The 129220-nt window shown below is 50.1% G+C and overlaps 1 protein-coding gene across 1 annotated transcript; it reads left to right on the top strand.

Annotated features, from left to right (window-relative positions):
• Positions 1–48472: 48472 nt before the first annotated feature.
• Phf21b (PHD finger protein 21B) lies at positions 48473–118491 on the top strand. Its single transcript, XM_038344121.1, has 13 exons — positions 48473–48824; positions 49710–49775; positions 97225–97317; positions 100330–100674; positions 101799–101930; positions 106365–106416; positions 107701–107777; positions 109689–109743; positions 111008–111030; positions 112684–112842; positions 113156–113231; positions 113422–113525; positions 116622–118491. The coding sequence occupies exons 1-13, from the start codon at positions 48771–48773 to the stop codon at positions 116838–116840; spliced, it is 1455 nt and encodes a 484-aa protein (XP_038200049.1). The 5' UTR covers positions 48473–48770; the 3' UTR covers positions 116841–118491.
• The last annotated feature ends 10729 nt before the right edge of the window (positions 118492–129220 follow it).

Here is a 129220-nt window from a genome sequence, read left to right as displayed (position 1 = left end):
TGGTATACATGCAAGACATGATAGCTGCTAGTTCAACGGAACCGTTGTGATTCCCAGTAGAAGCATCCAAGCATCTTGCCTTTGGGACAAAGACCTTTAGGCCAGCAGGAACAGGAAGCAAAAATTTTGCAAGTTAATAATGTCACTCCCATTTCCACCCTACCCACTAGACCACACATGGCTGCGAGCACCCGTGTTGGTTCTGTTTCCGTCAACCCTGACTAATAATACAGTAGCAGAGCGTTCTCATCACCTCTGCCGTCATGTGCCCCTGTCCCACTAGTCCCCATCTAAATCATCGCCGAGCCTGCCTAAGCTATGAATAAATCAGTGAGTGGCTATGTGGGATGGACTTTGAAGCATCCATTAGTTTGTTTGGTGGAAACACGGGGGCAGAATGACATTCTAGGCTAAGGAAATAACAAAACTCAATGCAGAGAGTTCTAACAGGGCAGGTCGTAGGCATCACCATAGGCCAGCTTGCCGGATGTGGGGAGCAGGGAGAAAGAGCAGGTTGGGGTATAATGCGAGGTCTCCTGTAAGGTTTCTTATAAGCTTTATTACTAATTTAGAAAGCTCTGTCTGGATGTGCCAGAAATGGCTTTAGTTTTATTTAGCTAAAAGCATCTTGCACCGCTAGCTAGCTGTCACAGTACCAGAAGGTGCTACACAGGCTTCAGTGGGTGGGGTGGGGGTAGAAAAAGCATCAGCCACTTTACCCAGAGGTGAGCCCTACAAACCACAGTGCAAAGTTTCCAGGCAAGATGTCCCCACTGGTGCAATAATGGGTGGCTATTATGGGGGTAGCTCTCTTAATTAAGGCACACTCCTCAAGAAGGAATCCATGTTGTAAACGCCGTAGCTGAGGAGGTCTTAGGTTAGGCCTTGGGGGCAAGCATATAACTGTGGTTTAGCTAAATTGCCACGGTATTAAACTGCCTTCTAGATGCTTATGTTTATACCATAGACGAACGCTATTCCCAGTCTAAGAGAAGCTTCTTTTTGCAGCGAGTGATGGTGAGGGCAGAAACGCATGGCTGCAAAAGCTGCTGTGGAGGAGCGATGGTTGAGTGCTCAGCCCTAGCCAGGACACTTATACCACCCCCTCTAAGACTCGAGGGTCGTTGTGGAAGAGGGGACAGAAAGAATGTAGGAGCTGGAGACTAAGGAGGGGGCAGTGAGATGCATGACTTCCAGGAGCTGTGCCGGGCTACTCTGGGCTTGCACAAGACTGGGCCTCTTAGCAGTCAATTATGGATTGGGGTAGGGCTCATGGGCCTCCCTGTTGAATTATTGGCTACTGATGGATTCTGCGGGAGGCAATTATTGTCTTCAGCTGTAATTGTTCTAAACACACATAGTGATCCCAGTTAACAAGACCATAAAAGACATGCCTACGGGAAGGACTCGTAGAGAGCAGGGATAGAGGGGTGGGAGGATGACGGGAAAGGGTGAGCAATCGGAATGCACTTTATACGCGCATGGCATGGTTAAAGATCAAGTTCAGCGAAAGAGTTCTTGAAGCGTCTAAGAGGGCCAGGGAGATGGCTCAGTCGGTAGACGGCTGGCACCACAAGTGTGAGGACCTGAGCTCTAATTCCCAGCACTCACAAAGAAGTTGGGCATGTCTGTAACCCCAGAGCTAGTGAAAGGCAGGCGGGTTCCTGCAGCTCACTGCCCAGCCCTGTGTTCCAGGTTCAATATGAGACCCTGTCTCAAAAAAAAAGAGTGTGTACGGACGGGACAATGAGTGGAGCACTTGCTTCCCTTGGTCTGCACGTTTTGCTTCCCTTGGTCTGCACATAACACGGGATCTTCCGGCAGGAAAACACAGGCAGCCTTCATTAGGACCTTCCTTCTGCAGCAAGGGCTCCCATTGCAACGAGGAAAGGTTCTCTTATGTGCGGTGTGTGCAACACCGCGAAGAATCCAGAGGTCCCACAAACAATGGACCACAGGATCATAGAGGGAATTAGAGTTAGAGAGAGGTCACTGTATCCAGGTGTTTTCACACCATCCTCATTAAGGTATAAAAGACAGTTGAGTTTCAAAGCCGGGATGAGGATGTAGCTCAGTTCAAAGAGAGTTTGCTGCTAGGCTTAAAGTCCTGAGTTCGACCCCCCCAGCATCACATACATCAGGCAAGTAGCACTTGCCTGTGATGTACCACCACCTGGGAAGTAGGAGCAGGAGGATGAGACATTCAGGGTCATCTTTGAGCTCCATAGTGAGGCCGTGGCCAGTCTGGGAAACATTAAACCATTTCTCCAAAAGAAGGAAGAACTCGAAAGCCGAAGTGTAAAATACTAACACGAGCAAGATGGATGAATGCGATCCAAGAGCCCTTTCATGGGGGGGGGGGTCATTTACTGCTGCATATCGCCTTTGTCAGGACCCGGGATTTTAACAAAGAGGAATGCTTGATTGCCAAGTGTGCCAGGATGTTTAAAAACAAGTTCTTCTACACTGTCTCTTAAGGGTCCCCAGAACTAGGATGCTGTCCTATCTTTGTATTCCCGTCCAGGACCATGTAGACCTTCATATAGAGAACAGTCACCACATCAGCAGAGCTGGTGGTGAGGGCACGGGCTGGGCTGTTTTATTCTGCTGATTCGACAATGGTCTTCTCTAAAGTTACTTCTTGGCTGTGCTTCCGATCCCCAGCTGTCAGTCCGTCTGCCCGCTCTGGTGTTTGCATGCTGAAGTTGCCCAGATGTATAGTATTAAAGCTAATTAACGTGCCCTCTGGCTCCCAGCAAGCACCATGGCCTGTGACAGGTGGCAACACTGACACAGAGCAGAGTCCAATTTTAAGCAGTTAAATGTTAGGAGGGCAGAGGTCGCCCCACGTCCGGACTTCAACTTTGAAGGTGGGTCCCATCGCTAGGCTTCCTCGACCTCTCTCCTGCCTGTTAATAGAAAACATCCGGAGATTTAAAGCAGCCTCTGCACACCCATTTTACTTTTCCTCCCTGTCACAGGGGAGGAAAGAAGATTGGGTAGCTGGTTTTGCAGAAGCAATTCTTTCTGTGTAGAAAAAAAAAAACATACAGGGCTGTCATTTGAACTAGACCATGGCATTAAAAAACATCTTTGGTGTGGGGAAAAGTATTTTCAGAGGCACCTTGTATCAGACCCACCTCCTTAGAAAGTCACGAAAGTTGATGGGGGAGGAAAAACACCTGTTAGGAGGCACTGCTGGCTGACAACATAGCCAAGGTGTTGCCTTTGCTCCCCACTCCAGGTATCCACTGATCTGCACGGATGGGGGGGCAGGGGTGGACACTGGAGGCAGAGGGAGGAGCTGCCCAGAGCCTACAGTCTCAAGATAGTGGAGAACCCTGGAATGTACTTCCCCAAAAGCGATCACAGCGTGATCAAAGAGTGAGGGACAACATGGTTGCAAATGGCAGTCATTAGTGAAAGGTGAACAGGAAATGAACTGTTGGCTCGTAGGACCTGGCTTCCCCCCCCCCCGGACATCCATGACTCTTCAGGAGAAAGCAAGTTCTAATCAGAAAGTTGCCTGGCGATCAGGGACTTCAACTGTACCACTAGAGTTTTTCATGCAACCAGCATGGGCATGGGCTGTGTCTCTGAGAGGTGCAGCTTGTGTCCCCAGGTGGGGCTCCCTCTTCCTGGAGAGTTGCCCAGAGGGGCAGGGCCAGTTCAGCTCTTTATTCTTTCCTCTTCTGTTTCCTGTGGTCACCATTCCTATCTGCTCGGCTTTCCTTCAAATAGGACAAAACGTGGTTAACGCTTGATTTACGCTTATATGGTTACAAGTCACATCCTCGGTCCATGTCCCCCTAAGACTAGAGTGTGCTCTCATGATGAAACTGGCTGTGCACCTCTCTCGTCCACTCTTCACGTAATTACATCAAGCTCTTGGTTCAAATTGGTGATCATGGGTGTGTTTACACCATGGTAATTGGCAAACATCGCGAACCTGAGACTTCATTGAGAGAGTCACTTGTTAAACATTGGCCAGCACAGCACAGCCTGGACGTCTTGATTGCATTTTGCCGTGCGGTGGTTTGAATGAGATTTCCCCCAAGCACCCAGGCATTTGAACACTTAGTCTCCTGTTAGTGGTACTGTCTGGGCAAGTTTAGGAGGTGCGGCCTTGCTAGAAGAAGTATGTCACCAGCTTTGGAGGTTCCTTGCCGTTTAAGACGTGTGTTCTTAGCTTGTTGCTCCAGTTGCCATGCCTTCCAGCTGCCACACTTCCCTCCCGTGATGGTGATGGACACTTACCCGTCTGGAGCTGTAAATCCAAATAAACGCTTCCTTCTATATGTTGCCTTGGTCATCATGTTTTATCCAAGCAATAGAAAAATGCCTAACACTGGGTGTTTTTGGATCTCACATTTATAGAAATTCCTTGTTTTGCCCTGCAAGCCATAATTACATCATTATTTTATATTTTTAGAGTAAATCTTGAGTAACTTAGTGCCCTTTATCTCGAAGATCGGGGGCACCTTAGCTTTTCCCCATGGAGTAGGCATAGGACAGGCTGGGCAGTGCCTCCAGAAGCCCAAGACCAGCGATGAGGGAAGAAGAGCTAAGAGGTCATTTTGTCATCTACCTAAAAGGTGACACATGCCAAATCTGGCACATTCATGTGCTGTCTGCATCTTTACCTCTTCTGAGAGCAGTACTCCATTCTACCACGAGGAAACATTCCCTGAGAGAAACGGAGTGCTTCTGTCTGCCCTTAAATGTCACTACACATCAGACTAGGACCCGTCGTTGATCGTTCAGTTCCTTGGCATTTCTAGGGTTCTTCCAGGAGGTGGGTACGTTCAGAACTTATACCAGAACTAAACTGTGTTCACTGTTATGACGGCAGGAATTCTGGGGCCCTGGAATGTCTGTTGGCGAGAATTCATGGTTTTATTAAACTCGTTTATACACAAGCATCTCACGACTGTTCTCATTAGTGTACATTGAAAACCTAATACGTGGGGCTGGAGAGATGGCTCAGAGGTTAAGAGTGCTGGCTGCTCTTCCCAAGGACCTGGCTTTAGGTCTCAGCACCCACATGAGGGCTCACAACCAGTTGTAACTCCAGTTCCAGGGGGGATCCAATGCCCTTTGTTGGCCTCCACAGGCATGCATGTATGGTGCACATGCATATACGCAGACCTACACATAAAATAAAACAAACCCTTTTTGAAAAGCCTACTATGTATATAACCTGATTTTAACCCGTCAAAGCCCTGTAATGGCAGTGTTCTGAAGAAGGAAGATTTTTATCCTGTGAACCAAAGGTAGAGGAGCTCCATCCGAACTTAGAAACAGAATGTCCCTGAAGTATCCCGGGGTGGACTATGGTTTACCAGAAAATATCTCCTGTTAGAGATGGGTCCCACTGAGTCCAGCTGAAAGCCAGCCCCAGACTGGGAGCCCCAGGGAGACTGGATTCAGGAGAGAGTGTTTGAGGAAATAAAGATCCCAGAGCACAGGACCTCCGTGATCCACTCGATGAGTGCTTGTTTGTGTATCTGAAGCAGCACAGAAGTGCCCAATTGAGCATCATTCCCGCAGTCCAGATTTCCCAAGGGAATTGGCTTTAATGAAGAGGGACAGAGCTAGGATTTCAGACACTGGTCTTAAGGTGACACTTACCTGTGTTCTAGCTTTCCCAAAGATTCTTTACGGGTGAAGTAAAGTCAGTTCTCTGAATCTAGACATATATTTCTATCTATGGTTGGTGGATTCTGGATATGAAGGTGTACCAGGCTTTTCCTTCTAGGCCACCAACCAGCTCCCAAATCATGACAGGGAGACTTATTATGAATGTTCATGCCAGCTTAGGCTCGTTTCTGGCTAGCTCTTTTAACTTAAATTAACTTGTTTTTCTTTATCTATCACTTGCCTAGAGGCTTTTTACTTTTCCTACTTTCTGTATAGCGTACTTTCGCTGCTTCTCCCATCTGCTGGCTGGAGGCTGCCTGGCTTCTTGCCCCAGCATCTGCCTTGTTCTCTCCTCCCTTCTCCTCATTTTTCCACAGCATAAACTTCTCCTCCTATTTGTCTCTGCCCATCAACCCTACCTATCTTTCTCTGCCTAGCTATTGGCCATTCAGCTCTTTATTAGACCAATCAGGTGCCTTAGGCAGGCAAGGTGAAACAAATGTAACTCAGTTTTACATAAACACACATCCTTACTTTGTTAAACAAATGCAGCATAAACAAATGTCACACATCTTTACGTAGTTAATATTCTACAACATGAAGGCCAATACTACAGAAGACCAACTACAGGGACCATCCAAGTTTAGTTCCCCAAGAGACCAAGGAGGAGCCTGTATTGCTGACTTCTCTTCTGTGACCCAGCAACAGAATCAATAGGCCTCTCTGTATCACCGCCTGGGTGAGAGACTGGGGGAGCTGCCATGCAGCTTAGCTCATGGTATACTGGCACCTGCCAGGAGATGCATCTCCGTGCTGTGGTCGGCACCATTTTTGTGTGTTTAGAACCTTTTTAAAACTTTTCAGAGCCAGGCGGTGGTGGCGCACACCTTTAATCCCAGCACTCGGGAGGTAGAGGCAGGCAGATCTCTGAGTTCGGGGCCAGCCTGGTCTACAAGAGCTAGTTCCAGGACAGGCTCTAGAAACTACAGGGAAACCCTGTCTCGAAAAACCAAAAAAAAAAAAAAAAAAAAAACTTTTCAGGTCTTATGTAGATCTATGCTATATGTTAGGCGCCATTTGTAGGTAGAGTTTTCCTGTCCTGATCTGCTCCCAAATAACCAACACAATACAGAGACTTAATATAAATTATAAAGCTCAGTCAATAGCTCTGGCTTGTGACTAACTACCTCTTACAACTTAACTCATTTCTATTAATCTATGTGCTTGTGACTTTTACCTCTATCCCATTTTGTAAGTCTGAGTCATTATCCATCTATTTGGAGACTCCTCTGACTCCACCCTTCCTCATCCCATCATTCTCAGTTTGGTTTTCCCTCCTAACTTTACACTGTTCAGCTATTGGCAAGACAGCTTGTTTATTAAACCAATCATAGTGATATATATTCACACAGTGTACAAAAGGATTTATTCCACAGCACCAAACAATAAATTCTCTAACATGGATAACTTTTCATCTGTTTGGGTTTTTTCTTTGTTCATCTTCCTTCCTTCCTTCCTTTTTTCCTTTCTTTTTTTCTTTTCGAGACAGTCTTATTATGTAGTTCTGGCTGGTCTGTAATTTGCTATGTAGACCAGGCTGGCCTCAAACTCAGAGATCCACCTTCCTCTGCCTTCCAAATGCTAGCAGACTGTCCAGAAACCCATAGGGAGGCATTCGCACTGTGACGAGGTGGATTTGTCCTGGAATCCACAAGGATTCTTATCCTGGGGGTGGAAATCTGGCTTAGCATCCAAAAATCAATTATGACATGCCACAGTAATAGGATAAAGGGAATCATTACCACACATGACTTTGGTTTTTAATTTTTATGAAAAATATTTGTAGTTTTTAGTGTCCAGCTCCTTACTGCTGCTCCGTGACATCCTAAACATCTATCCTTACTGAAGCTGTCGTCACCAGAATCCTCTCCTTTATTCCAGTTTCACAGCCTCACTGGAGAGATGCAGTTGAACTTGATCCTGGTCTGGAAGTCTGGAACTCTGCTGAATCTGCTCCCTGTTCCCCCATAGCTGCCAGTCTCTTACCATTTTCTGTGCATGAGCTCGAGCCCTCTGTGTCATCTGGGTGCTCCATGTCTCTTAGCACAGTCTCATCACTATGGCTGGGTCCTCCAGTGACATCCTGAGTGTAAGTGGTGTGGGCGGACACTCTCGTCCTGTTCCCGACCTGAGAGGGAGAGGTTCAGCCTCCTGTTAGGAAGTGCGGTATAACCAGCTTTTCACGGAGCATCTCTTTCTAGTTGAGGGCATCCCCTCCCATCTCCTGTTTGCCAAGCGTTTTTGTGAATGGTTATGAGAGTTGCCAGATGCCTTTTCTTACTGTGATGATCTGGAGGGGGGGGGGGGTTGTCCTTTATCCTATTACTGTGGCATGTCATAATTGATTTTTGGATGCTAAGCCAGATTTCCATCCCCAGGATAAGTATCCTTGTGGATTCCAGGACAAATCCACTTGGTCACGGTGCAAATGCCTCCCTATGGGTTTCTGGACGGTCTGCTCACATTTTGCTGAGGTCTGCAGCACGGCATTCAGAAGAGATGCAGAGGGGTTGTTTTCTCGTGTTGCCTTCGTCTGGTTTTCGTTTCAGAGTGACCACTGGTCTTGTGGAATGAACTGGCAGTCCTGTCCTGATGCCATGTTTAAGTAAGTACTCAAGGCTAAGTGTACAGTTCAGGGCCATTAAATACATTCATAGTGGCAATGCTGCCCTCACCGCTATCCTTTTCCAGAACTTTCTGGTGATTTCTAGCAGAAATCATTACCTATTAGACAATAGTCCATGGCCCCTCTTTTTCCAGACCTTGGAAGCCTCTAGTATAGTTTCTGGCTTTTATGAATTTTCCCACTGCCTTTCTATGTACAGCCACACAATTTTTGCCCACATGCATGTGTGCATGTGTGTGTTAAATGCATGTGTGTACATGTGGTCAGAGATCAACATTAAGTGTCTTATTACATTGTTCTTCACCTTATTTAAAAACAAAGCATCTCCAGGTGACCCGAAGCTTGCCGTTTTGGCTAGGCTGACTAGCCAACGAGAGTCTGGAATCCTCCTGTCTCTGCCCTTCCTCCCATTGTTCCCCACTGTACTGTAACTACTTGTTAGCTAAAGCTGTTGCCATCCCTATCCCAAGTTTTAGTCAGCAGGGTTTGACCTTTATTCTTCTGCCTGTCTGTTCTCCTTTTCACCATTCAGTCTGGCCCCTCCACACAGGAGTTAACTCCATGTGTTGTTCATGGCAGAGGCTCAGTGCTAACTGAACACCTGGTCCCAAAGACACTGCCTGGTGAAGACTGGCATCCTCCCCCAGCTGACCCTAGGTGACCCCATACTCAAACTCATCATGAAGGACTTGCTGAGCACTGGGAGGCAAAACAGTAAGTTTCAGGAGAGTCCAAGTAGATTAGTGAAGAACTAGGCATCGAAGACTGTTTCATCACCTCCACCACACTCGGGGAGCCGCTGAGGGGCTCCAGAGTCCCAGTGCCCCCAGGCTGTCTCCAAGGGGAGCTCTCTATCTTCTGGGTCTTCTTTACCCCACAGCCTCCTTCTGCTCTGGAACTTACCACGCACAGTTTCCCACTCACTGGCCATGAAGTGTGTGTCCCTCCAGGTTCGAAAGACACTTCAGTAAGCATTGGAATAGGAGTTCAGAGTCTGGCAGCGGTGGTGCATGTCTTTAATCCCAGCACTTGGGAGGCAGAGGCGGCCAGAGCCAACCTGGTCTACAGAAGGAGTTCTAGGATAGCCAGGGCGACACAACAAAACCCCCTCTCAAAAAAAAACAAAAGAAGGGGGCTGGAGAGATGGCTCAGAGGTTAAGAGCATTGCCTGCTCTTCCAAAGGTCCTGAGTTCAACTCCCAGCAACTATATGGTGGCTCACAACCATCTGTAATGGGGTCTGGTGCCCTCTTCTGGCCTGCAGAAATACACACAGACAGAATATTGTACACATAATAAATAAATATTTAAAAAAACAAAAAAAAAAACAAAAGAAAAAAATTGACTTTGGATTGGGTTGGGATGGCTGTGGATTTTACTCTGAAGTTTATATTCTCACCAAAAATATTGTTTAGGTCTTGAAAGGTGGCTTCTTAGTGGGGATGAAAGTGCTTGCAGCCAGCCTGCTCGCTCTCTCTCTCTCTCTCTCTCTCTCTCTCTCTCTCTCCAAATATAGTACATTTATAAAGAAAAATTTAAATAACAAGTTAAATATTAGTAAGCATTTAACAAAGATAGAAGGGAACAGGACCTGGATAGGAGAGGGTGTCCCAGTGAATAACAGATCTCCAGACTTGTGACCAAGCTGGCAATACTGTAACTCAGGAGGCTGACCCTTCACTATCCTGTGACCAGTGTGTCTTGCTGTCACCGGGCCTGAGAGGACGGCAGACTGACCCTCCTTCAAGCCCAGCCACCAGACCCGTCACCCTGGGGAGGGAGGCAGCTTGGGATAATCTATACCTTCAACTCCCAAACCAGTTCCTTCCTGTTCATGTTGCTTGATGAATCTGCATACTAATTAATAGCTGTTACTTCTCTCTCAGCAGCTTAACCTGCTGACGAAAATTATGACAGAGTTAAAAATGAGCGATTGCTGAGATAGACTAATTACATCTCCAGGGACGAGCCTGAGATACTTAGTCTGTCTTCTCCCTCCTCATCACCTGCCCCCAGAGAGTAGGTTTGCTCTAATCACTTCTGAGGAAAGCAAGGTGTGTTGCCAGTTCAGTTCCCTGGGGCTGGCAGGGGTAAAGCCATGAGGAAGGGGTTTGTCAGGGGAGTGCCTGATGGCCTTTGAGGAAAAAGGGGCCAAGGCCTCATTGTTCTCTTCCCTCCAAGACATACCATGCCAGCACCTGCCTGAGGGTACTGAGGCAGAAGCGGACCATGCCATTAAAGCTTGGAGGCACTATCTGTGGTTCATGGCTGGCCAGCCCCCATGGTTCTGAGATCTGTGGACTTCACACCATGCCCGTGGCTACATTTTAACAGTTCGTAGTGACAGTCTCCACGTGAGACTAATAAGAGGCTTCAGGGAGACTGACTGCCGGCAGCCTCCTCAGCTGGCACCCTCAGAGATTCTCAACAAGGCTGTGCCCTGTCTGGGGCAGCTGACTCTGTAGCAGGACATAAGGAATTATAGAGCAGAGTGGCAGGAAAACTTAGCTGCTGAGCGACCCAGTCATTCATAAAAATTTTAGAGATTTTTATGGAGAAAAAAGATTTAAAGATTTATTAAAACCCATGCCAAGTGGTGGTGGCACACACCTTTAATCCTAGCACTCGGGAGACAGAGGAAAGCAGATCTCTGAGTTTGAGGCTAGCTTGGTCTACAGAGAGAGTTTCAAGACAGTTAGGGCTGCACAGAGAAACCCTGTCTCAATTACGTTAAAATTCATAGTTCAGATTCATAAGAGGCCTTCAGGTAAAACTAATAAGGGTGTGTGTGTATTTGTGTGTATGTATATATGTGTCTTATATGTATATGTATGCATGCTCATGTGTATATATTTGTGTGTGTGCATGTGTCAATGTGTAAATATGTGTATGTATGTGTGGGTATACATGTGTCTGCATGTTTGTGTCCCTATGTGTATGTGTGTAGGCATGTGTATGTGTGTCTGTGAACATGCATATGTGTGTATATATGTGTCTCTGTATATTTGTGTCTCTGTGTATATGTGTATGCATATATATGTGTATGTGTGTAGGCACATGTATATGTTTGTGAATGTGTGTGTGCGTATGAGTGAATATATGTGGGGGAGTGTTATGGTATGTGTTGCTATGGTATGGATGTGCCCCCAAATTCATGTACTGGAAGCTTGCGCCGCAATGCAATGGTGTTGGGAGGTGTAGTTCAACAAAGAGGGGATTGTTTAGGAGAACATAGCTCTTGTGACTGCAAGGATGTAACTCTTGTGTGCAGAGCACAGCCTCTAAAGCAGAAGATGCTCCCCTGTCTTCATCTTAGCACAGGCTTGCAAGCCTCTCTACAAACTACCTCGGAAGATGGACTGAGATCTCAAGCTGAATGCCAGCAGACTGTCACAGGTGTCAATGGGAGAGAAATGGAAGTTAGGGGGACCGTTCCCTTGCAGGTCCCCGACTGAACTGTGAAGGGCACAGGCTGCCTGTTACCACATTGTCTGCATTGTTCCCAGGGGAACTGTTTTAGATGAAATCCAGACTTTAACGTGTTGATTTAAATATTCAGTCCCATGTGGACTCTGGGATTACAAGTCATAAGTCTCTGTTTATGGCTCCCCGTGTTCCCCACACTCCTTCAGGCAGAGAGGAGGTCTGAAAGGCTTGCAAAGGGTCAGCCAGGATGGACATAGGGCTCAGGCTCTGGTGACAGCCCCAGGATAGCCTCCTCTTCATCTCTGCTCAATTTTCACCTGTTGACTTCATCCTCAGAAGGGCTCTCCCTAGGGACCCACAAAAGTAGCCACCCCCATACTATACTCTTTAACGCCACCCCCTTCAGGCTTTTTGTGCCTTCTCTAGCTTAGCTGCTCCTGAGCCCAACTAGACCTGGGAGGAATAGGGACATCCAAACAGAATTGGACAGAGCGGGAGATAGGACAAGTAGCAGTGGCTGATGGAAAGAGAAGGGACCTGGGCAGGGAAATGGAAGGTGTGGGTTGTTGGAGGCTGGGCCAGCACTTGCACACAGATAAGGATTTATGAGATTAAGCATCAGCAAGTGGCTTCAGCTTCTGCTCGTGGAACAGGAACCCAAGGACTCTCTGATTCTCAGCTGTGTCCTTTCTCCCTCACATTTGTGTGTGTGCGTGTTTGTGCGTAGGGTGCAAGTATGTGGGAGGGTCCATGTGCATGTGTGCAAGTCCATGTGGAGGTCAGAGAACACCCTCACGTCTTCTTTTGCCCACAGAGGACAGAGTCTGGCTGATGTGGAACTCACCACATAGGTGAGGTTGCCTGGCCACAGAGCCCCAGGGATGTCCCCAACCACCCAGCACTGGCATAAAAAGTCACTACAACTGACTCTTCTTCTTTTCTTTTTTTAAACACAGATTCCTAGGATAGAGCTCATGTTTGTAAGGCAAAGCACTTTACTGACTGGACTCTTCCCTCCCCTCTTCCCCCTTCTCCTGAGGCCCCACCCCTGCACTTTTTAATAAAATGCTTGGGGTTTGGTGCTTGCAGTCAAGCGTTTGATTCCTAGGACCCACATGGTAGAAAGAGAGAGCCAACTTCTGGAAATTATCACTAAATAAATAAATTTTTTAAAGAGAGAGATAAAAATCCTAGGTTCTGTTATGTCCCCATGTGGCCCTGGCTGGCCTGGAACTCACTCTGTAGACCAGGCTGGCCTCCAACTCAGAGACCCGCCTGCCTCTGCCTCCCAGTGCTGGGATTAAAGGTGTGCACCACTACGCTCACCATATGTCTCCATCTTGATATGGGCAGCTTACGCTGTGCTGAGACCCGAGTCTTCTTACTGCAGTAGGAGGTTGGTGCAGCCTCAGAATTTGCTTCCTAAGATCGGGTGGGTTTTTTTGTTTTGTTTCGGTGTGTGTGCATATGTGTGTGTGTGTGTGTGTGTGTGCATGTGTGTTTGCAAGCTTATTGTAGAAAACCCAAGAAATGCCAAAAAAAAAAAAAAACTGAGGAGAGTCTCTGCTGAGTCCCTCTAGCAGGCATGTGCTGTGCCTCTCATGAGCCACCCCAGCAGCTGGCATCTTTTTTTCCTTCATCCCTGGCTTGGCTCACACCTCTGCACAGTTTTATAACTGCCTGAGTCAATGTCCCAGCGACCGTGATTGGGAAACTGGTGAGGGGCCCCACTAAAGTGTCTGCCTCAAGACAAGACAAGCCAGCCTCTGGAGCTGTGTGAGGCTCTGTGATGATAGCCCTGCGGACTTCCACACAGGGGAAAGGGAGATGACAGGGCAAGGGGTCAGGTGAATCCTAAAACACCGTCCGTCAAACTGTAACCCCAACCACTTTTCTAGAAGACCATACCCCTATGGCTGCACCAATAGCATTGAGGGCCAGGATTGGCTCCGCTAATGCCCAGCTTTATTGGCCCTGCCTGTCCTATGATGCAGTAGGAAAGGCAGGGTGCATGCCTTCTGGGCTGGCCACCCTCTCGTGTCTCTTTCTCTGAGCTGTCACAGAAGGAGGGAAGACAGTGTCTGAATCCCACATCTCCCAGAGAGAAGTTGGTGGGCCCGGTCAATGGCTCTGGTCTGTACTCAGCCTGTGTCTTTGAAAACGCTCAGGATTTACTCCAGGGGGCAGAGTGGTCCTGGGAGACTGTTTGCTTCCACCATGTAAGTCCGTGCCTGGAGAAGTTTAACACACACGGTGACCGAGATGATTCTTAACCGCTGTCGCCGTCCGTGGTGAAAAGCACATACACCACTTTGTAAAGAAAATCCTCTTTTTCACCTCGTAGCTCATAATAGCTCTCCAGAGTCATTAAGACCTTGGCAGTCTGTCCAGGGCTTGGGAAGGGAGGGAGTGGAGGTGAGAAGTGGGGAGGGCTCAGCTTTGCACAAACCCAGCAGGATGAAAATTGGCAGGCAGTTTAGTGGAACTCCAGCCCTTAAACACTTCTGCACGAAATGGGCTTGTAAATATCACCGAGTCCTCTTCCACGACTCTGCCGACAGCCTTCTGTGTGGCTGGTGTCCAGACCCCATTCTCAGCAAGCTCTTTGTAATGCCCCAGGGAACAGCAGGTTGGGTCAGTGTGCACTGTGCAGTGAATGCCATCCAGCACACAGCCGGAGTTTAGCTCCACAGTGCTGCTTGGTGGACAGCTCTTCTCCCTGTCCCTCTTCCTTACCAGAGACAGTGGCAACCCTTGTCACTATGACAGCCAACATGCACTGGGCGCAGGCTGTGGGCCATGGACCACCTGCTATGAAACCCTTTCTAAATCCTAAACGTTAACCAGTGTAGTTCAACGGGGTGCTGAGGGAAGCCCCCTAAGGTAAGATCCATTCTGTAAATGAGGGAACTGAGGCAGGAGATGTCAAGTGACTCTCCCTGTCTATGAGCCTGGTCAGAAGCAGAACAAGGGTCCAGACCCAGATCACAGGCCTTGAGAGTCCAGCCACTTACCCAGCAGTCTAGGGGACTCTTCAGGTGTCATAGCAACTGGCTTTGCATGTGTATCCCCACTGGGACTCTCAGCTCCCAACTCTACTGATAACTTCCCTGTGTCTCAAAGCTAAGAGCCATCCCTTGTCCCCCACACATTTAGAGTAAGTGCTCGGTTCACACTCGACATCTGGCAGTGACCCCACCAAGCACATAGCAAATGATTTTTATTGCACAGTGGCAGGCCCTTCTTTGGTTCTCATCTGCTTCGTGGGAACATTTCGGCCTTGTCCAAGACTTTAGTAGAGTTGCCAGAAATATGAAGCTACCTGGTCAGGAGGAAGAAGATCGAGGCATATTTCCAAGGCAGGAGGACATCTGGAAGGGTGTGTTGAAGGTCACAACGGGAGCTTTGGACTGGGGAGTTGCTAGGGCTGGTCCCCCCAGAGCCTGGAGTGGGAGCTAAGGAGGCAGCAGGACTAAAGCAGAGCCTGGCCCTGGGTCAGCTGGCTGGGGCGGTCAGTCAGAGTTCTGGAAGGGTAGCAGAAACTTGGTTCAGGTACACTGATTTGGACCAGGGTCCAGTTTACCCCAGTTTGTGGTATGTTTGAATGAATTTAATAGGTGTTGTCTAACTGGAGGAAGGATGTCACTGAGGGTGGGCTGTGAGGATTCAAAAGCTACATGCCATTCCCAATTCTCTCTCTCTTTCTCTCTCTTTTTCTGCTTCCAACTTAGAGTTTACAGTGTAAACCCTCAACTTCTGCACTGGCTGCCCTGCTTCCCTGCCATGATGGACCAGAACCCTCTGGTCTCCGAAGCCAAATAAACCCCTCTGTAAGATGCCTTGGTCATGGTGTTTGATGAGTGAGAGAACACTAACAGATGCAGAAAACATGACATCCATTAGGACCCAGAGTGCTCCGAAGTGTCTGACTGGGGGCAGGACCCAGAGAACAATTCTACACAGCACAGGACTTGGGAAGAGAGAGGTGAGGCCTTGATCTCTGCCTTTTGTTGGGCTGCAGGAGGAAGTTCATGTACAGAGCCTGGCACACAGTGGGTTCTTAAACCTTGGTGAGAGGCTCACACTGCTACGGCATCCCATCCTAGCACAGGGACTGGGAGCTGGCTCAGTGGCTAGGAGCATGCACCCTCTGGACAGAGTGCAGTTCCCAGCATGCACACTGCATGATTTACAACTACCTGTATGTAACTCCAGCTCCAGGAGATCCAATACCCTCTTCTGGGCACCTGCACTCATGTGCACATGACATAATTAAACATAAAAATTAAAATATTTAACAAAAGATTCCTCCCTTCATCCTGTTTAGGTATGTGGTGGTAATGTCTGTGTAGGAAATGCCCCATTCTCTCCCTCACTTACTTTGTCTCGTGGTAACAAACGAGGCCCCGTTCAAGTGTCCCACAGGTGATCACACACTTTCCTTTAACCACGGTGAGCTCATGGGTGTAAGGTATTCTGCAGGTCTCAACCCACTGCTACAATTCCCCTTAGTCAAAGTTCAAATCGGACACCCCCAGGCAGTGAGGAAATCATGTTATCATCTTCTGAGTCCTTTCAGCATGATTCAGCCGCCATCCAGCAGTTTCCTGCCTGTCTCCTGTGACAAAGCATGTCACACTTCTCTTGCACAAGATTTTTTTTTTATCGGCTATTTTCCCAAGAATACCTCTTTTTCTTTCTTCCTTCCTTCCTTCCTTCTTTCCTTCCTTCCTTCCTTCCTTCCTTTCTTTCTTTCTCTCTGTTTTTTCCTTCTTCTTCTTCTTCTTCTTCTTCTTCTTCTTCTTCTTCTTCTTCTTCTTCTTCTTCTTCTCCTTCTCCTTCTCCTTCTCCTTCTCCTTCTCCTTCTTCTCCTTCTTCTTCTCCTTTTTAGTGGAAATTGAACTTCAGGATCACAGTCCTGGCACTCTGCTCAGTGCTGTGGTCTGGGTCAGTTTGTTAGGGTTCAAACCTTCTCAGTAGACAGGCTGGGCTCTGTGTTTCCATCCAGAGGATACTGGGGCTTTGTGATTGTTCTTGGCCTCTGGATCGCACGTGGGGTCAGTCGGCTTCCAGGACTGTAATGAAACACCTGAGGCAGGCTAACTTATGAAGAAGAGGGGCTTGTTTATCCTACGGTTATCGAGATTGCAAGTGGAAAAGGTGTGTGTGATGCGGGATCTGGTGACGACTGCCCCAAGCAACATGGTCCCTTGGTGTATTCTAGAGGTGGGACTCAGCTTGGCTGTACTCAGAAGCCTCTGTGGGAGCTGACGAGGGCCCCTGATGTCCAGGGTCCCATACCAGATGTTACTCTGCCGGAAAGCCTCCCCCCTTATTTAAATAATAGCCCTCTCCCCTGGCCCTTCCTCTTCTCCCTCTTGCTGGAATCAACATTTCCTATTTCTTCCTCCCTGGCAAACCTCAGTTTTACTTTATGTGATTATAGGTTTGAAAAAAAAATGCCCCCCCCTTTTTTTTGCTGTGATAGGGATTGAACCCAGGGCCTCACCCATGCTAGGCAAATGCTCTACCACTAAGCCATATTCCCAGATCCGTCTATTTTATACTAGTGATATTACACGGTATTTGTTCCTGTGTGACCTGACTCAGGGTCCATATAGGATGTGTCAGAATCCCCTTCCCATTTAAGGACAAGTTTATTCCCTTGGATGGCCAGCCACAGATGCTCCTCATCTTGCAGGCGTTTGTCTAAGCTAGATTCCACCTTTTGGCTGTTGTAAGTAGTGTTGCTATGCACACACAAGCTTGCCTTCTTTTTCTCAATGAGATGCTCAATATTCATATAAATTCCTACTGTTCCAAGATCCAACTCCATGGGGACAGCCCTATAGCCTGCCTCTGTGGAGACTCTTGAGGACTTCCTTCCTGCCACCTCCAGACCATTGCCTAGCCCAAAACCCTGAACTGCATGCCTCCGAGCCACTAGATGGCGCTGGAGAGCAGTTTGGATTTGGCCTAAACTGTCTTCTCTTCTGGGTTAGAGAAGGATACTCAGGCCAGGTGGAGTTGGGGTGGCTTTTCTGTGTCCCTGTCTTGTGTCATGTGACCTTTCAACTTGGCAATAGATTCAAATGCCTTTAGTAGACAAACGTCTGCAGTTTGGCTAAGAGCAGAAATGATTCTAGGTGTGTCAACTTTGGGGACGTCGCCGCAAAACCTTTCATTTAAGTCCCAGGTCCATCAACGAGCCATTTGAGGTCCTTCCCACCTCCATTTCCCTCCCTGAAAAATCACAAAGGTCGGGGTGTCACAGGGTCGGGCTCCTGGGAGGTCTCTCTTCTCAGCTTGCAGACTGTACCCTTCTGTCTTCACAAGCACTCCAGAATTCTGGAGAGGACACTAAGCCTATTTTACAAGGGCTCCACCCCAATGATCTCATTTAACTGCCAATATCCCTGAAAGGACCCTACCGCCAAGTGTGGTTACATTGGGGATTATAGTCTCAACGAGATTTTAGGGGTGACACATGCATTCACTTCCTAACTTCTCACAGTACAGAAGAACAAGATAGTCTATCCTGATCTCGCCGGTCTTCCTAAGGGCAGTTCCCCACCCCATTCTAACAGAGCAAAACCCCCTCATACAGAACACTGAGTCTCCTACAGACTCTATTGCCCCCAACTTCTGAATAAAATCCCTCCCCCTCGCCTGCCATCTGTCAGACCCATCCCCAGGGAATTCTTTCTTCATAAAAACATCCAATTAGAGATAGCAAATATGCAGTTTTAAAATATATTATTGCACCTCAATTAAGTTGGTTTTTTTTTTCTTTAAACTATTGCTTTGGGCCGAACAGATGGCTCAGCTGGTAAAGTACTCTCCAAGCAAGTATGAGAATGAGCAAGTTCAAATCCCCAGAACCCACATGAATGCTGGGCAGGTGTGGCGGGCCACCTGGAATCCCAGCACTTGGGAAGTGGAGACAGAATGTCCGGCTAGACTGGTAGAATCAGCAAGCTCCAGTTTCTCAAGAGAGTCCCTAACTCAACACACAGAATGGAGAGCGATTGGCCAAGACAGCCAGCGTGTTAACTCCGGCATCTATGTACAGGAAGATGTGCACATGTACACATTTGAGCACACACACACACACACACACACACACACACACACACACAAACACATCACCTGAAAAAAATTCTGTGTTTATTTTTCCCTCCTTTTGCCTTCCATTTTAAATGTCTATCTTTTCCTGAGACAGCATCTTGCAGTGTGGCAGAGGCTGTCCTCGAACTTGCGACCTCCCTGCCTTCCTCCCACGCTGGAATTGGAGGTGGGACTGCATCTGGCCCCTGTGGCTTGACTATTACTTTACTGAGGTGTAGCACACGGCACCCATTCACATTGTTCAGCCTGGTGCCTCAGCTTGTGAACCTCCTCCCTACTGCAACAGAACACCTCAACTTCCTGGTTTCTGAAGCCCCTTTTTGGTCCCCCTCCTCCCACACCTTTCAGCCCCTCATCTCCAGGCAGCTTTCTGCCAGCCCCCCTGTGCTCTCAGCATCATGACCGCGTGTATCCATCATTCCATCCGATTCATCCATCATTCCGGTGTTCCAACACCATCTTTTCCTAACTCATTTGCCTGTGGATGGACTCTTGGGTTGCTTCCAGTCTGAGGCTGCTAGAAATAACGCTGAAGTAGTGTGTGTGTGTGTGTGTGTGTGTGTGTGTGTGTGTGTGCGCGCGTGCGTGAGCGCCTATATTTGAGGAGGTGCCCTTTCCTTGCTCCCAGGTGTCTAGATGTAAACCAGTCCCCTGTGGTAGGGAGAGGGTACATCACAAATACCTGAGAAAAGCAATTTCAAAGGAGGGAGGGCTTAGTGTGGCTCCCTGCTTCAAAGCTTTCAAGGAATGGCCCCTTGGTCCTGTTGCTTTGTCCGGGAGGTGAGGCAGAATCTGTGGAGGTGGGAATATTTAGAGACTCAGGGCTGCTCACCTTGTGGCAGCCAGGAAGCAAAGAGGATCAGCAGGAAGAGGCTAGAGGCCTTCCTGGGCACCCCTCATCCCATCCAGAGACCCTCTTCCTCCACCTTCCACATCTCTGCCACCGCCCCTCAGTCCACTCAGGTCTTTGAATCTACTGATGGATTAACCCAGGGATTAGGTCAGAAATGCCCTCCAAGACACAGCCAGGGCAGCTCGGCTTTACTAATCTAGATGTCTTTTGATCCAGTCAAGCCAAGAGTCAAGATTAGCCATCACACGGGCAGTATCTGAAGTAGAGAATGCTGTCACTCATGACTGCGAGCCATTCGTCCGGCCTCACCTTCGATAATAATAATTTGTGGAATTAACTTTTACATTTTCCTTGTATTTTAAATTTCTTAGAACAACAGTGTGTGTGTGTGTGTGTGTGTGTGTGTGTGTGTTATGCTGTCTTGTGGGTGTGTGCCTTCTTCATAATTGGGTCATCTCGCCCCGCCCCCCTTTTTTTCAAGACAGGCTTTCTCTGTGTTACCGCTCTGGTTGTCCTGGAACTAGCTCTTGTAGACCAGGCTGGCCCCAAGCTCACAAGGATCCAACTATATCTCTGCCTCCTGAGTTCTGGGATTAAAGGTGTGCGCCACCCCCGCCTGGTTCATCTCCCTTCCTAATAGCTCCATGACAGGCCAACAAGGTGTCCTTCCAAGTAGAAGCGTTTACCCCTGAGCTGTCTCCATCAGCAGACTTGGGATTTGTGAGAGGTGGGGACAGATTCCTTTCCTCGCCATGTCTGCTCAGCATGACCTGGTGGGAGGCCAGTGGAGCCGCTTTAACGCTGTAGGAGTTTCCTCAGCTGGAAGCTATGTCTTTACCTGGCACAGCGGGGCTGCCTTAGCAGCATGGCTGGGAGAAACATGCCCACCCCTCTACCTGATAAATAGGAAAACAGAAGTCTGTCTTTCCACGGAGGGTCTGCAGGTTAGCGTGTAGGAAGGGCCTCGCAGGACTGTCAAGTACCTGGAAGGAAGTGTGTGAAGACCTAAAGGGGAAAATCTGAGGCGATTTGTTTTCCTCTTAGTGTCACAGAATCTAATAGACACTGATTATATAACATATGAGAAATTCTGTGCCATGAGACTGCAGTGCCCTGGGTACAAATAGATTTCTATGATTAATTTTAAAAACACTTTTAATGGAGCTAATCCAGTTTACAGTAAGAGGAGCTAATGTTGGCCGTCGTCCAGCAGCTGGCAAACACGCTGCGTTCGCAGCAGTGGGCTGATCGCGGCCTTCCCGGCAAGCCCGTTCTCAATGGAACTTCTTAGATGGGGACTTTACACAGCAGATAATGTGCTTTCTGTGGGGTTTGTTTATGTTTATTTTTATTTTATACCTATGGGTGTTTTGTCTGCATAATATCTATACACTACATGCATGTCTGGTGCCTGTGGAAGCAAGAATAAGGTGTCTGAGCCCCTGGAACTAGAGATGGCTGTGAGCCACAGGTGTCTGATTCCCTGGGATTAGAGATGGTTGTGAGCCGTGGTGTAGGGTTCTAGGATCATCAAACCCTTGGTCCTTTGGAAGAGGACTTAACTGCTGAGCATCACTCCAGTCCCGGTCTGTTTTGAGATAGGATCTCACTTTGTAGTTCTGGCTGGGCTGGAACTCAGTGTGTAACCCAAATTGGCCTCAAACACAAGGCAACTTTCCTGCCTCCATCTCCCAAGTACAAAGATTGTAGGTATGGGCTACCAAATCCAGCTACTTTCTTTCATTTTAAAAAAATATAGCAACATATATATTGCACATAATATTACCATTTTTACATATTTTTGATGGAACTGTGTCCCTCCAAAATCCATGTTGAAGGGGCCGGAGAGGTGGCTCAGCAGTTAAGAGCACTGGCGACTCTTGCAGATGAAGGAACCAAGGTCGGTTCCCAGTACCCACACCAGATGGGTCACAAACTCCTGTAAGTCCTCCTCCAGGGGATCTGGATTTGATGCCCTCTTCCGACCCTCTTGGGTACTTATATACACATGCACAAATGCACAAAGATGTATACACAAACACATAAAAAGTAAACTAGGTTTAAAATGCACCTTGAAGCTCTGACCTACAGTGTGACTGTATCTAGAGATGGGGGCCTTCAAGAGGCCACATCAGCTCCTATTCAGTACGGCTGGTGTACTCATTAGACAAGACCCAGGGAGTGCTGGGGAGAGGGCCTGGCTGGTCAAGGGCTTAGAAACACAAGGGTTCGAGTTCACTCTTCACAACTCATGTGAAAAAGCCAGACGTGACGGCTCATGCTTGTAGTATCAGCACCAGGGAGGCAGAGGCAGGAGGAGCCTTGGGGCTCTCGGGCCAGCTTGCCTAGCTACAGCAGTGAGCTCCAGGCTAGTGAGAAGCCCAGCTTCAAAAACCAATATAGATGCCCGTGTGAGGAATGGAAACCAGAGGTTGTCCTCTGGCATCTAAACACACACACAGGTGTTTTCTTCCCACACATACACACACACACGCACACAGACACACACACAGAGACACACACACACTCCTGCTTACACATACAAACAGAGACACACAGGATGTTTATTTACATTTGAATTTCTTACACACAGTGAATATTATTTTGCATGCGTGTATACCCTGGGATATTTGAGATGTACACAGAACAACCCATTTGTTGTTTCCCTGTGATTAGACTTTACTGAATAGCCTGTATTTTGCCTGTGATCCCACGCATGAGCACTGTGGCTTTATACCCTCGAGGCAGTTAGCTTCAGCTTCCCAGATGTGGACACTTGGGGCCCAGGGAGTGAAACTCACTGTCCTGAGGTCTCTCCAGCATTTGCCTCAGCTCTGTCTAACTCTGTAGCTCTCTACTCATTGCTTTCTGTCCAACCATCCTGCTGCCCCCCTGGAGGCAGGCCGGGAGCATCAGGCCAGAAGCGTCAGGCTGGGAGCGTCAGGCCGTCCCCTCCATCCATCTTTCACTGCCGCTCCTCTCTGGAAGACGGCTTTGCTGCTGCAGAAGAACACTGTGGATTTTCTCATGGAGCACAAAGGACAACACACATCTGTGAGAGGGACTATCTGATTCTGTGGCAAACAAACAGCAACAACAACAAAAGAAAGAAAGAAGATAGGGGTGGGGCAGGCTGGAGAGATGACGTCTTGGTGATTAAGGGCACAGACTGTTCTAGAAAGCCCAGGTTCGATTCTCAGCACTCACACAGCAGCTCAAAACCGTCCGCAACTCCAGTTTCCAGAGGGACGACGCCCCCACGTGGCCTTCGCATGTACCCCATGCACAGGGTACACAGACATACATACAGACACTCTTGCATATAAAATAAAGCAATTCTTTCAAAAAAGAAAGTATAGAGTTTTTTTTTAAGGTAGACAATATACTGGTCCACAAAATGAGTCTCAGTGAGTTTCTCATTTATTTCTAAAAGCTTTATAAAATCTGATATCATATTGAATATATTCTTTGACTCTGGTACAATTAAAACAGAAACCAATAGTATAAAGACAATGAGGGTATCCCACTCAGACTCTGTGTGTAAATGCCAAAGAAGAAATTGGTGAGGGGTGAGATGGTCATGCAGGTCACTTTCAATTGTGTGGTAGCAGCATTAGCAAAGGAAAATATTTTAAGGGCAGGCTATTTAATTCTTTATATACAAAATATTATCTGCTCAACATGCAGCCCAGACAGAAATCAAGGAGTTCGTTAGAGATAGCTATAGGTTGTGTTCGCTACATAGGTTGGATTTGAACCCAGAGCCTCATAAAGTTTCACACTAGGCCAGGGCCCTGCTGCTGAAGCACATCCAGGTCAGGGAGATCTTGGATGCATTTACACATGTCGATAGACAATACTGCAGTCACCCGATAACAGTTGTCCTATACAGTTGTTGGTAGGGAGAAAAAGTAAGTGCGGGGGAGAAAAAGTCTTTTGGAACAGTAACCTACCTGGCAACCCTTGTGGCTGAGCCATTCACGGGTCCCTAGCTCAGACTGTGGCTTATCTGTCCCTGAGTGTGAAGAGTCCCGCTGAGGACTGGAGAGTTCATCCATGGTGGGAGAACGTCCCAGAGTTCTTCCCCTCTTGTCCTGTTCCCTCATTCACGGTCATGACCAGTGTAACGTTTGATCACGTGGGATGGAGGGCTCATAGGCTACGTCACACATGAGCCACCTTGGTTGTGTAAGTACCATCTGTGATAGCAATTGTCTGACTCTGAGTTTCTCAGAACGAGGCCCCTTTGTTAATGGACACAAGGACTGCATTTACCAAGAACTGATCCAGCTGCTCAGCTGACTTGCCTCTCAGCCGCATCTCAGCCTCTCTTGGCACTAAGAGAATCTGAGTGCTTTGAAGTTGACTGCTTGAGCAACAAGAAACTTTTCTTTCTTTTTATGTTGCTCTTGTTGGTTTTTGTCACAGCAATGAGACGGTAACCGAGACAAGCCACCATCAGCATGTCTGCCTTCTCCCCAGGGACTGCGGAGTTGGAGAGGACAATCATTCTGTCCCCAGGAACATCAGGAGACATTAGAGACATTTTGGTCATCACAGTTGGGCAGGGGATACAGGCAGAGCCTGGAGATGCCGCCCCCACCTTTGGTGTCCAGGATGCTCCTGGCCACGGAGGATGAAGGTTTCAGCCTTGAGTGTTCCAGTGCTGAGTCCTGACCTTCTGGTTCCCTCACCTGCAATCTGACCAGCCTTATTCTCAGCCTGGTGACAACCCCATCTCCTTCCCCCTTCCCATCCTCCTCTCTTAATGGGGCTTGCCTCCACAGAAGGACATCAGCCTTTGCTGGGACTGGATCAGCAGTCTCCTAATCATAGCCCCTTTCCCCGCATCCCTGCTCTCAAAGAACCTTCCTTCGCTGAGACATACATGATCCCCAGGAAAAAGCGCATTTCATGTTCACCAACAGGACCCCGGTATGACTCCAACAGCAGACCCTCTGCCTGTTGTGTCCTGGTCCAGGATGACACTGGCTGTCTTTTGGAAGAGTACCACATTGAGGCTCCGGCTAGTTAAAATCATGCCCCATCAGCTGTCGCCAACAGCATCTCCATACCTCAGTGGCTCACAGCAGCATCCAGATTCCTTGGGACTCAGAGGTTCTGCTGGGTATTTTTTTCCCATCTTGACTGGGTTCCTTGAATGTGTCTGAGCAGCTGCAGTGCACCCACAGCTATGAGCATCTTTTCTTTTTTTTCATACTGCTACTTTGGGCTTGGGAGAGCGAGGCCATCTCATACCCGCTCCCCTCTTGTGCAACTTTAAACAGGCCCCTTAACTTCTCTGAGTCTTAGACTGAATATGACATCCATCACAGATGATTCCCATGGGAGTGACAGAGCATGCACAGGCTTGGTACTAACACAGTTGTTTCTGCAGTCAGGTGGCCTTCGCCATGTCCGAGGGAGGGGTGGCAAACAGATTGTCCTCAATGGATGGCCAGCAGTATCCCTGTGCAAAGGAAGAAGGTGGAGAAAAAGGGGGTGCTTTATGGCAACCCAGATTGGAGCAGGATGACCGGACCTTCCTGTCCTGCAGGTAAGGATGATAGAAGTAGTGTCGGGGGAGGTGGCTCAGCTGGTAAAGTACTGTGCTTGGTAAGCACTGGGACCCAAGTTCGATCCCTAGAACCTGCATTATCAAGCCCAAGTGTTATAGTCTCACTTGTGATCCCAGCACCAAGGAGGTAGGGACAGGCAGATCCCTGGAGTTCAGTGCACAGGCCAGCCTGGCCTACTGGGTTGACATTCCAAGCCAGTGAGAGACCCTGTCTCCAAAACAAACAGAGAAGAGAAACAACAGCAAAAGGTGGGGGTGGCTCTCTTGAGAAACAATGCCTGCAGATATCCTCTAGCCTCCATACAGATGTGTGCACATGTGCACACACACAATATGTGCATCTGTATATACACACACACAAAAAAAAAAAACTCAAAAGAATTACAGAGGCATGGTGGGTCACAGTTGGATGTAATTCCAGATCTAGGGGATTCAATGCCCTCTTTGATCCCTGCAGGTAACAGGCACCACACATTGCATGCAGACATAAATGCAGGCAAAATACATAAAATAAATCAATCCAAAAAAACATAGTTGCGTGTTTTAGTTGTGTGGGGCACTTGAGGTTATAGGACAACCTGTAGGAGCTGTTTCTCTCATATTACCATGTGGGTCCCATTAATTAAACTTGGGTCCTCAGACTTGGAAACAAGTGGCTTATTTAACCAAGCCCTGCTTCTGGCCTCCAGACTCTCATTTTCTATGGTTCTAAAGCTAAAGCAGCATTGACATAACCTAGATTCAGAGTGAGACCCACCCTAAAAGCGGCAGAGGTGACACAGATTCAGGCAACACGAGACACAGACAAAAGCCAACTCTGGACAAGTTCTGTTTGTACACACCTCGTCCTTGTTCTTACTGGGGACTCTGCTGGGCTTGGCAAATGCCGCCCAGCCGAGCAAACGGCAGTCCTGGAGCCTGGCAGAGCTTAGGACAGAGCTGGCACTGCTGTGGAACATCGAAGGATGTGTCACCAAATCGGCATCACTCTGTACCCTCAGTGGATGGGAACCCTGTAGGTTCCACAGAAACCTACAGTTCTTGAGCACTAGGTGCCTCCTGCTGAGCTCTCCCTTAGACTCTCCCATCTGTGTCCTGGGGAAGTGAGACCCTTGTAGTCAAGGGTTGGGATTCTGCCTCAGATGGCCTCATTCCCTGTTTGTGATTTGAACTGACTTGAGTTAGATTCTGAAGAACCAGAGAAGAGCTCACGGAATGACCAAGTCAGACGAGGGATGGCGATTGTAAAAAGAGGGGATCCTGAGGCTAGGCTCCTCCCACCTCTGGCTACACTCAGACAGTCCAGAGGTGCCTTGGACAGCTTCACTGGCTCTGTCCTCAGTGGAAGGGTGCATGAAGATGGTCAAGACTTGCTCATGTTGAGTTGGAACAATTAAGGCCGCTGTTGGGTGCTGTGGTCATCTGGGATCAAGTGTTTTGTTTAGTTTCAGTTTTGTTGTTTGTTTGTTTTGTTTTCTTTTGATATAGGGTTTCAGAATGGAAGTCCTGGCTGACCTGGAATTCCCTATTTAGACTGGCTTGCCTGAACTCGAGAGATCTGACTGCAATCTGTTTCCCAAGAGCTGGGATTAAAGGTGCACCAATCACATCCATCCAGCTAGAACTAGATATAACAGTGGCATAAGTTTAAGATATATGGGAAGGAGAGAACTCCACACAGAGGAGGGATTGAGAACAATGGAAGGTCATCCTGGGGACATATGGCCGGACTTCTAACCAGAGTAAGAAAATCCTCAGGGACCCAGCGCTCTGCCATCCTCTTCACAGACACCTTTCCTACCGTATGCCTGGTGGATGAACTCCAGGTTGCTTCCTGTTGCCTCTCGAAGAGTGGGGACACCACACTTAGTTCAACTGCCCAAAGCCTATTCTACCTGCAGGTTAGTGAGGCTTTGGTTTCCCATGAAAGCTCCTTCTTTCTACAGTGTCTCTGTGGCCCATCTTCCCTGTCCCCACGGTTGTCCCTAGCCCATCCTCCTCACCAGTGTCCCTTTGGTCCATCTTCTGCTCTCATAGTGTCGTCACAGTCTATCTCAGTGGCTCTCAATCTTCCTGATACCACAACCTTTTAATACAGTTCCTCACCTTGTGATGCCCCTGCAACTAGAAAATTATTTCATTGCTACTTCATAAGTAATTTTGCTACTGTTCTGAATCATAATGTAAATATCTGATATGCAGGACATATGATACATGACCCACAAAGAGGTTGCAACCCAGAGGTTGAGAACCACTGACATATTCAGTGTCCCCCCTCCCCATATACTCATGTATTTGAATACTTGCTCCACAGTTGGTTGGGACTGTTTGGGAAGGACTAGGAAGAAAATGTGGCTTTGTGAAGGAAGTGTGTCACTGGGGGTGGGGCTTTGAGGTATCCAAAGCAATGCCATTCCCAGTGTGCTCTCTCCACCTTGTGCTGATGAAGTGAGATGTGGACTCTCATGTGTTCCTACCATCTGCCATGCATTTGCTCCACCATCAAGGCCTCCAACCTTCTGAAATCAGAAGCCTAAATAAATGCTTTCCTTTGTAAGTTATCTTGATGGTAGTATTTTTTTCTATCACAGCAATAGGAAAGCAACTAAGATGGCTCCTAAAATGGAAATAGTTTTGTGGAAATGTTTGGTTGCTCAGTGCCAAGTGAAGTAGGACACCACCATGTAAATTCTGATTTGATGGACAGCTAGTCAGGTGGAAAATTCTGAAGGGCCTGGGACCTCTAGGTTCATCAGGATTCTGCATGAAATTCTTTAATAACTTCTACAACAGGCATGCTAATGGAAATGTTAGGGGAATTGTTGCTTTTAAATATTTATTTTTATGACTTATATTTCTACATCAATATATGTAGGTCTATGCGTGGGCATGCACATATCAGCGCAGTTGCCCTCAGAGTCCAGAAGGACCATCAGATCCCTCAGAGTTAAGAGTTACAGGTACGTTATGAATTACCTAATCTGAGTGCTGGGAACTGAACTGAACTCTCGAGGAAGAACAGAAAAACACTCTTAACCTCGGAGCCATCTCTCCAGTCCTGGGATTTGTTTGCTTTTAATCTACCACATGTGAGAAGTTCAGGGTTTATGAAATCAGGTCCAAATGAGTAGATTAGGAACCTGAGGGGCCCTCATTAATTATGGACACAGACCTTAGGACATGGTCTCTGAGCATCTATTTTGAATAAGACCCCATACTTGAGTAGACTTAAGATGTTCTAGATGATTCAGAGAGATAGATTTCTATATCAGATCTTCTAAAAGGCCAGGTGTCACCCTGGAGTTCAGCTCCATCATGAAGACTATGTTTATACTTTCTTTCATCTGGAAGATGTCACGGGTTCTGTCTTTGTGGAGCTCCTTACTGAGTCTTGTCACTTTCTCCTGAAGGTAGGAGAGTGGGGAGGAGCCAGCCCTGGATGATGGGAGGGCTTTCTACTGGCTTCCAGCTGCCCACCGTGACTAAGAATGATGCATGAAAATAGCAGCTGAAAATGTCACCACCCACCTACCAAACTTTCCAAGAAAGAGAACCATTGGCCAGGCGATGCAGCCTGTGAGTGACATGAAGCTGCAGTTGTCTGTCTGTGGTGGGAGACAAGGCTTCCCCTGAAAGTGGTATGGCTTGGGGATGTGCTTGCTTGCCCACTGTTGTGTGACACTCTTCCTGAGACTTTACTCACCAGAGTCCAACCTGGTGAATCAATGAGTTTTTTAGGGCTTACATACAGGAACAGAAATGACTCAAAAACATTTAACTGTGCCAAAGGCCACCTCAGCATGACAACAGCTCACTAAAGATGGAAACCTAGAACACACCACACAACCACCAGGAGGCTCAACAGGTTGGGGAGTGTCTGGAATTGGCTGAGCCCTCTCAGTAGTCCTTACTGCTATATAGACTTGGGGAGGGAGGGGCCTAGTGAATCTAATTAGTTTCATGGACTTCCTGAAGCTTCTGAGTTGTTCCCTGAACTTTAGGAGCTTCCTTGCAGGATGGAGTGTTTCATCTCCATTTAGAATATCCTGTGTCTCAAGGCACTTCCCTCCAAGATGGACAGTGTTATCTAGGAGGAAATTGCTATATAACACCTGCCAACAAGTGGGTGCCAGTGTGGGTTTTCATGTCAGAAGCCTAACCAGTTCCCCTAGGCTAGAATGACAAACCTTGCTGTCACCCCAATGACACGTCAGTTAGTAGGTATGCTACATGGAAATCCACCACACTTCTGTGCTTTGTTGATGAAGGGGAGACCATGGCAGCCCAGGCTGCTGCATTTCAGAGTGAATGAGAAATTTTGTTTGCCAGCTAACTGTACAGCATCTGCTGACTTTCTGTCGTAGTTAGGGTTACTATCGTTGTGATGAAACACCATGACCAAAACAAATTAGGCAGGAAAGGGTTTATTTTGCTTACTCTTTGGCATGTCACTGTTCTTCATTGGAGAAAATCAAAACAGGAACTCAAACAGGACAGGAACCTGGTGGCAGAAGCTGATGCAGAGGCCGTGGAGGGTGTTGCTTATTGGCTTGCTCCACATGGCTTGCTCAGCCTGCTTTCTTATAGAACCCAGGACCACCAGGCCAGTGATGGAACCACCTACCATGGACTGGGCCCTCCCCCATCAATCATTACTTAAGAAAATACCCTACACACTTGTCTACAGTCTTAATTTATGGAGAACGTTCTCAACTGAACTTTTCTTGCTCTCCTTCAGTGATGCTAGCTTATGTCAAGTTGACATTAAACTAGCCATGACACTTTCCTGACCTGGCCTTGTCTGGGTCTTGTCCAATGAATGGGAAGCAAGAAATTCCCACTTCCTCATAATCTGCAGATACTACTCTGGCTTTGGCATCCATCTGCTGGTAGAAGATTATCCCTCAGCTGTCCCTCTTGGCTGAAACAGTTCCTCCTGAGGGGAGAGGAAAGCTCTGGAAACTCACAGGAAATGTGCATGATCACTAAGCTCACCAGGTCCCTCCCTGACAGTAAAGAACTGGCAAGAATTGTCTCTAGTGGTCTAGCTGCCTGCACACTGGGCAGGGAGCTCCAGGGAGTAGCTTTGGGAGTCCCACACTGAGAGGAGTCTTGGAGGACTACAGCTGCACACATCACTCAGATTCCTGTAAACACCCTTCACTGATGCTTGTGTCAATAAAGTCCTTTCATTGCCATGCTGAACTTAGACAGGGATACTTGTGCCTCCTCTACAGGGGTGAATAGAAATGACTCTCAAGGGCAAGTATCCCTGCAGAAGTGGCTATACTATTGTAACACTTCGGTTCTGAAGGTCTGGGATCCCTCTAGAGAGATGGCTCCTGTTAGCAAAGAGAACAGTGTGTAGGTACTTAGATACTGATATCCATAAGTCATACAGCCACAGGCTTCTAGAAACTTAGGCCCAAGCAGCCATGTCTTGAAGCAACTAGGAAAAGGCCTAAATATACTCAGGATATAGATGGATGTCCCAGGAATCACATTGCCTGGAAGCCAGATGGTTCCATGCTCAGTTGACATGGAACTCCTGGGATGGACAAATCCAGTCTATGACATAAGCCGAAGCAGGGACACAGAATGACTATGCTGTATTAGAGCAGATACATCTGGAGGTTTGTGTGTGCATATGCAGACCGGAGGTCATCTTTGGGCACTGTCTTCTAGTTTTCTTCATCTTGTTTTAATTTATTTTTATTCTTATTTATTTATTTATTTATTGGCAGGGTCTCTCATAGAATATCACAATGTTCATCCTGGTGTCAGCTATGATGCTTGTGGCTCCTTTGTGGACACTGCCCATCCAAGCCCTTGGGGACAGGACTACAGGTATGCCAAGTAGATGAGGGGCCAGTGCAGAAGGCAACAGGTGCCGGAGCCAGGATCTGGGAGACTGGGGTGTAGGACTGGTCTGTCAGCAGTAGGGTGCTATTTGTAGAACTCTACCGTGATTCATGGCTTCTGTCTAAATACGTCAGTGTCTTTAGAGCACAGAGCATGCATGGTATTTAAAAATGCTTTCACGAGTGGGGTGGGAAGGTGGGCCGAGGAACCTGCTGTTCTACCTGGGCCACGGGCCAGAAGCAGAGTCCTGGAATTCCTGAATTGAAAGATTCTGTTACAGAGGCCCATCACAATACACACACCACATACATACCTCATACCACACACATACACACTTCTCACACACATGCCACACACACATGCCACACACACACACATACCCCATCACACAGAGACACACACACCATACTCACAACACAACACACACTCCTTCTTCCCCGGTGACTGTAACTTGTGTACTATTGACAGAAATGAAGCCACGTACCTCCTACTGTGGCAGGAACATCACATCCAGTGAGCTGCTGCGAGACTCCCACACTGCGCCTCTCATGTAGTTACCTGACCCAGCAGAAACCTGCTGACTCCCTGGGAACCATCCTCAGTGAGAGGACATACGGAGCCCTCTCTGCAGTAGTTACAGTGTTTTTCCCGATGAGACACTGGACTTGGGACAGAGACTCAGGAGAGGACACTTGAGAATCTGTAAGGTAGAAGGACACACAAGATGACAGTAGACAGTCCTGCGTATGCACTGCCCCTTGATGACATGCTTCTCATTGCAGGAACAGGCTGGGGCTCCTGGGCTGTCATTGGGTAAAGGTGGTAGATGTGTATCTCATGGTTAGTTTGACCCTGTTATACAGAATGTTGTCTAAACCAACATTGAGGATCTCAGGTGCCTCTTGGTGGTGAGAGCCCCTGGGGCTAAGGGCTACTTGGGGCAGACACCCAGCAAGGAACCCAGACTCTGGACCCAGGATGGCAAAGAGCTGGATTTTGACAGCTTGTCGATTGAGCCTGTACTCACATATGTTCACAGTCACACAAGGCAGATCCAACAGCTGGGCATATCAGTACACACCCATAAATGGTGCTCAGAAGACTCACACAAGGATCACAAGTATAAACTCAGCCTGGGCGATAGAATAGGGCTTTATTTAAAAACCTCAACCCCCAAACAAAACAACAATAACAAAAAATTGGGAACTGATGTGGGATTCCCCTTTGTATGCTGTGAATGCCATTGGTTAATTAAGAACTGCTTGGGCCTATGACAGGGCAGAATAGAGTTAGGTGGGAAAACTAAACTGAATGCTGGGAGAAAGAAGACAGAGTCAGTGAGTCGCCATGTAGCCACCACAGGAGACAGATGCCCTGGAACCTTGCCAGTAAACCATGAGCCTCATGGTAAAATATAAAATAATAGAAGTGGGTTAATTTAAGATGTAAGAGTTATTTAGAAATATGCATAAGCTAATAGGCCAAGCAGTGCTGTAATTAATCTAGTTTCTGAGTGATTATTTGGGTCTGAGTGCTGGGAGATGAATGAGTAGCCACCATCAACAGGGATTTTTCTGTGTTACAGTAAAAGTTTAAAGAGACCACTATCGTGTGCAGGAACTGGGATGGGGAGGAAGGACCACTTGGCTTTGTTGTCCTTTTTCTCCTTGTAAGCTTTGAAATCCACACTTAAGGTGATAGTGGTAGCAAAGGTGTCCTGGTTCTTCCTCAGGAATGGACAGCACTTCAGGCAGAGAAGCAAACAGTTCAGTGGTCCCTTTCTGCAGCTCTGCCACCCAGTGGCTGTCATCACCCATCTCTGTCATCTGCATTGCAAGGACAGTGCCACCCACAAAGGTACAGAACATGCTTAGGTTTTCAAGACATCTTAGAGCTTAGATCTGGGTCCCGGGCTCAGACCCGTGTCCTTCTGTCCCACCTCCTCTGCCAATGATCCTGGGTTGTTCTCACAGGGGAAAAAGCCCTGGTGGAGTTCAGAGGTCTGCCGCTGCTGAAGCAAGAACAGGAGCTGCTCCTCCCACAGGGCAGAGGGTAGAAGAGGGCAGAGGGCGGAGGGCGGAGGGCGGAGGGTGGAGGGCGGAGGGCAGAGGGCGGAGGGTGGGGAGCAGAGGGCAGAGGGTGTGGAGAGCCTCAGGGTAGACCACTGACGATTCCACATCTGCTGCACATCTCAACACCCAGATAGCGAGGAGACCCCTTCCCCTCTCCATATTCCACCTGTCCGTTCACATGCAGTACCACGTCAGCCATCTTTACCTCTTCTCCCTCCACCATTGTCCCTTCCCTTACCCCTGACTTTCCTGCATTAAATATTCCAATAGAACACCCTCTCAAAGCCAGGTCTAGGGGCACAAGCCTGAAAAAATCCCAGCTACTCAGGAGGTTGATTACAGGTTCAAGACCAGGCTGGGTTACAGGGTGAACTCATTATGAGTCTGGGTAACATAGCAAAGACACTGTCACCAAATAAGTAATACAGAAGCTGGAGGTGTAGTTCAGTGGTAGAGTTTGTCTAGCACACATAGGTTCTGGGTTCAACAACAAAACCCAAACACTCAAGAAACAAACAAACAAAAAATCACCTTAGATTTGGAAAAGCATGGCTTCTTGGCTTGCTTGTCCTAGCTGGCCTGAAACTCACCTGCCTCCATGTAGACCAGGCTGGCCACCTCGAACCCACCTGCCTCTGCCTCCTGACTGCTGGAACTAAAGGTGTGCACCACCAGAAAGTAAGTACGACTTCCTTAAAATGACCTTACCGATGCACAGATCCCATCCGTGTGAAGCAAGAGGGCCACCGTGCCGACTGCTTTGCGCAGGCGAGCCAGTTTTCCTCTCAGGAGATCTGGGTCTCCGCTTCCTGGTGTTATTTTTGGAAAACCATAAGCAGGCCCATTTCGGAGGCGCTCATTCTGATCTGTGTGTGTTTCTATGGTATAAAAACCAGTTTATCATTCAGTCCTATAAATACCACCTTTCCCCCAGCTTCCGGGAGGACACGTGATGCATCCAACAGACCCGTGTCTCCCTCAATGTTAGCCTTTTCTTGTCCGAGTTTCCCTGGGGACATCCCTCCAGGTGACTTCAGGACACCAAGAGGCACCTGAATACATGGGCACCCCTCAGGGTATCTTTCCCTTCTGAAGTGGGGCAGAGGAGGGGCCGTCTACAGAATTCCCTGTGAACCCAAGGACCATCTCCACAAAGAAGGGTTGTTTTGTCCCTGTCCTAACCCTGAGACCCCATTAACCAGGAAGGTTCCCCCCTACAGAAGAGGCTACACGCCAGCAACACCCTGGAGCCCAGGGTCCCTTGTCCAGGGCCATCATTGGTGTCTGGGCTCATCCCATGTGCCTAAAAATCATCTTCTACCACCTAACAATTGCCTACAGCTCTTTCCTCTCTCCCTCACGCAGAACAGTGAGCCTTTTCCTGCTGCCTCGCACTTCATCCCTGAGCCTTGGGGTGAGGGGGATGGGGGGGACTGAACTTCCCTACAGAGCACACACCACACACCAAGGCCTTAATGCTCCTGCAGCAAAGCAGCCAAGGAAGTTGCAGTATCTTGCTTTCCCTGTGCCTCTGCAGGAGCATCCTCTTCCTCTGTCTGCAGAGTGGGTCTCTCTCTCTCTCTCTCTCTTTCTCTCTCTCTCTCTCTCTCTCTGAAAGCATTTAATTGGGGGCTTGTTTAATTATCTAAAGATGTGTTGTTGTTTTACCTTGCCTGCCTAAGGCACCTGATTGGTCTATATAAAAAGCTGAAGGACCAATAGAGAAGGAAGAGAGAGAGGTGGGACTTCTGGGCAGAGAGATTAAGTAGGAGGAGGAATTTAGGCTTGGGGAAGAAAGAAAAAGAGAGTACAGGGAGACACCAGGGGCCAGTCAGCCAGGCACAGAGGAAGCAGGAAAGTAGAACATACAGAATGGAAGAGAGGTTAAAAAAGAAAAAAGTGGGGCTGGAGAGATGGCTCAGTGGTTAAGAGCATTGCCTGCTCTGCCAGAGGTCCTGAGTTCAATTCCCAGCAACCACATGGTGGCTCACAACCATCTGTAATGAGATCTGGTGCCCTCTTCTGGCCTGCAGGCAGAACACTGTATACACAATAAATAAAAAAAATAAAGAAAAAGTGGCGGCACATGCCTTTATTCCCAGAACCCAGGAGGCAGAGGCAGGTGGATCTCTGTGAGTTTGAGGTCAGCCTGGTCTATAAGCAGAACAAACTGCAAAGCTACAGCACAATTCTGTCTTGAAAAACCAGAAAAAAGGCAAAACATAGATGAATACGAAAAGGTTAAATTAAGTTAAAAGAGTTAGTTAGACAAGGCTAGGTTAAGGCTGAGCATTCATAATTAATAAGTCTCCTTGGGGCTTCCCCACTGATGTTGGACTTGAGACTCATCCGGGTGAACCAGCATGCTCTCCTCTTCAGAACCTTATCTTTGTCAGTAGAAATGCCTTTTCCCCAATACAGTCATGTTCACAGGCTTACCTTGGCCTGTAGAAGAGACCAGAGGAGAAGAAATAGATGCTGCTTATTTCTCTCCCTGGGGAGGAATTTTAACAATGGAGAGGGTGAGGAATCACTATACTCAAGAGCAAACAAGGCCTCTCTGGTCACAATAACCCCGGGTCTGACTCACTGGGTTGGAAAAGATACACCACAGCACTCTGACATTCCCTGGTTGACTTGAACAATCAATCATTGTTGTTCATCACTGGGGCCAGAGCTTTGAAGAAATGTGTTACTGGGGTGGGAAGAGAAATCCCAGGAGCAGGGAGACTTCAGAGGCAGATCATTGAGGGTTGAGGTTTTCCACTTCTGGTTTCCTGTGTGAGCGTGAAGTAATACAGTGGTTGGGGCTAAAACATCAAGGCAATAGACAAAATTCAGACGTGTAACTTTTCCCAGGAGACACACACGTACCCATGAGACAACAGCAATGATGGCTGCCGGGTAAGTTACTGTGACCAGTCTCTTTCTTATGGTACATAGAAAACTTTGTAAAAGCCTGTATCTGGGGGAACTACCAAAGAGGGGCATTGGTATCCTCTTGTCCTGAAGTCTAATGCCAAACCACACAGGCTTCAGGGGCAGCGTGTGGATGAAGCGAGGTGATCGAGTACAGTCTATGCTGACAAGATAGTAGTGGCTGTTTGGAAACCTCTGTGGAGGTTTTTCAAGGGAAGCTTGAGCTCAGCCAAGAAGAGAATGATGATATTGCTCATGTCTGCCTCGGGAGCAAAAGGTGGTGGTTGAACATTGATCTCTTTGTGGAGAAAAGAACAGGTGGAGGTCAGAACCCTCCTAGTACTCATGGCCAGAGGGCTATTCCAAGTTCTCTGAGTCCTTCTTTCTCATCCATAAAGGGAGAAAATGGGCCACGTGACCTTGGAAGTCTCTTCCCAACTCTGAGACTTCAGCATCGTGAAATACCAGGGCCTAGCTCTGTATTAGTTACATGTACATTGCTGAACAAGTGTGTGGCAATCAGCTTGGGAAAGGAGGGTTTCTTTTAGTTCAAGGGTTCAAAGGATGGATCCTTCGTGGTGGGGAAGGCGTGGCGGATAGGGTGTGGGATGGTTGCTTACATTGTATCTGCAGTCAGGAAGCACAGATAGCTGAACGTTGTCTCTTGTTTGCTTTTCACTGCACCTGGGACTCCAGTCCATAGAATGATGCTGTCCAAATTGAGGTTAGATCTTCTCTCTTCAGCTAAACCTCTCTGGAAACACTTAGACAGACACCAGTCAAGTTGACAAAATTGGCAGTTACAAGTCCACTCCTTGTCAACTTGACACTCAGGTTGACAATGTACAGCATAAAATTCCACGCTGGTCCCCAAAGTCTCATTCTCATGTTCGTCTTAAAAGATACAATTCCAGGCTGGGTGGTGGTGCACGCCTTTAATTCCAGCACTTGGGAGGCAGAAGCAGGTGGATCCCTGAGTTTGAGGCCAGCCTGGTCTACAGAGTGAGTTCTAGGACAGTTATTGCTACACATAGAAACCCTATCTCAAAAAACAAACAAACAAACAAAAAGATACAATTCCATTTATAAGAGTCCCCCTCATCCATGCCTCCTTCTGTATGTGTGTGCATGTGTATTGGGTATCTTCCTCCAATTACGTCAACCCCTTATTTTTAAAATTTATTTATTATGATTATATTAATTTAGTGTGTGTGTCTGTCTGTCTGTCTGTCTGCCTGCCTGCCTGTCTTAGCTGTTTTTCTATTGACATGACAAAACACCAGGTTGTAAGTATTGGATCCCTGGTTACTGGGCATCCTCTGCCAATGCAACAAGCCAAATAAGACTGAATTAATAAATCTGGATTTAATAAACAGCAGAGTGAAGCAGAGCAAAGTAACTTCCGTATGACTCTCAGGAAGGCAGGAGAGAGAGCACATGTGGCAGGTCTGGCGACCAGGTCTTAAATACCCTGTAGGTGTGGTCTTGTGATCAAGAATCAGCTCTGGGGAGGAGCTCACTTTGGTGGGCTTTCTGAAGGGTGGGGTCTGGAATGGGAGGAGTGAAACCAGAGCAGAGATTTCCAACACCATGACCAATGAAACTTTTAAAAGAAAGTGTTTGATTTGGGGGCTGATCCTGCAGAGTAAAGTTCTTCGTTGTTTCAGGGGAGGCTCATGGGGATGTGGGCCAATTACTTAGCAATCAAGAGCTGGTCAGCACTGCACATGTTCGAACACTACTCCTTGGTTCTTATTGGGTCTCATTTTTCAGCCTTTGCGAGGCTGTGAACAGTGGCCACCCCTTCATGTTCTACGGTAAGGAGGCACCTGAATTCGTGTTTTACCACCTGAATCTTTCCTAGTGCACAGCCCAGATTAGAAGGGGCATGACAAACCGCCATCTCCCACAGTTTGCTGGGTCTTAGCAGCTTTACTTAACCCAAAGTTGAGTCCCCGCCTGAGCCAAGAGGGACACAGGGAATATATGGCCATGGCTCAGGCAACTGTGTATTACTGATGAGAGTGAGAGTGCCTAAGATTACCATGGAACCTAGATATCCCATCACCCATCAGCCAGTGACTCGGTCATTGTCAACGTGCTGCTGCGACATGGTGATGACTGATGCATTACCCACCGTATTTCTGGTCATAAGTGTGTGCCTATGATCAGTCACGGTGCTGCCCAATGGTAAATGGTTGTGTTGCCGAGGTATTTACCACACCATCCTGAACTGTGCTTTGGAGTGCTTGCTTGCCTTCCATCTACTTAATCAAGGTATTGAATGTAATCAGCTCATCCTGTTGTGCCAGCAACGGCTTATCCATTCCATGTTCACCACATCCCTCAGTCCTAAGGCTCAGGGCATCTTGTAGTTCTAGGAGTGCTAACCTACCAGTCATATCTAGGGAGGCAGGGTCTACAGCATTTCTTTGACCTGGACTCAGGCAGGTATTTTGAACTCTCAATTCCCCCCTTTCCCTCACTTACTTTTAGTGTCTTGGTTAGTTTTTGATGTCCACTTGACACAACTTAGAGTCACCGGGGAAGAGGGAACCTCTGCTGAAGACCTGTCTCCATCTGATTGGCCTGTCGTGCTGCCTGTGAAAGATGGTCTTGATTGATGAGTGGCATGGGAGGGCCCAGCTTACCCTGGGCAGCACCATCCCCAGGCAGATGGGCCTGGGCTGTCTAAGAACGCTACTGAGTGAGTGAGCCACTAAGCAGTGCTCCTCTGTGGTTTCTGTGCCAGTTCCTCCTGCCCCAACTTCCCACAGCGATGGACTGTGACCTGGAAGTGTAAGCCAAATGAACCCTTTCCTCTCCAAGTCACTTTTGGTTAAAAGTGTCAGTCACAGGAACAGAACAGGAACTAGAACACACAGCAACCACACGCCTTTCTGATGTGCCCACTCTGAGCCATTCCCTCATCCCGCAATAAATCAGAACTAATTGTTGCAATTAGCATTCATTGATGGCACCTCTCATAATTACAACAATGATCTTCATTTTATTATTATAACATATATTAATAACTCATAACTCCTTAACTGCTATTCTCACCAATGACACATAGTGGTTGGAAGATTTTTACATATGTTCTCTCTAGAGGGAGATAAAGCAAGCCCCAATTTCCGTTACTCAGCCTAGCATAGTGTTCCCAAGCCTCGGCAGGCAGCCTTTGGCCAGTGCTTTGGCCAACCTAGCTCAGTTTGATCATGGGTAGTAGAACACCAGGCTTGGATCCAAGTTACACCCAGGTAGAGGAACCACTGTTTACTGACTGAGGTCTCCTAGATACATCAGCCAGCATCCATTGTTCTCATGTATATGAGACGTTAATGATACCTGCTGTGCTGGCCAGTTTTATGGCAACAACATAAACTATAGTCTCCGAGAGGAGGGAGCCTAAATTTGAAAAATGCCTCCATAAGATTGAACTGTAGGCTAGTCTGTTGAACATTTTTAAAATCAGTGACCAATGTGGGAGAGCCCAGCCCACCATGGGTGGTACCACCCTGGGCTGATTGTCTGGGTTCTTTCTGAAAGCAGGCTGAACAACCCACCGGGAGCAAGCCAGTAAGCAGCACCCTCCACGGCCTCTGCATCATCTTTTGCTTCCAGGTTCCTGCCCTGTTAGAGTTCCTGTCCTGACTTCCTTTGATGACAAACAATGACGTGGAAGTGTAAGGCAAACAAACCCTCCCCCGACTCCCAAGTTGCTTTCAGGCATGATATTTTATTAAACCAGAAGAACCCCAACTAAGATGCCTATTGTAATAGGTTTTAAGAAAGATGAAAAAAAAAGACAGTGTGGTGGATGACTGTTGGAGACTCTGCTGGTCAAAGGTGGCAGTCTGCCATGACCTGGCAGCTCTCTCTGAGCTTGACAACATGGAGGACTCCCTCCCACTGGGGGAGGGCTACCTGTTCTCTACCTGACCATATCTGGAGAATGTCGCTAGGCTTGGATGCCTGACGTTATCTCTAGTGTGACTCTTGACACAGTTCCCTGCCGACACTCTTCCCTGGATGCCCATTGGTAATTAGGTGGCATGCTCTAGCTATTTCCATAGGGCCATGCTGCTACTAGTTCAGTTCTATGAAAGGAGTGTGACACTTAATGCAAATTAGGCAATTCCCCAACTATCGTCCCCAGTTCTATATAGTCCCTATACCCTGGAATAAAGTTGAGCTGCCTCACTGAAGCTGTCTCCTGGAAGTTTATTTCTACCATGTTCACAGGTTGTACAATGCTCTCTGTCACTGCTTCTGCCCCTTTGTCCTCATGGACTGGTAGCCAATGAACTTCAAGGGAAAAGGGGACCCCACACATGATGTGTGACATCTAATATATTCTCATTCAGCAAATGATAGACAGAAATGTTGTTGATGATGGTGATGATGATGGTGATGATGATGATGGTGGTGGTGGTGGTGATGGTGGTGATGATGGTGATGATGATGATGATTGTGGTGGTGATGGTGGTAATGATGGTGGTGGTGATGATGATGATGATGGTGGTGGTGATGATGATGGTGGTGGTGGTGATGGTGGTAATGATGGTGGTGGTGATGATGATGATGATGGTGGTGGTGATGATGATGATGGTGGTGGTGGTGATGGTGATAATGATGATGGTGGTGGTAATGGAGGTGATGTTGATGGTAGTGGTGGTGATGGTGGTGGTGGTGGTGGTGGTGGTGGTGGTAATGATGGTGTTGGTGGTGATAAGTATCTTGAGTGTTACCTGATGTGTGGTGGCTACCTAATAAGAGCCTGATGAATGTTCTTTAGCTTGGATCTGTAAGCACAAACAGGAAGAGGGGAAGGAGAGGACAAGAAACAAGAAGCCAGACCTGGTTTTGTTCTCTTGCTTCTGTATGTGGCTGATTAAAATTGATACAGACAAAAAGGAACCTTTCTTTTAAAAAAAGTCTTTGAAGTTGGGTGGTGGTAGCGCATGCCTTTAATCCCAGCACTCAGGAGGCAGAAGCAGGTGGATCTCTAAGTTCATGGCCAGCCTGGTCTACAGAGTGAGTTCCAAGACAGCCAGGGCTATTATACAGGAAAAACCCTGTCTAAAAACGTCTTTGGTTTTCAGTGAACTATTGGAAAAAGGTCTATGCCTGTGAATGAACATTTGAACCAACTTTCTGTGCCTGCAAGCACAGGCAGCTGTAGATGTGCCAGGATTAGAGAACAAGCACTTTGAGTTTGAAGGTGGCGCCTCCTGCCATTGTGACCAGAGAGAGTGTGCAGCCCGTTCTTCCTAGAGTGAGGAAAGGCCAGGTGTAATGGAGGCCTAGGTTTGTGGCCAGGCAGTGGCAAAATCATCTCAAACTGTCCCTCAAGTAGAGAGACTGGGGGCTTCGATCCCATGCCTCAGAGACGGAGACAAACAAGAGTACTGACTGAGGAAGAGTAAGAAGCCATTAACTTCTTTAGGCTGAGCTAACAGTCTCCTGCTACAAACTGGACGCCTCAGTAAAAACAATACAGTATCTGGAAGCCAGAAGTCCAAAGTGGGTGTGCAGTCAGAGCTGTGCTCCATGTGAAATGTTTGGGGCTTGAACCAGGCCTCTCTCTCAGCTTCTGGCCTTGCCCGGGTCCTTGGCTTTCCCCACAGTTGCTATCATGCAATGCTCTCCCTATGTCTCTGTGCCCTATGGGACCACCTGACCTGGGAAGAACTGGTTTGAACTAAATGACTTTATTTCAGAATCAAGCAATGCGCTGAAGCTTGCTGAGGGTGTGTGACTTTCGTTTCTGCTTTTTGCTTTGAGACAGGGTCTTGAGATGCAGCCCAGGCTGGCCTTGAACTTGCAGGAACCCTCCTAATTTAGCCTGCTGAAGCTGGAGCTACAGCTACACACCAGCATGCTTGACAGACGGTCACTTTTGAGTGGACTCAGAACTCGGTGCAGGAAAGGAGGCAGGATAGAACAAAGGAAAGCTGGTCACAAACTCCACTGCCCTTCCTGCCTGCCCTGCACAGAGACGTGACCCTTCACGTCTACAAAATACCACAGCAAACCCTTTCTGTCTTCTCTGCATGCTTCCCACACTCTTTGGATACTTTCTGGGGTCACCTGTAAACTGGAGTCACCTTTTAGTTTAGGGTTACCTCCTAGCTAGGGTCACCTCCTTCCTAGACTCTTTTATTCTACTGTTGCTCAGTATTCACATCTGGTTAACCTAAGCCACCGTGTTCCCCCACGTCTAGTCTCTATCACAGCCTAACTGTACACTTTTTCCACCCCACTATCTTAGTTAGGGTTTTAGTGTTTCAATGAAACACCACAACCGGAAAGCAAGCTGGGGAGGAAAGGGTTTATTGGTTTACACTTCCAGATCACAGCCCATCATTGGAGGAAATCAGAACAGGAACTCAAGCAGGGCTGGAACCTGGAGGCAGGAGCTGATGCAGAGACTATGTTGGTGTGCTACTTACTGGCTTGCTTCCCCTGGCTTGCTCAACCTGCTTTCTTATAGAATCGAGACAATCAATCCAGGGACGGCACCACTCACAGTGGGCTGGGTTTTCCCCAATTAAGCACTAATTGAGAAAATGTCTGACAGACAGCTGGATCTCATGGAGGCATCTCCTCAACTGAGGCTCCTTCCTCTCTGATGACTGGAACTTGTGTCAAGTTGACATAAAACCAGCCAGTACAGTCACCAAGTTCACTGTGCCCTGCATCTTCAGTGTGTTCAGTGGTTCTGGTCTCACATTGTCAATTGACTGAAACAGCAGTGTCCCAGTTCAAGCCAACATCACCAAGGCTAAATCCTTGCTGAAACTCACCAGCCAAGTGACAACAGGTGACCCATCTACGCCAAGCCTCCGTTTCTCTAGATGCAGAATGGCGATGGTGTTCTCTGTCCTCGAGGTGGGTGTAATGCTCATCACATGATGGAGGGGGAGGCCAGCTGGTGTTACTCTGTCCCTCTTTATCCCTGGACAGTGTCCTGTCGGGTGAAGGCTGATGACTGTCTGTCCTCATCAGACTGGGGATAGGGATACTCCAGAAGATGTGGGGAGACTTAAGGGATGATGCTGGAACAAAAGCCAGTTCGCTTCCTGGCTTTCCCAGTGGTTTCCCCAGGACCACTGTGGATGACTTCATGAAGGGTGGACTGCCAATCAGCTCAGGGCTGGACCAGAGAGCAGGAGTCTCACTGTTCCTCTGCAAAAGGGGTCCAGGGTTAGGTTTACTATTGGCCAGAATTTAAATGCCACTAAGGGCTTTCGAGATGGGTGGTAAGGTCAAGCCTGTCAAGACTGTCCTGGGACCCACTAGGTAAAAATAGAGAACAGACTTCCCAAAGTTGTCTTCTGATATCCACGAACATGCTGTGCATGCATGTGAACACATACATACACACACACGCGCACACATACACACACACACACACACACACACACACACACTTTTTTTTTAAAGTGGGAAGTGTGGGAAGGAAAACCCAAATGGGCTCCACTCTTCCTGCTCTGCCAGCTTCAAGGTGCAAAGATGAGAGAGGGCGGGGACTCAACATGTTCCTGCAAACGTCCCTTTCCTTTTAAAGGGCGGCCCACGTCTCCACGCCACACATTGACTCATTCCCAAAGCGAGCTGAGCAGCTGACTTGGGATCTATGATGATGTAGGTGTGAAAGGACTAATTAGGGTGGTCTGCTAATAATAAAACCCCAGGGACAGAGCATCCTCAGGTGGCGCGGGTGGGGCTTTTCTGCTTCATGGCTCTTACTGAGGGACCCTGAGGCATGAAGGCTGTACCTCACTCGTGCTCCTTAACCATTTTCTCCCTTCATCTCTTCAGCCTACACTGTTTTTTTTTTTTTTTTTTTTTTTTGAACCCAGGAGGAAACCCAGACTCCTGAAAAGAAGCAAGGAACCTCCAGCACCTGCCAGATTTCCAATCCCAGCTGCTGTCTCTGAAGGTGATCAGTTATTCAGAGGTATGAAGGCCTCTCCCCCTGGGGGTTTTTCTGCTCCAAAGAAACGGAGAAGCCAGCCATTCTTTGAGAGAAGGATGCTTGTGTGAGGTAGTAATAGCCACACCTCACATCAGAAATCCCCCAAATTCCTATACCAGCCAGGCTCCCCTGGCCTCTGACCTGCAGTTACTTCCCCCGTGCTGGGTCTGGGAAAGCAGCTCCTGCTCCCTCCCGCTGCCTCCCACCCCCGGGGGGTTACTTTCCTTTGCTCATGAACCACTTGAATTCAAAGAGCCTGTGCTTTGGTGTCTAATCTGGATTCAGGTAGATACAGCCCAACACATGGCTGGGTGGCCTTGGTTGCTCCATCTGTAAATGGGGTAGAGCATTATCATCTCTAGGTCCGTGACAAGCCTTCCACCACATAACAGACTCTACCAAGCCCTTGCCACTACTTTCCTTAAATACCCTCCTCAAACCTTAGTCCCATACTTAGCCACCACCTCCCCGCTTCTGGTCTTCATCTCTCTGCCTGTGCCCCCTCATGCTGTCACCTGCTAGGAGCAGGAAGTGGCAGTGGCAGGCTCTGGTGGGTTCCTCAGAGCCGCCTCTTGTGCTCTTCCACGCAGCATCAGGGCATGGCAGAGAGAGCAGCCACAGCTTGCGTATTTGTTCTGCCACCAACTTGCCACTGCAGGGCGAGGCCCTCATTACCATCTCTGGGCCTCAGTTCCCTCATCCTTACACTGCCACAGGAGCGTGAGGTTTGAACAACGTGGCACAGGGGTCAAGCTCCATCTCCGTGGTTGCTCTACAGTGACAGGACGACACATCAACTATCCTTGGCTCAAAGGATGGGGCTGAGCCAAGCTCTGCCATGTACAGATATGGCTGAGAGAGGTCTCAGTTTGCCCATCTGTAAATTGGGACAATAGTAAGAATTAAACACACTCGTGGGCAAATGAATCTGGTTCATAGTCAGCAATGCACAAAAAGTTGGCTTTTATTTAAACATGAAATTGCACGTCTAATCTGCCCATCCGAAATTGTGAGTCTTAGATGATAGAATGCGTGCACCGGGAGAGGACTATGCAAGGAGACAGCTCAGTTGGTGGAGGGCTTGTCTAGCACAAAGCCCTGGGTTCAATCCCCAGAACCGCATGAACCAGGCAAGGTGGGACATTCCTCCAGTCCAGTGACCTCAACCTGTGGCTCTCGACTCCTTTCATGGGAGTCACCTAAGGCCATGGGAAAACACAAATATTTGCCTAACAATTCACAGCAGTAGCGACATTACAGTTATGAAGTAGTAATGGAAATAATTTCATGGTTGGAGCAAGGGGATCACCACAACATGAGGAACTGTGTCAAAGGGCCACAGCACTAGGAAGGCTGAGAACCACTGCACGAGGACCAACACTCAGAAGGAATTTGAGATTATCCTCTGTTGCATAGCAAGTTCCATGCCAGCGGGAACTGTCCCCCCCCCCCCCCCCCGCCAAGAAGATGACGAAGATGAAAAGAAAGATGGAAACAAAGAAGAGAAGAGGGAGAGAGATATTTTGTGACATCACAGAAGATCCCCTCTCAGCTGTGTGGTTGGGTCACCATCGGGGGTCCCATCAGCCAGGGGTGCTCACCCCACACTGTAGCACAGGTCAGGCCTTGTAGTGTCTCCCCACAGATCCACTCTTCTGAAATGTTGTTGGGCAGCTGACTGGAAAGGGCCATTAGCCACTGGAGAGTTCCCAGAAATCCTTGGGGACATGGAAGCAGAGTCTAGTTTCTGAATCCTGCATACTAACATTGTGTCATTTTCCTGTGGAAACCAGCATGGAGGTTCTTCAAGAACAGAAGAACCAGGCAACCCAGGGTACCACTCCCAATTATTTACTTAAAGGAATCCAAGTCAACCAGTACAGAGATACCTGCCCACCCAAGTCTTAAAATTAGCCATGGAGGGATGAAGAAATGTGGTAGTTATGCCCAATGGAGTTTTTATTCTGCTGCTGCTGCTGCTGCTGCAAAAAGGAATTACATCCTTTGCAATATTGTGGCTGGGACTGGAGTTTATCGTGCCTGTAGAAGTACAACAAGCTACTGAGTGCGGTGTGGTGAGAAAGCCTGGCCAGCCTGGGCTAGCACACTGTGATAACTACTCCTTGTCTCTGTCCTCAGCTTCTCCTTTGCCTTGTCCCAGCCCTCATGGTCTCTGTAGTACCTTCCTCATGCCCTAAGCAGAGCTGATCAGCCACTGTGAGCCAGCTCCAGAGCTTGACTGGACTCCTGCCTTGGTTCCTGGCCTGATCCTGAGGCTGTCTACCCTCACTGCCAGCCACACCCTCAGGGCAGGCTCAGCTGAGACTAAGGGGGATCCTAAGGAACGACAGAATTCATTAACTATTCTCAGGTCAAGAATCATAGAAACTCTGGACCAGGAACTAAAGATGGCAACCAGATGCATTGCCTGCTATACACAGGAAGACCAGGAGTGTGTGCGATAGGGAGCCTTGAGATGGGGTGGGCCTGGGAGGGGAGCAGGGTCTGGACCTGCTGTTAGGGGTTCTATGCTCAGCTCAGTGAATGTTCAGTGCATGTTTCAGACGCTAGAAGTCTGAAAGGCTGTGTGCAGAGGCTGTGCTGTTCAAGCCCTTGGATGACCACTGGTGACCAGAGTCGCACGCCAGGGTATAGTAGCTCATCTACAGACAACTGTCCCTTCCACAGTCATGGAGTGGACCTTGGTTCCCAATCCAGCACGGCTCCAGTGGTGGTTTGAGTAATAATGTCCCCTATAGGCTCAGATGTTTGAATACGTGATCCCAAGTTGGTGGTGCTATTTGGGTAGGTTTAGAAGTGTGGCCCTACTGGAGGAAGAATGTCACCAGGGGCAGAGGGTTTCCACTGGACAGTCCCCGGTCATTCTCTTGTTTCCTGCTTGTGGTTGGAGAGGTAAGCCCTCAGCTTCTGTTTCTGTCACCTCTCGTCTGCCATGATGGACTCTTATCCCTCTGGAAAAGTAAGCCCTGCCACATCCACAGCTCTAGAAATGGCCTTTGGCACGGTGTTTCATCGCAGCAACAGAAAAGGCACTAATACGGCTCCTCTCTGCAGTGGAGACATTGTCTTGAACTGGGTCTAACCCAGAAGTGGGAGGAACTAGTCTGATCTCATCTTAGTCATCTGTGACCCACGCTGCATATGGCCCTAACAACACTGGTGTTCTGGTGTGTGTGTGTGTGAGAGAGAGAGAGGGGGGGGGAGAGAAAGAGAGGGGGGGAACTGATTTCTGCTGAGGGGTAAAGGAAATGTGTAGAGTGCTGGCACCCACTGAAGGGGCATTTCTGACTGTGTGAGCCTGGTTTTTTTGGTTTGTTTCTCCCTCCCTTTTTTCCTTCCTTCCTGGTGACCCATGGAAAGAGTCAGTTATGAGTTGCTATCAATTCACATTTACTCTGACACGGAGGCCCCCCTTTCTCCCTGCCTCTTTGCAACATGCTAGTGTGCTATCGCCCAGCAGGGCACAAAGCCCCCCCCCCCCACACACACACACATTAATTGATGAGGACAGGAAACTCCACTGCCGTAATCTCGACTCCGAGACGTTGACCCCAGCTCTGGAACTGGGAGTTCTGAAACACCATCTCCGCAGCGTAGTTATGACCATCTTATGTCACACTGACCCAGCGTGTTTACGATTTTTAACAACTGTCTGAAAAAAAAAGTCTAGTGACATCTGTAGAGAGTTTAATTGTGAGTGTAAAAAAATCATTAAAGGGATAGTCAAGAGATCAGTTTTCATAGTGTTTAAACACCACGGCGGCCATCAAGTACGGGGACTCTAGCGACAGGACTAATTTAGTATCTTGAGTCGCAGCGCTGGGCGCGCAGGCGGGAGAGGATGGGGGTGATTTCAATGAAACCGGAGAGCGAGGCGAGGAGGGGAAGTGGAGGAGAAAGGAGGTGCGAGAAGCAGTTCGGTGGCATCTCAGCTTGCGGCGGGAAGTGTCGCCCCCGGAGTGGGACTGCGAGAGTATTCCCGGTTCTCCCGGCGCTTGGCTGCAAACCGAGGAGATAGCGCGGGCGCCCCGCTTTGACAGCCGCGACTTAGCGCTCCACTTAGCCGCCACTTTTGTTCCCGGGGCTCGGTCGCCGGGTCGCACGCAGTGCGCACGCGCGGACGGGGCGGGGCCGGCCGGGCGGCGGGTTCCCGGCACCGCCCCCTGCCGCCCCGGCCCGCTCCATCCGGGCACTGCCGAATTAGCATCGTGCCGAGGCACAACTTTGCCGCGGCCCCAGCGAGATCCAGGCGCGCGCGCCGGAGGAAATATAGTCCCTGCCAGCGGTCAGCTGGAGCGGGCGGCGGCAGGGCGCGCGCTGGGGGGCTGCGCGGGGCTCCCGGCGCCGGGGAGCCATGCGCCGGGAGGCGCAGGCAGCCCGGGCAGCCGGCGCAACTTAGCGGCAGCCGGAAGAGTTGGGCGCAAGCTCGCCTTTCTTTCCCCTCGTCAGCCCCCTTTCCTGTCGGCGCTGCAGGGGGGGAATAGTGTCCCCCCAGTGCCAGGACGTCGGATCCGAGCTCTCCCGGTCTGGTCCCCGCTGAGCAGCACAACTTCCCGCGAGCTCGGGCCAAAGTGAGCGCAAAGTGCTGCCCAAGTTGTGGCGATGGAGCTGCAAAGCCGGTCCGAGGCGCTCGCGGTGGAACTCGCGCGCCACCAGGTAGGTGGTCCGGGGACCTGGGTCGGAAAGGAGTTGTGACCTGAGAAGTAGAAGCTGGAGGGACCAGAGTTCTGTATCTAACTCTTGGTCACAGGGGTGTGCTTGGGAGCAGGCCCCCTCCTGGCGCATGTCCCGGGGCCATGTCCCTTGGATTTCCTTGTCCCCGTAGCTTCCGGGCGATCCTGCACTGTTTGTAGGTCCAGATCGCGTGGGACCCCAGCCCGGCGTCTTCTCTGTCGCCGCCCGGTTTGCACAACTCGGGCACCGGGAAAGGGGACCCTCCTAGAGCTCTCTTGAGAACAGGGTGCTTGGACAGGCCCGCTCCCAACCTCTTGAGCCGGGCCCAACCCGGCACCGACTGTTAGCAAAAGTAGTTTTGGCGATTGTGACTCAGGCGAGCGGAGCCGTGGCGGCCGGTGCCCGAACGGTATTGCGGCGTGCGCGTGTATGTGTGTGTGTGTGTGTGTGTGTGTGTTGGGGAGATTAGGACGCGACTTGAATATTTATGAGCTTTGCTCGACACGGACTCGCCGTGTTTACTTGGCTCTTTGTTCGTCCCCCCTCCCCCGGCACACACTCTTACACTCACTCGCACCCGCACCCCGGCCTGCAAAGTTGCACGGCTCGGGGCGCGCCGCCGGGTGGCCTCGGCCCCCGCCCCGCCCCGGGAGCTGCCCCAATGAGGCGGCAGCCACAGGTAAGCGGCTCCGCACGACATTGCACGGTCGTCCGTGTGCGGGACGCGGCCCCAGAAACTTGGGGCGCGCTGCGGCTGGCCTTGCCTGCCTGGCATTGGGTGGTGGGGGCGCGAGGATCGGGGCTCACCTGCCACCCCTCCTCACCCCCGGGCGGCCAGGCTGAGCCCACTCCTCTGTGTCTCCGTAGAACGGCGACCTCAAGAAGCAGCTCCACGAAAGGCAGCCACGGATCGCAGCGCTCAGCGACAAACAAGTAAGGAGGGGGCCTGACCTCCACCGAGGACCGGGGCCCAGGGAGGGTCGCCGGGCACTTTGGCAGCACCCTAAAAAGTGCCCGTGCGGGCGCCGCACACACCGACTCCCATGGGGTCTGGCTGCATTCCTCAAAGTTGCTGCCCTCCCTTTCTTGATAAAAAGAGCTGGTTGGTGGCGGCTGAGGGGAGCGTGAGGCTCCGGAGGCCGCCCAAAGATCCGCGCAGTACCTCCGAGGCGCCGGCTGCCCGGCGTCCATCTTGAGCGGTGGACATGTTTTGGGAACGTGGACATTCCCCTGCCTTGGCATCCCCCGATCCCTGCTGCGGTGGGAGGGGGACGCAAGGGAACGACAATTTGGGCCTGCACCCCAAACTCCTTAGAAGCCATTTCCGCGTGTTACCGCCAGCCTGGTCCGGTGATCCCTCTCCTGGCCGGCTCCCTCCCTACCATGCCATCCCGCCGTCCTCACTTTTTATTCTCGGAACCTGAGGCCAGCTCCCGGGGAACAAAAGAAAGGCGCCCCCAGGACCCCCCCAGTTCTGCCCCAACTTGGGTGTCTATGCCTAAAAGGGGATATGGAGACCCGCCAGGAGCTCCAGCCATGGGGGTGTGCGCCCGCCGCCCCCTCGGCGAGGAAAAGTTGTCCATTGTGAGTTAGTTGCGCTGAGCTCAGCGCTCCAGGTTTCAGCACCACGAACAGATGCCGCCGCCGGAGCCCGGCCGGCCGCGCGCCCCCGCGCCCCTCCCCCCTCCGCGCGCGCTCCCGCCCCCTGCGCGCCGCCGGCCGAGAACTTTGAGCGGTACAACCAATGGTGCACACGGGTCTCCGAGGCAGCAGGCGGGGGCGCGCCCCTCCCTCCTCCCTATCGCCGCCCGCACCCTGGCATTGCTCTTGCTTCCTTCGGAATGCCGCTGCCCGCCCCGGACAAGGGCAGCCCGGGGACCCTCGCCCGGCCGGCTCCTTTCCGTCAGCCCGTGAGGGTCCCCCCCCCCCCCCCCAGTGGCCGGCCTCTCTTAGTCCCCCGGGAATACGGATTGACTCGCAGGCCTGTGTTCCAAGCCGAGTCTTTAAAGTTGCAAAGTGGTGGGAGGGGGCGCCCTGCTGGACCTGTAGGCCGGGGAGTCAGGCATTTGCCCCTTTCTGTCGGAGCCGGCCCCTGCACCCCTCGGCTGCGCGCCCCCGTCCGCGAGTGGAAGCTTCCATTCCTGCCGGAGGGGGGCCTGTGCGCGGCCCCGGCGAAGTCGGGGAGTTCGCGGGGGGAGGGGACCCAGGCCCGGCATTACCATTTTGATTGCTTCGATGCCATTTTTGGAGGGGGAGGGGTTAGAAGACCCTTCCTCGCAGAGCACAAAGATGTTTAATCACTGTGTAGAATCAAACCACATACTTGAAAAAAAAAATCTTAACAACAAACCCGGAACAGTGTGATAGCCTGGGTAAAACATGAAGTTGTGGAGTCTTGGGCTCGGAATAGAAGATTTAAAAGGGAAAGCCAGTGCTAAGCGCCTCTCTTCGCAACAATGTCTCTTTATGTGGGCGCTTCGAGGCAGTAGTTTCACTATCTGAAGTGGGTCTTTACCAGATTCCTCGTGATCGTTTCCTCTGTATTGTGGCAACTATTTCAGGGGCTGTTTAAATTTTTATGATAGTAAATGAGTAGCTATTTATTATCCTGCATGCTGGAATTTAGATAAGGCTACAAAGGAAATCTTTGAAAATCCTGTTTGAAGATAGAGGTTGCCGCTGGGAGAGGGAACCAATCCTTCCAACCCCAGGACGTCTTTGCCTTTAAATTTGAATTCGGGAGTATTGCCTGCAAACGAACAGTGCCTCCATCTTTTTTGTGTGAGTGCTTTAAAAGAAAGAAAGGAAGCCAGAAAACTTTTGTTCTCTGGCCTTTTAAAAATGTTTCTCGTTTAGATGCCTAAAAATAACATCTGGTAGGCAGCCAGGGTTTGGCCCGACCATCGGAACTTGTGTTTGTGACCGCAAGTCTGCTTTTCTGTTTCTCTTTGTGGCCTTTATATAACAAGGGCTCATAAAAGAGGGAGAGGAGGGGGCCCGAGGCCTGGTGCAGCATGCTAATAGAGTTGCCTGTCTCTCCCATGCTGGCTGTGGCGAGCTCTGAGTTCACCTCTGCCATGAGCTGGTGGCTTTAACGTTCTCTGCTGTCCCCTCCGGGACTTTGGTGGTGATTGACAGTTTGGCTGGGGGCAGGTGGATTTACAAGGTCAGAGGGGACTCCAAAATCCAGTCAGAGTTGTGAACCCACTGGGCTTAGACACCACAAAACTTGCCCAGTAGAAGCTGCAGTACAAGAGTGAGGGTGAAATTATTCCCTAAGTCAGGTGTAGTATAATGCATATTTTAATTCATTGAGAATTCAAAGTACAATCTCTTTGTAGAGTTACTTGGGGGAAGGTGTTAGCCTTTCCACCTCCAGAGATGTTTTTCCTGTGGAATATGTTGGAATATGAAATAAAAAGGTTACGTTTCAATTAAAAGTTCTCAGTCAGGTGATGAACTATATACTAAGAGGAAGGGATTGGTCGATTACCTTCCTCCGTTAGACACACAGTAGCAGTAGGGTAATGTCTGACAGTGCCTCACCTGCAGTTCCCCAAGAGTGCCCTTGGTGCTGGGATGTTCTGTTTTTGCCTTTCATTTACTTTGAGTAATAGACGCATATTAAAAGGACTTCTTGAAGTGGCTTGGTCAAAGGAAGGGTGAGAAATTTTGTGTAGTTTTCTTCCCATCACTGGGGGACTTGGGTTAAGTACAAGTACCTACTATGTTCCTTGTGTTTTTACAAGGGGAATACATACCCCCCTCTACTATGTTCCTTGTGTTTTTTCAAGGGGCATACATACCCCCCTCCAGAAGAAGGGAGGGGGTGACCCCAAAGAACAACCTGCCATGTGGGTCTGGGGGAGGACGGACTCAAGACCTGCTGTGTGAAGCCTCTATTAACTTCCTCGTGGTTCCACTCTGAGAATTTGCAGCACGTGCTAAGATGTAGTAACATTTAATCTTCATTGTCAAGCACAAGAAACACTTTGTCTAAATATCAGGCATATCGTAAATATCGGGTCTCTTCCCCTCCTTTGGAGTTCTTTGCATAGGCTTTTGAGGCTCATAGTGGCCTCACCTGATCTGTCGTCCTGCAATCCACCATGAGCAGAGTTAGGAGGGGCTCTGTCTGAACTGCCATGGAGCTGCGGTCTGGTCAGAGAGATCCTGGAGGTGAACTTGGAGTCTGAGGCACCGCCTGATCTATCGATTTTATGGTCTCAAATTCCAAGGGGCTGTCCTCAAGTGTGGCAATAAAAATCTGTCTTCTTGAAAGGGATTATGTATCAGGAGCTCACGGGTCCTGAATCACGTCTTCAGCATGATTCACTCTCTAGGGCAGACACCAGAGAGCCTGACACCTGAGTATGTGAGCTGGCTTATTCTGAGAGCACCCACCCCGAGTCCGTGGACTAAAAGGCTATTTTGTTTTCTGAGCTTTTCACTCTAGAAAGGTCAACATCGGTCTTCTTCCCAAGCAAGAATGCTGATCTGTTTTAAAACAGTATAGTTAAAGGGAAGGCACCAGTGAGAAAGGCCTCATGTTTCACACTGCAGGCAAGTGCTTGGGACTGGGCATATGCTTCCACCGGAGCCCTGCATTGGGCGGCTTTCTTCTGCTCTCCTCTACCCTGGACCTGCTCAGTGCTGTCCTCTCCTGGATCTCCTGGAAGATTTCAGAAGCCCTTTCCACTCTGTGTTGTGGAGATACAATTCCCACCTCCTAGTCACCCACAGGGAGTTGGATGTTTTTCCTACATCATCGGCCCCATGCCATTGCTAGCATCCGATTGAGAGCATTTTCATCACCCGAATGTTAGGCACTGCCTTCTCCCTGGCCCAGTGCCACTCATTTCTCACCTGCTTTCCACCTGAGAGTTGCCTGTTTGGGATCTTTGTATGAATGCAGCTGTAACTATGCCTGCTTTGTGTGCTATTGTGCTTGGCTCCTTTCCCCTGCCTCCGTGTTGGAAGCTGTTTTGCTTCCTCATTCCCCTGATATTTGAATAACCTGTGAGTGGATGCAGCCCACTTGCTTAACCGTTCACCTGTTGATGGGCATATGAGTGTGCCTACCTTTTAGCAGGCATCTCTCCAGCCCCTCCTGCTGTGTTCTTCATTATAGTGACTTACATAACTTGAGCTGTGAGCTGTGCCTCACACCCTTCATTGGGCTGCTTTTGCTTCTTAATGGAACCCTAGGGTGCCCCCTACTGTTCATTCTCTGTCAGGGGTCGTCCACCTCCTCCAGCTCTCTGAACTTGGCACAGAACATTTTGATTGCTCCATAGTAACTTCCCTATACCCCAAGCACATCCTCGCCTTTAGGGAGGACTAGGTGTCCACTGTCTTCGCCTTGTTAGACTGTAAGCTCCATGGGGAAGGAGCACTCCGCTATATTTGTTCTTAGGGGGATTAGCAGTGATGATCTGACGGTTCCCGGGGTGAACAGTAGATTTTAAGAGTACATTACAGAAATGAGGGGTCTTAGAGAAGAGTGTGATGAACTCCCTGGAGACCTGACCAAGTGGGTGTGGACGGCTGAGTTTCGAGGAACTTCTGGAAGGTGCTGTAAGGTCATGCCGTGAGTCTGAAGACAGGCAACCTGGAGGAGGGTGCCTGTGCCTTCTGAACTCAGCTGTGACAAGGTAGAGCTGGCGCCCTGAGTAAAACTTGCCAGTAGGAGGTAGGGATGCTAATAGGCTTCCTAGCAGCTAAACCCAGAGAGGAGGGAAGTTGCAGGTGGTTATGAACTGCCCAGCATGGCCACTGAAATCTGAGCCCAGGTCCTTTGGAAGAGCAGCAAGTACTCTGAGCCAGTTCTTGTGCCTCTGCCTCTCTGCCCCCCCCCCCCCCCCCGTGTGTGTGTGTGTGTGTGTGTGTGTGTGAGAGAGAGAGAGAGAGAGAGAGAGAGAGAGAGAGAGAGAGAGAGGGAAGGAGGGAGGGAGGGAGGGAGGGAGGGAGGGAGAGAGAGAGGGGTGCGTGCAGGTGCCTATTGAGGCCAGAAGAGGACATTGAATTCCCTGAAGCTGGAGTTACAGCGAACTTGGCTATCTCCATGAACCCAGGTCCTCAGAAAGAGAAGCAAGCACTCATTGCTGAGCCAGCTCTCTAACCCCACGCGTCTTTGTGATCAGGGAAATAACTGCCATTCTCATCCTCTAAAGTAGCATTTCAGGGATAAAGGAGAGTTTCCGCTTTTTATCTTTATAGATCTAACTATATAGTCCTGGCTGACTTCAAGCTCTCAATACTCTCCCACCCTACCCCCACCACATCACCAGGTGCTGGAACCAAAGGTGCACAATGCCACTCTCACTAAGAATTCTAAAAGAAGTTTTTGCTATGAAAGCAGCTTGTGCTTGTTGGGAAGGTAGAAGAACAGATCTGAATACTTTAAAAGTCATCTTCTCTTAGTTGCCCATCCTGCCTTAGGGGCCCTATCAGTGTGAGTCCTGGGGACATGCTCAGCTGTTGTGTTCTGTAGCGTATATGCTCACAGACACACACACACACACACACACACGTACATACATACAGACAGACACACATGCATACATACATACATATAGACAGAAGCATGTGCACACATATTACACACACACATGCAGACACACACACACACACACACACAATGTAGATAAATGTCTTTCTCTGACATAGCGCATAGTCTTCCTGTCTCTGAACTTTGGCAGAGCCTTATGGACCTCTGTTAGAAACATTCCTGTTAATCAATCCCACTGGTGTGTGAAGGGCTCCTGCTCAGGCCTGGGGATGTGGAGAACTTGTGTGTGGTTTCTGCAGATGAACATTCTCACACAGCCGGGAAGGTGGGCGTGTCTACCTGCTCCTTGAGGCCCAGTGAGGTTTTGACTCAAGACACTTAGTTCTCGGCAGCTGAGGAAGCAGTGAGCGCTCTCAGGTTGAGGGACGGCTCCAAGGAGGTGAATTTCTCTGGTAGAGAAACTGGGAACACCACAAATACAGGCACATGGCCTTGCGGTACTGCCTGTGCCTGTGCCCAAAGAGGCTGTCACACAAGCTCTCAGTGAGTACCTCCCTACCGATTCTCAGGGTGCTCTAGGCCATCATGGGTCAGGCGGGGCTGGCCAACCCCCTCTGCTGATCAGATAAGGAAAGGGAACTTTCCGAAGGTCAGATAACAAACATGGAGAATGGAACTGCCTATTCTGTTTGTCTGTGGCATCCTCACCCTCTTTGGGACATGTTCTGCATCACTGGGGATGGCATGATGCTCAGGACATTGCCTCACTCCCCAGATCCTCGGGTCCCAGGGCCTGCACCATGGCTAAGCCATTTTGCCTCTGCATTTGTGTGCCTGCTGTAATGAGGGCAGGGATGGGACCCTTCCCTCACCAGGCCATTGGAGGAAGTGAGACAGTGGTTGGGAAAGTTTCACCAAACCTCAAAGTCAAGGAAAACTTCAAGTGGTCTGAGATTCTTGGTGTGACTTGGGTTTCAGCCTCCTGAATGAACCCAGAATCACCAGCCGGTCTTCTACAGATTGCTGTAAGTGTGCTGTAGCCTTTCCTGTGGGAGGTGTCCTGCACTTGTCACCCCTGGGAGTAGTTGACGATGGTGACTGCTGATGGTGGCATCCTTTTCAATTCACCCAGAGAGTTTGCTTTGATATTTTCGCCTCTCAAAGCACCTGCTGTCAGAACTCTACAGTTGATTTCAATTAGGCCTGGATTTTTTTTTTTCAGTGAGATGGCGCTGATGATAACTTTGGCAATCCCTCGATGCCTCATTAGAGCTCCTGGCCACGAGGTTCACCCTGTGATGGAATAAGTTCTCTGTCTGATGCCTTTGTCTCTTCGGGAAACAGAATCATGGGCTCAGTCTGTTTCTTTCACCGTCCGTGGGAGCTAGTGCTTTGCTCGGAAGTGTGTTGCTGGTTCTGAGGTCCCTTCCTTGGCAGCAGAGGCTCTTGATGTGCAGCAGGCTCTCTGGTCATCTGTGGGAAAGGCTCCAGAGGCCACCTAGGGTGTATGCCGGCCCATGTGACTCTCCCCTACAGAAAGACCTCTCAGAAGGCTCTCGCTTGTCTTCAAGAGGCCAGTAACAAAGGTCAGTGTCACAGGTTTTCAAACCGAGCAGACCCAAACTCTACATCAGCTCCGCCTTTGGAATCCCATTCTGTCCTGGTCATTGTTCCCTGCTTTGGAGGCTTGCATTTCTCAGCAAGAAAGTGGGAAACCAGCAGCTTGCTACCAGTCATGCCAAGAGTACAGGAAGTGGTTCAGGAAGTGATTTTAAAGAGGCAACAGGCAGTTAATGAGATGGTGCAGCAAGCTCTGGACTTGAGCACTTTCTTTTCTTTTCTTTTCTTTTCTTTTCTTTTCTTTTCTTTTCTTTTCTTTTTCTTTTTTTTTAAACAGCATTGCCGGAATCCACACCTTGCCTGTTGGACACCAGTGTCTTGGAGCCCCTTCTATGTCTGATCCCTTCTCACTCACCCCTTTCCTGGCCCTCTGAACAAGGACTGCTGTTAATTTTGGTTTTATCCAGGAGTAGGCTGAAACCCAGGGGTGTTGAGTGATTGTGGAGATCACACAGCTAGGAAGTAGAGACACTCTGGGTGTTGGCTCCTGGCTGCCAGTTCTTAAACCCTGTGCTGGAGCACAGGGTGGTAGATGGTGCTTTAGGTGCGTGTGTTGAGCCTTGAGAGAAATTTAGGTCAGAGCAAATGGAGATGCTGCATTGGGCACACCTCTCACGAGTCAGAGACATGCTGGTGGTCACAATGGGACTTTTTCACAGACGTAGAAAGTCTTAGAACTTTCAAGGGGTCAGGGCAGATTCTCTCCCTGTTCTTTCTAGTCCCACATTGGGAACATGTGGCAGGTTGGGTCAAGAGGCCCAGTGAGCTGGACTAGAGTAGACAGACCCATTGATGAGCCCCTACATCCACCTGTCACCCACACCCAGCTTTGTGTTTGTGCAGCTCTGGCTGAGCAGGGCTCCGGTTTTTCTTTTAGATGACAGCTGATCTACTCTAAGGTAGATTTCTCACTTTGAAATAGCCTCTCTTCCCTAAAGGGGCAAGTGTACTTCCTTGAGAATGTTTTTATTGTGGGGTAGGATCTCCAGTGCGGGAGAAACTGCTAATGGTAGCTTCTTCCTGGCAGCTTCCTTCTGGTTCCTTCTGATGGCCAATAATATGTGGCCCTGGCTTTCAGCTGGACTGCACTTTGGGAGCAGGGAGGCAGGGCTTGACGCTTGTACTGTTAACGACAAGGAAACGGTGCCTCTGCAGGGACGTTTGGGGGGCACCGTGTCTGAGTCACAATCTCGGTCTGAAGAAGCATCTGGCAGTAGGGTCAGTGCCACTTCTCGGGTAAGGTTCCGGGGATGTGTGCGGGCCAGTGTCCTGTGTGCTGGGCTGGATTCCCAGGCTGCAGCAGGGCAGTTGAGGGGAGGAGCTCTTTTCACTATTGCTTTATTAATATTGTGCAAGTGATAGAAAGCCGACCAGCCCAGGGCACACAGGTACAGGTGTGCTTTTCTTGGGGACAGGAGCCTCAGGGCTGCTCTTTGTTTGTTTGTTTATTTTTTTCTTTTGAGACAGAGTCTTGTTATGGAGACCTGTGTGACCTGGAACTCACTGTGTGGACCAGCTTGGCCTATAACTCAGAGGTTTGCCTGCCTCTCTCTCCTGAGTGCTGGGATTCAAGGCATGCACCAGCACACACTAGCTGGCTAGCAACGTAGAGATGTTCTAAGTCTATTCTTCTGTGTGTTCACAGCTTGAGTTGGGTGCTAGACTTGAGCTTTGGTAGATGAGGATGTTTCCCAGCGTCTAGGATTGGCCGCATCATATGTGAGTGAACATATCAGAACATACCAGATGTGAGCACCCAGGGGAGATGTTGGAGGACACATCCTTTTGCAAAGGAGAGACTGAGGTCATGGGCAAGAATGGGCCTGGGAGCCGGGCGGTGGTGGCGCACGCCTTTAATCCCAGCACTCGGGAGGCAGAGGCAGGCGGATCTCTGAGTTCGAGACCAGCCTGGTCTACAAGAGCTAGTTCCAGGACAGGCTCCAAAGCTACAGAGAAACCCTGTCTCGAAAAACAAAACAAAACAAACAAACAAAAAAAAAAAAAGAATGGGCCTGGGGATAGCGTCTAGGGACCAGAACTAGCCGGAAAGTTCAGTCTTCACTCACCATGCTGTGACCAAAAGGAAGAGAGTTTTATATTTTTGTTAGAAGCTGAGCATCCCAGGGTCTACCGCTTCCAGATATTGGGTCCTGCATGGGATGTCCTTGTGCGTTGACAGCAAGATCGCTAAGAAAGGGTTCCCAGGTGATGCTCTCCTGGCTCTAAAGGGATTCTTAGCTGCCTAGTGGCAGCAGCTTTCCATGCTCCCTTCACAAGTAAGAGGAAAGCAGCACGGGCAGGGCCCCTGTGTTCCGTCCTAGAGTTGTGTATGTGAAGTCTGTCAGCTCAGATAGACTGCAGAACTGTAGGTGAAGGTTGGTGCCTTAGCCCCAGTGGCCCTGTTTGTTGCCCAGCCCCCCCCCCCCCACTTCTTGCTGCATTTGGAGTTTGCACTTGGGAGAAAGAGATCGACAGTGGGCATGCAAGGGGCTAAGCCCCCCGAGTGGAGGTGCTAGAAGCAGACAACAAGTGAGACATATTCCATTAGGGGACATAATGCCTGCTGGCTCTGATCCCTTAACAGGTGTAGCAGAGTCGTAGGAGATGGTGGGGTGCGGGGACTGAGGTGGCTTTGCCTAGAGGGCCCAGCAAACTGTCACTGTGAAGCTTTAGGAGGCCTTCTGCCCACAGGAAAGGTATAGGGCAGGGACTGAATAGGAGAGTAGGGAGGGAGGAAGGGAAAAAGGGAGGGAGGGGCATTCAGGTAGACAGACAATCCGCACATGTAAACAAACTTCAGAATGTCATTAAAATACATACCGGAGGCCCTGGACTAGAACTGGGAGAGGTAGCTCACCAAGTGACAGGCAGCATTCCTGCAATCAGTGCAGTATTGCACACCTGCATTTAATGACCCCGCTTGGGGGTGACACGCACGTCCAGGCAGGCTGCTAGGTGAGGGTTCTGCTTATACTGCAGACCCCTCTCCCCCCACAAGGAGTCTGCGCTAGCTAAGAAAGAAAAGGAACATGCTAGCCACTGGTGTGGTCGTGGCGCGAGGCTGTTGTCGCTGCAGGCATGATGGCGGGTGTGGGAACTTTGAGAGGTGTGCCGAGGGCCACCCGTATCTGGTTTCTTAAAGGTGAGACTGGGACTCATGTTACCCAGATTTGTTGAGCATGGGAAACTGAAAGGACACTGGGGTGATACAGCTCTTAAGCCCTTTTTGCGTATTCTCTGGGGTACCCCTAACCTTTGTGAGTGTGGGTGCTGTCCAGGAGCACACACATGGGAGAAGGCTGCAGTAGCCGTGGCTCCTGAACACACTGTGACATTTAGCTCGTGTAGGACAGTGCTGGGTCAGCATGGTGACAGGACACGGACAGGTGGTACTGCCAGCCTCAAGCGGGTGATGGTCAAACATAGTAAGTGAAATTTGGCGATTAGGGAGTGGCAGGTACTCTAGCCAAGTCAGGAATATGGGGTACATGATGTAGGTGGGCCCTATAAGTAGGGTGACCAGAGGCTCTCACAAAGAAGGTGATGTTGGAGCCAGGGCCTGCTGCAGTAGGGTGGGTAGGCAACTCTCCTCACACTCTCTGGGCTGAGGACTCACTTTCTTGCATGAAGATGGCCCGTGTGGCAAGAAGACAAGAGAGCTGGGAAGGATTGGGTATCCCTCTGCTGTACAGCACCCTTTCCCCCTTTAAATCAGCTCCTGGCCCTGCATGCTGGGCTCAGCTTTATGGGGGTCAGGGTTAACAGTATCTGAGACTCACACAAAGGCTGGACGAGCTTGTGGGGGTACTTGTGATGCCAGTCACCTCTCCATCCTAAAGGAGAAAAGACCATGACTCAGGCTAAGGCCAGCTGCTTCTCTCACGTGGAGATTCCGGGTTCAGACATGCTAAGACGTTCACTGTTCTCTGATGGCCTGGTGGTAACCTGAGTTCCCAGACTTCAGATGGGGAGGATAGACCTCAGCATGGGCGGAAGCAGGCTTCCAAACACTCCTGGCCAGAAGGGATGCACCTGAGTACCAACAGTCATTCTTCCTGCTCATCCAGAGCCTCTCTAGGGTAGGCAGCCACTTATTCTCTCAGATAAGGTCTAGCTTCTTCCTCTCGGCCAACCCTTTGATAACTCCATTGGGCAGAGCCACAGCCTAGAAGTGGCTTCCCTTCCTCACCTCTTGTCCCCTGCCAGCATCTCATGGTGGCTACTGAGAGACCATGAGGACTGACCCACTGAGCTCTGCCAGACTCTGATGTGCTTGGAGGCTGTGATGTGTCTGGGCTTCCCGGGTATACCTTTTCTGCTGTCCTGGTATGAGCAAACATGGCTGAATGCAGTGTAACCAGAGAGGTTGCATAACCAGAGGGCCATTGAGGTTCCTCAGGGGTGTTTGCTGTTTAGCTTGGTGAGTAGGGCTCTTTAAGTGAAATAGACTTCCAGCTCTACCCCAACACTGAGGCTCAGGCCAGCATACCTAAGTTATTTTATTAATGCATTCTGCTGAGTGGACGTGAATGGGCAGCTTGGCCTCTCGTACTGTGGATCTAATTATAAACACAAGGGACGGCACCAAATAAGCCGCCTTGGAAGGAGGAAGAGGCTGGCAGCCAGGGGTAAAGCGGCCTTTAATGAACTTCCTTGGTACTTGTATCTTAGCAACACATTTTATTACATCCCATTGCGGCTGGACTTGTGTAGTAATTTATCCCCCCCTCGTGCCCCAGCTCTGGTGACTCAAGAGAAGAATGTGTGTGCCCCTCCTGTGCTTTCCTAAGGCTATGTTTGCCTCTTTTAGGGTTTGTTTACTCCGTAATGAAGATAAACTTGCTACTGGAGGTCCAGACTCTAGCCTGGGGTTGCTACACAGAGGGGTGGCGGCCTGTGCCTACAAGGTTTGCAGCCAATGCCCAAATAGGGTCCTGCAAGTGACATTCACTGCCTGGGCTGGAGTATTTTTATCTACGCTTCGTTCTTACGATCACACTCACTAGGAGATGGCCATGGAAGTGGAGATGTGTGCAGCTTCTGACTCAGCCGCGGCAGCTGCCTGTAAGTGGGGAGTCATGGCAGAGAGGTTCCTGATAGATGGAGCCTGTAGAGAGGTCTTCAGGATAGGAAGAAGGGCTAGTTAGGGTGCCAGACTATGGTTGTCCAGATCTCAGAGACCTCATCCAGTTACTGTCTTCTGAGATGCTACTGTCCCTCAGCCGTGTGTGTCCTGGGGCCACGGTGTCAGTACAGTTCGGGGACTTAAAGCAACAGTGAGCTAGCTAATGGCTCTGGACACCAGAAGTCTGAAATAACCTACAGAACCAAGTTTTCTCAAAGGCCCTAGGGAAGGATCCTCCCACCTGTCCCAACTTTGGTTCCTGGTATACGCTGTCTTGTGGACACTTTGCTCTAGGCTCTGTCTGGATCGTCACAGGCTGTGTTCCCTCTTTGGTGGTCTCTGTCATTTCTCTCCTTTTGGTTTGTGTTTTTGTTTTTGAGACAGGGTCTCATTTAGTTCAGGCCGGCTTCAGACTCTATGTTGGGGATTGAGTGATCCAGGGATTTGTGCATGGCAGCCAAGTTAGTACATACGGATGGAGCTACGGCCTCAGCCTGTTGCTCTTCCACCTATTCGTGGTCAGATTTGTTCGGTTGAGCCATTGCCTTCCTCTTCTTATGGGAGCACCAGTCTTAGAATAGGTTTGGGAGCCACTCTGTCTTAGAATAACCTCAACAGAGCTAGGTGTCAAGACCCTGTTTCTGGTAAAGTCAGAGTCCAAGGTTTTAGGTAAACATGAACCATGGGTGTCACTTCAACCAGGTACCTCTGTGGGGTTATAGGTGAGGTATGCCTTCCTCTGTTAGGAGATGGGGATGCCAGGCTTGTGCCAACCGCACCGTGGCTTCCCCTCCACTGTCTGTTTTTTACAGTGAGAGCCGAGGTGGATAGGCTGCTGAGCTTCCTTGGCTGTGGACAAGATGCTGGCCTGATTTTCCAAACCTATTGTTTGATAGTGGGTTTGAATATTTGAATGAGGAGCCGAGGAGCTGGTACCAGGGTAACCCAGCATGGGAACCAGATTGCTGTTTATGCGAGGGTCAGTGCCAAATGGTCACCCCGGTTGTTGGTCCTCCTGCTTGACCAAGAGGCTGAGATCTTTAGTCAGTTTCTGGATCTATAATGTTGGGGTGAACCCTACCGCCTCCTTAGCAGATGAACTTGGAGTGGCACAGAGTTGGACAGGCACGGAGAACTGGCAATGGGGCAGAGGGTCTGGCAAGGAGCCTGGGCAGGGCTGAGAGGCCTCGTAGAGCCATCTTGATTCCCCCAATTCTCTGCCACACTGTCACTCAGCTTTCCTGTGAACAGTGACTGCCACATTGGAACAACAGAGGTCCCAACTGGTGGGAATGGGAACGGGCTGAGAGCACTGAGTTGGGTCAGGACGGAGCTGGCTGGGCTCATTTACCCGTCGTGGTCATGCTGGGGGTTCAGTCCATGCCGTGAAAACATGCCTCTTGTAAGCCTGTCTCTGCGAGTGTCCAGGATTATGGGATAAGGCTATTGCCAATATCAACAGTAGTGAGACAGGAACTGGGGACAGATCTGTGAGGAACTGTGTCATTCCTTTTCCTGAGCCTGGGGCTGGAAGCTCCGGTAGCTGTGGTTTGAATAGGTGTGGCCCCCAAAGAATGCCTGGCCCATAGGGAGAGGCACTATTGAGAGGTGTGGCCTTGTTGGAAGAAGTGTGTCACTGTGGGGACAGGCTTTGAGGGCTCTTATATGCTTGAGCGTTGCTCAGTGGGACAGTTCACTTCCTGTTGCCTGTAGATCAAGATGTAGAATTTGGGCTGGAGAGATGGCTCAATGGTTAAGAGCCCTGGCTGCTGCTGCTCCTCCTCCTCCTCCTCCTCCTCCTCCTCCTCCTCCTCCTCCTCCTCCTCTTCTTCTTCTTCTTCTTCTTCTTCTTCTTCTCCTTCTCCTTCCCCTTCCCCTATCCCCTTCCTCCTCCTCCTCCTTCTTCCTTTTTTTTTTTTTTTTTTTTGGTTTTTCAAGACAGGTTTTTCTCTGTAGCTTTGGAGCCTGTCCTGGAACTAGCTCTTGTAGACCAGGCTGACCTCAAACTCACAATTTTGCCTCTGCCTCTTTGTGCTGGGATTAAAGACATGCACCACCACTGCCCGGCTCAATTTCCTTCTTTTTAAAGGCAGAGTAATAGTTTCCCAGGTACAGACCCTTTGTGTTATCATCAGTGGCATTAGGTTTCTTCCTCTTTTTGATTCTTGTGACAGCCACTGCCAAGAATGTAGAGTGTAAGTACTTCCATACACTGTGTTCCAGCCCTGGGGGTGCCAGGATATACTTTGTTTCTCCTCCCAGATACATTCAGCAGGGCCGAGATCTTGAGAGAAGCTGAGTGCTATTTGGTTGCTCTCCAGAGACAGGGACCAGCCATGGCCACTGTGCATCTGACTCGGTGTTGTTTTGTGTGGACATGGACTTACTTCTTCCGTGTGCACCGAGGTCTCATGCCAGTCCCATGACATCCCGCTGGATGTCCACACTGACATTGAGAATGTGGTGTTCAAGGTGTAGAGTAGCAGCGGTGTTTGTTTAGACCTTCCGTTATGTGGTTTGTTTCTTCCTCTCCCACTTGTCTGACCGTCACAGGGGCGGGTGATTGGGTCCCCCTGATCCCTCTCATTCACTAGAACAGTGACATTTGTGTAGCAGTGTCTTGAGGGGGCGGGCACCATCCCATGTGCTACCCTTTGGAACATTTGATTTCGTTAGTAAAATGCCAAGGTTGAGGGCTGGTAAGCCTCCCCATCCCCATCCCCTTCCTTCTCTCCACCCACCATCAGTCCATAGCCCATAAAAGATGGAAGAATAGGATCTATCAACCTCAGGAAAAAGTGGGTCCTCTCAGGCCAGACTCATCCAGGACTGGAGGGGAGGTGTGAGTTCCCTGTCACAGATGGAGCCAAGTGGTGGGAATGACCAGGCAGGGGCTGTGGTGATGTTTGTTTGTACTTTCACAAATAAAGCTTACTTGACAATCAGAGAAGCAGAGCAGTCAGCCACTAGTTTTTACCTCTATGAAATCCTCAGACTGAATGGGGTATCCTGTCTCTACAAAATCCTCAGACTAAATGCCCTCTCTGTGAAACTTCAGACTGAATCCTGAGCTCCTGTCTCCTCTCACCTTATATTCCTCTTTCTGAGCCATATCATGTCCCTTCTGCACCTCCCTAGTGCTGGGTGAACTACCACTGCTTGGCTCTGTTTCTTTTCAGACTGATTAAATCTCACTTAGCCAGGGTGGCCTTGAACACAGAGTGGCTGGGATTAAAGGTGTGTGCTCACCAGCGCCTGGCCTCTACCGCAAGCTTTATTTGTTAAAGCACAAACAAAATATCACCAAAGGAGCTCCTGGAGGACTTGGCCAGTGTTTGTGAAACTTATTTAGAAGCAGAGTCTGGGGATGCAGAGTCCCTGCATACTACCGGAACCACATAGAGGCTCTGCGCACACACTGCGGATACATCTACAGGTGTTTCTTTTCTTCTGTGATTGGGAGAAGACGGGGCAATGACAGAGATGGTGGGCACGTGTGCTTGGGGATCCGGACCTGGAGCTTCCTTGTTCACACCCAGAGCCTTAGTTCTCCATGGCACCAGTTCTTAGACTCCATCCTCCAACCCTTGAGCTTACTCTTGAACCTGGTTAGGCCTCTGTGTCCTCAGCCTGAAATGGAGCAAGTGCCTTGTAGGGCTGGAGGTAGAAGGACACGTAATGAGGGCAAGAGCCTGGCTCACGTGGCTTCTGGAGCAACGTGGTCTCTGCTTACATCTGACTGTGAGTCACCCTCTACTGTTGCTGTCGCCTTGGGTTCCCACTGACCCTTCTCTCTCATATCAGTCCCATATTTTCATCTTGCCAACTTTATCCCCTATTTAAATTTTAAATTAAAACATCTGCGTTGCCACCAGCGTTGTTTATTCCCAAGTTTTACCTTTACATGCCAGATGCTCTCACCAACTCTGTTGCCCATGGCAGATGTCCCAGATGCCTGCCTGACCCCTCACCTGGGTACACTGCTGGAGACTAAGTGGGCACCTGGAGCCCCACACACCTGCCCTCGGCCTTCATGGGGAGGCAGTCGGTTCTACTTCAGAAGCCTTAGGAATGAAACCCAAAAGGTGGTTGCAGTGGGGTCTTTCATAGTCTGGCCCCGGATTCTTCAGCAATGTCTCCTGTCACACTGTTGACCACTTGTCAGATGCATCAGACACCCGAGGGGATCGCTGAGGTTTCATCCAAAATGTTGGCCCCACTTGGGTTGACTTTTTTTTTTTCTTTTGAGAAGGCCTAGGCCATACATGAAGATCCAGACCCTAGATCACCATATTCTCATGAAAAGAATTCTGGTTTCATCTGGACTGGATTGTATGGTGATGGTGATCATGATGCTAGTGACGGCGACCACGGTAATGATGGTTGCCATAGTGATGATGGTGCCTATGGTGATGATGGTGACCACAGTGGTGATGGTGTTGACTGTGGTGCTAGTAGAGACCATGCTGGTGATGGTGCCCATGGTGGCGGTGGTGACCACGGTAGTGATGGTGCCCATGCTGATGCTGCTGACTATGATGGTGATGGTGACCATAGTGGTGATTATAGTGGTGATAACAAGGATGGTGGTGACTACGGCGGTGCTTTTCTGGTGATAACCATGGCAGTGTAACAGTGACTAAAATGTGAGTGGTTGTGCTCACGGTAGTGGTGCTGCTGCTAGTGGTTGTATTGGTAAAGGCAGCGAAAGCCCCTGCCCTAAGCAGCTCTGCAAGGAAATGTGAGTCTCAGCACTAGCAGAGAAGCTTTACTGAAGTCTTTTATGCCAGTGCCTTGAAAACACTGGGTGCCGGAGGCATCTTAAACTTTGCCTCGAGATGGCAAATCATGCTTGGAGCTTTGGTGTCCTGTCAGTGGCTGAAAGAAGTGCACTTCCAAATGGAAGCACAGTCTTAGTGCTAGGGGAAGGACTTTGGAAGCTGCCATTGCTGTTATTGATGCCTTGATGATACAGTGCTGCTGTGTGTCTGTGTAAAGGAGAAGCAAAAGCTTTGCAATTCCTAACCTCCCTGGGGCTGACGCCTAGCAGGGAAGCGTGCTGTGCTTCCAGAGGGAAATCCCATAAAAGCCCCACAGAGCTAATGACAGGGAACAGGAAACATCGAGTGCTCCACAGTCTGTGTAAGCCCTTGAGCAAACATGTGCCTCCCTTGTATTCTAACAGCCACAGCGTATTCCAGCTCAGCGTCTCGGGTGCTGAGAGTTTGTCTGTCCCTCTTCCACCTACGCCTGTAGTTCCATTGGTGGCCATGGGCAATGCTGAGGTTCTAAACAGAAGTATTGGCGATAGGGTGTATCTTTGTGTGATTTCTGAAAAATTAAAGCCCTCCATGAAGAAACAACGGGATAAACAGTTCTCCCGCTCTGCTGATTAAGTTGATAAATCATGGAGCAAAATGTCAGCACTTGTAAGCAAATGCAAGGTGTGCTGGGAACGCCACAATCACTCCTGAGAACAGGTAGCCGCATATCTTCCACCGAGGCGGGCTCTCCATGACCGGGATGAAGACTTCACGCAGGACCTTCAGCATTGCCACCATCCTCCCCATCAGGACAGGACCTTGGCTGCTTGTATCTCCTGGTGTGCCTGGTGTCTCCTCACCCAAAAGGTCTCCACAGATTCACCATTAGGGACACCCACAAGATTTGACACCTCTGAAGTTTGAGAACTCCGACTCTGGTTAGAGTAGATCCTTGCCCGGGACACCTGGGAAAGTGGAAAGGTACAGATGGCCCCGCTTCTTGAACCTCGTTGGTCCCCTTCTTCTTGGGAGGTTCTCAGTAATGATTATTGTGATGAAAGAAATGATAGATTCTGATCAAGTGAGGACTGATGCGGGTGGTAGCGATGGAGGTGACGATGATGGTTGGTAGAGATGATAATGATGTGCTGATGGTGATAGAGATGATTAATGGAGGTGGTGATGACAGTGATGACTGATGGTGGTGATGCTAATGATGGTAATGGCTGTGGTGCTGATGCTGATGGTGGGGATGCCGGTGATAACAATGGCGATGAGACTGATGGAGAGGATGGTGTGGTGGTGATGAGTGGTGGGAGATGATGGTTGTGGTAATGATAGTGATGATGGTGATGCTGATGCTGATGATAATTATGGAGAGATGATTAGCATAGCACTGTCATGCTTTACTAGTGTCAGGGAAGGATTGAGGAGATTCCCAGATCAGGAGCCCTGTGTTAGTCAGGGTTCTCTAGAGGAACAGACTGATCAAGTGACTCTCTCTCTATAGAGAAAGGGAGAGTATTAGAATGACTTACCGGCTGTGGTCCAGCTAGTCCAACAATGGCTGTCTGCCAAGGGAAGGTCCAAGAATCCTACAGTTGTTCAGTCCATGGAGGTGGGTGTCTCCGCTGGTCCTCAGCACATGCCGTAGTCCTGACAAAGTAGGCTCTAATTCCCAGAGAAGGAATGGACCTGTCAGTGAGAGCTGACCGCAGGTGAGGCCCAGATTAAGGTGGATCTTCCCACCTCAAAAGATCCAGACCAGAAGTGGACCTTCCTACTTCTAATGATTTAATTAAGAAAAAAAAAAAATCCCTCACAGGTGTGCCCAGCTTCTTGGTTTTTAGTTCATTCCAGATGTAGTCAAGTTGGCAGCCAAGAACAGCCATCACTGGCTCAGGTCTAGAACTTGGAGTTCCTCCCCCACTATGCAAGACATGGAACCCTCCTGAACCTCAGTTCCCTGCCTGCAGAGTAGAGACAGTAATCGTTCCACAAGCTTCAAGGCCCGTGCTGATGGTGGTGTTTTATCGTAGCTCAGGGCTACACTAGATTTTTCTTTTTACAAGTTAAAAATAATCTTTTTATTGTAAGCTAACTCCTAGGTGCAGAATACCATACAAACACAGTGTGTGGCCTAATGAGTCATCTTAGAAACACCGCCTATGCCAAAAACTGGACTCTGTCAGCAACACTCAAACCCTCCCACCAAATGACCTCCAGCCACTTCTGAAGAAATTGTCCTGTCTTTTTGTATTCATTGCTTTTCTCGAACTTTCTAGGTGTTTTCTCACCCCGGAGTATATTTCTAGACCTGATACTTCAGTCTAATCCTGTTAAACAACTGGATGTTCTTAGATCCCTCTTAACCCAAGGTCCCTTATCTGTTCTGTCCTTTCTTTTTCATTTTGTGTGTCCATGTATGTGATGTGTGTAAGATATGTACATATATGTGACGTATATGCATGTATGTACTTGTGTGTATTGGGTGTGTATCCATTAGTGTGATCTTGAAGGACAGAGGTCTTTGGTGTCTCATCTGAACCTGGGACTAATTTTTTGGCTAAGCCTTCTGGCCAGTGAGCTTTCCCAATCCTCCAGTCTCTACCCGACCCCAGCACTGGGGTAGCGGGTGTCTGTATGTGAGCGAGGTCATACCTGGCTTTTTTACACGAGTGCTAGGGATCTGAACTCAGGTCCGCATGCTTGTGCAGCGAGCGCTCTTACTGTGGTCTGAACCACTCCCATGCCTGTTATCTTCTCTTTGTAATTTATTTGTTAAACAGCCTGGGACATTTGAATGACAGATTTCTAAAAACTTGAATTTTGGTCAGTTTTATTCTGTTGGTAGAATTCAGTGTGTTCTTTTAGCCACCACATTTCCTATCCCTAGACTCTGGCAAAGCCACAGGTGTTATGTGGCAAAGCTAGACACATAATAATTTGGGCTATACTTGATTACATTAAAAAAGTATCGATTGTGTGTATGAGTGTGCCATGGTTTGCATGTGGAGCTCACAGGACAGTTTGTGGGAGTTGACTCACTCTTTCCACCGTGTGGGAATTAAACTGAAATTGTCCAGTGTTGCCGCAAATACCTTTACCGGCCCCTAACTATACTTGATTCTATTCCATAGCTCCATAGCAGGTGGGAAACATGGTTCCAGTTTGATCTCAAGTAATTGCTGATTGAATGTCTCTGTTTGTCTATGTTGGGTTATTTTAGGCTAGATTTTAGAACATTTCTTCTGGGCTGGAGAGATGGCTCAGAGGTTAAGAGCATTGCCTGCTCTTCCAAAGGTCCTGAGTTCAATTCCCAGCAACCACATGGTGGCTCACAGCCATCTGTAATGGGGTCTGGTGCTGTCTTCTGGCCTGCAGGCAGACACACAGACAGAATATTGTATACATAATAAGTAAATAAATAAATATTTTAAAAAAATAGAACATTTCTTCTAAGAACAAAGTTTAAAGATTCACACACAAAAGATATGAGTATATAGCTTAGTGATGATAGAAACTCGTCTACATGAGTGGAGCCCCCAGGTCGAATCCTCAGTAGCACTGACAGACAGACAGATGCACGCACACACACAGACAGAGAGAGAGAGAGAGAGAGAGAGAGAGAGAGAGAGAGAGAGAACGAGAACGCACAAGATTATCTGCCAAGGCTCTCTCCCTACTCCATGGTGCACTCCTGTGCTTGTTCTTCCAGGCTTGCCCGCTGGCTCTGAAGAGGGGCTCCTCCTCTCAGTCTGTGCTCAGGTTCCACTAAGGACCCTTTGCAGTGTGTGCATGTTCATACTGCAGCCCCCTGCCTGCACCAGTGAATGCCCTGAGCCCAGGGCCTAGGGATGGGTAGGTTTCCCTGACAGCCACCAGTGCTGGCTAGCTTTGCAGCCCACTGGTGGGCTGCGGGAAGCCTAATCCCTCTCCCGTTGTAGATTATTAAGAACCATTCTCACCCCATTTGCCTGTGCATACATTTCCATCCAAACCCAGACTGATGTTTTCCTCTGGAGCATTGTCTCACGGTGCTGCTGGCTCCAATCCATCACAGTGTGGGTGCTGTCTCATTCTCAGATTCTCCCCTCAGCCCCAGGAGCCTCCATCCTCACAACATCCTGCTACTCTGTAACTTACCTCTAATGAGCCACTTAATAAGAGAGCAGTGATCTCCACATGAAGATCCCAATTTCCAATGCCTTCTATAAGCCCTGTTAGCAATAATTCCCAGAAACAAAACCTGAAGTTAGTGACAATCGACAACCTCCTCTGATATGGGATTCCTTTCCTTGTCTAAGTTTGTACATGGACCCTGTGGTCGTTGCTGGGCAAGTAGCCATGAGTTGCTGGATGAGGGAGCCTTGCGGGACAAGCCAAGCTGTGTGGTTCTGTGGAGGAGTTAGGAAGACATGGGCTTGGTGAGTACAGACTTGGCTAGCAGCCCTGCACACTCTAAGTATAATTAAACTTTCCAGCCTCGGCTTCCTCATCTGTGAAATGGGTTTAGCATTATCAGCGTTGAGGGCTTGCGGAGGAAGGTGATGGTGACCGGGGCCTACAGTTGGTGCCCAGAGCTTGTTCTCGTCTTCTTTCCACTGTCCTGTTGTCAGTCATTTGCTCCCTCTTACAACGAGATTGGACGATGGCCAGACACTGCTAGGAGTGGTGTGTGTGTGTGTGTGTGTGTGTGTGTGTGTGTGTGTTGGGTGTCTCTCTGGGCTGAACCACAGGCTCAAAGTGGAGAGGGACATGGTCTGTCTTACCTGGCAGAACCAGGTGAGAACCAGGTTAAGGCCACACTCCTGCTCCTTCTAGAATGGTGACTGGGGAGTTGGCATTTGCCAGGTGCCATGTGGGAGTCCTGAAATCCCCAGGGCAGCACAGCCCGGCCCAGGCATTAGGGTAGTATGTGAGACGAGTCCTTTCCGCAGCAGGGTTGCCATGGTAACCGGTGCATTTACACTAAATCTCATTTGTGGTCCACCCTCTTGTCAATCTCTTTTTTTTCTAGAATTCTCAGAATCAGTCCCCCTGTCCTTGAGTGGAGTGCCCTAGGTACTGCTACCATCAGCTCTCTTTTTCCTGTTGCTCCCTGGAGGAGTGTTTTGTGTGGCCACAGGGATGACGGTAGTCCTCCCTCCCTCCAGAAGGAGCACAGTGTGGGCCTGGCAGAGACTCTTTCTGAGCCTGGCCCACTCTGTGCCGTCAGAAGCGCCGTGCACTCACCTGGTGTCTCATTCTTGGTTTCCTCCTCTGCGATATTCGCCTAAGGCCGTGTGTTCTCGGCTCCAGAGATTGTGTGTGCACACTCACTGGATGCCACGCGCTGGGTGAGGTGCTGGGCAAATCCAGATCTGGAGGCCTAGGGCCTGCCCTTGGCAAGTTCAGCGCTAAAGCGGAGGCAGGTCCGTGTATAGCATCTTGGTGAGATGAGGGGAGTTTGCCAGGGCCTCCCAGCCTTACCAGTGGCTGCTTGAGAAGTGTCTTCTAGGATGCTGGAAGCAACACAGGAAAGGTTTGTTAAAGGGACAGGAGAGACCAGCTTCTCAACTCACTCTCTCTTCCCTCCCTTCCTCCTCTTTCCTTCTCTCCCTCCATCTCTCTTCCAGGTCTCTCTTAATTTTCTTCTCTCTTTCTCAGCCTGACTGAACAACCAAGACTGGTCTTTCTCAGACTTCTTTTATGCCTTTAGTCCCAGAGACAAACAGACCCTTTCCTCGGTCCCCACCCCCACCCCCATTCATGCCTGCAGACAGCAGCTCCAGAGAAGCCAACAAAGCTCGGGAGTTATTTATTTCTCGTTCTGCAGAAATGTTTATTTGAAGGCAGGAGGCAAGGTGGAATGGTTTGATTTGATTAGCAAGTCTAAATGTATTAGCCACAAGACAGAAACGATATTACAATTAGTGCTAATTAGCCATGCTGATGACTCGGAGCTCAGCGCGGGGTGGCAGATGTTGGTTCTTGGTCCCGGGTTAACCTGAGAGGGCACAGTCCCCTTGTGAAGTGTCTCAGTTCCCTGGGGTGTCCGACCCTGGACCAATTATGGTCAAGACTGAGTAAAAGCTAATTAGTCACGTTGGGGAGACTCAGGTGCATACTTTATAGTTATGTGTAAAGTGACTCCACGGTACTTAAGAAGGCAGGGGGAGGAGGCAATGCCTGCGGAACCCCCAGCTACCAAACTGCCCTGAATTAGCACCATCAGTGATGGGGCATCCTTTGTACCCTTTGCACTCTCTCCCTCTCTCTCTCATCTTTGTGTGTGTGTCTGTGTGTGTGTGAGAGAGAGAGCTCACATGGGAGTGCCATGGTACACATGTGGAAGTCAGAGGACAGATGAAAGCCTTGCTTCTCATCTCCCACCTTGTTTGAGATGGGATCTCTTACTTGTTACTTTGTTCGCTAGGCTGACTGGTCTGTGACCTGCAGGGGATTCCCTTTCCACCTGTCTGGTCTTGCCAGACACAGGTCACTGTGCCCAGCTGTCTGAGTGTGCTGGGGCTCTGAACTCAGGTCCTCATGCCTATGCAACAAGCGTAGTACTCACTGCCTTTCCCCAGCTTGCTCTCATGTCTCCACAGACCTTTATCATAGCACAGACCCTGCCAAACCCTATTTTCATGTGCCCTGAAGGCTGCCTCCTGAGAAGAGGTCTGTGCGTCTCAGCACAGGCCTGGCCTGAGGTCACATTTGTTAGGTGTGTGGTGGTGCTGAATATATATCTGGATCAACCTAGGAGCTGCATGATCACATATTCACATATTAATTTACTTCAGCGAGGTGTGGCCATGGCCTCACTCAAGGATGAAGAGGACTCTGTAACTCCCGATACCAGGACTCCTAGTTTCTACCAAAGTCATATGTGCAGATATCCTGCAGAGAGGAGGCATCAAGCCCCACTTTCAGAGGCTCGGGAGAGGACATGGTTGCTCAACATTGTGTGCGTGCTAAATGCCACTTCATGGTGTGTTTGTAAAAGGCAAATGGTGTGCAGTTTTCACCTGATTTCAAAGGACTAAGAGGGGTTTCAGAAGCTGTGATGGTAATCTCCATTGTCAGCTTTGGTGGATTGAGAGTCACCTAAGGGGGGAAGCACACCTCTGGGTGTGCTTGTGACTGTGGTGGTTTGAACAGGTATAGCCCCCATAGACTCATGTGTTTGAATGCTTGGTCGTAGCGGCACTATTAGGAGGTGTGGCCTTGTTGGAGGAAATGTGTCACTGGGTTTTGAGGTCTCATATATGCTTAAGCCATGCCCAGTGGTGCAGTTCACTTCCTGTTACTTGCAGATCAAGATGTAGATGTAGAACTCTCAGCTCCTTTTCCAGCACCAGGTCTGCCTGCATGCTGCCATGCTTCTCGCCATGATGATGACTATAAGAAACTATAAGCCAGCCCCAGTGAGATGTTTTCCCTTAGAAGAGGTGCCATGGTCATGATGTCTCTACATGGCAATAGAAACCCTAACTATGGCTGTGTCCAGAGTGGATTGACACTTGGGGCAACAAGTCAGGAAGAAACTTCCACATGGGCAGTGCCATGCAATAGGCTGGGACCTGGATGGAATAAAAGTGGGGAACGGATACAGCCAGTCAGTGTAAGTCAGTGTGGGTCAATGTGAACTGGTGTGGGTCATTGTGGGTCAGTGTGGACCAATATGAACCGGTGTGGGTCAGAGTGGGCCAGTGTGAACCGGTGTGGGTCATTGTGGTCCACTGTGAACTGTTGTGGGTCATTGTGGGTCAGTGGGCCAGTGTGAACTGTTGTGGGTCAGTGGGCCAGTGTGAACCGATGTGGGTCATTGTGGGTCATTGTGGGTCAGTGTGAACTGTTGTGGGTCATTGTGGGTCAATGTGGGTCAGTGGGCCAGTGTGAACTGCTGTGGGTCATTGTGAACTGGTGTGGGTCAGCGTGGGCCAGTGTGAACCGGTGTGGGTCAGCGTGGGCCAGTGTGGGCGTGTTCCACTTTTCATGCATGAGTTGTCTGTTGTGGCTGCCGTTGCCTGTGACATCAGACTCCAGCCTCTTCAACTTTTCAGTGAACTCACACCTGTGACTCCAGAGAGCTTCCAGACCTTGAAGATCAAGGCTGCATCACTGGCCTCTTGTTCTGAGACTCCCTGCTTTCTTTAACAACTGCGGCGTTGTTACTATTCAAATGTTAGGCATTTTATCATTCTGACCTTCAGTATAAAATAGAATGTGTATACATTTATAGAGCATGCAGATGTGGGCATCTGTGCTCAGGGTGAGAGTCAGGTATGTGGCATCTAGACTTTGGCACCCCAGATTCCTGAGGAAGGCTGTGCAGATTTCAGAGACAAGGTGGAAGACCAGTGTGTGAAGTCAGCTGTGTCAACCACAATATAAGCTGTAATTCGCCTTTTCTCCTTGGAGTGGCATAAACGACATACTTTTAAGTTTTGTCTTTAATCAAACTAAAAATCTAGACGCAAAGGAAAATGGATACGTGCCCTCTCCTGGGTAACCTAGGAACGGAGCCTGGCAGCCATAGGTGGAAGTGCCCCAAGTTGGGCCCTGATCTATAAGCACCACAGACAGCGCCAGAACAACATTGGTCTGAGTTAGTTTAGCACCACGGACAGTTCCGGGACACTTGGCAGTTCCTCTGTGCTTGGGTTCCGGTTCAGGAGGACTAACAGTGACTCCGCTTCCTCTGGGAGGCTCCGCCACAGAGCCTAGTTTCTGCTCAGAGCTGGTAGTCAAAAAGCCCTTCTGCTGTCAGAGGGAAGGGATGAAGAATGGGGGAGCATGGGATGAGTGTAAGCAGGACAGGAAGGCACCTGGTCAGTCCTGAGTGTTGGCTTCCAGTGTCACACACTTTCCAGGTGGACTGTGGATAGAGACAAGAGCGGGCAGTTGTGCTAGTGGTGAGCCAGTGCCTGCTCCATTAGTGGCAGCCAAGGTCAGGCAGGTGCTGCTGTCCTTTAGGCTTGACTCCCCTGAAGGGGCTGGGCTGCTGGAGAGAGCTGAAGTGTCCTAATGTAGGACTGTGACCTCCATCCCTCAAAAAGATGGGATTGATGCACAGGGTGGGCTTCTGGAAGGTTCTCCGCACTCCTAAAGGCCCAAGGCTGAGGATGTGGGGAGCCTGGGGGAGGAGGTGTGAATAGGGTAGAAGATGGAGATGAAGAATCAGCTTTCCGGAGAGTTAGGCAGGCTGTGGCTTCATGCTGGGAAAGGGAGAGGCGGACAGAATTCTGGGCTTTAAATCCGACAACATTCATTTGTTAATTCATGTTTCATTTTGATTTACTCGTTCAATGATTGGGTGCTGAGCAATGTTATATGAGCGAAACTTTCAATAACGGAGAATGCTCTGCTATTTGCTGATATGTCTACATCGCCACCCGCCACCCAGGGCTTATTAAATCTAAATCACGTTCACACTCAGCAGCTCTGACTTGAACAGCAAACCTAGCACGGGAGGGAGATGGATGCCTGCCATCTGCACCGCTGTCTCCTCTCTCTGGTTCTCGCTTGATTTGCACGCAGTATAGCACGGGGCCCTATCCTCTAGCGCTGGTACCGAGCTTTGGCACCTGAGCATGTCTAGTGCTGAAATAGAACATCGTGTCTGAGTGTAGGACCTTGCACAGTGTGGTACCAGCACACAGGCACATCAATAGCTTGTGTGAAAATATGTCACACCACACCAAAATCCGGCTGTACAGGTCACTTGTCCTTACCTCTGTCCATTATTATGGTGTCTCACAGAACCCTCTGGGCAAAGAATGGCAGGCTTGTATTATCTGTCCTACCCCCACCCCGCCCCAGCACTCTTGGTGCTTCTGAGGGGATGGGAAGAGGGGTCAGCCTGAACCAGCTCCGGGTGTGGGTGTATCAGTGTTAAAAACATATACACTCTGCGTTGACTCTGCTCACTCTAACTAGGTCAGTCCTGTAGGTTGCTTAAGAAGTGGTTTGATATCGTCCAGACTTTGCAGTGACAGGCTAGGTCTTCCTCGGCTCGTTACCCAGCTTCTGGGGGGCAGGAGCCACACATTTTTCTCCCTTGGGTTCCCACTGTACCTCCTATAGTGCTTTATCAAAGCTAGGAACACCGTAGGGGCTCCATATGTGTTAGTGCGTGCAGCCGGTGCTTCATGTGTATTAGCATATTTTAGAATAGTTGCTCCCTCTTATAAGCATGAGAGGATTTTTCTCCAATCTTTGCTTCATTTTTTTTTTTACATTTATTTATTTGTCTGGGAGTATGTGCATGTGGAGGTCAGAGGGCAACTTGAGGGAATTGGTTCTCTCCTTCTGTGTGGGTTCTTCTCTACTGTGTGGGCTCTGGGGTCAAATATAAGCCTCAGGGCTTGGCAGTAAGTGCTTTTAGCCACCGAGCTGTCTTGTACTCTCTGGTCTTCACTTTGAGACTCCAGGGCTTTGGTTCTCAGCCTTCCTCATGCTGTGACCCTTTAATGCAGTTCCTCATGTTGTGATGACCCACAACCATAAAATTAGTTTTATTGCTACTTCATAACTATAATTTTGCTACTGTTATGAATCATAATGTGAATATCTGTGTTGTCTGATGGTCTTAGGCGACCCCTGTGACAGGGTCCTTCTGCATCCACGGATTGTGACTCACAGTTGGGAACCACTGTCCTAGTGGCATTTCTGGAGATGAACTCAGGCTTTGCCCCTGGGAAGCTTTCTCTCAAAATAATGTACGCAGCTTCCAGCACGTCCTTAACAGGACCTTACATATTCAGTTCTTGGCTTGAGAGGCCTCTGTCTGCAGCAAGCTGAGATTTAGGACACTGTTCTCTCTAGTCTGGAGATTTGCTCTGTGCCCTCTGTTCTCTGGATCTAAGAAAAGCCACTGGGCTTCACTTTCCCAGCTCTCTCCTCTTTGCAGGCAGTGACTTAAGGAGTCCTCTTTGTCTATGTGGACAGGATGGCGACCAGCCCTGGTCCCATATGAATGCAGCCTCCAGGGGCTGCCATAAAGTCAGGTTCCCAGACTCCTGAAGGTGGTGGTGACTGTGATGGGAGTTAGTCAGGTTGGCACCAACCCTGGCAACAAGCTGAGAGTCCTCACTGGAATAGGGGCTTGTTATAGTGGCGGCCATCTGGTGTTGAGCCAGCTGAAGACAACCAGCTTGGTGAGGTGGGTGTGTCCTGCCTGCCTCTTCCTTCCTTCCTCTTGCTTCTTTCTTCTTCCTCATTTCCCACTCTTTGGTCTACCAGGTACCAGTAATAGGTCCCAATTGGTAGTGCTCTCTCTCTCTCTCTCTCTCTCTCTCTCTCTCTCTCACACACACACACACACACACACAGAGAGAGAGAGAGAGAGAGAGAGAGAGAGAGAGAATGCTTGGGGAAGGACCAAGGTAGTATTGTATTTGTCCCAGAAGGTAATCTCTGCTAGGATGGAGCGTGAAGACAGTATTTGTTGACTGATGGAGTGAGGGGTTTTGGGTTGCCTGGTACACAGCTTGCTAATGTATTTTTTTTTTTTTTTTTTTTGAGACAGGGCTTCTGTGTAGCTTTGGAGCCTGTCCCGGAACTAGCTCTTGTAGACCAGGCTGGAAGAGAGGACATTATTTTTGTTTTGTTTTTGTTTTTGGCATGTGGCTTTTCAAGGCTTTCTCTTCACCTGAAGGAAGTGTTTAGAATGGAATTCATTATCCATTTTCCCCAAAGTCAAGCTGACGAGTTCTTAATCCCCCTCTATATCTTCATTAGGACATCAAAGCTGTGGGCCCAGGGAAGACAAGTTAGATCATGGTGTCTGCAAGAAGGGAGGAAGAGCAGAGGAATTTGAATTTCAAAGCCAAGCTTTTATCTCTCATTAGTGTTTTCTGCAAGGGATCTCCCAAGACCAGCCATCCTCCAGTCGGGGAGCTCCCAAGAGACTGAGTCCAAGCAGCTCTGCACTGCCTCTCCCTAATGCAATATGCAGTGGACAGTGTGGGTGACCCATGGGGGTTCATGCCACTGGCTCAGGAAAGTCAAGGCCACACACTGGTGAGATACAGTGCATGATATTAGATATTCCCCTGAGCAGGGAGATAGCCTGCTCTGTCTAGTATAAACCCCATGTAGTGGGCAGGCAGGCAGGCAGGCATGACACTGGAGCAGTAGCTGAGAGCTTACATCTTGATCCCCAAGCATGAGGCTGAAAGAGAGCTACCTGGGAATGGCTCAAGCTTTTGAAGCCTCAGTGCCCGCCCCCAGTGACATACCTCCTCCAACAAGGCCACACCCCCTAATCCTTCCCAAACAGTTCCACTAACTAGGGCCTAAATATTCAAACATAGATGCCTATGAGGTCCATTCCCGTTCAAACCACCACAGTGTGCAAGGGCCTAAATATTCAAACCTAGGAACCCATGGGGGCCATTTTCATTCAAACCACGACATTTTGCAAGTTGAGCTTTTCTCCCTGACAGCCAGTGCTGTGCCACAAAAGGGTCCAGGAGGCAAGGGCTGCAGGAAGAGTTCCAGAATTGGATTCTCCAAGGAATCAGGCAGAGAGATGTACCCAGGAAATCAGAGCTAGGAGCCAGGGCGAGGAAGGTGTGTGATGGAGAATTAAGCAACCAGCAGCAACAGGAGGGTCTGAGGTCTCTAGCCTCAGCGACGTGGACCAATGGCAGTGAAAGCTGGGAAAATGGGAAGTGCCGGTACAGAGCCCAGATGAGACTGCAGAGTGCAGCATGATGAAGAGGGACTCTCTCTAGCAAAGGGCACAGCAAAATCCATGACTGTTGATGTCTGAGAATGCAGGATTTCCTAAAACCCTCAGCTTCTGGAAAGAGTGAATGCACAGTCAGTTATGAAAGATGATGGTGTATGCCCCCTCCCACCAGCAGCTCCCAAAGCAGAAGTTATCTGCACTACGCACCAGAGTGCAGAGGATGCAACTTCTAACCTAGTTCTGCTTATGATCTGCGGTGCTCCTTGGGAGTGTTCTTTGGGAGTGCTCCTTGGGAGTGCTCCTTGGGAGTGCTTGCTTCCCTTTGCCTTTTTCAGTGAGCCCCAGGCCAGATGCTCCCCTAACATAAGGAGTTACACTCAGAAGACAAAACAGGACTCCGAGTGCGGGAAAGGATTCCATGGCTTTGGGAGAAGCCCATGCACGTGATGAGACTTCTGGCAGGATCCTGGAGGGGCCCCTGCCTGTTTGTACAAAAGAGGTCACTGTACCAGGGAAGTTGGGGAGAGTGAACACCTAGAACAGAATGTCAAGCCCTGGAAAACTCAGGCGTGGAAAAGCAGCTGGCAGGAACAGGAGCAGAATCCTGAGCACATGCATTATTTAAACTCCAGTCTAGAGTCCTTTTGAAAGTGTGCTTTGGATTCGGGAGCAGACATGATGCACCAGGCCTTCCGCACAAACGCGCTTCTCCCTCAAAGGTGAATGTGGAGCTGATGCCCTAGCTTCCTAAGGGTTGCGAGAAGCAATGCAAGTAGGATGTTCCCAAGGAGCTGACCCCAAACTGCCGGGTTGCTGTGGGCCTGGGAACTGATCCTTCTACAAAGGCCAGGACTGCAGTAGAGTCAGCAGGAGGCACCGTGGCATGAAGGCTTGGGAGGGCATCCAGAGGAGCAGGGGTAGAGGAATGTGAAGGAAGCTGTACATAGGGTATTTGAGGAGGGTGGGTGTCTGGCCATGGGACTGTCATGTGAGTGGTGGCCACCACTCCAAGACCAGAAAGCAGGCTGAGACAACGATTGTTGTGGACCACGGCAGCAATGGCCACCTCCTTTCTCTTCCCTGAGTGTGGGCGAGTAATTTACTAGGGAGCACTCCTCAGTCCTTCATGAGCATCTGGGAATAATCAGAGTGCTCCACCCTAGTTCATGTGCCCTGATGACAGAGGTCAGAGGTCCAGAAGAGGAAGTCCCTGCCAGACAGCACCTTTTCTCCTCAGTTCTTTCTTTAAAAAACAAAACAAAGCACAACAAAACAAAAATCAACTTCCTGTTTCCAAAGTGGGCTTCAAGAAACTCCTATCTCAGGTACTCCTGCAGGCAGAGAGTGCTCACTTGTTGCCTGGCTGCCCAGACCCGAATAATCACACAGAAGCTATATTAATTACAACACTGGCCAATAGCTTAAGCATATTTCTAACTCACTCTTACGTCTTAAATTAACCCATTCCTATTAAGCTGTGAATCATGCTGCAGCCTATCAGTAAGGTCTGGCAACTGGCGTCTTTCTCCTTCGGCAGTTACATGGCGTCACTCGAACTCCGCCTATTTTCTCTCTATATCTCTGTTCAGATTTCCCGCCTGGCTTTACTCCAATAAGCCATTGGCTGAAACAGATTCTTTACTGACCAATGGTAATAAGACATATTAGCACACAGAGGGGAATCCCACATCACTCCTGAGTGGCAGTGGTTCCCAGGGACCACCTATGACTTCAGTCAGGCTCAAGCTGGCATCTGGCCTGAGTCTGCATGGGGCAGTGTGAGGTGGTCCTGCAAGATATCCAACCTCCTCAAGCCTGGCATAGCCAACTCCTGAAAGCAAACAGCTGCCCATACCCTTGACTGCCTGGTAAACCCCAATATTTCTGCCATTAAGCTAAGTAAATTGCCACCCGCTATGAGTAAATTAAATATTGATGATTTCATTGACTGTTAGATTTAACTTACAGTCTCTCTCTAGGACTGTGATGGACTGAGGTGGCTTTACTGAGGAATCCTGGCCATTGCCCTATTAAGAGTTGAGTAGAAAGGGAAAGACACCTGTCAGTATAAGGTCGGGAACACCCTCAGGGACCCTGATCTTAGGTGTTAACTTGACAAAAACCAGAGCTACCTGAGAAGAGGGAACCTCATCTGAGACATTGTCTCCATCAGATTGACCTGTGGTCATGTCTGAGGGATTCTCTTGATTGTTGATTGATGTAGGACGACCCGGCCCACTGTCGGTGACGCTATCCCTGGGTAGATGGTCCTTTCCCTGGGTAGATGGTCCTTTGCTGTGTCAAAAATAGCTGAATGTAAGCCGGGCGGTGGTGGCGCACGCCTTTAATCCCAGCACTCGGGAGGCAGAGGCAGGCGGATCTCTGAGTTCGAGGCCAGCCTGGTCTACAAGAGCTAGTTCCAGGACAGGCTCTAGAAACTACAGGGAAACCCTGTCTCGAAAAACCAAAAAAAAAAAAAAAAAAAAAAAAAATAGCTGAATGTGCGAGCCTAGAGCCGTATTCCCTCATGGTCTCTGCTTCAGTTTTCTCCTTTGGCCTCCCTTGATGACGACCTATATGTAATCTGTAAGCTAAAATAAGTTCCCACCCCACAAGTTGCTTTTGGTCCTGGTGTTTAGCACAGCAGCAGAAAGCAAACAAGAACACTTGGCCGCCCCCCGCCCCTCCCAGAACCTGGCTGCTTCCTCAAGGCCAGCCCATCGCAACCTTGCTCACCTGGATATACCTGTCGCATCTGCCTGCTCCCTGCTCTCGCTGCTTTGTCTTGAGCTGGGATACTCACTCTCCATTGACACAGACAGATGGCAGGACACAGCTGGAGAGGACATGCTGACTAAATAAGTTCAAGAGGCTGTGCTTGGTGGCACACCAGCACTTAGTTTTCCCATTGCTGTGGCAACGAGAGGGAGGAAGCCCACCTTTTGGCTTACAGTTTGAGGGGAGATAGTCCACAGTCACCGTTACAGTGTCTGTGGAGGCTTTCCGCAATAGCTCTTGCCCAACAAGTGCAAACCGCCCATTTGGTTTTTGTTTTTGTTTTAGGTTTTGTTTTGTTTTTTGAGACAGGATTTCTCTGTGTAAGCCTGGCCATCCTGGAATTCACTCTGTAGACCAGGCTGGCCTCGAACTTACATAGATCCACCTGTCTCTGTCTCCCGAGTGCTGGGATTAAAGGCGTGCGCCACCACTGCCCAGCAGTCATCTTACTCTTTATACCTTTGTAGTTTTGGCAGCACAGAACATATAGATAAAAAGCCTAGTGGCAAAGTTAAATGCTCTAGAGCTGTGGTATTGCACTTAGGAGACGCAGCGCTAACTATAAATAACTATACACCAGTTAACTTTTCAATGTCATGTTGGCTTTAGCTGTGTCTGTGTTACTCCATTAAGCTATGATGAATCTAAATAAAGGAATAAAATTAAAAATAATTTACTTGAAATATGACATTATGAGAATGTTAGTTTAGGTTTCTTAGCTTTCGTAACTATTAAGCGGTTTAGGTATCGACTTAGGTTCCTGCAGTCCCCATCTGAATTGGCCAAAGACTCACTGTATGGGGACTCGACCCCTTTAACACCCTTCATTTGTTTAGTTTTCCCCTCGGACTGTTTGTTTTAGTGACCCTTTTAACAATGTTGGGAGGCCAATAACATATTGGCTTAGGGAACATCAGAGTCTCTTGGACACTCAGATGTGAGTGACTCATCTGGCCTTAAAAAATAAGAGGGGGAACTGCTGGAGCCAGGTGATCCACAGCTTCTCCTGGGGCCCTGATGTATGGAGCAGGAACATAGTTCCTTGCCTAAACCCAGGAGCATGCTTGGCAAGGCCACTGATGGCCTGGGGCCAGGGTCTTGGGGAAGTTGCAGCTTCGAATCCTGGAGCCCAACTCTTGTCCTTTAAAGGGCTCTGGTTACCAGTCCCAAGGCTGCTGTGTGCTCTGTCTGAGACACACTTGAGACATCCTGTGTTCCCTTTGTACAACACTGCTTGATTAGCTTCCTGCTGACTTTGTCCCATTGTACGGTAGTTTTCTGCTGACTCTGTCCAATTTTCCCCTTGCAAACTGTATATAAGATGCTGTACTACTTAATAAACTTGCTTGACCTAAGACGCAGCTTGTGCAAGACCTCCTGACCCCAGCTCTCTTTCCCATCTTTATTGTCTGATCTCTTGGTTCTTCCTCTCAGGAACCTGTCCCTGAAGAACAGATCGCCAGTCCAGGTCAGTACCTGGAGAAGAAAAAGAACTGTTAGCATTGCCCTAGATAGCCCAGCTGGGTGTGGCTTTCTTCCCACAGGGTATGAATGTGAATGTGTATAGTCAAGGCTCTCTGCTCCTGTCTTGGCTTGACCTCAGCTTCCCCATCTATAGGATGGGGAATAGAATGAGTAGCTGATGCCCACTCTTAGTGTAAAGGGTCTGAGTCAAAGGAGGGGGGGTCTTCGTGCACTGGGACACAAGCCTGAGGCAGGCACCCCAAGAGGGGAAGAGCCCAGGCATATATAAGGCCATAGAGATCCGGAGCGAAGTTCTGCTTAGTATAGCCTTGTATATCCCTTCCCTAGCCTATCCCCCCACTGGTGTGTGTACCACTTTCCTGAACACCAGCCAGCCTGTGTGCCTCCCACATCTTCCCCTACAAGTTGCTGTGATTTGTAGCATGGCCTAGCCAGCCTTGCTTACTGTGTGGTTCTCCAGCTCTCTGCTGGTGCTTCGCCTCAACTCAGAGGCCGGGTGGAATCACACTGCAGGCGCCCAGCTCCCCTTGATGCCCTGGGTGTGCCCTGAGCCTCTATAGGATTACAGGCTGAACAATAGTCTGTGTTGGGTGCAGCACAAGGTGGGCCAGTGTGGCTGGGGTCCTGTGGCCCTTCTCAGTTCTGTCCTTCAGGTATCAGGGCCAAAGATACCAGCATGGCTCACCTTCTGCCCTTCGCAGAATACCCAGCCCACTATGTCCCATGGTCCAGAGTATGCACAGGGCTCAGGATAGTCTAGCTAAGCGCTCTGCCTCTCTCAGGCCCCTGGGTTGTGGTCTATCTTCGACTTGTCACCGATAACTCAGTATTGTCGGGGACCGTTTGTTTGTTCCCGGCTGCTCAGCCCCGAAATAACCGCACACAAACTGTATTAATTAAATCACTGCTTGGCCCATTAGCTCTAGCTTCTTATTGGCTAACTCTTACATCTTAATTTAACCGATTTCTATTAATCTGTGTATCACCACATGGCTGTGGCTTACCGGCAAGGTTCCGGCTCATCTGTTGCCTGCGCCCGCTATATGGCATTTCCTGACTCTGCCTTCTTTCTCCCAGCATTCAGTTTAGTTTTTCCCGCCTGGCTCCACTCTGCTAAGCCATTGGCCGAAAGCAGCTTCTTTATTCATGAACCAATAAAAGCAACACATATACAGAAGGACTTGCCACACCAACTCGAGGCTTCCAAATCTGAGATTGAAGCAGCCCTTTGTTGTACCAGGCCCCATTCTTGAGCACACATTCTGTACATCCTGGCTTATCTCTGAAAGGACATGCTACTGACAAGGTGTGGTGACATGGCGCATAGCGGACGGGGAGAAGGTGAGGATGCTAGTGATGCTAGCGGGAGAGACCACAGTTCATGTTAGGTGGCTAAAGGGTCACACCAGGCCTGATGAGCCAGCTACAGTCTGGGGCCTCTGGCCAAGAGGAGGCATACATGGGGTCATTGTGTGATGACAGCAGTGCCTATACCTGGTAGAGGTTGCTGGTGATTTAAGAACCACTTCTGCATGTATGCACTGCTGACTTCGCAGGTAGACAGACTGCAGCCCAGACAAGGGCTCACCTGGGTTCCCAACATCCTCACTCTGGGTTGTGAGCACTTTGGAAGATAAGACTTTATCTGTATCTTGGTAACTTTGTCTTCATCACTTGATTTAACCATCTCTTTGGATCCCAAGGAGTTTCTACTAAATCCCTTCCTGCTCTCAGCGGTCTACACAAATGTTCCGTCACCTATGTCTGATGTGTATACTGCTCCCAGAGGATGCTAAGTACATGAAGACCCTTGGTCTTACCTAAGTGCTACAGCAACCTTGCAGGGTGACTGATCAGGACTCTGTTTAGTCATGCTTGGTTCTAGGGGCCTTAGGTGTCTGACCCCTGATTCCCTGTTCTTTCTTCCTGCTGCATCTTAGCTTAGTGGGCTCTCCTTGTGGAGAACATAGCTCCTAAAGCACCCGCTGGCCCCTGGCCCATCATGTGTCTGTCTCCATGGGAATATCTCAGACCCTGTCCTACCTGAACCTACTGGGACTTCTTCAGTGTTCCTGGCAGGGGACAGCACAGATCTGTGCTGTTTGGCACTATGCTGTTCAGTGTCTGCTCTACAGCTGCCTCGTATGCCAGGCTGGGAGCCAGAATGAGTTTCTGAAGTCCCTAGTCTCCCCTGTTCTGGACTGGGCACCCCTTTTCTGTGGTTTCTGGTACACATTAGGAAAGCACTCTATTTAAGGCTGCACTGGCAGTCAGTGAAGCTGGGGTGTGTACAGCCGTATAACTTCTGTGGACCCCAACACTTACCCTATACTAGTGAGAAATCCTTGTCCTATTCCTGGCCCATGTCTTCATCCTGGGCCCTCTCCCAGGCCCTGAAAGACATAGTCAGGGCTGTCTAGTCTGTTACAATACATTAGAGCCTCCTGAAGCAGACAGTATTGGGATTGGCCCCATAGGGTAGGTCTTACCCCATAGGTGCTCCCCCAGCTGCCCTGGGGCTCTGCCTTTCTAAAAAGGAGCTGTAACTAGCGCTTGCCTTTTTAAATGTGTAATTTCTTCTTTGATATATAATTTACATACATTGAAATTCACCGATCTTAATTGTACTGTCTGATGAGTTTTGACAGTTGCAGACATGCAGGTAACTCACACCCCCGTGGAGATGAGATAGGGAATATTCCCATCACCTCAGAAAACCCCTTGTGCGTTGCCTCATCAGCCCAAGCGAAGTAAAAGGAACCGGGGCGACTGACTGTAATAATATACTCTGTGTAACCAGCATGTCCCAAATACCATCATTTCCAACATATAATTAATGTTTTAAAATAGTAATGAGATTTTTGCCTTTTCCCTCACTGCCTTTGAAACAGTGTGTGTCTCATACCTGGTGCATAAACCAAGTGCTAGCAGGTGCCAGGTGCTGGGAGGTGAGGACACCCAGGTGGAGTGTCACATTGAGAGGACTCAAGGACAAGAGGTCAGGAGGCAGTCGGAGCTTCTTAAGGGTCACAGGCGGGAAATGACAGAGCTCTCTAGCCGGACCTCAGCAGAGAAATGCCATTTAAACAGGACTGGCTGCTACAGCTTCCCAGTGTCATCCCCCCCAGGCCCCACAGGCAGGAGTCTGGGCAGATTCCCCAGGGGCAGCACGTGAGGTCTGCAGCCTAACTCAGAGAGAAAGTACTTCTTTGCTAGAGAAGATGGTCATGTCATAGACCCTCTCCCCAAGTGTCTCCTGGCGCCGGGACTGGGACCAGGTCTCTTTTCCCTTTTTGGTCCCGATAGCTTGGGAGCTGAAGTTCATTTTCAACACGTTTCTATTCAGACATGCTGACCCTTCTCTCATGGCTGCATAGAGACAGTTGGGTGCCGTGTCCCCTGAGGGCAGCCGTGCCAGCTGGAGATGCAACATCTCCACACATACATGGCTGCTCAGTCCAGCTTGAGACTTGTATGAGGCCTGGACTTTCTGCCCCAAAAGGATAGAGCTGAGAGGGAGGGCCACCTTGTCCTCAGCTGACGCCTGTCCCATCTCATCTCACAAATTCCCCTCATGAAGCCAGCACCCTTCCCCCATTTTATAAATGGGGAAACGGGCTCTAAAGGTTAAAATGGCTTCGTCAAAGGCTGCCTGGGCCAGCGTGTCCTACAGCCTCACCTAGGTGACAGCTCTGGATTTTAGGACTTTCTGGTGCTAGATGCACATCAGACACTGTGGGCAGACACGGTGAGGACTATAGTGTTCCCCGGGGAGTCTGAGTGACTGGTGCAAGCTGTCAGTTATAGGTGGGAGGCCTCTGAGCCACATGCCTGTGGCTACTGATGGGCCTGGGGTGGCATGTCAGGGCAGGTGACTGGACCATCTCCATGATAACGTTTCCCTCCCCCAGAAGGAGTGTTTATGTGTAGTGCCAATGTGCGTGAGCAGATTACCTCTTGAGCTGAGCAGGTGCTGCTGTGCCAGCCCTGCACCCCTTCCCTGCTCCTGGCAGGCCTCACTAACGGAGTGCAACTGCCCCTGCCTGCTCCCGGGGTGGCCTAGTGAGCTACAGAGCCCGAGTGCTCTGAAATCCTTCCGTGTGAGAGGAAGTGAGGGGAGCTGGGAGGTGTGGGGACCCAAGTGACTTTGTAGAGGAGATGCCGGGGAGCCTGAAGGTTTGGCACAGAGGCCTTGGGCCATCCAGCCCTGACTCCAGGGCCTCCTTCCTGTTGCGCCTGTACCCAGAATGCCCTGATGATGTGACTCTGGATGTTCTGTGGTCTGGCCACTCTTAAAAAAGCAGTTCAGTGGCAGAAGGCTCTTCCTGACCCCAACACCCAGAACCTCTGGGATATCCGTCTGCTAGGAGGTTCCTGTCCCTTTGTGTTCTAAATTCATCTCCTGACGATACAAGCAATCCCTGCCCCCTTCTCTCCTCTAACCCCACTTCTCTTCTCTCACCTTCCTTTTCAACCCCTCCCCCATTTTTTTAGAGTCAGGATCTCACTTGTGAGTTGGGCTGACCTTGAGTTCCTTCGCACTCAACCCTCAGCTTCCCAAATAACTGGGATTGTAGGCGTGCACCATCCTGCTGGCCTCGAGTCCCTCTGCTATCTGTAGAGGTCCCGAAGGAGCACTCCCAGATGGCTTAACTGACCGTGACTGTAACTTGTCCTTCCAAAGTGTGGGGCAGGTTCTCATCTTGGCACCGGGCTCGCTGGGTGCCAGCTGGAACACCTGTGCCCAGTTCTCTAGCCTCATTGCTGCCTTGAGGTCCCTGGCTGCCTAGCCTTCCATACCAAAGAGGCAAGTGGCCCATGGTCAGGGAGGGGCCAGCACTTAGAGGGGAACTGGCCACAGATGGGGCTCGGGATCATCTCTCCCATAGGTCACCTGCCACACAGGGTCACTGGGGCCATCAAGAGGGAGTGTGGGCCTTGAGGTTACCCTGTGCTACCTTCCTGCTGCCTTTATCAGGAATCCTTCCATGTCCCTGGCTGCAGACAAACCAGGCACTCTGCCAGCCCATGGTAGAGTCCTGCTGGTGCCCCTAGGGACCTCTGCTTCACAGTTGATGTGCTCTGAAAGCCCTCCTGTGATGGGAAGTGAAAGGTCACCTTTGGAGCATGCTGCCTGAGGCTGTTCCCAGTGGACACCAAAGATTAGCTTAGAGCAGAGGTTCTCAATCTGTGGGTTGCGACCCCTCTGGGGTCAAATGACCCTTTCACAGGGGTCACCTAAGACCACCGGAAAACACAGATGTTTACATTACGATACATAACAGGAGCAAAATTACAGTTATGAAGTAGCAACAAAAATAATTTTATAGTTGGAGATCACCACAACATGAAGAACTGTATTAAAGGGATCGCAGTATTAAGAAAGTTGAGAACCACCGGCCTAGAGTACCCCAGGCTTCTGGAAAGTTCATGACTCAGCCAGAGCAGAGTGTTGAGTCTCTCAAGTGTTGTGAGGTCCCACGAGGTGAACCTCACCCCTTATCCGAAGATAGGGCCAGTGTTTTAAAAAGTAATACAGCTTACATCCATTGAGAGGCACAGGGCTGGGCATTCAACCCAGTAAACTTTAATGAATGTCTCCATTCAAGTCATCACCACCCAGCCAAGGACCGGTGACCCTGGAGGTATCACAAGCCCCTTAAAGGTAGACCCTGCATCTTGCTGCTCCTGGGTCCTCTTCAGACATAGGTTGATATAACAGGCTCTCTTTGACCTCCCATGGTACCAGGACATTATGCAAATTAGGTCAGGAAGATGGGAGGTGATGTGGCCAATTAGAGGTGTGTCGGCAGCTGCAGACTGGCATAGGAAAGACTACTATATGTGGGGTCTATCTAGCACACGTCCTCATTCTGCGGCATGGTGTAAGGACACAGACTTGGCTATGCCTAGGGCCTCTGTCAAGAATCTGATGCAAACACCCCTGAGGCCCAAGCGTGAATGTTGGGTAACATGTGCAGCACTGGCTCCAAGAACCCAGGAAGTCACCATCCAAGTCACTTCCTCTTTCCCCAAGCTCCAGGGCCATCGCTCTGTCCTTCTCATCAATATAATGTTTCTGTTTGTTCTGGGAACAGAGCGGGGAAACTAGCCCTAAGGTCCTTCCATAAGGTTCCAGGCATCACCCCTTCCTCTGGGTCATTCCTGCCCAAGTTCTCAAGCTTCTGTGGGACTGGACAGCTTCTCTTAGAGATAACCCCTCAGCCTGGGCATTTTCATCAGGAAGGCTAGGGAGGGCCCACAGTGGGCAGGCAGGGTGGACAAGAGAGACCCGTTGGCCTCCTAAACCCAATTCTCTTCCCAAGAGGGTTTTCATATCCCCAAGAGGGGAGCTGGTGGGGACAAAACCCTTCCAGCTGCCATTGTCCTGGTTACCTGCGGCTGAGCCATGTGACTTCAGAGGCTTCCATTTACTTGCAGAAGTTTCCAGAATGTCTCCCACCCCTGTTTTTGCCAGGATCCTGTGGCCGTGCCCCACCCCCACGTTCTCAGGCCCTGATCTTTAGACTGTGGTGCCATTTAGTGTGCATTTGTACTAAATAGCATAAAATTACATCCTTTCAAGTTAATTAAGCTACTCCACTGCCCCAGTGCTGCAGAAAGGGTATTTCAGATGTCAGCGGCGCGCATTGTCCCTGATGTTTCTCACCCTGATTGACAGCTGCTCCCTGATAGGGCCCCTGCAATTGTCGGAGTGGCCTGGGGGCAGCTTACCCTCACTGACCAAGTCTCAGTCAGGGTCACCAGCTCCACAGGCCACCTGTATGGGCAGCTGAGCCCTGGTGGTCAGGTGTCACTGTCCTCAGCCACCTTGCTTCTCATAGCTACAGCAAATGAACTCCTTCCCCAGATGTGACGGACCCGGTTTTCAAAGAAGACTCTTGCTTTGAAGGTATAGTTCAACAGTCTCACAGTCCCTGAGAGTCCTGAAGGCCCCTGGTGCTTCACACTGCCCTGTACTGGGGTTATCCTTAGTGTTCTGGGAAAGAGCAGGCTGCTGGGCAGGGAAAGACCTCATGGGAAAACTGACTTCAACAGGAGAGAATGCGGAGGTGCAGACGGGCCCATGAACTGCAGTGTGCTGTCCCCACATGCTGCCCTCCCCTGCCTGCCTCGCTGTGCCCTTTCAGCCAGCCAGGAGGCACCTAGCTGCCATCTAATGTATTAGAAGGGCTGAGAACCCTTATGCACACAGGGTTTCTAATCCAGCAGGGATATACCTGCGCCCACTACATTAGCCAAGATCCTACCCTAACTCTGTTACTTCCAGAGTGACCAAGCTCCTAGGCATGACATCTACGGCCACAGTGACGGATCCTCTGCAAATGCCTCTCCCCAATACTTTCCTTTGGGACTTGTGGCACCCAGAACTTCTCTTCTCCTTTCCATTGATGCCCATGTGTCTCTGTCATTGGCTTCTCCATCCTCCCTTCTGATTCTCATGCACTTCATCTACTGCCCACTTGGAATATTCTGGCCCGGATGTAAAGGCCCAGCTCAGACACTGCTTCCTCCGGGAAGCCCTCCTTTTCCCTGCCTCCCATGCTTGTTTTCATTCGTCCAAGGCAGACGGCACTGAAAAAGGCCTCCCCGTGAGCTATACCCGGTGAGCGATCACAGTCATGATCCTCCTCAGCTCTGAGGGTCCGCAAATGCAGGAGTCCGCCATACTCCCTGCTTTCCTCACCCATCCCTAGCCATCCTGGCTGTGTGTCACCAAATTATATATGCCCCCATGGTGCAGTGGGCAGGATGGATTGTGTGCTTAAGATTCTCCGGGGAACATGGCTGAGTCCGACTAATTCCTCTGGCTGTTGGGAGCTTTGAAACATTCTTGGTGATCTTTCCTCCCCACCTAGGGACAGTTATGTTGTCACAGCCCTCTTAGATGCAGGTGTTGTGGCACAGAGTACGCTTGCCATCCAGGCCCAGATGTGCTGTCTTCACCTGGCTTGTGAGCTTCATGGCCCACCTGCCAGTGTGTGTGTGAACCCCTCACATCTGCACACTTCCCTCCCTCCCTCCATTTGTCACTACATGGTGGCCTTGGTGTATGGTATACATTTGTCCTGGGGCGATCAGGACCCAGGGCAGCAGAGATGTTGGAACGACCTGTTGCCAAGCATGCAGAGGCATCCCACCCTCCTCTCTGGTCCTGGTAACAGGAAGGGGTGCTCGCTCCTCCAGCTTGCAGACAAGGCTATAGGGTGGCTGCGCTGTCGATGGATGGAAAGTCACGTGCAGATTGGTGCACCTGCTCTAACTATTGCTATGCTCTGCATGGCTGTAAACAGCGGGCTGGAGGAGGCAGGACAGCTAGCTGGATTGCCCTTGGTATTTGTGACGACTTCAGGTGGCACCCGTCGCTGAAGCTAGAGGAGGCTCTGTGTCTAGGAAATGAGGGGATACCAGGTTGGAGTACTTGCTCCAGCAGCCTCGGTTGGGACAAGCTCTTTCCTGCCGACAGTGATAAAGGCAACCGTTGAGTTTCATCTGTGAATAACAAGCTGGTTCCCATGACAGTCAAAGCGGTGCTTATGTTATATTAATATTTATTAGCAGCTACCGATGTTGGGGCTCACTCGTTATCTGAGCCACACATCAGAGCAGTTCTGTAAGGATGCAGGAAAACCACAACCCAGATGCAATTAAACTGCTGCACTCTGTGCCTGTGTCCGCCAAGGCTGGGCCACATGGAGCGGAGGTAAGAAAGCAACCATCCTCCGCTCAGTTTCCCCTCTCCCCCCACCCAGCCAGAAAGAGGAATGTGCCTCACCTGGGGCCTGGGAAGCTGGAATCCCGGCCCTGGGAGCAGGCGGGAGCAGGCATCCTCCTAAACAGCCACGGACCAGCCAGAAAAGCAGAGATTTTGAGGCTCTGCCCCTGACATTCTGGGAGCCACAATCATACCCCAGTGTCTTGTGCCTAGCACCTCCCCCCTGACACCTTCCTCTCAGCAGATTGACTGAGGTTATAGGGTGCATGCTGGAATATTAAGTGTTCAGGATCCAGTCCCAAGATCTTCCTGCAGGGAAGTTGGGATCCAGGCAAATGTCTGACCCTGTCACACCATTTATGCTGTGCCCAGCCCACAGTTTCTGCCTATAATACTCATGCTGTCATTTGGAGCACAGTGGTCAGAAACCCTCATCTGTGTGCCTGGTGGGACAATGTTCCATGGGCCTACTGTACATGTAATGAATGAGTCTGGACTCTGAAGGACCAGCAATATGACCTGGCCTCACCCCTGGTGCCTTGGCACACATCCCGGCCTCTGCTCCAGATGCCAGCCCATGGGTACTGCCTCACTGGCTGTCCTAGTCACCTTCTGTTGCTGTGACGAAATACCATGACCAAAGCAGCTTCTAGAAGGGAGAGTTTCTTTAGGCTTATGGCTCCATTCCCTGGTGGCAGAGTGGAGGCATGGCGGCGGGGGGGGGGAAGCTGTGGGCTCACATCTTGACTGCCAAGCAGGAAACAGAGAACTAGTGGCATCTAAAAGTCTCTCAAGGCCTGGCTCCGGTGACATCCCTCTCCCAGCCAAGGCTACACTGTCTCATCCCCAAATATTCAAATGACAAGCCTATAAGAGACATTCTTATTCAAAGCATCACACTGGCCTCGCCTCTCCTCCCTACCCACACTCAGTACACACTCTGAGGGGAGAACTTGTCTTTATCTCCACCAAGACACACCTTGTACCACCTCCCAGGAAGAATGTAGGGATCTGGCCAGGACAGAGACCAACATTTTAAATATTTATATTACAGTTGCATTATGTATTACGTTACAATAGCAAGATTATAGTTACAATAGCAAGATTATAGTTAAAAAGTAACAATGAAAATAATTTTGGGGTTGGGGTCATCACAACATGAGGAACTGCATTAAAGGGTCTTCGCGTTAGGAAGGTTGAGAACCACTGCTCTAGAACTGTAGGGGAAAAGGAGCCTTTTCTGTAAGTTGACCAAGCCTCTATGTTAGAACTCGCTCTTCTGGGCTCTGGGATCTTAGCATATAAAAATCTTCAAGGAGCTTGGGTCCCATGATCTCTAAGCTGTAGTCTGTGGCTCTGACCCTTGGGCCTCCTGACTGGGTTGTGACTTAGGGATGGGAATTCAGCTGTAGGATGTGTTTCTCTGGTGACTGTCAGAATAGGGCAGTCATGGCTGTTGGACCCTCATGGCATCATGGAACTCAGTGCTCTGAAGTCACAAGCAGGAACCACACCACGTGTCCCTGGGAGGCAGCTCAAGGCCACTCACACAGCAGACAGCTCCAACCCCAGCATTCTCTGTCCCACCTGGATGCTATGGTGGATGTTGCTATGGAGAACCCTCCTGACTACTATCAGCAGAAAGCTTCTTGCACAAGGGCCTTGCCAGTGTGGCTTCTGATGTCCCATGTGCCACCTGAGGCAGTGCTGGCCAACACCTAGCTGGAGTTTGAAGGAGAAAGTGAAGAGATCTTTGTGGGTCTGGAGGAGGGGCTCTCCCACACAGCGTGTTTAGTCAGTCTTCCTGCTCCACAAGGACCCTCTTCTTCACCAGAATCAAGTAGAGAGCTCTGTGTATTGTCATTAAGGTTTGCATTGGTTTGGGCTTGGAGAAGGGCAGCATAGAAGCCATTGGAAGTGGGAAAGTGCAGGGGGGGGGCATTAACAAGAGGGTCTCATGCTGATGGCCTCAGAGATGAAAGCCATGGTGGCCCCATCAGTCACTTCAATGGGACAGAGATAGTGAGATGGAACCCTTTCCCCCAGAGGGTTCACACTAGCTTCCAGCCTGGCAGACTGGCTCCCACTCTGTCCCTAGCCTGGTCTGAGGAAGAAATGCTTAGGAGGTACTCAGGAGCTTCTGGTTGGAAGCCCCCTAACCCACCTGTGGGTTGCATTGGGGCCTTGATATATTTTATTTGTGCTGGGGGCAGATGAATAGACCCTAGTCCTTAGTGATGCAGAGGCACCTACTAAAGGTGTTCCAACCAGAAGGGTATGTTCCTCAGCTTTGTGTAGCTGTCATGAGGTAACCAAGATAGTTTGTAAGGGAATGGATGTATCTAGCTCATGGTTCTGGGCATTCAGGTCCATGATGGCTTTGGGCCTCTTGAGAGCATGTGGGGCACGTGACAGAGCAAAGCACTTCCTTCTGGCCAGGAGGGAGAAGCACAGATGCAAGAGAGAAAGAAAGGGCTCTACAGCCCCATTAGGTTATGTCCCCAAAGATCTAAGGACCTCCTATAGAGCCCCACCTTCTGCAGGTTCACAACATTTCCCCAAGACTGCAGCACCCTGGGACTAAGCCTGAGACACATAAACCCCATTATGTTATGTCCCCCAAAGACCTAAGGACCTCCTGCCGAGCCCCACCTTCTGTATGTCCACAACACTTCCCCAAGACTGCAGCACCCTCTTGACCAAAGGAGGTCAACAGGGTGGGCTGACCCTAGGTTGCCCTCTGTCCTGCTCAGGCCTGGGGTGATGTTCCTCTCTCCCACACAACTTGCTATTGTCCCCTAATCCCGTGGCTATGTAGTACCCATCCCTACAGGGCCACTCCCTGTAGTCTACATGGTACAAGCATCTTTCTGTGGCCATTGAGGCCACTAGCAAAAAACATTACGTGGCCTATGTAATTGGTGTCACAGCAAATCTGTGCTTGCTCCCTCCTTCATCCCTGCCAAAGCTCATGAGTCATGTCTCCTTGACACTTGGAAACATTCGCCAAAGACAAGTTTTTCCAAAGTCACGTGAGCTTCTGCCCCTGAAGATGGAAGGGTCTGCCCGAGCCTGCCTCCCAGCCATGTGGTGGCTTCTCTGCACCCTCTCAGACTGCCTGTGGGACTGAACTAATACAGGAAAGTTATCTTTGACTTTTATGGCCCCTTTTCCCTCTATTAAAATGCTCAGAGCTATAAATGTCGTCATCAGAAGCTCATTTATCTTGACAGACGTGTGGCTGTAAGTGAGCCAGCCTCTGAAGCCACTGCTTCTGGTGCATCGATAAATTCCAGCCTGGAGCGGAGAGGTCAGTCCTCGCAGACAAAACGCCTTCTCGTTTGCTAATGAGCGCACTATGAGGCTGTGGAAGGACGGACACCTGTGTCAGCTTCCGTGCTACCTTAGAGTCCTTACGGCATCAGCTGGGGATGGGCCTTCCGTGAGAGGTGGCAGGAATGTTTTGGGAGGGCTCCTGCCATGCCCAGAAGCAGCAAGATACTGGTGCCCTGCTTGGCAATGTTTGCTACTGCCTTTTCCCAGCAGCATGGAGACTGGACGTGGGCTGAGAACTGTCAGGTCTCTGGTGCTCCAGGTAGTGGGTCCCACAGTACAGTACCGAACCCCACCTGACTCATGGGACACTGTACTTAAAGGCACCTTATATTTAGTTCCCTCTGAGAAAGAGCCGGGCACCCCAATCCGGGTCATGCATGTGGGGTTGGGTGGAGTTGGCCAGGTTCTTAGTTGAATGAAGTATCTAGCAGGCTCTATTGTACAGACCTCCTACAGTCTACAGGACACCCCACCCCCACCCCTATGTATAGCTAGCTGGCTGACTGTGTCTTTTGGTCACTTAGAATCAAGCAGAGTGGAAGCAAAGCTGTCCCTGTCCTTGCCCTACTGGAAGCTCTGAGTCTCTGGTGAACCTTGATCTTTCCTGACTCCCCTGGCTTCCCCTTCCTTCCTTCCTTCCTTTCTTCCTTCCCCGAGTGTAAATTACCAAGGTGACAGACAGACGCTGCCTCTGTCACAAGGAAAGAAGGCTGACCCTGAAGCAGAAACGAAGGCTTAGGACCACAGGCGTTGGTGCTTACTAAACAGAGACAGCCAAAGAAACACTCAGAGATGAAGGGTCTGCAGGGAAGCAGCACGCCAGGGTGTTTTAGACAGGGTCTCTCTGTGTCGTTCTGACTGCCCTGGAACTCGGTAGACCAGGCTGGCCTGAACTCACAGAGATTCTCTTGCCTCTGCCTCCCTAGTGCTGAGGTGAAAGGCGTGCATGCTCTGCTGTGCCTGGCAATCCCAGCACTTGGGAGGTGGAGGCAGGAAGATCCGAAGTTCAGAGTCATCCTCAGATGGCAAGTACAAGACCAATCAGAGGAACACCTGGCACACGCACTCATACATACACATGCATGTACACTTTGTCTCCCTGTGTAGAAACTTGCCTTTAATAGGGAAGCCAGCATACAGGAACGTTGACTGTTCTCTGGGCAACATTTTCCTTTTTTCTTGCTCTAGCTTCCATTTTTCTTAAATGATGATAGACTACTTCTGTGATTTTAAAAGGCAAAGGAAAAAAACCAGTGTCATAGGGAGAAGAGTAGAGGTCGCCATTTCTGAGCCCGTGGTCCCACGCTGCTGGAGTCTGATGGCAACACTCTCTGTCTTCCAGGCCTTGGGAACCACCACTGCAGTGCCTGTCACCGGTCCTCAGGTCAGCTCCCTGCAGAGGTTGGCCGGGCAAGGAGCAGCAGTGCTACCTCAGGTAAATGTCTGTCTGTCCCGTGTCTGTCCCCAGCTCCCCGGCACTGCCTCTGGGTTCCCCTTTAGGCGGTGCCTCGCCTCCTCTGTCCCCTCTGTCCATTCAGTAGGGGAAACATTTGGTTCAGCGTTTTCATAGTGAAGAATCTGGTTTTTCAAACAGTGACAAATTGTGAAATCCTTGAGTAAGCCATGACCAGGAATTTTGGTGAAGGAATTAAGTACAGCCAGCATCAGCCATGGCCAGCATCAACCAGAGTAGCTACTGCCAGGCATACTGGTTCTCGAAGCTTTTCCATGCTGGGTCATACGTGGTGTGTAATTGATAATGAGTCTGTCAGAGGGTCTAAGGAGCACGCGCTATGGTAACACCTTTTCTGGTAAGTGGTCCAGGGTGTAGGCCCTGGGTACCAGCCGAGATCCCCAGATTGACTCCAGGCTCTGGTCAATCCACTTAGCCCTTTCACCATCTTGGATCTTCCTCAGAGGGTCTGATGGCTCTCTGCTGTGTCTGTTAGCCTTGGCGGTCACAGGGAGAACTTATGCCTGCACCCAGTACATAGCAGACCTGGGTGTTACTGCCGAGTGCCTTTGCTGACGATGGCTTGATTCTGGTGAGCACCTGCTTGTGTTTCATACCTGCACCGGGGTCACTGGCTGCAGAGATGAAGACAGTGGCTGGCTGTCTTGGGGTTGTGTGGCTGGACAGATGCCCCTGGCTCAAGGATAAGAGGAAGCTCTTGTCCAGGAGGTAAAGCACCCCTCAAGTTCCCACCCTTTCCAAAGTCCAAAGGACCTTACCCCTAAGAGGGTTCAAGCCTCTAGGATCTCTCAAGGGAATGTGAAGGGCCAATGGGAGCCCTGAGATGACCTGTCCCATGCTGAGGTCCACAGAGGTCTCCTGGGATAGGGATATTGTAGATCAAAGTTGGGGTGAACCCAGGAGGAAGGTGCAGAGTGAGAAACCAAGGCAGAGATCCTGAGAAGGCCAATTTTCCTCCCAAGGGGGAGGTGAGAGCAGGCAGAGATGGGGGTCCTTGCTTCAGATATCAGACCACAGCAAGAAAGGGGCTCGAGGGGCTCTGCCCAGGTCCATGCTGTTTCCTCTGGGGCTTCTGCTTCCCAGGCAGCCCTTCCTTTGTTCCCTACCTTCTAGCAGTCCACACTGCTCCCATCCCCACAGAGGCACAGACAGGCAACTGACAGGCACGTGGGCCCACGTGTTCACTCCCCACTCTCTCTGTGCACCAGCCCAATGCTTGCAACACCTGGGCTTCTTGTCTCTCATTCAGCCCTACTGTTCCCTCCCCAAATCCTGTGTCCCTGCCTTGGGTTTGCTTACTGAGAGGTGCCTAGCGTATACCTGGGCTCGTCCTGCTGGCCTAGGAAGTTGTAGGAATAGAAGCAGACCCTGAGAAAGGCCAGCAGCAGGTTGAGCCTATTCCATCAGGATCTGCTGGTCAGGGTCTCCATGTGTCTGTGGGGGATGTCACACATTCCAAGATTCCCAAGTATTTCTTTGGGGTGAACGACCTGTGTTTAGGCCTGGCTAAACTGTCCTCAGTGTCTAGCACCTGCCCCATGGCTATTCACCATGTTTGGTATGAGTTAGGGAATGTCATTTGGACAGTGTTAGAGTAAAGGTGACCAGGAAGAAGCCAGCAGAGTGTCATCTCCCCAGCATCCCTAGGACATCATCTGGTCCCTCCTAAGAGGCAGAGAATGGTTTATCCCCAGCCGGCACTGAGGGGTGGCAGGGATAGGACTCGTCCCTCATTTCCTCATCACATGGGTGGCACTGTGCCCAGTGTCTGGTCCTGATACTGGACAAGGACAAAACATCAGGCTTGCCTCAGTCAGGCTGGACACATTACCCAACTATGGCCCCCTAAGATGGGGAGGGCCTCATTTGGTTTGCTCAGGGCTCACTAGAGCAAGAGCTAAAAAGGTCATCAGAATCGAGGACCAACTTGTGCCAGACAGTGCAGGATCTCATAGCCATGATGTTTGCTGACCACAGCACACTGAGTCCTGGTGACTTCCCCAGGAGTCAGGGTCCAGCAGGATCTCCCCGGTGTCACTAGAGCAGAGCAAAGAAGAGTGGAAGGGCCAGCACACGGCTTCAGCCACCTGGCTCAGGTCCCTCTGTCCTAATGACAAAGATATCATTACCACCATTTTCCTCAGCTAAGCCTCTTCTGGCTTTGCCTCATTCTCCCTCCATGCAATGGCCAGGGCACACTCCCCATGGCCTCAGTTTGGTTCAGATCATGTCCCTTCTTAAGCCTCATTTTTCTCAACTCACCTGAACTATCTGGGCATAGAGACACTTCCCTTGAGATGAGGTCAGGAGTCTGCAGATCTTGACGAGTGGGTTCCGTCACCCCCAGTGCACAGGTGAAGGCATTAAGTGGTGTCTCCAAGACCACCCACATGCCCTGAGATCCAGGATTGGCCACACAAGCTGACTGGAGCCATGGTCTCCATTGCAGGTGATTGCCTGTAGCCCTTGTCCCACCTCCATGTGTGTGTGCTCTTTGGAGTGACTGGTGCCCAAGGCCCGAGGGCTACCAACTACTGTGGCTCACCTGGTCCTGCACAAGGGCCATGATCTCAGCATCTGTGACACTGGGGGGCTTTGTGTGTTGACTTGGTGTGATGAAGATGCATTCCACCTGGGCTCTGTCTTGGGCTCCCATCTCTTCCACCCCTCACAGTTTGCTCTCATGTGCAGCAGAAGGGACTGTAGCCTGGAGCAGCTTCATCTGAGCCCAGGGGTGGATAGGTGGGTAGGGATGATAACTCAGTGTACAGCCAAGCAAGGGAGATGGTGAATAGAGTAGCCTGAGCCTTGGGGTCAAGGTCATGGCTTCTGGGAGACTCAGAGTGGGATCACACAGGGTCCCTTCCCCTCTAATCTCGGACTCAGCTTGTCTGCTTGAAGTTTGCCCCACTGCCGTGCCTTCATCAAAAGCTTGTGTCTCTGTCTGACCACACACTGGTCCCTTCCTCCCAGGTTAGGCCAAAGACTCTGATTCCAGACAGCCTCCCTGTCACCCCGGGCAGGGACCGGCCACCCAAGCAGCCCCCAACATTCCAAAAGGCCACTGTGGTCAGCATCAAGAACCCCAGCCCAGCCCTCCCCACTGCCAACAACACCGTCAACCATGTGCCAACACCCAGCAGCCAGGCCCTCACCGAGCCCACCGCCATCACCTCACCCCTGAGCAGTGCCGGGGTGGCCTATGCCATCATCTCCACCTCCCCCAGCAATGCTACCACCATCACCCCCAGCACCACCGTGCCCGTGGCCAGCGACAGCATCAAAGTGCAGCCCCTCCTCATCAGTGCTGACAAAAAGGTGAGTGGCCACCACCACATGCCCCGAGGGGATGTGTTGCATGTGGAGGCTCATGTGGGGGCTGATGCTTAGGCAGGGGAGTAGCTGGGTGGTGGAATAGTCACATGGCCAAAGAGTGAAGGGGAAAGACTCAGGTGAGTGTATGAAGGGAATATGAACCAGCGATCAGCAGGATGAAAAATGAGTGTGAATGGGACAGGAGGTGTGAGCAGATGAGAGTGGGAATTGGGTGGAGCATGAGCATATGGCCAAGGGTGCAGATCTGTTTCAGAATCAAGAGAGGTGGAGGAATGAACGTTAGCATGAGTGGTGCTATGAATAAGTGATCGACTGAGTGACTCTGGAAATGTATAAATGAGGGGGCAGGTGGATGGGTATAAGTCCGGCTGAGAGACTTGCTAATCACTAATACAGGAATAATGAACTAATAATGTGTGGCTGAATGGGTAGCTGCAAGAGAGTCTGGTGCTGATATTCTATCTGATGGCAGAGTCGAGTGGTCAAGAGCTGTTTTATGCCCCAGTTGCTTGGATGGGGCAGGGCAAGGAACTCCTTGATATCTTGTGAGGAATTTAGTTTTAATGCTAAAGCTAAAATCATCTCCCCATGTCCTCTAGAGCGCTCTGAAGATTGCCCTGTGTGAGGCCTTTGGGGAAGCATGGTAGCTCCTGTTTTCCCTTTAGAAATCTTTCCCTTGGTTCCCTCTGCCTCCTCTCTTGCCTGTAGCTGAGATGTCTTTCCATTTCCCCAGGCAACCCCAAATCATCCAAGTCCATTCAGTGCTCCCAGGCTCTGTCTACGTTTGAACTGAGAGTAAAGAGTTAGTGCCCCCTGGAGGCTGGCATTGCCAGTGTGTTCCCGGAGGCTCAGAGAGGTACAGAGTATTCTCTCTGAGGCCACATAGCCAGGGAGTGGTAAGATTTGTAACCCTGGCTATTTCTCACACAACTGCCCTCATGGAGGTAGGGATGGGGGAGAATATTTGGAATCAAGGCCCTGGACACAGAGCAGCCACCTGGTTCCTTCCTCTGTGATATATCTTTCAGGACCTACCTAACTCCTAGCTACTCCCTGCGTCTCCATTCCTGGACCCCTGCCCCTCTCATCCTTCCTGCGTCTTCCAGGTCATCATCATTCAGCCTCAAGTGCAGACGCAGCCTGAGAGTTCAGCAGAGCCCCGGCCACCCACGGAGGAGCCACCTCAGGGAGCTCAGGCCACCAAGGAAGATCAGCCCCCCAGCCAGGAGAATCCCGAGGTAGTGTGGCCTGCTGGAGAGCCCTACCCCTTCTTGGCTTTAAGACCAGGCTCTTTGCAGGGTTGCGTCAACTTCATTAGGAAGCTCTTGACTGGATGTAGTGAACTCTTGACTGACTGGATGTAGCTGCCAGAGCAGGGCTCACCCAGTGAGCTGTGTCTGCACCCTCTGTTCTCCGGGCTGTACAGGCAGGGTAAGGCCATGGTCAGCACGGATTCTACCATCTTGCTGCTTGGCTGAGTGTCAACAATGTTGTTTCCTGTCTAGTGATTCGTCAACATACAGGAGCAATAAGGCCTGGGTTGCTGAAGGATTCTGAGTTGAACTGATGGATCAGGGACATTATCCACCTTCCCCCCTGGCTGTGAGCCTTGTTCCTCTCAGGACTAAGTCCAGAAAGAGATGTCTTCCCACCATGGGCAGCATGCGGCCCCTGCCTCCACTTCCTGTCTGTGTTCAACCCTGGAAGCTTGAGGGATACAGAACAGGACCAATAGCTCTGTAGGGCTCAGATGCCCTAAGAACTTTCCCGAAGTTGCACGTGACACCTCCTCCCACTCCCTAGAGGAAGAGGGATAAATGGAACTGTTCCAGTCACCTGTAGTCATAGAGCAAGGCAACAGCTGTCTAAGGACCTGGCTTCGTCGGGTGTTTGTCCCGTGCTGGGGTTATACTCTCAGCTCCATATCACCGAGAACATCCCTGCTCTGCTGTGGTCTTCTCCACATGGCTCTTCTCACTCAGACTCTAATTTCATTGGTGAACCCTCATTCGTCCCACCAGAGTCCAGTCAGTGTGATGCCCCGCCCCCAGCTGATCCCACACGAGCAAAGACTCCCCTAGGTCCCCAGGCTCCTGAGCTCCTGGTGACTGCAGTGACCTATGGTCCCAACGGCATCACTTGCTTTCTGAGCCTTTTGTCCCCCCTCAGCGTTCACACTTGGGTCTGCCGTCCCCCGTGCTCTGTAATGCGAACAAGGAGCTCAGGATGGGCAGATGTGGTCCTTGTTCCGGGAGGCTCCTTTCTGAGGGCAGAGACCAATGTGACTACAAAGGCTGCCAAACGGGTTAAGAAACTTCCAGTGAGCTGTGAACCACAGGAGAAAGGACAGAGAGAGGCTACTTGAGGGGATGAAGGGGGCTTTGCACAAAGAGGGACATGATGTACATAGGTCAAGGGAATGCCGGAGGCTAGAGGCAGAGGGACTGGCAGGGCAGGTAGAGGGTACTGTGTAAGCAGTAAGGGCTGGAGACTCCCAGATAGGTCAGCAAGGCTGCAGATAGCAGGTAACTTAAGAGTAGAGGGTCAGCCCTGGACAAACCCAGAAGACCAGGCAGCCAGGGTGGGGTTTTGATCCTTAAATGGGGGAGCCAGTATCTGGGTAAAAGAGTGATCTGGTTATTGTTCTTGCTCGTGTGCAGAAGGCCTTCAGGGGCTGAAGAGATAGCAAAGTTGGTGAAGAGCTTGCCTGTCACGTACAAAGCCCTGGGGTTGCTAAAAATCTATAGTACTGCATATACTGGATGTGGTGGTGCCCACCTCTAATCCTAGTCCTGGGGTAGAGGCAGGAGGACCCATTCATGGTCATCCCTGGCTACCTAGTGAGTTGGAGTCCAGCCTGAGCTGAATGAAACCCAGTATACACACTCAAACACACGCGTGTACACACACACCCTGAGAGAGGGAGAGGGAGAGAGAGAAAGACCACCATTGGGTTGCCTGGAACATGAAGCTGCTATGTGGGCCACATCTCCTCAATGACCCCAGCCCCATGGTCCTATTGGGTCCAGCCTGTGACAGTGTCTGAGCGCCACGTGTGTACATGGTAAGGCCCTGGCTGGCTTGTTGTCTGTAGCCCTCCCCTCCTCCTGTCTCTGCTGCCTTGAGGTTTACAGCATTCTCCATTCAGGAAGTTTCTCCTGACGACATCTCCTTGTTCTCTCGAAGTGCATCTTAGTCAATTATTGCGCATTTTTACAATTAGTATAATTATATCTAACTGTGTAATTAGTGTAAATACTCATAACGGCTTAAACAGAGCAGTCAAAACACGCCCTGGTGTAGAAGCCCTTGTTAAAGTTTGAGAGTTGGGCAGCATAGGCCTGCAGCAAGAGGCCGTGTGCCAATCAGGACACTGAGTGGCAGCCTCCAGGCACCTCGCTGAGTCAAGTGGGACCCCAGGCCATTGCAGGCCACGGGTTCTGGTTTCTGTATGGTCCTCAGGATAGAGCTACACTCCACCCCTGAACTGTTATACAACTCCAGCCTTCTTTAGCTTCCTTTTTTGAAACTGGGTCTCACTAGCTTGCCAAGACTGAACTTGAACTCACTCTCTGTTGCCCAAGAAGGGCTTCAACTTGCTTTATTCCTATCCTGGCCTCCCTGGTAGTAGGATTATCAGCCTGTGTCTTAGAACTAGGCGTAGACATCAGTTTTTGTAAAGAACCTCAATAGCTGGTGATGAGGCCTGCAGACCTGCCAGGAGAGTGTTGAAACCGCCCAGAAGTTATATAGCAGCAGAAACTTTGGGTGGCCAGCAGCTCAGAACGATGCCTAAACACTTTGAAAGGGATATTTTGGTGGCAGTTGTGAGGATGAAGGGTACACACAGCCTGTGCCTGCTGTAGGAGGTGCCCTACACGGTTGGATGTATCCCCACATCAAGCAGCTTGTGTGCCCAAAATTGCAGCAAGCCTGATGCATGTGCCCAGGTCAGAAGTAGTCTCTGACAGAGTCAGGGCAGGGTGGTCTTCTCCAGCCGAGCCAGAGTATGCCCAGGCTACCTGGCCCTGCTGCTGGGAACCAGAGATGCTGCCTTCATTGTGAGCAGCTAAGTCAGGGCAGGGTGGGCTTCTTCAGCCAAGCCAGAACATGCCCAGGCTATGCAGCCATGCAGTTAGGAACCAGAGATGCCACCCTTACTGTGGGCAGCTGAGTTGGGGCTGGGTGGGCTTCTCCAGAAGAGCCAGGGCATGCCCAGGCTACCTGGCCCTACACCTGGGAACCGGAGATGCCACCTTCACTGTTGACAGCTAAGTCAGGGTAGGGTGGGCTGCAGTCAAGTTTCTCAGGACAGTACTGCAGAGGTCAGCCATTCTGCCAGGGGTTGCCTCTGACTTCCTCCCTCACAGGTCCTAAACTTTCTGCAAAAAAGGTGACGGGTGTGAGAAGCCCTTATTATTTAACTTGCAAGAGATTATAGGCCTGGTTCATCTCCCACATCAAAGTCCTTACACTTTCAAGACATTCCAAAAGGCCAGTAGAGCTGGGTCTAGCCTAACTTACTGGCCCCATTCCTCTGTGGCTTGTAGGAAGCTCCCAGCTCAGTCTGTATCCTCAGGTTCCATGTCCACAGAATCAAAAATATTAAAAGAGAGACGAGGGGGCGGTTCTGGAAAGTTCGAAAGGCAGTGCTTGGATTTGCTGCGCACCAAGCATAGCCCAGAATCCTGTCATTGAAGTGTGGGCATGTCCTGCCGGAATGCAGTTTCACAGATCCTCAGGCTCCCTCACTTCCTGCATCCCCTCCGCCGTGACTGTTGCATCCCGACTGCATGCACACAGACATCTCTGCTGTCAGTATTCCCTAGAGAGCACAGTGAAACAATGATTTATTTGTGGTTTCTGTCACATCAGGTATTACAGGCCGTATAGAAGTGGCTTAAAGTATTCAGGAGGTGTGTGTGGGGTTTGTGTTAGACACAGTGCTGTTTTGTATAAGGGACTCAGCCCAGAGGATTCTGGCTTCCACTAGGGCCAGGATAGTGTGCACCCTGTGGGGCTCCGTCTCCCATGCTATTGTCCCTTCTCCTTTCGGTCCTTCTTGTTTGCTCAGATGTCCATTTGCCGAACACGCACACTGTGGAGCCCACTCCACGGGCACGAGGGTTTGGGAAGTGGCACCCATCTGCCTGACTGTCCTTCCTCTGCTTAAGGCCAGAGCCTCCTGCAGGCTGAGATCACCCTTCCCATTCCTCAGGGGTACCTGTCATCTTGCCAGCCCCATGCTATTCATTTTAAAAGTGTATTTGAACTGGGCAGTAGTGGCGCACACCTTTAATCCCAGCACTCAGGAGACAGAGGCAGGCGCATCTCTGAGTTTGAGGCCAGCGTGGTCTACTAGAACTAGTTCCAGGGCAGCTAGGAATGTAACACAGAGAAACCCTGCCTCAAAAAAACAAAACAAAACAGAACAAAAGTATATTTGAGAGCTGTGTTATCCAGCCCCATCACAGGCCCCTAGCTACTCCCAGGAGTTCCCTACATTGATGTTGGACAGTTTCTGGGTATCTGAGATCCCCAACTTTCTGGGGCAGTGGCTGCATGACTGGGCATCCCCAGGGGATAGCCCCGTGGCTCACAGACTATTTCTTGGCTGACTCAGATGAGAGCCAACAGCTGTATTAACCCCTCTCTATCCCCTTTCTTTTCAGAAAATTGCCTTCATGGTAGCTCTAGGCCTGGTCACAACAGAACACCTAGAAGGTAATGATGGGGACAGTGGGTGGAATTTGGTAGGTGGGACTTGGTGGGACCCTAGATAGAAGCAGCAGCCTTCAGGGTAGTACCCCAGGTCATGGTTGTACCCTATCCAGATGTGAGGCTCCTAGGAACCCAGCCCCAGGTAACGGAGGCACAATAACAAGACAAGCCAGAGAAACATCTGGTTTTCCGTATCCCATGACTGAACATGCCTCTCATGGCACTGTCATAACCTGACCCCATCCTGGAGGCTGCACGGTATAGTAATAGGGGTCCTTGTTCAGTCCTGCCATTCACTAGCACAGGAAAGCTGATGTTTCTTTACTTCTTTGGTGTTTGGTCCACTTTGGACCTGTCTCTTCATCTACAACATAAGGGAAACCATCTCCTTTAAGCTTGTTCAGTTGTGGGGAGTGAGGGAATGACACTTTTCTAATATGCACCTGGCCTTCACTTTGAAAACCTCTCTCCATGATCCGGGATCTCACAGTATTTATTTAGATCCTGATCTCTTCCACCAAGGCCCGTGGTGCCTCACAGGGAACACAGAGAGAGAGACACAGGAGGAAGCTGACAGAGATGAGGAATGGGCACCCTGGGCAGCTACATGAGGAGGCAGACCGAGCTGCAGCATGCAAGAGAGATGGGCGGGAAAGCAGGCAGGCCACTGTGCACTGGGCACCACAAAGCTGTGCCTGATTGAGCAGAACCAGGACCTCACTCTGCTGCTGCCATCCAGGGGTTCCGAAATGGGGGGGGACCTGTCTTAGTCACTGTTCTGCTGCTGTGAAGAGACCCTATGACCAAGACAACTCATAAAGGAAAGCATTTAACTGGGGACTTGCTCACAGTTTCAGAAGCTCAGTCCATTATCATCATGGCAGGGAGCATGGCAGCAGGCAGATGTGGTGCTGGAGAAGTAGCAGAAAGAAAGGCACATCCTGATCCACAAGGAGAGAGAGAGGGAGAGAGAGAGAGAACCTGGGCTTGGCATAGGCTTTTAAGACTTCAAACCCACCCCCAGTGACACACTTCCTTCAACGAGGCCACACCTCCTAATCCTTCTAATCCTTTCAATGAGTTCCACTCCCTGGTGACTAAACATTCAAATATATGAGCCTCTGGGGGCCATTCTTATTTAAAACTACCACAGTCCCTGTCCCCTCATCCCCTACCTGGCACTCATCCTAAGTCCACTGGAGCCATGCTATAAGCAGTTCCTGGAGGCTCTGACCTGCCCTGACCTACTGGGTGAGGAGCCTGTGACTGCTCTGTCTGCCTTTCCAGAAATCCAGAGCAAGCGTCAGGAGCGGAAGAGGAGGAGCACGGCTAACCCCGCCTATAGCGGCTTCTTGGAGACCGAGGTGGGACTCTTGGGCACCACCCCTGGGGCTGGGAGAAATAATGTAGAGCCCCATGAGCCCCTCCCCCCTTCTACGATGAAAATTTGATGTGTCCAGATGAGTCTTTGGGACCTTGGCCAGCTTTCTTACTGTCTTCTTGCCCATCCTTCCTAACCAGAAGCATTCACTGAAACAAGACGTGTATTCTCACTGAGCGTACATACCTGTAACACAGCAGCCAGGAAGCTGAGATAGGATTTTTAGCTCCAGGCCATCCTGGGTTACATAGTGAGACCCTGTCATAAAACAAACACAGTCTGTTGGAGTCCTAGCAGAGGCCACTCTGAGTATCAAACACGCCTGCTGGCCACAGGTAGCGCTGGGTCCCTCATGAGACTGCTCTGAAAGGCCCATGGACAAAGCCCGGGACCCAGGCTATGCACTGATGCGTCACATCACAGAGCCCACTGTGGCTTGCCCTTCACCAGGGAGGCTCCTGTGGTGTCTCTCTGCTCTGATGGACTGTACCATCTCAGGCCTGTGCTCTCTCAACCCCTGGGTCTGGGCAGCCAGTGGGCAGCAAGCAGGGACCCAATCTCAGGTCCTCTAGAACAGCAGGTGCTCCTAATGGCTGAACTGTTCTTTAGCCCCCACTTCCTTTCTTTAAGATGTGGGTCCTACATCCATGTCTCAAGAACTTGAATTTAGCTGGGAAGGGGAGTCCTTGCAGGGAGCATGTTCAACTCCAGTTCTGCAGTGCCCAATCCAGGGGAGAAAAGTGGCTCCCCAACCTCTGTCCACCATCTGCCTCTTGCCCTCCCCACTCCTGTCTTAGAAGGTACTCACTCTTGAACACATCCCGTTCTCTTCTCCTGGGTCTAGAGAGATAGCCGTGTGCCATAGACATGGGGACCTTTCACACGGCCATCAGTAGCCAAAGGTGTGACTCAGTTGGTGGAGTGCTTGCCTGGTATCCATTAAGTTCTGGGTTCAATTCCTGCCCCCTACAGCACTGCTAAAATCAGGCATGGTGGCACATATTTGTAATCCCGGCACTTGGGAGGTGTTGGGATTAAGAGTTCAAGGTCATTCTTGGTTACACAGAGAGTTCAAGGCTAGCCTGGGATGAATAAAACTCTGATTTAAAAATAAATGCAGGAAGGAAGAATCTTAAGTTGTCTTTAACCTCCAACCAAGAACACGTATTCTGACACCAAGACCCAGGCCTCAGCCCTGTGGTTGTTAAGAAACTGATCCTGTGCTCTGGGTAGAACCTATCCAGTGTGCACTGTATCTGCGGCCAGAGCCCGGGACCTCCTTAGCCACAGTCAGCTCAAAACCCTGTGACCCTTGAGCCTTAGACAAACGTGCAAACTAAGAGCAGTCCATTGCCGGTCTCTTCCTTGCCCTTGAGTGCAGCTTGGCTACATAACTGATTCTAGAACAACCTTTCTGCCATAGCCAGAACCACTTGGAATCACCAAGGTTGGGGGTGGGAGTGAGGCCACTAAAATTAATGCTTCTACCTCTTTCCTGGGCCTCTGCAACTGCCAGATTTGGACCACATGCCAGGAGGTGAAATTGGGTGGGGAGAGGCAGTCCATATACCTCCTGGCTGTAGAACAGAGAAAGGTCAGGAGCAAGTAGAAGGGCATTGTTGGCTTTGTCCCTGACCCATTGTGCTTGGAGATATTCCTGCCTAAGACAACTGGGGATGGGGATTCCTGGCCCTCAACAGAACCCAGCCTTTGTAGACTCCCCGCTCTGCCCCTGGGTCCTGGTATCTGTTCATCCCCCATGTCTTCTACATAGGGTGTCTGCCTAGTCTCCAGAGCCCTATTTCAGGCTGTCCCATAGGGTCCTGGGCAGGGCATCGTAGTGACATAAGAGTGTACATGAACAATTCTCTGGCTCTGCTTTCTGTCCCCACAGAGGAAGCGGCTGGCCTCCAGCTATCTCCACAACCCCCTGTTCCTGACAACACGAGGTAAGTGCCAGCCAGAGCCACAGCTTCCACGGACCCACACCTCTCCCTGAGGCCAGCCTCTCCACTGTTCTCTGGGCTTCATGTAACCTCTGCTCTCGGGGCTCCTGGGGAAGGAGGAGGGCTGCCAGAATCAGCTCTATCTCATTAGATACAGACACTGAGGTGGGGACATGCTGCCCTCCAGAGTTAGAACGCTGCTGGGTGTCCAGCTCAGAGAACCAGGCTGAAGATCGCTGTGGGAGGGCCGTCCACCAAAGGGCTGAACGTGCAGGCCACAAGATGTGTAGAGGGTGCCTCTGCTCCCCTGCCCCTCTGTCTACAGCCCCATGCTGCCAGTTAGCCATGCTGCCTGCCATTAAACAGCTCTGAAGAGAGCAGGCCCTCATCTCCCAGCTGGGCTGGGCCTCATCCCAACCCTGCCCTCCCTCCTGAACTGACTCTGGGCAGTTGGACGGCCTCGGCTAATCTAGGAGTACTGGGTGCTGGGCCCAGTTCTGACAGGCAGGGAAATACATCCCAACTTTCAGTAGGGTCCTTTCTCCTGTGCCAACCATCTTCCACGGCTGGGAGCTACTGTCCCTCTCATCATAGTACTCAGGAAACTGAGGCAGGAGGATTGCTGTCAGTTTCAGGCCAGCCTGACCTAAAGAAAGACTTTGTCTCAGAAGAAAAGAAAGAACTTTTCTTCTTACCAGTAGCTTTGGAGGGCAGGATTGCCTCCCTGCGTCTTGGGATTCTGCATAGCTCTTGGCATCAGCCACTCCTTAGTTGCTGGACCATTGATCTACACAGTGGGCTTGTAATGCCTGCTCTAGTTGGTGGACAGTTCCTCCCAGGAACAGCATCGTCACAGATGGTTTGTTTAGGAACCTGGAAAGAAAAACCTTGCTTGAGTTCCCTACTGTGTGTGGTTTGAGATCACGGCCTAAAATAAGAAGGGATCACAGCCAGAAGGAGCTGGAAGCAGGTTACTCCAAGGGGTCCTCTGAATTCTGGTTTTGTCTCTGAGGCACCTCCCTGTGCCAGCCGTGGTGCTCATGAGTTCTGATGCTGTGAGCCTGTTCCCACGTAGGTCCTGGCCAGAGCCAAGGCAGAGGGTCTTCCCTCATCACATGGTTCTGAGAACTCCGGTATCACTGGGCCTTGTGATACTCACATCATGCTCTAGGGCAAGGACTCTGCCACACCAAACCAGTGGGACCCTAGCCATGACCCATGCTTCTCCCACCCCCACTAACATCTCCACCCTTCCTCCCCATGCTAGCCAATGAGGACCCCTGCTGGAAGGTACGTGACCCCCATCTTCACATGAAGGGGTGTGGGACATCTCTCATTGCTTTACCTTGGTACCCAGAGCTTTCACAACACCAGGCCTGCTTTCCTCATGCCCTCCTGTCAGGCTGAGCCCTACATAACTGCAGAGAATCCCCCCTGCCTGGTCCTGAGAGTGTTCACATTGTATCACCTGACCCTGCCTCTGCCTGGCTTTTCTGTGTGACCCTGGGCAGAACTAGCCATCTTTAGTTCTCTGTTTCCCATCCAATGGGCTAGTTCCCAGGGTGTCACCCCATGTGCCCATTGTGATCCTATGACACCGCCCAACCACAAAGCCTGCATCCCTGTTCTCTGAGGCATTAGCTGGTCAGTCAGGACCTGGATCCTGAGCAAACCTCTCTCTTACCTAGTCCTTTTCATTTACTTGATTTATGGGGTATGTGTGTGTGCGCGCGTGGTGTGTGTGTGTGTGTGTGTGTGTGTGTGTGTGTGTGTGCATGCACACATGTGCACCATTGTGCAAGGGTAGAGGTCAGAGGGCAGCTTATGGGACTCTGTTTTCTTCTTCCATCATGTAAGCCATAGGCATGGATCTCAGCCTCGGCATCAGGTGCTTTTGCGCTCTGAACTCTCTCCACAGCCCTTCCCCAGTTTCTAATCTAATTCCGAATGAACCTTGTCCCACACGCTTGCACGCACAGCCTGCTCTGGGTGGCCACAGTGCTTTCCAAGGTCCCTCTGCAGTAGTACACACAGGTGCCCAGACCACACAGACAAGGGGACATATGAGGTGGTGGGAGACTCCTCCTTTTCCATAAGTTCCTAGTCCTGGAGGGGCCTTGGCTTTGAGGCAGGAGGCATGGATTGTGGTCCTGGCTCCACTCCCATTCCCACTCCCTGTGTGACCCCAGGCCAACGCTTCGCCCTTCCTGAGTCTTTGCACTGGATGTGCGATACAAATGAGAGACTTGGAGGCCTCCTTTGGGGACACCTCTGGTGTCCAGTCCCTTGCGACAGGGGCCGGCCATCCCTTCCCACTACTTCAGTGCTTGAGTCGGGAACTTGATAGTCTTACGGACCAGGGCTATTGTCAGTGGCTGGACAGGTGTGGGTCATCAGCGGAGCTCCCCTTGGCGCAGCCTGCTGGTGGGCTGGGGAGCACAGTCCCTAGAGCTTATGCTGAGGCCTCTGGGACGGACAGAAGGGCTCTATCCGTACTGCACTACAGGACAACAGGCATGGGTGGGTGCACTTTGTATACTCTGTCCTGTTCTGCCCAGCACCCAAGGGGCAGCTGTTCTTTTCCCTGTCATGGATATGGAAACAGCTGTGTGACCCACCCAAGTGGCAGGGTCCTTACTAGATGGGTATGCAGTTGAGGGGACGAAAGGGGTAGCTTGTTTCAGGCTATAGTCCCCTCCCTGAGGCAGTGTATACATGAAGAGGAGTCATCGCTGCAGGGCCCTGCTCCATGGGAGGCTTGCTGCTAGGGCCTGCTGTGTGACTCTCCAGTGCTCAGTGCCCTAGTCAGGGTGTACATGAGTACCCTGGAACTCTACCCATGGGGCACATGACACTCGCACCCTGAAGGGGAATCTCTCCCTCCCACTCTCTCAAGCTGCCTGGGCCTGACTGAAGTGCTTCCTGCCCTCCTTTCTCTTGCAGAATGAAATCACCCACGATGAATTCTGTGGTGCCTGCAAGCGAGGAGCCAACCTACAGCCCTGTGGCACCTGTTCAGGGGCCTACCACCTCAGCTGCCTGGACCCGCCTCTTAAGACGGCACCCAAGGGCGTATGGGTCTGCCCCAAGTGCCAGCGGAAGGTGCGGGCAGAAGGGCTCACACCTTGCCCCTGCACATTTGAGACAGTGTTCTGGGCGATCCCCAGAATAGGTGCACAGGAGAGTGACGAAGGGGTCTTGAGCACCCATCCCTGGCTTTTCCAAAGGAGAGAAACCTAGAAGGAAGTCTCTCATTGAGTGGCCCCAGTGGACCAAGCTAATATAACTACTATCCCCTGCTCACAGTTGGGAATCTGACTCAGAGAGCATGCCTCTCTGGGGGTGCATAGCCAGGATCTGGTCTCGGAATGTTCTGGAATCTGTATTCTTTCTCATCATCCCATCTGCCCCACAGGCCTTAAAGAAAGACGAGGGTGTGCCCTGGACCGGGATGCTGGCCATCGTGCACTCCTATGTCACCCACAAGACAGGTAAGGGTACCTAGGAGTGGGAGAGGACCCCTGGGTTCATATGGGACATTGGGGGATGCTGGGCATGTCCAGGTTCTTCTGGGCCAGAGCTCTGAGAAAGGGGTGGCTGGGGCTGGTCCCTAGCAGAACATTTGTGGTCCAGCCGCTCACCTGCCCCTCCGTGGGCCTGGCCTCTCTCTCTCTCCCCCAGTGAAAGAGGAAGAGAAGCAGAAACTGCTGCAGCGTGGCAGCGAGCTGCAGACTGAGCACCAGCAGCTGGAGGAGCGCGACCGGCAGCTGACCTCAGCGGTGAAGGTGAGCGCAAGTGGGGCGGGTCCCTCGTCACCCACTCGCCGAACCCACAGGTTCAGGGTGCAGCTCTGATGTGGGCCGTGGTAGCTTACCAAGCTTTGGGGGGCATTCTGAAGCTCCCTCCTCTCAGCTGTGACCTTGGCAAGGCCCCGCCTTTCTGAACCTCAACTTCCTCCTCTATAAAGAGAACATCGTCCTCTGTAGATTGATGATAGACAAAGGATGAAGGTGATGATGGTGGAGATGGTGCATGGTGTTGGTGTTGGGGTGACGGTGATAGTGGTAGTGATGGTGATTGCGGTAGTGATGGTGATGATGGTGTTTTGGTGGTGGTGATAGTGGTGTTGATGGTGGGTGGAAATGGTAGTGATGGTGATGATGGTGTTTTGGTGGTGGTGATAGATAGTGGTGATGGTGGTTGTGGTGCTAATGGTGATCGTTATGGTGACGATGGTGATGGCAAATGATGCTGACAGTCGTAGTGACAGTAGTCCTAATAGCAGTTCTGGGCCCTGGAGGAGGTCGGCTTTTCTCTTTTATTTAATTAGTTTATTTTTATGGTGCAGGGGATTGAGCATAGGGCTTCACGCGTGTTACACAAACACTTTATATTCCAGGCATGGAGGATGGGCAGGAAGGAGGGGGTCTAGAGGTGTGAATGCATGTACAGGAACACATACTTGTGTGCGCACGTGTTGAGACCAGAGAAGGCTGTCAGATGTTTTCCTCTGTTGCTCTCCACTTATTCCCTACATAGGGGCTTTATCACCAAACCTGACGCCTGCCATTTTGGCTTGGCTGTTGAGCTTTTGAGTTCCCAGGATCCACCTGTCTCTAACTCCCTGCCTTGGGGTTACAGCCACATATGGTCACGAATGACTTGTATGTGGCTGCTGGGGAGTCCAGCTCAGCGGCTCACGTTGCAGAGCGAACACTCTTACCCACTGAGCCATCTTCCCCGCTCTCCCTGCATTGCGTGGTGCATTTTCCTTAGCAATTTGAGACAAGGTCTTAGTAAGTTGCCCAGGCAGGCCTTGAACTCACTGTCTTTCACCTTCATCTGCCCAAGGGTCTGGGATCTCAGGCTGGAGAAGCTCTCTAAATGCAGTAACCTCGTTAGTCAGAATTCTAGCCATCAGAGCTGATAGCATGAATCTATGAAGACACGTAAAGGGGCTTGGCTAGCATGGCTTACAGACTGTGGTCTAGCTAGCCCAACAATGGCTGTCTACCCACAGGTCCCAGAATCCAGGAACTGTTCAGTCCATGAGGCTGGACGTCTCAGCTGGTCTTCAGTATATGTCAGCATCCCCAAGTAGTCTCTAAAGCCAGTGAAGGATAGACTTGTCAGTAAGAGCAAACAGGCAAAAACAGCAAGCTTCCTTCTTCCATACCCTCTATATAGAAGCTACCAGCAAAAAGTGTGGCCCAGGTTAGAGGTGGATCTTCCCACCTCAAAGGTCAGGATTTGAGAGAAATCCTGTCTCAAAATCAAATTAAAACAAAACAAAACAAAAAGAGCAGGATTTGAAGTGGGGTCTTCCCACTTCAGATGATTTAATTAAGAAAAAAATCCTTCACAGGTATACTCTCAGCCATTTGGGTTATAGATAATTCCAGATGTGGTCAAGTTGACAACCAAGAATAGCCATTACAAGTCCACCCCTCATCAGCTTGACATACAATTATGTCTCCTTATGTCCTGCTTAATTTCCAAATGAAAACAATAACTAGAACCTAATTACACATGACATGATATTACTATGCATAATGACAGATACACTATATTCAACCGGGTCATCATTATGCCTAACATGATATGACTGTCCATCATACACCCACAAATCCATAGAACAGGTGTTACTGTCCCTTGAAGGATGCTCTTTTGGTATCTCAACTTACATATGATAACTACTGATAATCTCTTAATTGATGTTACATGATAAAGAAATTTTCATATTCTTGATATTACATGGAAAAGAAATCAAGGAAAGAAAACACAAATATCTGTACAAACAAATACGTTCTTAACGAAATATGACAGAAACATTCATGTCAACTACAATTCTCATTTCTGGAGCTGGTCACATGGCCTTAGCTGGGGTAGCCACCTTCCTCCTCTACCCATTTTGTATGTCCTTCATTCTCAGCAAGCACTTTAGCAGGTTCTTTTTTCCTGGAGGAGTGACCAATGCCTTCATTCCTGAGGGTCTGTGCCCTTTGCCATCCTGTCTGGATTAGATTGTTGTAGTCTTCCATTGGACATGGTAGCACCAAGAGACGCCCTAAGGATCTCCTGCACTCCAGACATAATCCTTCTTACCTCCGTTGTGGAGAAGCAATCCAATTTCCCATGGTAATCTGGATCAATCTTCCCTCCCTGTTAGTTTAAGGACATCAGAAGCCCAGGTGGCTGGAGGTTGCGGGGGAGATCTGAGCTTCCAGTTCAGTGGAATGTTTGTTGTGGCTCCTGACAGAAGTGTTCCCCACTCTGGAACCAAAACTTCTAGGCTAGCAGAGGGTGTGGCCCAGAATAAAGGTGGATCTTCCCACTGTGAAGATCCGGATTAGAAGTGTGTCTTCCTACTTTAAACGATTTAATTAAGAAGAAAAATTGCTCACAAATGTTCCCATTCGTTTGCATTTTAGATAAATCCATATGTGATCAAATTGACAACCAAGAATAGCTATCCTAAACCCTATAAAATCCCTGATTTCCATATAGTGTAAGGGGTGCCCCAAGGAGATCAATATTACACTGGCACCATTTGGCCTAGAGCCATGGTCACATGACTCTAAGCCTCCGTTCCACTGCAGTGTTGTCTCTGAGTGACACACAGAGAAGCTGGCAAGTCTGTAGGCTTCACTGGCTGCCGATGGCCCGGATGGACCATCAGCTTCAGGGGCAGGCATTCCTGGAGCCAGCATGCCACTCCAGTCTTTTATTTAATCCCATTTTGTGTGAGGCCGTTGGGCTGTTTCAGTTTCTGCTGGGGGTTGGGAGGCTTTGTGGAAAAAGGTGGGCCCATCAATGTGGCTGGCCCAGGATGCTGCAGAATTCAATTCTGAGGCCATCTCCAACACTTCTGTTCTTGACAGAAATGCCTGGAGCTGAAGACAAGTCTCCTGGCCCGCCAAAGGGGCACACAGTCATCGCTGGACCGCATCCGGGCCCTGCTGAGACTGATCCAGGGTGAGCAGATGCTCCAGGTCGCTATGGCAACCACCAGCCCCACCCCACTTCTGGTGGGGCCCTGGACCAAGCCTTCCACTACCACCATGCGCACTGCCCTCCAGCACCCCCAGAGCCACAACTGACCCCAGGGACCTGAATTACAACTCATGGAAAGTTACTGGGACCTTGCTCTCAAGACCTGGGGGGATCTGTCGGCCTTAATTCATAGACTCTATGAATTTTAGACAAAAATAAACTAGACAGAGTGACAGAGAGAAAAAGGAGTGAGCTGGGCATCCCAGAGCCAGAGCCAGAGCCAGCATGAGGTAGATCCTTGTACCAGTTGCTGGGTCCACCTGAGGGTGTCTCAGACCGAGGCACAGGCAGCCCTCACCCCAAGCTGTCATGGCCAGCTCTCTCATTGCGTTGTCCCCCTCAGGAGAGGAAGACTTTAGCCTGTGGGGAGGCAAGGGACAACAGATAGCTGGTTAGTGGGGTAGCAGGGTGAGCCTCTGGTACGAGAGAGGATAGCTAACCTAGGTAGTTCTTCAGTGGCCCTGGGGCTCCCTGTGACCTGCTGGCCCCTAATCCATCAGTATTACTATGTTGAGACTCAGTCATTAACTAGACAAATGACCGGCCAGCTTCTCCTGGGGTCACTGCTGCATGGGCTGCCAAGCCTGGCCTCTGCCTCATTCTTCCCTGGCTCGCGTCCTTGCTGCAGCCCACTTCTTCCTATTGCCAATCTCTGGAATGTTCCTTCTGGAGTTCTGGGTTAGACAGAGCAGTCACCTACCACAGGAGGTCCGTGGCAGGTTTCCCCTCACAGCGGAAGCCTTTAGCGCACTCTCCATGGCAGGAGCTGCCAAGCATCCTGCCCACTTCTTACCAGTCAAAGACACTATGCCAAAAAGAGCTTCACACTCCTTGTATAGCGTTTTCTGTTGTACGATCCGTAATGTGAACTTGCACCCCGCCTGCCTTCCTCTGCACCTGGTAGTCTCCGCTCCAGAACAGGAATGAAGTAACCTCCCCTGAGAGGGAGGGGCCGGATGGAGCACCCGGAAGGGACCTAGAGATCCAGCGGGGAGGCAGAGAGGGTGGTGCATTTGGGGGCCTGACCTTTGGAGACTCCAGAGCCCTCCTCCTCAATGCTGTCTCCTCATTTGCAGGGAGTGCAGGTCCCTAAGCACCCTGGGGGTTCCTGCACCTCTGTGAGCCATGCAGCCCACTTTGCAAGCCCCACCCTGTCCTGCGGGACACAGCACAACCTACATGCGATCAGGAGCCCCAGGGCTCCCCCGAGCATATCACATGGTGCCGAATTGTGGCGGGCACTTGTGCCCGCGCCAGGGCCACGGCCGCACACTTGTGCCCGCAGACGCATGTGCAGAGTGGGAAGGCTGGCTGCGACCCCACCGCCAGCTACTGTCCCTCCTGTCATTTTTCACGACTCCGGGAGAAACTGTGCTGTAGGATACAAATCTATTTTAATACACGTTACACTGGGTTGAACAAGATTTTTATATTCTTTTATCGATGAACGGCGTGTGCCGCGCGAGGTGCACGCCTATATATTGGTTACGAGGTGCCGATTACGCATTACCGCGCGGCTGGTGACGTAACTGTCTTCAGGTTCTTCTTTCGTTGGTTTGATTTTCTTCTTGGATGCATTGAGTTCGATTTTGTAAGAAACGTGGGAGGATGTGGAAGTTGGACCCAGGATGGGGAGCTGCTGACGTGTCTTGAGACTTAGTTTTTTGGGGGAGGGTACCAAGGAGGACCGTTCAGTGGATAGTGGCTAGAGAAAGTGTTTGTCTTAAATATACAAGTGTAGTTTTTCCTTCTATATGATGCATTAAACCCAATTTCAAAGCCTGGTGGTCCTGTGTCCTTGCTTTCAGTGTGAGACTCTGGGGAACCCTAGAACAACTGAGTGGATTTCAAAACAGCTAAGAGTTACGTTTGTCCCCCTACCCCAAAGGAAATCTGAGAGGCGGCAGATTATGAAGATCACCGAAATAGCTTGGCTGGTCTCTGCAGAGCGCCTGAGGCCTCACTCAGTCAAGCTTCTCACCTTGTTCTCTCCACCCACTCATTTTGCCTCCTGGCCATATGAGCCCACTGCTACCCCAGTGTTTTCTTTGAGAGCAGGCTCCTGGAAAGGCAGATCACCAGCATGAACTCCAGACCCTTCCAAGGGGCTTCAATCAGCCTGGATATCAGGGCTCACCCGTGCACCTGCCGCTGACCTCTTGGATGCTGCATGTGGAGCTTGGAATAGAAGCATACATGCATGCGTGCACCCCCACATACACACATATGAACGCACGCTCATGCACTGTAAGGCTAGACAGACCATCAAGCGTGTTCACTGTAGCCATGGCTTAGTGCGCTTGCTCGGCGGGGAGCACACAGTTTGAGGGGGGGTCCAGAGCTCTGCCTGCCCTGTCTACACACTCTCCACCCTTCTGCCTCCTGAACAATCTTCACACCCTTTTTCCCGGTCCCCAGATCTCTCCTGTTCTCTAGCCCACCTCTTCCCCATCCAATGCTCCCCTAGAACAATCTCCATAGTCAGTAATGACTTTCGAACAGATCCAGTGGGTGCCCTGCTCACGCAGCCCACATGACTTACTAATGACAGTCCACGTTGAAGAAGCTCACGTGGCTCCTCTAGAATGACTGTCCAGTGTCTACTCCAGGCTGCTCCTGCCTACCTGGTGCCCCTGTGCTGGAGACCTCCAGCCTGCATCAGCCTCTACTCTCTGCAGAGCTCCTCGGACAGCTGTCCCTTCAGTTCCTGTGTCTACACAGGAAGCCACCCAGACTGACATCACTAGAGGATGTCTCAGCTTCAGCATAGGTTCCTTCCCCAGCAGTACACCAGGAGTCACCCCTGATGCCATGACTCCCACACCCATCTCTGGTAAGTCCACCAGCTGTGTCATAGAGACGAGTGGAATGGGACCTATCTCCCTTCTGCTCTGTCACCTGGCCCTTAGCCCACTGTCTTGTCACCTAGGTTGAGACCTCTACTACCACCATCTACCTGCTGCTTCCTACTCTGTAGTAACAGGTGTGCGTGGGGCAACCGCTGGCAAGTCTGTGCCCTGTGTGCTCAGCTAAAGTTCAAGTCCTTTCAAGTTAACCAGCCTTCCTTGCGGCATCCGCGGCCACAGGGCTCTCAGCCCCTGCTGGTCTCTTTCTGCTGCTCCCTATCATCTCCACCTCCTGCTCTGTCTCAGTTCACAAAGCGAGCTCCCACTGCAGGCCCCTTGCACACGCAGGGCCTCTGTTCTGCACACTCTTGCTCACTGCCTCCCCAGGTTGCTTTGAGACTTGACCTTGGCCATTGTCCTCCTCTCCCAGCAGCTTTCCCCGCTACCTGGGAGCGGCTTCAGCGTGGCCTGCCCACCCCCGCCGATTCCTGTTGGTTCTTTAGACGTCACAGCCCATTTTACACACATTCTCTGTCGGGAAGATGAGACTTTATCGGTGTGTTAGACAAAATGCTTGAACAAGACATGGATCATAGACTCTAGGGTTTGAGTCCATCTCACGGTGGGTGGCGGGAAGCCTGGCTGGGCAAAGCAGTTCCCACCATAGTTGTCCAGGAAGAAAGGATATAGGGAGGAAAAGATGCGTGGAGAGAGAGACTAATGCTAGCTCTCTGGTCCCTCCCCTGATTTAAAATTGTTTGGTTGATATTTGTTCATGCATTCATTAATTTACTTATTTTAAATTTAGTCATTTTATTGTGTGTGTATGTATGTGCTTGAGTGTATATATGTGCACCGCGTGCATGTAGGAGCCCTTGGAGGTCGGAAGAGGTATCAGATCCCCTGGAAATGAAGTCGCGGGCAGTTGTGAGCCACCTTGTGGGTGCTGGGAACTGAACCCAGGTCCTCTGCATCCTTAACCTCTGAGTCATCTCTCCAGCCCCCATCGCTGCCCTTTTCACTCCCACAGCCTGCAGGCATGGCACTCCTCACTTTCATACTTAAATGGCGCCACGGACACCTTCACAGACAGACACCGACGAGTGAGCTTTACTGGGCTCAAGGCACTTCTCAGTCAGATCAAGTCGGAGACAATCAAGTCTGCACAAATAACTGCAGAACAACAGAGCCGCTGACCCCAGGTTGCCTGCCTTCTGGCTATGGTACAGCACTAAGCAGGTGAAGGGGTGAGGAGACCAGATCTACCTGACTCTTGTCTTCACGGCCCATGTTATCCACCTCTCCCCACCTGTCTCATCCACAAGATGCAGGCAGCTCTGACTGTCTCCAGCCCCCGCTAATCTGGGGTTCTTTCCAGGCATCCCCCCCCGCCAACTCCTCCATGTTGCCATGAGCCCCACATCATAGCTCTGCTACCAGAAAGGGACCCCTTAGCTTCCAGCAATTTCTCATACCACCCAGATGACCCCGTGCTGGGACAGCCTACAGGTAGGATAGTGTCACCCCAGGACACGACTTCACTTTACCATAATGTTGTGGTAGTCAGGATTCTCTAGAGGAATGGAATGTGCAGAACGGATGCATATTTAAAGGGGGTTTATTACATTAGTCTATGTGGTACAGGCTGGGTAGTCACACAATGGCTGTCTCACACGGGACAGGTTGGGAACCCCCAACAGTCTCAGTTCAGGGCCAAAGGCCTGGAGGATCCCCAGGTGTTCAATCTGGGCTGGAAGGCTGATGAAGTTGGCTTCAGATATCAGTAGAGGACAACATCAGCCCTCACCAGCAAGAAGCCAAGACAGGCAAGAAATAAATGCCTTTCCCTTGGACATCCTTGTATCTGAGTCCCAGCCACCCATCCAGGAAGGGTCTTTCCACCCCCATTAATGTAAGAAATCCCTCATAGGCATGCCCAGCAGATCTAGATCACATCAAGTTGATAATATTATGATAGATGGGAATTCTCTGTTTCCTTTGAGTTTTATTTTTATGTGTGTGTGTGTTCAGGATACATGTAGAGGCCAGAAGAAAGTGTCATATTGATGGCTAGAGTTATACATAGTTATGAGCTGCCCAGTATGGGTTCTGGGGACCAAACTCCCGTCTTCTGCAAGGGCCTCAATTACTTCTAACTGCTGAGCCCTCTTGCCAGCCTGAACGGTTTTTGTTTATTTGTTTGTTTTAAAATTGTGGTTGTTTTTTAAATATTTTTTTCCAAATGCATATAACGATTATTTTTAAAACCATGTGGGTGTCCCCTGATTCAGTAAATGTGATTATTTATATCAATTTTCAAACACTAAACCAAGTTTGAACTCTTGGAATAAACCCTCCTCGCTCAAGGCTCAGCACCGCTTCCGTGCTGCTCCATTTGACTTGCTGGTATGCAGTGTTCTGTACCGATACTTCTGTGGGACGTTAAATTTCTGCTAGTCGTTTTGATGCCTCAGACACCTTTTTTACCGAATAAGTCAGAAACATGTCTGCTTGTTTCCCAGAAGGCTTTCTGTTCAGTGCACTAGCGAAGCCGCCTAGAGCCGGAGCGAGAAGGTGGTAGATTTCCACTTAACAGTTGAGTGTGTTTCATACACGGGGCTGCTGGGATATTCTCTCCTGCTGTCTGTTTCAATCTGTTGAGTTATTCAAGGAATTATCACTTAGGCTGATGTTGGCATAAAATTGTTCTCGACATTTTGATGATCATCTTGCTCTCCGCACGCTCTAAAGTGATAAGCACATTTTCTTTCTTAATTTGTGCTTCCCCTCGTCTCGATTTGTTGTCTATCAAGGGGTTCAGGAATGCATGTGTTTATGTGAAGAACTGACTTTTGGGTTTGTTTATGTTCTCTATTGTCTGTTATTGATTTATTGGTTTTGTTTGTTTTGGGTATTGAGGCTAGAACCCAAGTCAAGGCAAGGGCTCTGGTGCCGGGCTGCACCCCAACCCCAATTTCTTTTTTCTTTTTTCCTTGTAGGGTTGAGACAAGTTCTCATTATATAGCCCATGCTGACCAAGAACTCACAATCCTCTTGTCTCAGCCTCCTGAGGACTAAAATTACAAGCGTGTGCCACCATTATCCAGCTTTTGCTGATTATTTCTTTCTATTGGTCAACTTGACACCAGCTGGAGTTGTCTGAAAAAAGGAACCTGGGTTGAGAAAACGCCTCCGTCAGATTGTTTGCAGGAAGTCTGTGGGGCATTTTCTTAACTAATGACTCATGTGGGAGGGCTCAGCTCCCCATTGGCGGGGCCAGCCCTCAGCAGCTGGTCCTGAATTCTACAAGAAAGCGAGCTGAAGAAGGCTTGAGAAACAAGTCGGTAAGCAGTGTTGTTCTCTGGTTTCTGCTTTGGTTCCTGCCACCACGACGTTCGTGTCTTTTGACTTCCCTCGGTGATCAACTGTGACTGGGATGTGTAAGCCAAATAAACCCTTTCTTCCACAAGGTGTTTTTTTAGTCATGGGGTTTATCAGAGCAATAGAAAGCAAACCAAGGGCCAGGTGTGGTGGCTCACACCTTTAATCCTCATATTGGAAGGCAGGGGCAGGCAGATCTATGAGTCTAAGGCCAGTCTGGTCTGCATAATGCCAAGGCTGCTTGTAGTGAGACTCTATGTCAAAAGAAAAATGAAAGAAAGAAAAGAAAAGGAAAAGAAAGGAAAGAAGGGAGAGAGGGAGAGAGAGAGAGAGAGAGAGAGAGAGAGAGAGAGAGAGAGAGAGAGAGAGAGAGAGAGAGAATTTCTGTTACTTTTTATTTCCTTCCCTTGGCCCTTATGGTGCAGCACTAGCCACTGTTTTTAGATCATTTCTTTTGTTTTTTTTTTTTCTACAAGCTTTATCTCTCCCTTGAGAACCTACTTTAATGCTTCATGAATGTTGATATGTTGTGACATTAGCATGTCTTTAGATTATTTTCAGTGCGAATTCAAATTATTTTCTTGGGGGCTGAGGGAATGGCTCGGTCAGCAAAGTATAAGCCTCAGAACTTGAACCACAGAACTCATGAAAAAAAAAAAAAAAAAAAAAGCCGGGCGGTGGTGGCGCACGCCTTTAATCCCAGCACTCGGGAGGCAGAGGCAGGCGGATCTCTGTGAGTTCCAGGCAAGGCTCTAAAAAAGCTGCAGAGAAACCCTGTCTCAAAAAAAAAAAAAAAAAAAGCCTTGTGGCACTTGCTTGTAATCCCATTAATGAGGAGGCAAACAGGCAGAACTCTGGGGCTTGCTGGCCAACCAGTGCAGCCTAATTGACCAGTAAGAAACTGTGTGGCTGGAGATACGGCTCAGCAGCTAAGAGTATTTGCTTACTCCTCTTGCAAAGGATCCACATTCAGTTCCCAGCACCCATGCCGGGTGCTTCACAAAGCAACTCCCTGAAACTTCATCTCTAGGTCGTCCAGCACCCTTTCAGGCCTCTCAGACACCCACACTCAGGCCCACACCCCGACACATATGCACATGTGTACACATAATTCACAGCAAAATATTTAAAACAACAACAAACAAACAAAAACCGTGGGACTGGAGAGGTGGCTCACAGTTAAAAGCATTGCCTGCTCTTGCAAATGGACCCAGTGTCAGTTCCCAGTACCTATATGGTGTCTCACAACCATCTCTAACTCCAGGGGATCTGATGTCCTCTACTGGCTGTCATGGTCACTGCATGCACATTATATACAGACATGCCTGTTGCAAAACTCTCATAGACAGGTAAAATCAAAATAAAATCATACAGGCTTGGTGGCACATGCCTTTAGTCCTAGTACTCAAGATCTCTGTGAGTTTGAGCCCATCCTGATCTACATAACAAGTTCCAGGCCAGCCAAAAAAAAAAATAGGTAAACCTGAGAAATAACACCTAAGGTTGTCCTCTGACCTCCACATACTCAGGGCACACTGAACCCCTCATGCGTGCATGCATTAGAAATTAATTTCTTGCCTACATTCTGACTTCTTCTTTAACACACTGACTTGTGTATTTCTTCTTTTTAAAAACATTTTTATATACTTGAATTTTTCCCCTCTAGATATCATTGATCTTTTTTTTCAAGATTTATTTTATTCCATTGTATTCTTCATCCGATTTTAATTCCTTTAATTTACCCAGGCTTGTCTTATGACCCTGACTCTGGTCTACATTGGTAGCCACACCCCTCAGTTGTTGAGAATGATGTTCTGTAAACACTGTATAGATCCAAGTGTTCAGCTTGCTTATGTCTTCACTCTTCGTGACCCCCCCTCCCATACCCCATCCCTTTCTCCCTCCATCCCGAACACTGAAAGGTGTAACCCATAACCACTGAGGGGCGGGATACACGCTAGGCAAGTGCTCTACCACCAAGCCACATTCTCTACACCCCTCATTCAGTTTATTTCTGCTTAGTATGCATGTGCACATATGTGTGCATATGTGAGTATATGTATGCACATGTGTGTGGGCACACGCATGCCATGGCACGCATGTGGAGTAGTTCCTTCCTTCAACCATGTCCCAGGAATTGGACTCCAGTCACCAGGCTTGTATACAGGTAAGCACCTTTACCCACTGAGTCATCCCTCGGCATCCAACATTCAGTCTTTTAAAAAAATTATTTATTTTTGTTGTATGTGCATTAGTGTTTTGCTCACACGTATGTCTGTGTGAGAGTGTCAGAACCCCTGCAACTGGAGTTACAGACAGTTGTGAGATGCCATGTGGATGCTGGGAATTGAACCGGGATCCTCCGGAAGAGCAGCCAGTGCTCTTAACCACTGAGCCATCTCTCCAGCCCCCCACCAGTTTTAAATAACTGCTTCAGCTTGTATATCATTCAACATGCGTGAAATCATTCAGTGATGAGCAATTGTGGGCTTGCCGAGATTTCCTGCCGGTTTTTGGGTCACAGAGGTGTGACAAGCACAAATGGTCATCAGGAGAAACTCAGGTACAAATCGGCACATCCGTCACCCTGCAGCAATGCTCTGGTCCCCCTCCTGGGTCATTCCTAGACCCACAGTCTGATTTCCCCAGCTCACTGAGTTGCTCTCCCAGCATCTGCATCAGCCTGTGCCTCAGCCATCCATGAGTGACTTCTCTTTTCTGACTTCCATTTTCCCTCCCTGACATTTCCTGCCATGGCAAACCCTGGCGCATGTGGGTCTGGTGCCTGTGGTTCACTGTGAATGTCAGCCACAAGTTCTGGGCAGCCTGCTGAACCTCTGGAGCCATTGGAAATCTCTGTCGTTTCTGCAGAAGTGAATGTTTGACTAATTTATCCGGTGTGTCCTGGCGATGCTGACACCCTGGAATCCTTGTCCAGGCATTGTTGGCATTGTTTTAAGCCGGGACATTTTGTGTGCTTCCCGCATGTGATCGCTATAATCACTTTCTTTTGCTGTGGGAATGATCGGGAAATTGTGCCGAGACACAGGAAGGTGATGGGTCCACGCAATGCTGGGCTGGGATTCTACAATTACCATTTGTGAAGAGAAACTGTTATCAAAGGACCGGCAGGAGACCATCTTGGGGCACCTCTCCAAGTCAGGAAATTTGAAACATATATTTCACAGACACGCATTTCCCTGTAAACCCTGCTGCATAATGCATGAGGCTTGATTTAATGTCATTGTTAATTCGGGGCTCACAATGGCAGGCTCTTAGGGGAGCCATCATTTTTCCTCTTTCTTTCTTTCTCCCTGGCAGCAGAACTCTGAGACCCTTCGGGGTTATTCAGCATTCTGTGAGCACAGACATCATGATGATGGGGGGGAGGATGGGAGTGCATGTGTGCATTCATGGTGGCCTTTCCAGAGGCTGTGGTGGGGACATGGTGGGTCGGCTGCCTCAGGTTCCATACTGAGCCTTGCTGGGAGCCCACTTTGTTTGACTGTCTGGGGTCAGAGAGGAAGGGTTGTTAGGAAGAAGAGAGGAAGGAGAGAGGGGGAGGAGGAAGGGGTGGGAGAGAGGGGAGGAAAATAGGAAGAAAGGAAAAGAGAAAGAAAGATGCAGAGAGAAAGGAAGAATGAATGATAGAGGAGAAAGGAAAAAAGAGGGAGGAAAGCAAAGAGGAAAAAAAGAAATGAAGAAACCAAAGTGAAAGCAACAAAGGGAGAAAGAAAGGCTGTTAGGATAACAGAAAGAAAAAAAGGAGAAGGGGAAGAAGAAACCACAATGAGTTTCATGAAGCAGAGGAGAATCCATGCGCCTCTGGGCCTGGGAACGAGAGAGCAGCAGAAAAAGCAGAAAACACAGACAGAGCCTGTTGGGCGGGTCACGGGGTAGCCAACCCATGACTGGAGCTTGACTGGGGGCGACAGGAGGGGCTGTGGAGAAGAGAATCGAGGAGGCCAGTACGAAAGCCACCCAGGGCTCCTGTCAACACCGGGGGCAGGCGGGGCTTCGGAGGCAGTGCAGGCCAGGCTGGAGCCCTCGGCAGCAGGCAGGGCATTTGGTGAAGGGTATGTAAGCTGAGGGTCACTTCAGGCTGTTGGCACATGTGTACAGTGCTGACCAGCGGAGATGGATGCCAGGGAGACAAAGCTATTTTAGTCTCAGCTACCTCTCGGGGTCTCTGCCGTGTGCCAAGGTATCATCTACCTACCGCTCACCCTCAAGAACTGCGTGGTTGAGTTATCTCCCGCCCCCCCCCCCGTCCCCCCCCCCCGTCTCAATCCCCAGCAACTCTCAGGGTTTTAGCAGCTTATCCATTGGGTTGTGCTGTGTCCATAGCTAGGGCAGATCGTGTCTGAGCCTCGGGTTAGACATGCCGAGCAGTTTTGATACAACCAGGGAATAAATGTCGGCATAATTGTCCAGTGGCAGATACAAATAAACAGACATCCACATTTGGGATGTGCCCAGACAGGAATCAGGCAGAGAGCAAACATGCTGAGGCTAATAGGACCGGGGCTGGGAACTGCAATTCTAGCTCAAGGCACCACAGAGCTAGACTTTCCAGAGATGGATGGGTGCATGTGGTATAAGCCCCCACTGTCCAGTAGGGAAGAGAAAGCCCGGAGCCTCCCTCAGCCTCACTTCTCTGTGAAAACCACAGAGCAGAAGCCCTCATAGGTTTGGACACAGCTATACTGGTTAATTTCTGACACAAGCTACAGTTATCTGGAAAGAGAAATCTTAGTTGAGAAAATTCCTCCGTCAGATTGCTTGTAGGCAAGTCTGTAGGGCATTTTCATGACTGATGATTTTTTTTTTATTTTTTTTATTTTTTATTATCTTATGACTGATGATTGATGTATGATTGCCCAGCTCTCTAGGGACAGTGGCATCCATGGGCTGGTGCTCCCAGCCCAGAAAGCAGGCTGAGTAATCCATGAGGAACAAGCCAGTAAGCAGTCCTCCATGGCCTCTGCCTCAGTTGCCCTGCCCTCCCTTCATGGACGCCTGTAACCCGTGAGCTGAAGTTTTGGGCACCGTGTTTTCAACAGTGGACTCAGTCTCTTTGTGTCGTCTGCATCTCTGGGGCAGAAGAGGGAACGTTTCAATGACTGCTTAAAAGAGAAGGGGCTGCCCTGCAGGATCAGTCAAGTGGGTCCCCAGGAATCAGGTGTTTGCAGATCCACTCACCAGGCGGCAATACTGTCTGGATCAGAATGATGTATTAGCAGGGTCCCGGTTCTCAGGCAGGTCTCCATTCTCTGTGAGTCCTGTAGTGTTAGCCACTGAGTAAAGTCTGTGCCTTCAGGGATGCGGAATGTTCTCCACAGACTCCTGTGTTTAAAACTTGGCCTTTAAACAATTTGTTTAAAAGAATTGTTGTGACAATGTTCTGGAAGTTTCTGTAAACTTTAGGAGAGGAGGAAGTGGGTCACTCAGGGGTGGACTGTGAGGCTCATAGCCTGATCTAACTTCCTGCCTCGATTCTACTTCCTAGTAGAAGAAGGTCCCACAATGCAGCCCTTCCTTTAACACCATGTTGGACAGGCACTGGGGTCACCACACAGTTTGGAACAGCCCCCATATAGACCTGGAGGGACTGACAGCAGGTATCTGAGGTGGGCTTTTATCCCCAGCATCTATCCCCTTCTGTCTGCAGCAGGAGCGTGAAGGCAGCTGACATACAGCTCTCCTTGTGATAATTGTTAACTATGGATGATCTGGATCCCTGCAGGAAGCCTGTGACCCAAGCCTAGCCCTTCAGTGTATCCTCTGGTCACAGGGATTGGTCCAGGATGATAACATATCGAACTTTTTGCTGGTGACTTTGCTGCACTGCATTTGATAATGCTCAGGGTCCCTTCTACAACCCCAAGGGGACAGTCTGTCTGAGGCCCCAGATCTGGAACCCTCTGGCAGGCTGGCTGCCCAACAGCAGCTCCTCTTGTGTGGAGGGCCTTCCATGCTCCTTTCCCCACTGTGGCCAACCAGCTTGGCAGTGGACATGTTTCTCCATGGGGCCCTGAGCATTGCTGCCCATGATCTCGAAGACCATCTTTGTACAGTGTGTCTCTGCCCAAGGCACTGTGTGCCCCATGCTACCTGCTGGAGGATAGGAATAACTGGTCAGAGAGCTAAGTCTCCCCAGATGATAGCCAACCCAGCAGGGGCATGTACGAGTCCCCCAA

Source organism: Arvicola amphibius, chromosome 9 (genome assembly GCF_903992535.2).
Source record: "Arvicola amphibius chromosome 9, mArvAmp1.2, whole genome shotgun sequence".
In the NCBI taxonomy this organism is placed as follows: Eukaryota; Metazoa; Chordata; class Mammalia; order Rodentia; family Cricetidae; genus Arvicola; species Arvicola amphibius.
The sequence above is the reverse complement of the archived record's forward strand: the minus strand, read 5'-3'. Positions and strand labels throughout refer to the sequence as shown.

What these genes read in the sequence shown, in the direction of transcription:
- Phf21b (XM_038344121.1), top strand. Translation starts at nt 48,771, where the DNA reads ATGGAGCTGCAAAGCCGGTCCGAGGCGCTCGCGGTGGAACTCGCGCGC. An exon ending in TGGAACTCGCGCGCCACCAG is followed by an intron (nt 48,825 to 49,709) that starts GTAGGTGGTCCG and finishes GTGTCTCCGTAG; the next exon opens with AACGGCGACCTCAAGAAGCA. An exon ending in CTATGTCACCCACAAGACAG is followed by an intron (nt 113,232 to 113,421) that starts GTAAGGGTACCT and finishes TCTCTCCCCCAG; the next exon opens with TGAAAGAGGAAGAGAAGCAG.